General features: G+C 40.5%; 5 protein-coding genes across 6 annotated transcripts; 4 read left to right on the top strand and 1 right to left on the bottom strand.

Moving 5' to 3' along the window:
* Positions 1 to 9,785: 9,785 nt before the first annotated feature.
* Positions 9,786 to 13,264, top strand: LOC137024825 (H-2 class II histocompatibility antigen, I-E alpha chain-like). Of its 2 annotated transcripts, none has more exons than XM_067392719.1 (4): positions 9,786 to 9,924; positions 10,388 to 10,591; positions 10,817 to 11,098; positions 11,660 to 13,264. In XM_067392719.1, exons 2-4 carry the CDS (start codon positions 10,399 to 10,401, stop codon positions 11,779 to 11,781), a joined length of 597 nt encoding a protein of 198 aa, XP_067248820.1. In that variant the 5' UTR covers positions 9,786 to 9,924; positions 10,388 to 10,398; the 3' UTR covers positions 11,782 to 13,264. The 2 variants fall into 2 exon arrangements, with proteins under 2 accessions (XP_067248820.1, XP_067248819.1); XM_067392718.1 differs by having other exon boundaries at positions 9,795 to 9,924; positions 10,346 to 10,591.
* An 11,165-nt stretch (positions 13,265 to 24,429) lies between these two features.
* On the top strand, positions 24,430 to 26,261 carry LOC137024032 (ladderlectin-like). The gene is made up of 6 exons (XM_067391188.1): positions 24,430 to 24,448; positions 24,579 to 24,646; positions 24,846 to 24,940; positions 25,437 to 25,559; positions 25,813 to 25,921; positions 26,072 to 26,261. The coding sequence occupies exons 2-6, from the start codon at positions 24,586 to 24,588 to the stop codon at positions 26,137 to 26,139; spliced, it is 456 nt and encodes a 151-aa protein (XP_067247289.1). The 5' UTR covers positions 24,430 to 24,448; positions 24,579 to 24,585; the 3' UTR covers positions 26,140 to 26,261.
* Positions 26,262 to 31,877: 5,616 nt separating this feature from the next.
* On the top strand, positions 31,878 to 78,502 carry LOC137025181 (guanylate-binding protein 4-like). Its single transcript, XM_067393211.1, has 11 exons — positions 31,878 to 31,971; positions 41,240 to 41,307; positions 41,507 to 41,564; positions 42,086 to 42,134; positions 52,435 to 52,590; positions 53,424 to 53,572; positions 53,752 to 53,944; positions 54,053 to 54,180; positions 76,326 to 76,466; positions 78,220 to 78,270; positions 78,425 to 78,502. Exons 7-11 carry the CDS (start codon positions 53,770 to 53,772, stop codon positions 78,500 to 78,502), a joined length of 573 nt encoding a protein of 190 aa, XP_067249312.1. The 5' UTR covers positions 31,878 to 31,971; positions 41,240 to 41,307; positions 41,507 to 41,564; positions 42,086 to 42,134; positions 52,435 to 52,590; positions 53,424 to 53,572; positions 53,752 to 53,769.
* LOC137024030 (uncharacterized) lies at positions 58,913 to 61,695 on the bottom strand. Its single transcript, XM_067391187.1, has 4 exons — positions 61,621 to 61,695; positions 60,703 to 60,779; positions 60,188 to 60,312; positions 58,913 to 59,985 (listed from the first exon to the last, which is right to left on the bottom strand). The coding sequence occupies exons 1-4, from the start codon at positions 61,693 to 61,695 to the stop codon at positions 59,615 to 59,617; spliced, it is 648 nt and encodes a 215-aa protein (XP_067247288.1). The 3' UTR covers positions 58,913 to 59,614.
* Positions 78,503 to 114,977: 36,475 nt separating the features above from the next.
* LOC137025180 (zinc finger protein 431-like) lies at positions 114,978 to 115,979 on the top strand. Its single transcript, XM_067393209.1, has one exon. The coding sequence runs from the start codon at positions 114,978 to 114,980 to the stop codon at positions 115,977 to 115,979; it is 1,002 nt and encodes a 333-aa protein (XP_067249310.1).
* Positions 115,980 to 144,179: the final 28,200 nt, after the last annotated feature.

Here is a 144,179-nt window from a genome sequence, read left to right as displayed (position 1 = left end):
AGGATAACCATGACATATACTGTATAAAGCGCTATATAAATAAAGGTGTTTTTTTTTTTTGTGACCAACTTTTTATTTGGTATACAATGTATAATTTAGTTTGTTATATGCCAAATAGTATACATGTATATTCATGTATATAAAATAACATCACTTTTCAAACTATATACAATTGCCAAAGCCTTGGGAAAAAGAAAATAAGTAAATAAAAATAAATACATTGCAAAATAAATAAATAAATAAATAAATAAAAATAAAACAAAATAAAAAAAAAGGTTACAATAAATACATTGCAAAAGAATAAAATAAAAAAAATTACAATAAATACATTGCAAAAAAAAAAAATAAATAAATAAAATAAAAATTACACAATTACATAAATATATAAATAAAATACAGTTGCAGTGATGTTGTTAAGACCCATTTTGATTACGTGCTAAACTTGAGAAAAAACAGGTGGTTTCAAGAGTGCAACAACAACTTTATCCCAAGCATCTAAAGTGAAGCTACGTGCTTTGTGAATGACAGCCAATGATCTCTCTATAAGAACAATATCTCTGAAATAGTTAAACCATTCTTTTATTGAAGGGGGTCCAGGAGAAAACCAAGAATGGATTATAGTTTTTTTAGCAGCAGTTAAACCTGCAAATATAATTTTCTTAGAAGCCAAATTAGTAATAGTTCTAAGTGAAGAATCATCATTGAATAAAAATAGGGTAAGCAGTTTAGGAATTGGAAACTCCAAAATATCTTCAAGAAATACTGCCACTTGGGACCAAAAATTAGAGACATCTGGGCAATCCCAGAATATGTGCAGGTAAGTGCCAACCATATTCAAATGACATTTTGTACAGACTGGGGTATCTGTAAGCTTCATTTTAAAACGTCTGTATGGGGAAAGATAAAATTTCTGAACAAACTTAAAATGAATCAACTGATGTGCAGGATTCTTTGAAGAAATAAACACATTGTTCCATACATTCCCCCAGTCCAATTCCATGCCTCTCTCCTTAAGGTCACGATTCCATGATTCAATCACTCCCAGAGCTTTATCACGTTTTGAGATTAATTGAGTATATATTCTAGATACCAGTCCAGTGCATGATGTTCCTGGATTAATCCACAGACTCAACGGGTGAACAGGCAGGGCAGAATCCCAAGGGACTCCATGGGCTTTAATTGCTGATCTCAATTGTAGGTACAAAAACCAGGAAAAACCAGGAAGAGAGTATCTTACTTTAAGGTCCTGAAATGATTTTAAGCCGTTTTCTCCATACAAATCTTGCAAAATGTAAACTACCCCGGAAGCCCAGCTTGCATTGAAATATGGGCCAGAGTTCTGCAGTAGATTATAGTTATACCAAATGGGGGAGCGATCACAAAGTTTAGTATTGCAACCCATATGACTCTGAACAGCTGACCAAATTTGCAGGGAGTGGCCTATAATTGGCCCATATAATTTATGTGCCAGTTTAGGATTAAGTCCAGCAAATAACAGATCTTCAATTCTATGAGGTTTTACAAGTCCTTGTTCCATCTGGCGCCAGGGAAGTACAGAGTCTTTATCAAACCAAATTGTAAGCGATTTCACCTGAAAGGACCAATAATACAGTTCGAAGTCGGGCAGTGCCAAACCACCAGACGATTTCATCCGCTGAAGAGTACTGAGGCGGATACAGGGTTTTTTACCATCCCAAATAAAATTAGAGATCTGAGATTGCAATTCCTTAAAATAGTTTACAGGTGGAGGTAGAGGAATCATAGAAAAAAGAAAATTCAACCTACCAAGAACATTCATTTTTATTATTGAAATTCTACCTTGCAGAGACATTTTAAGATTAGACCATCTTTGCATATCAGCCAAGATTTCAAGTTTAAGTTTGTCATAATTCATATGTGCTATATTAGAAAAATTTGCAATTTTTAATCCTAAATATGTAAATGCTGTGTCATGCCATTGAATATGAGGAATGGGTGGTAATGTAAGACATTTTGCAGAGTCATTTAAAGGAACAAGAAGGGATTTATCCCAGTTAATTTTATAGCCAGAGAATTGACTGAACTGGGTAAAAACTTTTATTATTTGTTGTAAGGAGACATGTATATTGGTAAAATATAGTAGTATGTCGTCCGCATAAAGAGAAATGTTATGCTGTATTCCTTTTATAACGATGGGTGATATAAGAGAATCTAATCTAATCGACTGTGCTAACGGCTCAATTGACAACGCAAAAAGTAGGGGAGAGAGCGGACAGCCCTGACGGGTACCGCGGTGCAGAGGAAATGGCTTTGACATAATATTACCCGTTAATACGACTGCAAAAGGATTAGTGTAAAGTGTTTTAACCATTGATATGAATGTTCTTCCGAAGCCAAATTCTTCCAGCACTGTCCAAAGATACTCCCACCCTACCCGATCGAATGCCTTTTGTGCATCTAAAGTAAAAACGGCTGCAGGAAGAATATCCATTTCAGATGCGTGGATGATGTGCAAAAGACGTCTGACATTGTCAGATGCAAGTCTCCCTCTTAAGAATCCAGACTGATCAAAATGAATCCGTTTGCTCACAGATAGCTCTAGTCTTTTAACTAAAAGTTTTGCAAAAATTTTTAACTCTGTTGTAATTAAAGATATAGGTCTATAACTGCCACAATTTAGAGGAGACTTGCCTTTCTTAAGCAACACAGAAATAAGTGATGTATTTTGATCACGATGAAATGAGCCAGTTCTAAGGGCATAGTTAATAGAATTTAGAAGAAGTGGTCCTATACTATCCCATAATTCCAGGAATAAATCTGGAGGAAAACCATCTAGACCTGGAAATTTGCCTCTTTTCATTGAGGAAAGTGCATCTTTTAATTCTGTAAGAGTGGGAGGTGTATCAAGAAATTCTGCTTCTTCTTTGGACAGCGAAGGTAAATAAAGCTTTGAAAGATAGGATTTAAGGGCAACTGTGTCAAAATTAGATTCTGCTTTATAGAGATTAGAATAAAAAAGTCTGAAGGTATCATTAATTTCCTCTGCATCATAGGTAACCGATCCTAATGGAGTTTGTATTGCATTGATAATGGAAAATGACTCATTTTGCTTTAATTTAGCAGCTAGGAGTCTGCTTGAGTTTTCACTTTGACTGTAATAAGTCACTCTAGTACGATGGATAGAGAACTCTGCTTTAGATTTTAACAGGTTATTTAATTCAAATTTTAAAGCTAAAAGAGATGCATGTTTTTGATTGGAGAACTGGCGCTTCTGCTCTGATTCCACTAGCTGAATCTCGTTTTCTAACTGTTCAATTCTGTAATTCCTGGAAGCCTTCATATGAGTAGCAAATGAGATAGATTCCCCCCTGATAAAACATTTGGTTGTTTCCCAAAGTATTTGGGGTGATGACACTGAACCTAGATTAATTTCTAAAAATAATTTGAGATTGACTTTCAATTGCTTCAGGAATTCTGAGTTCTGAAGTAAAGTTGTATTAAAGCGCCATCTGTGTGTACGTTTACCAGGATTCCGTGTAAGCTCAAAGGTATATATCACAGGGGCATGATCTGAAATAGTGATAGGGAGAATGTCTGTAGATGTGATTAAACTATTTAATTGAGGTGAAACAAAAATGTAGTCAATTCTAGAATAAGTCTTATGTCTACAGGAGAAAAAGGTGTAATTTTTCACTAAGGGATGTCGTAGGTGCCAGGCGTCAACAATGTTCAATTCAGCAATAAATGTGTTAATCCCAGAAGGTACATCTAAACCAGAACAGATAATCGTAGACCTGTCTAGAGATATATCACATACCTGATTGAAATCACCACCTACTACCATTAAGTACTCAGGCATGTCTAAGAGAGTAGCTAAAGTTGCATTGAAAAAGTTGGGGTCAGGTATATTTGGGCAATATATGGATACAAAACAAATTTTTAGATTATGGACCATTACTAACACATATGATAACCGTCCAGCATTGTCTTTTCCACATTTATCGACGTTTACTCCTAATTTCCTATCAAACAGAATAGCAACTCCTTTAGTTTTATTCGGAGCAGAAGAATGAGCTACACATTTATAAAATCTGTTCTGAAATCTATGTATATCATTAGTTTTTAAATGAGTTTCTTGGATCAAAGCAATGGAGATATTTTTACGCTTAAGAAATTCTAAGCACTTTGTTCGTTTAATCGGCGAGTTTAGGCCGCGGACATTCCACGACATTACATTAAATGGCATATTCATGTTAGGGATCTTAACATCGGATATTTAGTATATAACAGTGCCTGCATAAAATTGTAACATAAACACATAAACAAGAAAACGATATATGATGCACATATCTTACACAAAAACAGCAAGGCTTTGGCGATAGAACATTTAACAACAACAACAAAAACTGGAACAATACAATCCATCCGCAAGAGACAAGATATAAAATTCTTTCTCTTTGGTTGGAGAAAATTAAACAAAACTCAAAGTTTTACTGCCTGTGGCTATTCAAAGTATCACGTCCCAAGTCCGAGTCCAAACGAATATCAGAAATGTTACTGAATACAACACATCAGACCTAATTAGACAAGGCCCATTTGCTTACCAATTCCAGTTGTACTGATTAACTCGACTCAGAAGTAACGACGGATGGGTTTTCCTGGTCATCAAATGCACTTGGAAATGAAGACGCATTAGAAGTGCTCGGTATAGAGGCCGTCGAGAACGAGGAATGATCCAGTGCCAGTAGAAACTTTCCAGCATCCTCAGCGTTGTTGAAATGATGCAGCGACCCGTTGAACTTTACTTTCAGGATTGCTGGATATAACAGGAAAGGACGTAGTCCCTTGTCTGCAAACTGCCGTCTCACACTGTCAAAAGATCTTCTCTTCAGAGCTGTTTCGTTGCTGAAATCTGGAAAAAATAACAGTTTGGATGTACCATGGGTTATTTCCGACTGAGGTGCTCTGGCTCCGTTAAGAATTCTCTCCCTATCTTGATATCTGAGGAGCCGAAAGATGAGTGTTCGAGGGCGATTTGTTTTATCACGATTGCCATAAATTCGATGAGCGCGCTGGATTTCTATCTTCCCGCCACCTTGAAGAGAAGGGATCCATTTCGGGAGGTGCTCCTGGAGAAATTGAACTGCATTCTCGCCCTCTGCTGACTCAGGGAGGCCCATGAGCCGGACGTTACATCTTCGTGATCGATCCTCCATTTCAACCAGTTTGTCACGGAGGTTCGATATCTCTTGGTGATGCGTGTTAACATCCTGTTTAACCACACGGATATTCGCATTCATATTGTCCATCCGCGCCTGCAGTGTTTTACCGAGTTCGGTTTGGCGGGTGATATCCTGTCTTAGTTCGTTAAGTGCTGAGTTCGAGGACTCGATCATGTTCTTCAAAGTTTGAATTTCACCAGAGATTACCTCCTCCATTACCTCTCTTACTGCCAATTTGACCTTCTTGGCGAACCTTTCCTCCTGTTCTTGCAGAGCCATTAAAATGGCTGGGTTCGGAGGATCTTCGGTTGGCCCGTCTTTGCATTTCTTTTTCGATGCTGTCTCATCTTGAAGTGGTTTATTCTTCGCGGATTTGGGGCCAGACATTTTCAGGGATACTTCAGTGTTAAAATAATCTAGACTAATTTCTGAATTTAAGGATATTAAATCGAATTTTCAGACTTTTGAGACGGAGCTCAGTTCTAAGCGTGCATCGCTCGTGCCCAGCCACCGGAAGTCCCCAAAATAAAGGTGTTTTGATTTGACTTTTAGCATCTCCATGTGGTCCTGTTTGGTATTACACATTGACTTGGGTAAATATATAAAAAGCTCTAATCAAATGTAACATTTTTTATTTCTTTCAGTTTTTTTCCCCTAAACTTTTTCTTTAGATTTCACTGTTTAGCATGAAATCATACTGGGATGTTTGCTGAAATTGTCCAATTATAAACCAACTGCATCCCCTACTTAGAAATTGTTTCACCTGCTGCCACTGATAACCCTACTGTCACGAATTCTGTCAGTTCCGGACTACATTTCCCATCATCCCCCCTGTCAATCACATGCACTCACTCCACCTATCACCTGTTGCCACATCCACCCTAGCACACCACACTGATCACCACACCCAGCTGCAGCTCATTATCAGGACTATAAAGGACTCACACTCACACCACCAGTTTGCGAAGTCTTGATTACCCAGTGTGTCATTTCTGAGTTTCCTTGTTTCCTTGTTTCCTGTCTGCCTGTGTTTGATCTTGCCTGTTCCTGTTTATTGACCCGTTGCTGCCTGTCCTGACTCTTGCCTTGTATACTGTTCTGTGAATGATATCCGCCTGCCTCGACCTACTGCCTGTACCCTGACTACGTTTCTGCCTGTTCCTTACTGTTCCTGTTTGCCCCTGATCGACCCAGCCTGTACGACTATGCTCACTGTAAATAAAAGCTTGCATATGGATCTCTGCCTCAGTCCCGCTACGTTACAGAAGACTTCGCCACAACAACGATCCAGCAGCTTTTCTGATGAACACTGGTCTGGTAATAACTTTGCATTTTTGTTATTAGAGCTCAAGCAGGGCTCACGATCGCTGGAGGATTACATTGAGGAGTACTTGGACATTGCATATTGTTCAGACCTGCCGGACTGTGTGCTCATAGACTTTTTCTGTGAAGGTGTTAATCAGCCACTCAAGTCACAGTTGATTCGTGAGGGACCCCGTTCTTCACTTAGTCATTTTCTGGATTATGCTCTATTGACTGTTGGTTCTCCATTTACCATGGGTGTCACGGAGGAACGCAACACCTCGTCTGGTCGTGTAATGGCCGCTGCGCCAAAGGACATTCACAAGATGGCGTCTATCACAACAACAACACCAGTCAATGTCTCCGCTGACCGCCCAGAGCAACGTCATGCCTCCGCTGATCGCCCAGAGTAACGTCACGCCTCCGCTGATCGCCCAGAGTCACGTCACGCCTCCGCTGATCGCCCAGAGTCACGTCACGTCTCCGCTGATCGCCCAGAGTCACGTCACGTCTCCGCTGATCGCCCAGAGTCACGTCACGTCTCCGCTGATCGCCCAGAGTCACGTCACGTCTCCGCTGATCGCCCAGAGTCACGTCACGTCTCCGCTGATCGCCCAGAGTCACGTCACGTCTCCGCTGATCGCCCAGAGTCACGTCACGTCTCCGCTGATCGCCCAGAGTCACGTCACGTCTGCGCTGATCGCCCAGAGTCACGTCACGTCTCCGCTGATCGCCCAGAGTCACGTCACGTCGCTGGTCCTGTCCGAGAGCGGAGAGGATTGCGTTCCAGCATGAATGATCCTCCACTGACTACAGCACGAGCAGCTGGCATTCCGAAACCCACGGCCGCTTCGCTCTCAAGCCAGCCGGCCGCTACGCACCCAAGCCAGCTGGCCGCTCCGCTCTCAAGCCCGGTGGACGCCTCGCACTCAAGCCAGTCGGCCGCCTCGCACTCAAGCCAGTCGCCGCTTCGCTCTCAAGCCTGCCGGACGCTTCGCTCTCAAGCCTGCCGGACGCTTCGCTCTCAAGCCTGCCGGACGCTTCGCTCTCAAGCCTGCCGGACGCTTCGCTCTCAAGCCTGCCGGATGCTTCGCTCTCAAGTTCGTCTGTTGCAACGCTCTCAAGCTCGCCTGTTGCAACGCTCTCAAGTTCGCCGTTTGCAACGCTCTCAAATTCTTTGGTTGCAACGCACTCAAAGTCGCCGATGGCAACACACTCAAATGCACCGGTTGCAACGCACTCAAGCGCCCTGGACGCGATGGACAAGATGGCTGCTTTGCCAGTGCCTACGGGCAAGATGGCCGCCCCTTCGGTGCTCACGGAGGTAGGGGGCGTTCCAGCCATTGAATTCCTTGCCCTGCCAGCACCGCCTAAGCGCCTTGCTCTGCCGGCGCCACCTGAATTCCTTGCCTTGCCAGCACCACCTGAACTCCTAGCCCTGCCAGCGCCGCCCAAACTCCTTGCTCTGCCAGCGCCACCCAGGTGTCTCGCCCTGCCGGCACCACCCGAACGCCTGGTCCTGCCGGAACCACCCGATCTCCCGCAACAGACCCCGTTGAAATCCCCAAGAACTTTTTTTGGGGGGGGGGCAGTGTACCTGAGGGTGGGGAGCTTGTGGGTGGGGACCCTGCTCAACCATGGCCACCTGTCCTGCCGTGGCTGCCTGAGCCACCTGACCTGCCGTGGTTGCCCAAGCCACCTGACCTGCCGTGGCTGCCCGAGCCACCTGACCTGCCGTGGCTGCCCGAGCCACCTGACCTGCCGTGGCTGCCCGAGCCACCTGACCTGCCGTGGCTGCCCGAGCCACCTGACCTGCCGTGGCTGCCCGAGCCACCTGACCTGCCGTGGCTGCCCGAGCCATCTGACCTGCCGTGGGTGCCCGAGCCACCTGACCCGCCGTGGCTTCCCGACCCGCCGTTGCTGCCCGAGGCTCCTGACCCGCCGTGGCTGCCCGAGGCTCCTGACCCGCCGTGGCTGCCCGAGGCTCCTGACCCGCCATGGCTGCCCGTGGCACCTGACCCACCGTGGCTGCTTGAGTTCCTGGACCTGCCCTGGAGACCTCCATACCCGCCTGCACATCCAGTATCTCCTGCCTGTAGGTCTCCAGGGCACCCACCCCCCCTCCCCAGTTGTGCCATCTACGGCGCGAGGACGCGCCTTCCGGGAGGGGGACATTCTGTCACGAATCCTGTCAGTTCCGGACTATATTTCCCATCATCCCCCCCTGTCAATCACATGCACTCACTCCACCTATCACCTGTTGCCACATCCACCCTAGCACACCACACTGATCACCACACCCAGCTGCAGCTCATTATCAGGACTATAAAGGACTCACACTCACACCACCAGTTTGCGAAGTCTTGATTACCCAGTGTGTCATTTCAGAGCGTTTCCTTGTTTCCTGTCTGCCTGTGTTTGATCTTGCCTGTTCCTGTTTATTGACCCGTTGCTGCCTGTCCTTACTCTTGCCTTGTATACTGTTCTGTGAATGATATCCGCCTGCCTCAACCTACTGCCTGTACCCTGACTACGTTTCTGCCTGTTCCTTACTGTTCCTGTTTGCCCCTGATCGACCCAGCCTGTACGACTATGCTCACTGTAAATAAAAGCTTGCATATGGATCTCTGCCTCAGTCCCGCTACGTTACACAAACAACGTAGAGCATACCTGAACACCACATATGTTTGAGGTTGTACATCTCTGTTGAAAAAGAAGGTCACCAGCATAAGGTATGTTTTGCATGCTGGGATCATCATGGGATGCTGGTTTGCTGGTCCCCAGCATGGGAAGCGGGAGTGCCGGTGGACCAGCGACACCAGCTCTGTTAATTTTAAGTGCTTTCATTTAAGCAATAATCTTCCAAGGGTCTTCTCCCAAAAGAGACCAAACTTAGACCTGTATTCCAAAGCATTCAAGGAAAGAATTACTACCATGCAACTTTGGTTATTACATTTTCACTTCTATACTCATGACAGTTAACAGGTATTTTTGTCATTAATTCATTAATTTGTGCTCTTTATTTATTTATCAACAGTACTGTAACTGAGCAGCTATGCTGTATAAAATATTAATAAATACCACTGACAATAAAAAAAAATTAAAAGCTATTTTTGAATAAGAATACAATTTAGATGGAACCCAACTATCTTCATTATGGCCAAATTTAATATGTCTGGATGGAAAGATGGTACTTTTGCCAAGATACAGCACTGTCAGGGTTAACACCAAACTGTGATTGGATAGTTTGCTTATGATTTTCCTAGACTGGCTACATGAAGAGAAGAGTATCTGTGTTCTTTCACTTAAATTCTAGTTTCTCTGGTGAGGAAACAGTTACTCAGTTTCACTGGTGTTCACCTCTGACAAGATGAAGCTTCGTTCGTTCATTCTAATGCAGTTGTTTCCACTGAGGCTACATGTGAGTCAATATATTAGAATGACTATTTGCTTCCTTAAAATGGCTAGACTAAGAAGCTTGGATGTTTGCATGAGCTATATGCAAGTATTATGATATGGATTATAGAGTGTAAATTCACAAAAGCTTTTTGAAATATTGTAAATAATGTTAGTTATATACATTAATCTTCTATCTGTTGTTTGATTGTTTTTTTTAAATGGGGTAAAGCACAATATTTTGTCTTCTTGGCTAGCCACACTAATAAAAACAATTAAAAGAATAAAATAATAACAGTGATGGCATTAATGAATAATAATGGTAACTGACAATTTATAATGGTTAATTCACAAGTCAATAAGATTGAATATTCATTGAATTAGCAGAGCAATAAATGAAATGTGCTTCTTCAGAAAAAGTCAATAATATATTTTTTATATTTCAGTTATTCATATGGATATTGTAATTCGTGCATGTTCTGATACAGAGAAAGAGGTCATGATAGGAACAGATGGAGAGGAAATAATCCATGCAGATTTCAATAGAAAAGATGAAGTTGTAACCCTGCCTGACTTTGCAAATGATATCACCTATCCTGGTTTTTATGACCACAGTGTTGGGGAGATGGAAACTTGTAAATTTAATTTAGCAGTATTCGCTAAAGGTTACAAAAACCCAGTGGAGCAAATAGGTGAGGCCTGAAAATACACACACACACAAATATTTACAAATAATACTTTTTTACATGTCAAAAATGTATCTTACAAGTTTTAAAACACATTTTGTAAATATCAAAGGTAAACCACATATTTTGAAAAATATCTAATAGTTATGCAGTATCTTGCTTTATAAATGTTATATATCGTTGAACTATGATGGGCTATAGAAGTTTTGTTCTCATCTGTGTATGTTATAGATCCTCCCCAAACCTCAATGTATTCTAAAGACGATGTGCTGCCAGATGTTGAGAACACACTCATTTGTCTTGTGACTGGATTCTTCCCTCCTCCCATCACCGTTTCATGGACAAGGAACAATATAAACGTGACAGACAACATAAAGGTTAGCCAGTATCGCCCAAACAATGACGGCACCTACAACTTCTTTGCCTACCTCACATTCGTTCCTGAGGAGGGAGACATATACACCTGCACTGTGAACCACAAATCTCTTGAGGAACCTCAGACCAAAACATGGGGTGAGTCTGAGTTTCATGAACTTTTGTTGCATATGCAACCACGCAAGCTTGTGAAACCTTTACAGCCACCAGCAGGCTTGCATTATTTCAGTTTAAAATAAGATGCTAGAAATACCTGTAAAATATAAATCTTATTTAGCAAACACTGTAAACACTGTGGCTTTCAATACTTTGCCCTGTTTGTTTTAGTAGTCTGACATAGCTTCTAGCTCAACCAATGGCATAGATTTGGGGTGGGATTATAATAATCTGTTTAGCTGGAAATTGACTAGTTTGCCTGAACAAAAATGGAAGGTGGGACAGGTGGTGTTGCTGAACAGAAATTACACATTTAACCTTTTATTCACATTCACCGTAACTATTACGGTAACACTTTACAATACGGGTGCACTAATATACATTAATTCACACTTAACTAATGCACAGATAATCTTGAGTTACTGTATGACTCATGAAGAACTAAGCCATTCATTAATGATATGAATTGCTATTAATTAAACGTGTCATTTAATCAATGTGGATTAATGAGGATGAGTTGTAAAGACTCTGATTTGTCCACAGATGTAGAAGTTTCCATGCCCAGTGTTGGTCCAGCAGTGTTCTGTGGAGTGGGTCTGGCTCTGGGGCTGATGGGAGTAGCTACTGGAACCTTCTTCCTCGTTAAAGGAAACAGCTGCGACTGACAGCAACAAACAATAAGCAACATTCTTATTTCTTTGATAAATTTGTATGACAAAACACTTTTTCTTTAATGAAGTTTAAAAAGTTAATATGCATAATTTTAGGCAACACAACATTTCATAGGATTCTGTAGAAGGTTACAGACATAGAGCAACAATGAAACAACATGTTGTCATTACAGTATCTTTAGAGCAGGGCTAGACACTTAGCATTGTCACATGCTTGACCTTTGACATGTAATTTGATAATTCACTTGTCAGAGTAAACTAAAAGTATTATAAAGCAATATTCTTATCAGTGTTCTATCAGCTCACTACTTGCAGCTAGGCTAGGCAGTATTTTCCTAGGCAGTATTATAAACACTTTTTTTGTTATACTAGTTGAAACTTTTTATATTCAGATAGCAATCAAGAGTTTGAATATTGGTCTAAATTAGGGCTGGGTATTGACACATTTTTCATGATTCGATTCGATTTCTATTCACATGCTTGCGATTCGATTCGATTCGATTTTGATTATTTTGGATGTATATCAGATACAGTACATGGCAAATTTTCTAGGGGGAAAATCAACTTATGCTGTAAACTACACATGAGAGTCAGTTGGTGCTACATTACTATAATATTGAAGGTTAACTTATTTATATACAAACACTTAAACTACACTCAATGTTTTTTATAATAAATAGAGTTTAGAATTACATAATCATATTTGTACTCCAATTCATTTTTTTTAAAAAATATAAACATTTAAATTGCGGTTGTCATAACTGATTTATTCAAACATGCATTAAATATTGAAGAACATTAAAAATTATAATGAATATGTAACGGTGCTTAGCTATATTTATCAGAATGCTGCTTTTTTAGAGTTCACTTTTCTAGCTGACTAATGAGTTTATATTCACATTGTTTACAAGCTGTTTTATTGACGTCTTTCCGAGGTTGAAACACTGATTGAGCGATTACATGAGACATGATACGGATTTCAGTAAGTTGTACTGTATATTTTAACATACCTTCAGATGTTCATGCATGTTTATTTCGCTGTAACTGGTATTAAAGCGGAGGAGAGGATGATCACATGCTTCTCTTTAACTGAGGCGCTAAAGCGATCTGTCACGCCACATTAAACAGCACCAAAACAGTATTTATTTTTCTTTATCGCATAATACGATGAACGTAATTTGAAATCTGAGACTTTGCTTCATATCAAAAGTAACAAAGCACAAAGATTATTGCGATTTATTGGATGGGAGGCGCTACATATTCTGCTCATTCATCAACTGAAAACAGACTAGACTAATCGATTCTTGGGATTTAAGAATCGATATCGGTTCATAAAAATGAGAAAATCGATTAAAATCAAGAAATCGATATTTTTTTACCCAGCCCTAGTCTAGATATTTTTTTTATAAAATGTGTGTGTGTGTGTATATATATATATATAACAACTTCTGTGGAAGTACAAAAAAATAAAATGTTCATGAAGTAAAATGTTCATCCAATCATTGCTTTTGGTCTGAATGAAATAATGTGATGTCCTACCTGCTGCTACGACTGGACCGATCAGACACCATGATGTCTTGTCTCTCATACTCATACACTTCTAAGAGAAGTTGTGTCAGCAATGATTTAACAAGTTATAAAGTAAAATATCTAGCTTCCGCCAGACCGCCTTCTGTATTCAACTTACGAAAAAAAGCTAAACTGGCGCGATGTCAGTTACGCTTTCTTCCTAAGTTGAATACGGAAGGCGGTCTGGAGGAAGCTAGATATTTTACTTTATAACTTGTTAATATGGATATTGTTCTTACACAAATGCATTGCTTCACTTCACTGTCATTATAAAGCTTAGATGCATCAGGATATTTTTTAATATAACTACGACTGTTCTTTAGAAAGTAGAAAGTCACCTAGGATGGCTTGAGGGTGAGTAAAGCTTGTGTTACTTTTTATTTTCAATTGAATAATCATTTAAGAGCATAAGCCTTCTCTGAAGAAGAAATCTCAGCCACCAGAAGAAAGAGTGGATGAGGTGCAGAAGGCCAAAGCTTCCAGCAGAGAGTGGATATGCAACAACAGGACATGGGATTACAACCCAGTATCCTGCCTGACAAACGCTCTCGGACCATCATGGTGAAAGAGCTTCTTCTGCGTGTTTTTTTTTTTATAATAAACCAGCCCCAGGAGTCCACATGGTCCAAGACACTGAAGTGAAGTGTGGCCAAGAATGCTGTCCCATACTCGGAATTTGTTGTGGAAAAATAAGAAAAAGTTGTCTCTGAAAATGATTTTGCAAACTGTCACATGTAGACATCAAAATTCAGCCTACCAAACTCAGCAATGGCGACAAAACAAAAGACTTATGCTTAGGTTTGGGTACCGAAACCCAGTATTATCAACCTGGTCTCATGGAAAGACGTGCCTGTGGGAACATTTTCGTGAGTCGCAAAAATACGTACCAATATGTACATATCACTGCAGTTTCCAACAGAATTGAACACACACTAATATGTTTTTTGGCCTTCCGTCCACACTGACACAGTGTTTTTGTCAGGGAAAAGGGAGCTTTTTGAAAACACTCTCCAAAATTTCAAAACGCTGTTTTTGCGTTGTAGTGTGGATGTTGAAAACGGAGGTATTTGAAAATGATGACGCATGTTAAAAACTGTATAAAACGTCCATTCACCTGATCAATATTGATCAACCAGATGGTATAATCAAACATATCTTGTGGAGCGTTCTCAGAGTATGCATTTATTTGTCATTTTAATGTAAAGGTGGACTTCAAAGATTTCTTAACCTGTTGCGCCTTCTATAGGCCATGATCAGCAACCAGTGCACACCAAAATCACATTGTAAAGAGTATATGTTGACGCAAAGAGGGAAAATATAATGCTGTAATATGTACTTTTTTATGATTAGGTCATCACCACAGTTGTAATTGTATTCACAGTTATTTTTCTGATTAATTGTTCAGCTCAATGACAAAGACAAGAAGTAATAATATGTTTATTTTATATAGCGCTTTTCTGAAAACTCAGGGACGCTTTACAATCATTAATCCATAAACATGACAGAACAAGTAACAAAACAGCCCTGTTAGCCCACCGCTAGCACCGCCCCTGCCATGGACCTCAAATCCAGAGATATCATACTTTTTTATGATTAAAAAAGTGAAGAAAATGAAAAGTTGTCAGTTGGAGAAAGAGCAGAAACATATTACATGCAGTCAAAGAACTGGCTGGTGTGTGTTTGAGGTCAAGATGACAGTGATGCTACATTATTGTCAGATTCATAAACATTCCATTTTAATACTTAATAAATGTATAACAAAATAATTTGAAATATGTTTACTTTTTATATCTCACAAGATCCTCTGGATTGAGCAGTTCATCCTAAAAGGCCAGAAACGTTTGTTGACGCAATATTGACATTAACAATATCTCCTTTATCAGCGACTGTCATGGATCATAACTAGCATAAATATTTGCTGGTCTTCCAGTGAACACCTTTTCTCAGTTTCCTTGTATTGTACAAACAGACCACAGCTCCGAACAGAGTTGTTTTCAGGTTATATCATATATTTTCATATATATATATATATATTTTTTTTAACAAGGATAAATTAGTTTCAGATTATCTGCTTAAGTTTGCTTGATGCAGAAAGCAGACATGCAGTTTTCAACATTAAACAGCCTAAAGACAAAAAATACTGTTGATCCTCAAACGAACCAGAATGAAATTTGTTTTTAATTTCTGCTTTGAATTGTGTTCTAAATTGCAGAAAAAGACGTCATCTAACTTCCTATTGTCAGAAACTTCAAAGTGAATAATGCGAAGAATGATCATTGATGCGCACTTGACTGGTACTGACCCTGACTCACTACACACCGGGACACCGATGCCTCCATTTCCAGCAACATGGCAACATCCTCTTTATTGTACAATGTCACTACTTTCATTTACTTTATGAAAAATAGCAGCAGAGATAGCCTATTATGATTGATACTTTGTTACATATCCCTGCAAAAAAAAAAAAAAATTATATAATATATATATATATATATATATATGTTTTCATCTTTTCATGTCATGTGTATTAAGTAGGTTAATTCAGGGGAGCTTTTATCAAAGCTTAAAGCTGCAGTCTGCAATTTTTGGCCCTCTAGCGGTTAATAAACAGAACTGCACATGTGATAAACGGTGTTGGCAGTCTAGAAATGATACTGGTTTGATCCAAAGCACCATCATAGTTGTTGAATCATTATATATATATATATATATATACAGGGTTGGGGAGTAACGAAATACATGTAATGACGTTACATATTTAAAATAAAAAATTTGAGTAACTGTATTTCATTACATTTACATTTTAAATAGATGGTAATCAAATTACATTCAAAAAGTATTTTAGATTACCAAAGGGATTACTTTGAATTTTTAGGTCATTTATTTCATTTAATAGGCTATTAACGTAAGCTGTTTGAGGATTTTTAACCAACGAGCCAATTGTTGATGATTCTCTGACTGCCTGTTTAAAAAAAAAGCGCGTAGCCTGTTCAGATATCAGCAACCTGCAGAGTGCAGACATGAGATCACACGCAAAGAATGGACGGGAAAACAGGGCATAACGCATTTTTCTAGTGGAAATTGAAAGACAGTTTTACTTATAAACGTGAAAAAGGATGTACAGTAACATCATAGTGCAATGCAAGCTATGTCTACCTCCAACAAAACTTCTATCGGCTTCAAAGGATTCAACATCTAATCTGAAAAAGCATCTTGAGGTAGGCCTAAGCTGTTATTGGTCTTTGAGAATGTTATTTTCCTTATTTACTCCTTATTTTCCCATTTACTCGTACGTTATATGGTTATCATTAGCCTACGTTTAATATTTAAGAATTTATTAGGTCTTTGAAAAATAACACAATCCTCATCGAATTAACATCCACATGCGTTAAATAATGTTTTATAAAGCCAATTTCTTGGTGTACTTTACAGAGAAACTTTAAATCTTAATAAATCACTCCAGATGTTTAGGCCTTTATGGCGTGTACTCGAGTTCATGATCAAAAATAGAGATGCAGTAGTCGACTGGTCATAAATCCAAAGGTTTTTTAGTTTTATTTTGGTCTATCTTTATTCCGGGCTTGCAAACAAACTGCTTTGTAATAATATCCCAAAATTTCAGGAAATATTTACTAAGCCTGTCAACAGGACGTTAACACAGGCACACGCTGAATATGGACACAAAGAGGAGAACAGACGCGCCAGCAGAGGAAATACTGCACCATGCACAAGCTCACTGTTCGCGAAATATAGGAAGAACAATATAAATATTAAATTGGGGTTGATAATGTATCTCTGATGGGAGCTATCTTCAGAAAAGTTTTGATGGATTTTCCTCTTATCTCCAGCGCAGCGCTGCATTGTGTATAGCTGTAACCATGGAAACGCTATATCACTGCTGTTTCATAAGCGCCACCTACTGTCAGAGAGTGAATTAACATGTCATGCAGGTGTCTTATGTAGCATAATTTCACAAAGCTAAAGTCACACCAGGCTGTTTTTGCTGTTAATCTTGTAATTATACAATAATTTAAATAAAAAACAACTGATCATGCTCATGTTCATAACATCTTTGTTGGAATTGTGATAAAAATCCAGTGTTTGCCTATAATATCAAAGAGCTACACATATTTTTTTAAACAAATAAACAACAAATAAATTTGCAACCAGAATCAGCCAATTTGCTTCTATTGGCCATGAAAAATCTAAATAGGTGCATCACTAATAATAATTTAAAAAAATAAATAAAGGATTATTTAAAAAATCTAATATTTTTTTTCTTTGCTGTTTGTTGTTTATATGGTTAATATTAATGCAGCTATCAGTGCACTAAGGTTAAATATTCATATAAACATATTTATACTAGGGATAGTTCACACAAAATGATCATATTTTTTTTACAAAACTGTAAAATGTGGTGGTGGAGAGATCCAAAAAACTGTTGAGAAACTGTAGGTGTGTCAGCTTTGAATATATGCCTTCTCTCAAGATTATTGGGTAGATCATTTCATTTTATTTATAAACATTCTAAATGTTACAAACAAACTTTGTTAATAAAACAATTTAAACCACTGTGTCAATTCAACTCTATACACCTTAAAACAATCTATATTATTAACAATATTTTATTGTTATTTAATATTGTTATCCCTCTGATGCACATCTTTGCAAATATAAAAATATAATTTAGGAATGATATATCACTAGTAATTATATATGGATGTGATGTTAAAAGAAACAAATATTTTCATAATTTGTTTATCAAAATATTAAAATTCTTTACCAACACATAGGTTATGTCTAATAAATTGCAGATATATATTTTGTAACTGATGTTAAAAATACAATTGAGTGAAAAACCAAATCCTGGTGGGTAGAGGTCATTTTTATTTACAGGTTGTAAACTTAAAACAGAACATCAAGTTAATATGGTCCTTTGTGTTAAGTATTTCAAAGTATTACAAAGTATATATTAAGTTACTAAACTTGAGTAATGTAACGAAATACGTTACTGATGACTTTTTAAAGCATCTCCCAATTCAACCTGGTGCAAAGCATGATGGGAAGTGAATGTCCTGTTTGATTGGGTTACTTGACTGAAACATGTTATTTCAAAATGAAAACAAGTTCTAGTAACCATTTCAAGTCAATTTAACATGAAGCAATCACATTTGAACCAGAAACAATGGTGTTAAATCAAAATAAAGTGTTTAAAGCTGCAGTCCGCGATTTTTGGCCTTCAAGCGGTTAATAAACAGAACTGCACGTAACTTGTGGAGGAACGTTGTAGCCGGAGCTACTTTTCTCTGTGTATGTTTATGGCGAGTCACGCAGTTACTGTGATACTCTGCGGCGGGTCCTACCAGTCCGGTCTGAAATAGTCCGAATATAAACACTTATTATAAGTACATCTTAATGATTCAGGGTAAGACAAAAACACGGTTTGGAAAATGGATTCATGTTGTACATTCTCATTTTATAATTTTTGTAAATTTTGAACAAAAAAAAAAGTTTTTTGCTTTAAATAAATGCATGGTTGCAAGTTAAAAATTCAATTTTTTTGCAAACATTATTTTGTTGAGTTAAGCTGACATAATAATGTTGATCATTACATTAACTTAATACTGTGTGTAACTAAACTCAAGTTTCTGCTTTAATAGAATTTCTTTTTAAGCTGTTGTAACTTAATGAAACTGTCTTGTTACTTTAGAAATTGGGTAGTGGATGTCTAGTTCCCAGCATGCTTTGCATAGGACTGGTGAGGAGTGCAAGAAGAAATGATGAGGACGTTGAAGATCTCGATGAAGAAGTTTATTGCAGCATAGCAGTGACAAAGTACACGTAGCACCTTGGGTTCATCAGAGTCGGAATGAACCCAGAACATCCAAATCTCAAACCTTTTATCCTGTTTACAGTTCAGCACTCTTCATGTAAATGTAGTTTCCCATGTTTTACCAGTTGTGGTCTGTTTGTTAATGAAGTTGTGACAGACAACATAATGTGTGTATGTGTGTGTGCGTGTGCTTTTTCATTTTGTCCTGTGTATTGTGTCCATTTTCTCAGTGTGGGCATCCTTTATCCACATGTGTGCGTTCAGCATTCAATAATACATTTTCTGCATCCAAGTATGCAAATATTTGTCTCATTCTAGTGTCATGTGCTGTGAGTCTGTCGTTGTGCATTTCTTAGTGTGGGTATGTTCTTTTGCCTGCTTGTTTTCCATCTAGGTGGAAGGACGTCTGTCTGTAGTCTTTGAAGCTGTTTGATCTTCTCTTGTTTCTCTTCTCATGGTCTGTTCTTTTCCACCTGGACCATAAGTCCTTCTAAAAGAAGCAGTCACTGTTGTTGTTCGAGTCTGTGTCACTCCATCAGTTTCATTCATCCCATGGTGGTTCTCAGGGTTTCTAGAACTTTTAGGCCTGGGGTACTGGATCTTACAGGTCTGGAAATCTCTGGGTTTCTGGATCATGGATCACTGTTCTTTTTCTTGAGAATGTCCCATGGCTCCACTGGTTCAACTCACCTTCTCCAGGATGTTACCCATTCCAGAAACTTTTCACATTCAAAAATGTTTTCTTGAGAAAATCCCTTGTATCAACTGGTTCCACTGGCCTTCTCATCCTTCAAATGACCAGATCATCTTTCTCCAGGAGTTTACACATTTCAGACAAAAACATCTCGATGCTTATATCTGAAACAATAATCAGAAAAGGTTGCCCCCCCTTTCCCCCACAAGAATCTTTTCACATTTACACATCAAAGTATAAATGCCATTAAGACATTTCTTATAAATTACATTTACATATCAATGCCAATGTTTTTTTTTTTCATAAATTATAAAGAATCCCCCCCCCCCCCTTTTGATAGTAAACATTCTTTTGAAAATGTACTACTATCATAAACAATTCTAATTAACATCAGCATCTGCTTGTTACAGTCATGTCGTTCATGCAGTGATGTGTCTGGCAAATGTGAATGTCTTCTTCTCTATTTTCTTTCAACAGTGCCAACTGGGTTTCTAAATTGTCTATTTGCTTAAGCAAATCATGATAGCCCACCTTTCTTTTGTGTGAAAAGTGACAATCTCTTGCCTTGTGTCCTGTCTTTCCACATGCAAAACAAACAACTTCCTGATCGTTCCTTCTTTTCTGCAAACAATGCCTTGCAATGTGACCATCCCTTCCACATGCATGACAGACAAAGCTTTGAAGAGATCTCTCATTGTCTTGACAATGTCTTGCAATGTGACCATCCCTTCCACATGCATAGCAAAGAATAACACCTTCTGAATTTACTCTTGCAAATCTCATTGTTCTATGATGGAAACCATCAGATGATCTAGAACATTCTCTTCTACCAAATGCAGCAACTGGATGTCTAGATTTGGCATCTTTCATTTGACTATTTGCATTATTGTTGTAAAACTGTGTCATTTTAGCAATAATGTCATTATACTCAGAGAGAGGTGTCACAAACATTGACACAGCAGAACGAGTGAGTGGGTCACATTTGTTAATCAAGGCAGACTTGAAGCTGACATCATTCTTAGTAATATCAGAATTGCCACTGAAAGTTTTAAACACCTCCAATAATCATTCTGAAAACGCTGCTGGGTGCTCTCCTTTCCTCATGTGCATCTCAGATATTTTATCCCAATTAACTGACAACACACCTAAAACTTCAAGCAGTGCCTGTTTCCTCTCTGACTTATTAGCAGTTCTGTCCTTTACTTTCTGAGTTAAGGCTCCAGACAAAGTGTCAGGCAAGCACATTCTTAACAAAACACATGTATCACTGTCTGTAAATCGGTAAATCTCTGCATATTCCTCAAAGTTTTTCAGAAAATGGATAATGGATCTTGTCTGGCAGGATCAAATTTCCCAATATTCTTGATGACAATTTCTAGTTCAGTTGGATTAAATCCTCTGACCATGGTAGTGGTCATTTGCTCTTCCCTTCCTTCAATAGCACGCACAGTTGTAGTATGAACTGGTGCCATGGGAAATCTAACTGTACAGTCAGAGTCTTGATTACTGAATGACTGAGAATCTCTTTCCCAACCCTCAGAGCTATTTTCCTGCAAATCTGGCATTTCTGGAACTGGGTTACACAACGTGACACCTAACAATGTCTTACTGGTGTTTTTTTCAGTTATGCCATTCTTGATCATAAACTCACAAGCTATCTTCGTTTCCTCCAAATTGCTGGCCAATTTTTCCACAGATGATTTAAGCATGTCATTGTTAGTTTTAAGAAATGCAATCTCATTCTGCATTCTGATCTTTTCTTCTTTCCATATCATTGCACTAGCTAGGTAATGTTTTGTAGAAATTACCCCTACAGCGAGTTGTTCACTTTCAGCTTTTAACTCATCAACTTTCTTCCTAGTTACTTTGTATGAAGCAAAAACTGCTTTAAGTGCATTAGCAATTTTTCTTTCTTTGTTCTTAGGCATTTTGGGGGAATTTTTGAATTGACCCATTGCCCAATTGTATGGATCATCTGCTTTCTCTATCCCGTCAAACATTCCAGGTGAACCGTGCTTAGCTATGTATTTAATGATAATTTCTTCCATTTTCAAAACCTTATTGAACTGTGATGATTCAACAACTATTCACAATATCTTGTTTCAATGACTATATGTTATCTAGTTGCTTTAAGATAACCGTTAATCTAATTCAGACACAAATGAACTCCATCGGGCCTTAAATTTTACTACTCTGAATAGTTAAACATGTAATACTGTCACAGTACATTGAACAAAACCACATACTTAGCCACAGTAGTTTGGGCTTAAGTTTATCAAATTTAAAACAATGCCTCAGTACGTTGGGCAAAACCACACTGCTTTGGGTTATTGTTTTAAATTTCCCAGAATCACTTTGCGTCAGACTCCCAACACTGCACTTCAGTTATTTTTTCAAATAACGGTTAGAAATAATTCTGTGACCACACTGCATTGGGTCAGTTCAGTTACTTTAGAATCTTACCAGAATTATAACAACTCTACACAAAGTTTCAGTTACGTTAGAAACTTACCACTTTGTTTCAACTACTTTAGAAACAACAATTCTAATACAATTCTGTCACCACACTGGTGGGAGAGTAAAAATTGAAATTAAGTAATTTTATGTGTTTTTCTTAAAGTAATTTTCTAAATTACTTGATGACTGTCACAGTGAGGCCCTGTGACTAGAGACTTGAATTATAAAAAGGACTTTTATTTTGACAATGGACTGTGAAAACACATACATGCATACACTTTTGGTAACATCACACACACTTATCTGTTTTGCGCATATGGAAAATTAGTTAACACAGATATGTTGGTATCACTGATCATGTGTTGTTCACGTCCTCATCATGCCATTTCTTCTATGTTGATTTGTGTTGTGTTATGTTATGTTAAGAAGTAAAACAAGACCGGTTATGTTAATGTAAATGTTTATTGTTTTATATTACCACTTACATATCATAAATATTCATACTTACATACTGGAACATTTTCCCATCCCAAACAGACAAACCCGGTCACAGTAAAAGCCACCATTTTGAGGATTACATTCCCGCCAATAGATAGCACAGTCCATTATTCTCATGTGTGAGGGGGAGATTGGTGATCTGATAATTCTTGGTTGGGCATTGTTAAACATTAATTGTAAATTGAGTTTGTTTTGTTCTAAATGCTTATGTATTATTATAACAGTTTATCTCTTTGTTACTGTTAAATCACATTTATATATATATTTTTCAGATTTTTTATTACCTTTTATTCTCTAAATGGTTTAGGCCAATTAGGAGGGGCTTTGTCTTTTTAAGATGGCCTCTCAGAGTTGTCTGCTAGCTTGTAGAGTGAGTTTGAGTGAAACTGTGGTCTTTTGGGTCAATTTATTGGCATAGCCAAAAGTTTGTTAGTATAACTTTTGAACAGTTTTAATTTTATTTGTTTTATTTTTATTTTATTTTTTTGTGTATATTTTTTTGGACTATCACTGTAAATACCATTGACGCACCACTGGAAAACCTTTTTGCTTCACTTGGAATAAACACTGAACTTTTGGCTGTACTACCACATCACGTCATTTTTACGCCTCCATCTGCTGGTACATTCAAAGCAGTGGTGCTGCTGCTGTTCAAACATCTTTGGGGCCTTGTTGCAGTTGGCACACTACTGTCTTTGTTACAATGACCAATGCAGAATGGCATGGAGAGGCTCCCACGTAATATGATGGGCATTCGTGAAGTATTTCACATCTTCAGATACCTGAGGAAAGATACAGGTAAAAGAAAATATTTAATTACATGTTCACGTTTCATGTTCACGTAGCCTATAATGAGAAATAATATACACATCCATTTGTTCAGTGTTGCTTTATTATGTTTGTTTTTTAACAACATATTAACAAACATGACTTCCAATAATCCAATAATAGGCTTAAGGGTTAGTTCACCTGAAAATGAAAATTCTCTCATGTAGTTCCAAATATATTATATTCGTTATGACTAATGAATATAATATAAATGTTAAAGAGTACCCCCTACAAGCACAAGTGGCCCCTTCCTGCTGTCCTCCGTTGTGTTTGACTGAGAATCAATATTTTCAGGCCAACTTTTTATTTAATTTTGTCATTACATTTGATGGGTTTAAATGCAGCAAAGTGGGGGGAAATATCAAATTCTTCTAGATCAGATATTAGAATGAATTCGAAATACACATTGTTTACAATTTATGTACAGGCACTGTTCACAAAAGTTTTAGTTGTTTCTTAAAGTTTACACAGAAGTGACTATAATTCATAAGTTGTGCTATTTCAAATATTTAATGAGGAATATGTCCCTTATGACTATTTACTTTAACACTTAGTTTAAATAACTATTTAGCTAAACTAACATTAGGCTCATCTTGCACCGTTCTCCAGTATTAGGATTTTATTTCCTGTGTACATAAATTCTACATATCAAACAATCACATGTCATCCTCGTGACTATAAACTCACACGCACTTGACGTTAAGTAAAGTATAAAAGCAGAGCTGTTTCTGGATCTTCACAAAATCTTCCTCTGAGACTCTACAGGAGACAACCAAACCAAGGTGAGTTTTGGGAACAAAACCTACTGAATAACATTTCTAAATGATCTTTGTCTTTAAAATACATTGAGAATCCACATATGAGTGCAGACATCTAACTTTTCCTACTTATTCATTTTTATATCCATGTCAGGTTCATCATGGCAGTGCTGAGAAGTCTAATGCTTCTTTTCGTCATCTTCTCCATGGGGAATGCAGAAGGTAACCAAAACATTTAATTGTAATTTCATTTTGGAAATGTGCAATATTGCATTTTCTAATATTTGGAGGATTAATGAAGGATTTACAGTGTCAAAGTACACCTAATTTAGGCACAAAATCACAAAAACATAAAATATTAACAAAATAATTCTTTGCTGTGAATATTATGAATGCCCTAACATTTATGTACTGGATGCAGTTGATTTAGTCTTGAAATGCCCCGCTGGATGGTCAAGTTTTGGACTCCGGTGCTTCAAGTACTTCTCTCAGTCGGTTAACTGGATCACAGCAGAGGTAATGTGTTAAGTTACAACAAGGTGATTTGTTCAAACTTTACATTAGGTGTCTTTCACTACATCTAGATAAATCAATATGGTACAGTGTACTTTTTTGTGTTGATGTTGTATTGCAAATCACTTGTGCTGCTATTGAGGTGGATACAGATAAGGTTAGGGACAGTTATGGTGGTATGAGTAAGTTTAAGGGTGGGTTAAGGTGTAAGGAAAGGTCAACAGTGTAATCATTCATCTAATTACAGGTGTGATTACATGTGTGTATATATATATAATATTATATATATTTTTTTTTAAATGCAAGTACAATGCAAAAACATGTATCTAAACAATAAGTGCACTGAATCAATTGATTAATTTAAATGTTAGTACGTAGTAGTAAAAGACTGGGAATGATTTTTATTTAAAGTAAACCTTTTTTTTCTGCAAATAAATAATACAGAAAACTGATACTGAGCAAATCGCAATATTGACGATAAAAAAATCTTTCTCTTTAGAGAAACTGCCAAGGTCTTGGTGCGAATCTCGCATCTGTGCATAATAAACAGGAAAATGAGTTTCTGCTGGGTCTGTTGCCTACTTCCTCACGTGTTTGGATTGGTGCTCATGATGGTGAACAAGTAAGTTAAATTGTGTGTACTAAAGAGATATATTTGTTTGTAGACTGGAATTTCAGTTTCACTTTTTTATGGTCCCTTTAACACATTCTGTTGACTATAAGTAATGTTGTGTCTACATGTCTACTTACTTAGTCGAGAATTAGACTGGAATTTCTGCTCTAAACAGTAAATGTAAATGTTCTAATGAATTTTCAAGATATTGTGAAGTCTGAGTACAGTAATGCACTCTTATAATCATGTCTTTGCTCTTTAGGAAGGACAGTGGTTGTGGACTGATGGAACTGTGTATGACTTTATCAACTGGTGCGCTGGAGAACCTAACAATCTGGGTACTGAGAGCTGTGTGGAGATCAACTTGACCGGTAAGAATGCAGTCTGTTTTTTTTAATACTTCACAATATCATTTACAATATTATAATTTCATATCCTACAGTAACATGTAATGGCTCATTTGGATTTCACAAAGTGCCTATAATGATCAGAATAACTAACTTCATTTTTCCAACCTACAGCTAACCGTTGCTGGAACGACTTGGCCTGTGCAGGCCAATTGGGCTATATTTGTGTTACAGATGCTTGAGATCATATGCAGGCATGCTGCTCCACAGTTACATTGATTTTACACTTTCTGATCTTTACAAAAAAAAAAATATTTTAACATTAAACTTAATTTGAATCTTTTCTAAGCTTTAATCTCCTCTGAAACACTCCTCTAATCAATAAAAGCATTAATAAAGCAAATCATGTGTTGTGGAGTTAAATCAAATAAATGTATAAAAATATAAGAATATTGTGTCACAAGGTTTGAGGATATGGTTATTAGAATGACATTAAACAATGTTATCATGGGAGGAGTTTAAGGAAGCTGCACACACCTGCTTCAACATTGACAAACACTAGAAGACATTTGCACGTTTGTTTCCTAGGAAAATATCACCCTCATCCAGCACTCTTTTTGTTTTCTGTCTTAAAGTATCCCATTACTAATGAAATTCCTTCACTATGTAAGGGACACAGGTCAATTTAGCTCAAAGGGTATTATTAATTAATTTATAGGGAATTTTAGAAGAGTCACTTATTTTACAACTGAGCAAATGAATCGTCCAGCGTAACTATAAGCTCTGTAGCAGATAAGAAAATCCAAACTATAGCAAAAACACTATTTATTAGATCGGCAGTTTAAGACATTAAATTCGTAAGCACAAGACACTTCTCTTTAAAAATAAAAATGAGACTTTGTTGATTATTCTAACACAAACTCTAACACAAACACATGCACACACATTCTCACAAGTTGCAGAAAGGAATTGAGGAAAGTGAGTTTTAAGAGTGAAATAATGAAATCCCAAGTTTCTAGCAGTATATGCACTTCATAAGACCTGATCTGAACGAACAATCAATCATTAATTAAACCCTTCTATCGCTTCTTAGGCAGGTTATTAGACTTTATATCAGTGCACCAGTTCAGCTAGAATCTGGAGGAATACTTGCACTGTAAAAAATGTGATTTTAACGGTAAAACCGCTACAGAAAAAATTGTAAATAGGTTACATTTACATTTATTCATTTGGCAGACGCTTTTATCCAAAGCGACTTACAAGTGAGGAAATACAACAAGCGAGTCGTCATGACGAGGCAAATAGACAAGAAGTGCTCATAATACAAGTTATAGGCAATGCTCAGATTATCCTAAGCTATAATAGAGAGGGATTAGAGGAAGTGAAAGGATAGAAATAAGAAGTTTTTTTTTTTTTTTAAGATGAGGTTAAGTGCTCACGAAAGAGATGGGTTTTCAGCTGTCTTTTGAATATTGCCAGGGATTCCGGATGAAGGCAGAAAGATCATTCCACCAGCAAGGGACAGTGAATGAGAATGTTCTGGAAAGTGATTTCGTGCCTCTCTGTGATGGTACCACAAGCCTTCGCTCCTTTAATGAGCGCAGGTTTCTGGTAGGAGTGTAGACTCGTAAGAGTGAGCGGAAGTAGGAGGGTGCTGAGCCTGTGGTAGATCTGTAAGCAAGCGTCAACGCCTTGAATTTGATGCGAGCAGCAAGTGGTAGCCAGTGAAGAGAGATGAAGAGAGGCGTGACGTGGGCTCTTTTGGACTCGTTGAAGACGAGACGTGCTCCAGCGTTCTGAATCATTTGTAGAGGCTTGATTGTGCATGATGGCAGTCCAGCCAGAAGAACATTGCAGTAATCAAGCCTAGAAATGACCAGAGCCTGGACCAGAAGTTGTGTTGCATGTTCTGTTAGAAAGGGCCTGATTTTCCTGATGTTGTATAGTGCAAATCTGCATGACCGAGCTGTCATTGCGATGTGGTCTTTGAAGGTCAGTTGATCATCAAGGATTACTCCAAGATTTCTGGCCAAATTTGATGGGGTAATTGAGGATGTGCCTAGCTGGATGCTGAAATCGTGATTTAGAGTCGGATTGGCAGGGAAGACGAGAAGCTCAGTCTTAGCCAGGTTGAGCTGTAGATGATGTTCTTTCATCCATGCCGAGATGTCCGCCAGACAGCTTGAGATTCGTGCAGCTACTGTGGGATCATCTGGTTGGAATGAAAGGAAGAGTTGTGTGTCATCAGCATAGCAATGGTAGGAGAAACCATGTGCCTGAATGATGGGACCAAGTGATGTAGTGTAAATGGAGAAGAGGAGGGGTCCAAGAACTGAACCCTGAGGAACACCTGTGGTCAGCTGATGAGCTTTGGATACCTCCCCTCTCCAGGCAACCCTGAAAGACCTTCCTGTGAGATAGGATTCAAACCAGAGAAGTGGAGTACCTGTGATGCCCAGTGATGAGAGGGTGGACAGGAGGATCTGATGATTCACTGTGTCAAAGGCAGCTGATAGATCGAGCAGAATGAGAACTGATGATTTGGAATCAGCCTTTGCAATCCACAGGGATTCAGTGACCGACAGCAGTGCAGTCTCAGTCTGAAACCAGACTGATTGACATCCAATTGGTTGCTATGTGAGAGGAAAGATGACACCTGGTTGAAAACAACTCGTTCAAGTGTTTTTCCTATGAATGGTAGGAGAGAAACAGGTCTGTAGCTTTCTACTTGTTTAATGTGGGTTTCTTAAGCAGTGGGGTTACCCGAGCCTGCTTGAATGTATTAGGGAAAGTGCCAGTGAGGAGAGATGTGTTGATGATGTGTGTCAGTGCTGGTATAAGTGTGGGAGCGATGGCTTGTAGAAGGTGTGTGGGGATGGGATCTAGAGGGCAGGTAGTAGGATGATTGGAGAGAAGTTTGGATACTTATGTCTCGTGAGGGGAGAGAATGAAGAGAGGAGGTGTGTGGCTGTGTGTGTGGTTGGTCTGAGTTCCTGTGTGTGTGGAGCGGAGAACTGACTGCTGATGGTAGATGTTTTGTCAGTGAAAAATGTAGCAAAATTATCAGCAGTAAGGGATGAGGTGGGTGGTGGTGGAGGGGGACAGAGGAGAGCGTTGAATGTTTTGAAAAGTGTGCGTGTGTTTGAAGCGCTGTTGATTTTGTTGTGGAAATAGGAGGATTTAGCAGCATGAATTTCAGCAGAAAAGGATGAGAGCAGAGAATGATAGCTACAAAGGTCGAATTGATCTTTTGATTTGTGCCACTTCCTCTCTGCAGCCCTGAGTTTGGTCTGATGTTCACGAAGAACATCAGATAACCAGGGATTAGAGGGAGTGGCACGTGCAGGCCTGGATGACAGAGGACAGATACTATCTAGAGAAGAAGTTAATGTTGAACATAAAGTGTCTGTTGCTGTATTCACATCCAGTTTAACAGTAAGTTCCTGTACTATATACAGGGAAAACTGTAAAAGCTCTTACCAGACATTTTATGTAATTTTCACTGAAATTTTACAATTTTTTGATGTAAAAAAAGAACAAATCATTGTATAATTTACAGTCATTCATTCCCACATTCCCACAATTCCCTGTATGACACTCCACATTTTAAAGTATTTTGTTTAAAAAATCATGCTTCTTAATAGTTTTTGTTATCAGTTATGTTCATTAGGGTTTTATGTTACATCTGTTGTTTAATGAATGTTTATTTCATTATTTAAGTGTTGTGTGGAGGAATGGAGTCTCCCTCGTGGCTGAAGTTTGAAGTTTTGAGTCGGGGCAAAGACTGTAGAGTCGTTGATTAAACTTTGAGGAAAAACTTAACTTAGAACATGAGACTCTCAAGGAACAAGCCTGTCTTTTTAGAACATAAAGATGGCTGGGCGGGCTTCCTGGAGATGCCTCCCAGGATAATATTTATAACTCATGAATTAATGGTTCACTTTACATTAAGATTCACTTTCACAGGTTATTAATGTTTATAACACATGAATAAATGGTTCACAAGTGTTCGCCCTACATTAAGGTTCACAGGTAACTAATACAGGATTAATATCTCATCAAGTTATGGTTATTATCTTTTTTCAAAATAAATTTGGAATTTCATCTTTAAAAACAATAAATCAGTTTTTATACACTGTTGTGGATAGGCATCATGCCTTTTTGAAGAGTATCATGGGCAAGACAGAAACTTCTGGTAAGCAACATAGTAAAAGTGACAGTCATGAGATATTAATAAGAAAAGCACAAACACAACACCCTTCAGTCTAATTATGATAGTCAATTTTTGCTGCATCATGAAATAAACCAGGAATCTGGTTTTGAGTTAAATAAGTGTTAAGACTTTTTATTAAGCATTTATAACATGTGAGTTAAAAACGGCTCACTATTTTGCAGGTATTGCATTAAAGTCGCCCTTTTTATTTATGCAGTTATAACTGCATTATTAATGATTAATAATGCATGTGTAAATGACTTATTACTCATTAACAAACACCTTTATAAACCTTTACAAAGGGAACCTTAATGTAAAACGTTACCCTTAATTTGTTTCTTTTTTATATATATATATATATATATATATATATACATATATATATATAAACAAAAAGTAGCTGACAAGAATACAGTTAAAGTACCGGATTGATAAGCAGTTTTGGTAAAGAGTAGTAATACCATTAAAACCTTCATGATACCCATCCCTTCTCATGCTGCAGTGCATACTGGGTACCAGCATAGTGCCAACTCAACAATGGTGCCCAGCATGCATTGCATTAATTTTATGATTAAAAATGTTTGAGTACCACCATTGTTGAGTTTTGTATGATGAATGTTTGTCTACGCATGTGTAATAAAAAGTTACATTTTTTTTTACATCCTTCAGAAGCAGTATCTGCTCACCTCATCAGTATTTTTTCACTGTAGTTCCACTATATCGTCACTAACTGTATTGATACAACCATAGATTCAACTCTACAATCTGACTTGCATTCACATATTACAATTAGGATAACAACATTTTAACGTTCTCAGTGTTAAAAGTAGTCTAATTTATCCTCTTCCTTGGTACAATGTGTTTTTGTAACATTGCTGTACAGATAAGAAGATAATTAATTTAATATTAATAAAGTCTAACCACCCAACCAAATGGGACACTAATCACCATAATGGCTATTCTTTGTTCAATAAAGCAATATCAGCAACACTCACTAAAGTTAAACCTTTAGTAATCATAGTCAGAGATTTTTAGTTAGTTACATCTAATGTTGTATTTTATTTGCATTTGATTTCCATTTAAGTCTGCTTGATGGTACATATACACAACAATGATGTACTAAAAATGGAAAAGTTTTTCCTGTGCATTTTTCTAGTAGAGGCAAAGTTTTCAAAATGTTCCCTATTCACATGGTGTTACAGTTCCCTCGTTTCCCGAACTCCACTTCCCATCCTCCTGTTTCCACACCTGCACTCACTTCCTCGTCATCTCTCCATCATCACGGATCATCTGCACTCCGTATATAATGGACTCACTCCCTTTACTCCTTGTCTGTTCTTATTGTTGGTTAAATGTGTTTGTGTTGTACCATTACTCCTTCGTTGAATAAATACCCTTTGTTTGTGGAAATCCGTTAACGCCTCAACTCTACAACACCACACCGCAACACACGGATCCACGAAAAATATTAAAAACACTGTGTACAGTACACAATATTTAGGAAAATATACATATCGAGAAATGTTTCATTGTCCACGTATGTATTTATTTTTCAAATGTGTAAGGTAAACCATTTTGTTATTGTATTTTTGATTTAGATTGTGTAAAGTAATGTAACAGACCTTATTGTAATTTAACTTCTAATTTGTTTTTTTACTTTATTTTTGATATTTTAGTGGGTTTAATTATGTATTAAGTCTGCACTATCTGTCTTAAAAAACGGGGACTCTTATTTTGACGGGTTTTGCTGTCTTCGGAGTGAAAAAGGATTCCAACAGCATTGAACGGGAGAGCGCGCTCATTGTTATCTTAGCTTTTTAAAGTTTTCCAATTTATAAAGCACCCCCCGAAAAGGCACAAGGTGTGTATATTTGTATGCTGTTTGTTATATTGAGTATTTTGTGTGATTCATTGTGTGTGCAGAAAATGATGTGAAAGGAGAAATATGGATAAGACATTAATACGTATTTTTTGTACTTTGTTCAGCTCTTACGGTGATTTCTGAAGTTTAAAAGGCCATTTCATCGTTGTTTAATGAACCTCAGCAGTAAAGTTTGGCCATCATTCGGACGGGGTCCGCTACAAGTAATATATTAGGCCAATGAGGACCTTCTCCAAGTTTGAAAGACCAGTCGTATGATCAGGATTCTTTGAAGGGTGATTTAGTTCATTTAATTTGAGTCCTATTTAGTTGTGAATTGTTCAAAGGAACTGAACAAACAGTTGATTCATGTCTAAGTGATTCAGTTCTCATGAGATCGAATTCATGTTATTCCTTGAAATTCACTGTATAATGTCCTAATTTGTGGTTAATTCCACATTAGAGAGTTTTCAGGAAGTGTATTCTGAATGTGAAATGGGATAATAGCTGACATGTGTACCTCTTCTGTGTACAATGTAATAATTGTTCTTTAAGAAGAAAAGACATAACTGCGATTTGAAAAAAAAAGCACTTATTGAGATAGGTGGTTTATAAGGAGAAGATAGCCGTTTATGATAACTGCATATTAAAGACAAAGACAAATACTTTTGTAAACGTATTTAATGAGATTATTGCTTATTAAGTAAGACAAGACAACTAGTTTTTGTAAAAATGTTTAATAAAGAGCATGCTAGTAGAATAGTAAGGAAATAACATGTATTACGTATTACCATTGAATGACGTGTTGCAAGACGAGACAGCAAAAGAGACAGAAAAAGAGAAGAGTCTGCGAACAAAGAAGCAAAAGCCTGTATATATAGACTGAGAAATTAGGAGAATTCCAAAGAAGATGACCTCAAGAGGTCAGATAGTCTATAAAAGGCTGGCACTGAAGAGAACAGGAGAATTTTATAACTAAACTCTGCTTCATGTGGCATTAATGTAAGTCGTTGAGCCTGAACAGACCACAGAGAAGTCTGATTGTAAGTATCTTAATATGCTTTTTTGATTTGACTTTCTTACCTAACCTGAGAATAATAAAGAATAAGTAAAGGTGTTTAGAGATGCACCATAAAACACTTGTTTCAATGATTACTTTTAGTTTTGTTAATAAAAAAATTGTTAATTAGAGATATTTTCTGCAATTCATTTATACTTTACAGTAGGCCTATGTGTTAAAATGTGTTAAACTATTGAGTGCACCTGAATATAAGCCACATCCACTGAATTTAAAAAAATATATTATTTTGAACATAAATAAGCCGCACATGTCTATAAGCCGCGGGTGCCTACCGGTACATTGAAACAAATTAACTTTACACAGGCTTTAAAGAAACATGGCTTATAACAAAAATAAATAGGCTTTAACGAAACACGGCTTGTAACAAAAAATAAAAAATAGCAGTGAACAGTAGCCTACCAAGAAAGCCATTGGTCACTATCTTCCTCCTCCTGTACACTGAAACCACTGAAGTCATCATCTTCGGTGTCGGAGTTGAATAGCCTCAGAATTGCTTCATCCAGTACTGGATCGCTTTCATTGTCGCTCTCGTCACTTTCATCCGGAGGCAAATCCCCACGCTGATCCCTCTTCAACACGGAGCAGTCCAGTCTTTCGAAACCCGTTGATGATAGTGGATTTTTTGACAATGCTCTACGCTGTCAGGACCCACTGGCAGACTTGACCATAAGTTGCTCTTCGCATGTGGCCTGTTTTAGTGAAGGACTTCTCCCCACTTGTCATCCAAGCCTCCCACTGAACACGGAGCGCCACCTTAAATGCACGATTTACACTGATGTCGAGTGGCTGCAAATACTTTGTTGTGCCTCCAGGAATCACAGCTGGAATTGAGTATGTCCTCTTGATGGCTTCTTTCACCGAATCGGTTATGTGGGCCCTCATGCTATCCAAAACGAGCTTGCCGTAACACTCCGTATGCCATTCATGCATTAGGCCTTCCGTCATCCATCCTTTCTTGTTGACTTTTACAACAATTCCTCTCAGGAATTTTTCTTTTGGCATTGTCGTGCGTTTAAAAATCACCATCGGTGGAAGCTTTTCTCCCGATGCCGTGCAGCTCAGAACACAGGTGAAGTGCGTTTTTTCATGTCCGGTTGTTTTCAGAGTGACGGATGATTCGCCTTTCCTGTTGACAGTCCGAGTGAAAGGCAGGTCAAACGTCAGAGGAACATCATCCATGTTTATGATGTCGTGCGGGCCAATGGAATGCTCTGCTATCTTTACATCAGTGAATTTGTGGAAGTTTGAAACTTTTTCCTCTTAGTCGGGAGGGAGCTGCTGACACAGACTCGTCCGTACTCTGATGGACAGGCCTTTACGTCTCATAAATCTGAGACACCACGATGGTCCACCTCTAAAATCCTCAAACTTCATCGCGGTGGCGATTGTTTTGGCTTTCAGTCGGATCTGCACAGTTGAAACACCTCGGCCGTCTGCTCTCTGTGTGTTGACCCAGTCTTCGAGCTCATTTTCTAGTTCGGGCCATCTGCTTTTCTTCCCCCTGAAAGCTTTAGTTGTCTTTTTGCACAGAGTCAATTCCGCACGCTGCTGTTTCCAACGTCTTATCATCGACTCATTAAGACCAAGCTCCCGTGCAGCAGCTCTATTTCCTTTTCCAACAGCCAGATCAATCGCCTTCAACTTGAAAGCTGCATCATATGCATTTCTCTGTGTCTTTGCCATGATGAGGGTGACAAAATGACTATCGTAATCAGAATGATGGGAGAGCGTGCTCGATTTAATCTAAACGGTAAACAAAAAACATCTCGATGCTTATATCTGAAACAATAATCAGAAAATGTTGCCCCCCTTTCCCCCACAAGAATCTTTTCACATTTACACATCAAAGTCACAGACATTTCATCTCAAAATATCAAACATCAGTAATGTCTTAAATTCATTTTAAAATGAATGCCATTAAAACATTTCTTATAAATTACATTTACATATCAATGCCAATAAAACCTTTTTCATAAATTATAAAGAATCCCCCCCCTTTTGATAGTAAACATTCTTTTGAAAATGTACTACTATCATAAACAATTCTAGTTTAACATCAGCATCTGCTTGTGACTGAGTTACAGTCATGTCGTTCATGCAGTGATGTGTCTGGCAAATGTGAATGTCTTCTTCTCTATTTCCTTTCAACAGTGCCAACTGGGTTTCTAAATTGCCTATTTTCTTAAGCAAATCATGATAGCCCACCTTTCTTTTGTTTGAAAAGTGACAGTCTCTTGCCTTGTGTCCTGTCTTTCCACATGCAAAACAAACATCTTCCTGATCGTTCCTTCTTTTCTGCAAACAGTGCCTTGCAATGTGACCCTTCTTTCCACATGCAAAACAAACAATCTCCTGATCTTGCCTTCTTTTCTCCAAACAATGCCTTGCAATGTGACCATCCCTTCCACATGCATGACAGACAAAGCTTTGAAGAGATCTCTCATTGTCTTGACAATGTCTAGCGAAGTGACCAGCTTTTCCACATGCATAGCAAAGAATAACACCTTCTGAATTTACTCTTGCAAATCTCCTTGTTCTATGATGGAAACCATCAGATGATCTAGAACATTCTCTTCTACCAAATGCAGCAACTGGGTGTCTACACTGCAAAAAATGCTGTTCTTACTTAGAATTTTTGTCTTGTTTCTAGTCAAAATATCTTAAAGTTCTTAAATCAAGAAGCATTTTCTTGACAAGTACAAATTATTTTCTTGTTTTCAGGAAAAATAAATCAAAATTAAGTACGTTTTTCCTTAAAACAAGTGTAGGGTCTGCACAGTCTCAAGGATGAGCAGGTCCCACCATAAACTGTGTTTAAGTCCCAATTCGCGGAAACTTTGGTTTGTAAATCTTACATTGATTCCGGACCGGCAGACACTAATGGATCACGAGACTCTTTTTTATGACTATTTCGATAAGTCCCAAACCTCTCCTCCGTGACTTCAAAGGAGATGCGAACGCCACGGATCGGGTTTCGAGGAGACAGGCCCGAATTCCAAACGGTCATAAAAAAGGAAAATACATGCACGCACCCACAGACACACACACACATACAAAGCCCTACATAAAGACTGTATACACAAATATTATACCTGCAAATATGAATGTATCTGCCATTATGGTGCTTGTTGCATGTATGTGTTACTAATGTAGAATCGTAGGATTGACTGTAGTAGGTTAGTTTTCATGTTAAACGATAGTATTAGAGTAGAAAGTGTATCTTCTTTATGTGATGAGAGACACCTGTCGAGTTTGGCCTCTCCGTAAAGCTGTGAGTCCGAGCTATTCACCCATGTACGTTACATTTCTGTCAAATGCATCGTTCAATTTGTAATAGTACTATGAAGAAAATGCACCGATTTGACATACCATAAATTAACCGTGGACAGGACAAAGGGATGTGGAGAACCGCCAAATTGCAACGCTATCATTGGAGGACGTTATCAGTAAGGCGTTCTGGTCTGTTGTCTTTAAAATACCACAACACGCGTCTTTTGGATGCACAAGTTTTCCTGCACAAGTTCCTGCCGTAGAGACGGACTCTCTTTATTTTTCCGGTCATATTACAACAGTTAAACCTTCGTTTGAAACTTCGCCGAAACAACCTCCGGAAGAAGAAACAACTATCAAACCGAGCGCTCCGAAACTCTAAGCACCCCAACGAACCTATGCAAGTATAACGTTTTTATGATTTTTAATACTGAGTTTCCTTGCTGGCTCTTAAAGGTGAACTGTTGCAATTTGCCATGCTTTGATTATCTCTTTCGTTTCTGCCTTTACTTTCACCTATATGTATTTGTATCTACTTGTGTACATTTATCCGTATAACCTTTGTATTACCCGTTCTGTATATTAAATATATCATCTCCATGCTTATTTTGTTCACTTGCTCATTTAGCAACAACCGAGTCACTTTAACGTTCTGATTCTAATATCCTGGCTTTACGTTTGGATGCTACCATAGAAATTTATCTTCATGGCCAGAGGGTAATATTTCTGTCGTAAGAGTCTGTGGAACTTACCGGTTTGCTGGACGGACCGATAGCTTTCCACATAATTATTAAACTAGAACTGATCATATATGTGAGTGATTACAATTCGTTGTGATTAATTCACCATATATGTTTAATTCCCCCTTGGGTTGGAATGCGCATATAATTATTCATAAGACGTTATGAATTATTGTATTCATATTCCACCCATAAATTGATTAATAATATATGCAAATCGTCACACAAGCAAAATAATCTGCCAATGGGGTAAGCAAAATAATCTTAGTCCAAACTGAAAACAAGATTATATAGCTTATTCTTGGTTTGAAATAAGATTATTTTGCTTACCCCATTGGCAGATTATTTTGCTTGTTTTAAGGAAAAACTTACTTAATTTTGACTTAGTTTTCCTGAAAACAAGAAAATAATTTTTACTTGTCAAGAAAATGCTTCTTGATTTAAGAACGGAAATAAAGACAAACAAGACAAAACAAGACAAGACAAAAACTCTAAGTAAGAACAGCATTTTTTGCAGTGTATTTGGCATCTTTCATTTGACTATTTGCATTCGCATTATTGCTTAAATGACACAGTTTTACAACAATAATGTCATTATACTCAGAGAGAGGTGTCACAAACATTAACACAGCAGAATGAGTGAGGTTTGTCACATTTTTAATCAAGGCAGACTTGAAACTGACATCATTCTTAGTAATATCAGAATTGCCACTGAAAGTTTTAAACACCTCCAATAATCATTATGAAAACGCTGCTGGGTGCTCTCCTTTCCTCATGTGCATCTCAGATATTTTATCCCAATTAACTAAAACTTCAAGTAGTGCCTGTTTCCTCTCTGACTTATTAGCAGTTCTGTCCTTTACTTTCTGAGTTAAGGCTCCACACAAAGTGTCAGGCAAGCACATTCTTAACAAAACAAATGTATCACCGTCTGTAAATGGGTAAATCTCTGCATATTCCTCCAAGTTTTTCAGAAAATCTAATGGATCTTGTCTGGCAGGATCAAATTTCCCAATATTCTTGATGACAATTTCTAGTTCAGTTGGATTAAATCCTCTGACCATGGTAGTGGTCATTTGCTCTTCCCTTCCTTCAATAGCACGCACAGTTGTAGTATGAACTGGTGCCATGGGAAATCTAACTGTACAGTCAGAGTCTTGATTACTGAATGACTGAGAATCTCTTTCCCAACCCTCAGAGCTATTTTCCTGCAAATCTGGCATTTCTGGAACTGGGTTACACAACGTGACACCTAACAATGTCTTACTGGTGTTTTTTTCAGTTATGCCATTCTTGATCATAAACTCACAAGCTATCTTCGTTTCCTCCAAATTGCTGGCCAATTTTTCCACAGATGATTTAAGCATGTCATTGTTAGTTTTAAGAAATGCAATCTCATTCTGCATTCTGATCTTTTCTTCTTTCCATATCATTGCACTAGCTAGGTAATGTTTTGTAGAAATTACCCCTACAGCGAGTTGTTCACTTTCAGCTTTTAACTCATCAACTTTCTTCCTAGTTACTTTGTATGAAGCAAAAACTGCTTTAAGTGCATTAGCAATTTTTCTTTCTTTGTTCTTAGGCATTTTGGGGGAATTTTTGAATTGACCCATTGCCCAATTGTATGGATCATCTGCTTTCTCTATCCCGTCAAACATTCCAGGTGAACCGTGCTTAGCTATGTATTTAATGATAATTTCTTCCATTTTCAAAACCTTATTGAACTGTGATGATTCAACAACTATTCACAATATCTTGTTTCAATGACTATATGTTATCTAGTTGCTTTAAGATAACCGTTAATCTAATTCAGACACAAATGAACTCCATCGGGCCTTAAATTTTACTACTCTGAATAGTTAAACATGTAATACTGTCACAGTACATTGAACAAAACCACATACTTAGCCACAGTAGTTTGGGCTTAAGTTTATCAAATTTAAAACAATGCCTCAGTACGTTGGGCAAAACCACACTGCTTTGGGTTATTGTTTTAAATTTCCCAGAATCACTTTGCGTCAGACTCCCAACACTGCACTTCAGTTATTTTTTCAAATAACGGTTAGAAATAATTCTGTGACCACACTGCATTGGGTCAATTCGGTTACTTTGGAATCTTACCAGAATTATAACAACTCTACACTCAGTTTCAGTTACGTTAGAAACTTACCACTTTGTTTCAACTACTTTAGAAACAACAATTCTAATACAATTCTGTCACCACACTGGTGGGAGAGTAAAAGTAGAAATTAAGTAATTTTGTGTTTTTCTTAAAGTAATTTTCTAAATTACTTGATGACCAATGCAGAATAGCATGGAGAGGCTCCCACGTAATGTGATGGGCATTCGTGAAGTATCTTCAGATACCTGAGGAAAGATACAGGTACAAGAAAATATTTAATTACATGTTCACATTTCATGTTCACATAGCCTATAATGAGAAATAATATACATATCCATTTGTTCAGTGTTGCTTTATTATATGTTTGTTTTTTGACTTCCAATAATCCAATAATAGGCTTAAGGGTTAGTTCACCCGAAAATGAAAAATCTCTCATGTAGTTCCAAATATATTGTATTCGTTATGACTAATGAATATAATATAAATGTTAAAGTGTACCCCCTACAAGCACAAGTGGCCCCTTCCTGCTGTCCTCCGTTGTGTTTGACTGAGAATCAATATTTTCAGGCCAACTTTTTATTTAATTTTGTCATTACATTTGATGGGTTTAAATGCAGCAAAGTGGGGGGAAATATCAAATTCTTCATAGATCAGATATTAGAATGAATTCGAAATACACATTAGGAATTTAGGCACTGCACTGTTCACAAAAAAAGTTTTAGTTGTTTCTTAAGGTTTACACAGAAGTGACTATAATTCATAATTTGTGCTATTTCAAATATTTAATGGGGATTATGTCCCTTATGACTATTTACTTTAACATTTAGTTTAAATAACTATTTAGCTAAACTAACATTAGGCTCATCTTGCACCGTTCTCCAGTATTAGGATTTTATTTCCTGTGTACATAAATTCTACATATCAAACAATCACGTCATCCTCGTGACTATAAACTCACACACACTTGATGTTAAAGGGGTACTTCACCCCTGGAAAGATGAATGTGTATTTAAAATTGTTCATTTATGTAGTAGAAATGTGAAATTATTTTTGAATTTGGAGCTTTCTAGACTGAGAAAAGGCAGAAAATGTATTTTTGACTAATGTGGATGAAAGACAACAACTCCCATAATGCACTTGTTTTGCTCTCCTTGCGAGGCCACGCCCAAACCACGCCTATCGGTTACAGGCGGCATTACCAGGAAAATTCAAACAAATAAATCGTGAGTTAGTTCATACATTTACAGCGAAATGGTGCTAAATTGCTTTGTACCTGGATGTACACCCAAAACCAGGAAAGGACAAGTAAGTTTCCATCATTTACCGATTAAGTTAAAGATTTGGAGCGATGTAAACAGTGGCTGCGGGCCATCAAACACCCGAAGTTTGGAGATGACACCGTTATAGAAAACCTAAAAAAACGCAGAATATGTAGTCTCCATTTCAAGCACAAGGACTACGAACCAAATATCTTTGCAATGAAGAGAACCATTCTGAAGGACACCGCGATAACATCTATATTCACTTTCCCAGAGGACGAACAGCCTGGCCTGATCTATGTCCGTGAGTAACCTCAAACGCGCATATGTATGGGCGTGGTGAAAAAATGTGGAACTACTTGCTATTACTGGCTGTAGTTTTAACCCTCTGGCCAAAAAAGCCTCCGATGACGCAAAATGACGATTTTTGCGTCATCGGAGGCTTTTTTACAGAATAAAAATGCATAAATCTCTCATCTCGGGCTGATATGAAGGGGAAAAGCACGTTAATTCGAAAATACTAGTGGTATTCTACTAATACAAAGCTTAATGCTAAATCCTGAAGTAACCCTTTAAGTAAAGTATAAAAGCAGAGCTGTTTCTGGAACTTCACAAAATCTTCTTCTGAGATTTTACAGGCGACAACCAAACCAAGGTGAGTTTTGGGAACAAAACCTACTGAATAACATTTCTAATGTATCTTTGTTCTTTGTCTTTAAAATACGTACATTGAAAATCCACGTATGAGTGCAGACATCTAACTTTTCCTGCTTATTCATTTTTATGTTCATTTCAGGCTCATCATGGCAGTGCTGAGAAGTCTAATGCTTCTTTTCGTCATCTTCTCCATGGGGAATGCAGAAGGTAACCAAAACATTTAATTGTAATTTCATTTTGGAAATGTGCAATATTCCATTTTCTAATATTTGCATGATTAATGAAGGATTTACAGTGTTGAAGTACACCTAATTTAGGCACAAAATCACACAAACATAAAATATTAACAAAATAATTCTTTGCTGTGAATATTACGAATGCCCTAACATTTATGTACTGGATGCAGTTGATTTAGTCTTGAAATGCCCCGCTGGATGGTCAAGTTTTGGACTCCGGTGCTTCAGGTACTTCTCTCAGTCAGTTAACTGGATCACAGCAGAGGTAATGTGTTAAGTTACAACAAGGTGATTTGGTCAAACTTTACATTAGGTGTCTTTCACTACATCTAGATAAATCAACATGGTACAATGTACTTTTTTGTGTTGATGTTGTATTGCAAATCACTTGTGCTGCTATTGAGGTGGATACAGGTAAGGTTAGGGACAGTTATGGTGGTATGAGTAGGTTTAAGGGTGGGTTAAGGTTTAAGGAAAGGTCAACTGTGTAATCATTGATCTAATTACAGATGTAATTACATGCAGGTATTTTTTTTTTAAATGCAAGTACAATGCAAAAACATGCATCTAAACAATAAGTCCACTGAATCAATTGATTAATTTAAATGTTAGTACATAGTAGTTAAAGACTGGGAATGATGATTTTTATTAATTTTAAAGTAAACCTTTCTTTTCTGCAAATAAATAATACAGAAAACTGATACTGAGCAAATAATCGCAATATTGACAATAAAAATCTTTCTCTTTAGAGAAACTGCCAAGGTCTTGGTGCGAATCTCGCATCATGATGGTGAACAAGTAAGTTAAATTGTGTGTACTAAAGAGATCTATTTATTTGTAGACTGGAATTTCAGTTTCACTTTTTTTTATGGTCCCTTTAACACATTCTGTTGACTATAAGTAATGTTGCTTTGACATGTCCACTAACTTAATCGAGAATTAGTAGACTGGAATTTCTGCTCTAAACAATAAATGTAAATGTTCTAATGAAGATGGGATAAAGCTGAAATGAATTAGCTCTTTAAGAATTAAGAATATTGTGTCACAAGATTTGAGGATATGGTTATTAGAATGACATTAAACAATGTAATCATCATGGGAGGAGTTTAAGGAAGCTGCACACATCTGCTTCATCATTGACAAACACTAGAAGACATTTGCACGTTTGTTTCCTAGGAAAATATCACCCTCATCCAGCGCTCTTTTTGTTTTCTGTCTTAAAAAGTATCCCATTACTAATGAAACTGAATTGTGAACAATTTCAGACCATTTTCTGGACCAGTTTGACCAGTTAGGTCAATAGTAATTCATTCACTATGTAAGAGACACAGATCAATTTAGCTCAAAGGGAATTATTAATTAATTTATAGGGAATTTTAGAAGAGTCACTTATTTTACAACCGAGTAAATGAATCGTCCAGCGTAACTATAAGCTCTGTAGCAGATAAGAAAATCCAAACTATAGTGAAAACACTATTTATTAGATCGGCAGTTTAAGACATTAAATTCGTAAGCACAAAACACAAGACACTACTCTTTAAAAATAAAAATGAGACCACTGGTGTCAAAAGTATTCACATTCAATACTCAAGTAGAAGTATAGATACTAGGATTTAAAAATACTTCTGTAGAAGTTGAAGTATCAACTCAAGCTTTTTACTCAAGTAAAAGTGTAAAAGTACTGGTTTCAAAACTACTTAAAGTATAAAAGTAAAAGTAATGTAAGGAAAAAAATGCCATTAAGGACAAAAGCTTAGGCCGCGCCACAGGGGCCTATTGTGCACTCCACCTCCTCAAAATGTCATCAATAACCTTTATTGGAATGTAAATGTACATCCAAACTTAACTGCAGGTATCTGTGAGTGCAGCGGACAAGAAAAATGCGGGTAGTTTTGGTGTACCCAGGGCAGGCTTAGTAACAATCAGGGCTTGACATTAACACCCGCCAAATGCGGGTAGTTTTCAGCTGTTTCGGTTCACATCGCACCAAAAAACGCCAACAAACTCGTCTGTTGGAGTTTGTTGGATAGGTGTGATAACCCTGTTGGCGTTGGTTGGAGTCTGTTTTTACCAGACTGAACATGTTTAATCAGCGTTTGTTTGGTCGGCTGAGCATCCAACAAACGGCAACAAACTCTCGGTGCATTCCAAACGGGATATATCGCCCTCCGAAGGGCACTTTGGAGTGAAAACAATCATGGCCGCCATATTTAAGGGTCGTTCCAAACCAAAGTGTTCAAAACTGGCCACATTAAAGGGCCCTTCGGAATGAAGGATTTCGAAGGGTACAACTGATGGACACTTCGGGCCCCCATGATCCTTTGCACAGGGAAGTTGTTTGTCATCACAGAATGGGTACAGGAGGCTCGGAGTTCGATTTTACCTATAAATGTATGTATAGTATTATACGAGTTAGATTTAGTATATTATTATGGTCAAAAGACACTGTACTTCAACAAAAATACTTTACAGCTCCCTTTATCAGTCCATTCAAATGTTTCAAATACATAGACACAATATACATTATGGTGCGATAAACCAAAAATAAATAAATAAGCTAACGTTAAACAAAAGGCGCAGCTTGCGCAATTTATCCTCGACTGTCTCATTAAGATGACACAGAAGTGCGTTCTAAAAAAGGAGTATTTTTGACCCCTACAGCCTTCATCCCTTCGAAGCTCTCCCTCCGGAGGGTAAACCCTTTGAAGGGATTAGGGCATAGGGATGAGCCCTTCCGAATGGAAACGCAGAGCCTCACATAATCTGACATGGCCATGAACCGTTGCCATGACGATGAGGCAAGTCCCCAGCAAAGACAGCTGTTTGATCGCGCCCACGCCTCACGCACACACTACAAAGCACTGGAAACGTGACATCGCAGCTTGTTCGTTATAAAAAATAAAATACAGTTAAAAGAACATATAAAAGGTACAATAGTCCGTAGTGCAATCCGTGCCATTCAGCAAGAGCACTGCTCCACTTCATTGAAAGAGAGAGGTATAACACCATGAGAGCAACGCAGGTTTACCTTCATTTCATTTTAAATTAATTCGTTTTGGCTCGTTTAGCTACATGGTTGTATATGACTATGGGTCACATAAATAAAAAGGGTCGCGCTAAAAAAAAAGTTTAAAAACCGGTGTATACGCTAATTTATTCAAACGTCTCTCTACCGAACTACCTAGCTTAATTTGCAGAGGACGAAGAGAAAGCACCCGTTTGATAGCCTAAATGAGCCAGTAGTGTAGAAATAATAACTTTTAAGAAATAATATTTTTTGAGTAACGACCCCAAACACTAGGCTTGTTTGAGATGCGCCTAGCCTCGCCTGAAATGTAGCCGAGAGTAGGCGGCTGCAGTAAGGGGAGGAGTGAAAAAAGTGCAGACAAGACGGATAATTCTCTGTTCTCGAAGTGGATCAAGAGGATCAGACACCTACGAGATCAAAGGCGGATATCGCGGGATTCACACTCGCGCTTTTTTGCTGATAAACTTGATGTAATTTAAGTTCTGTTTCTTTTTATATGCATATAAACATAATGAACAATACACCCAAAGTACTTGTTATTTATTTCCATTCGAAAGATTTGTGGATCAATCATTTTTATTTTAATTACAGACATGTTTTTATATATTTTTATAAATCTGATAACTATCACATAACTCACAGAGATCGCACTGTCAGAGACTTTAGGACTATTCACACATAAGTTATACACATAAAAACATGGTATTAGAGTTTTAAAATCAAACATTTTAAAACAGATCAATACATCACGGCTGTTTAAACCAATAAGCTTTAAGCTGTGTCGTCAGCAAGTCGTTTCCCATCATGCTTTTGGTCAGCGCAGTCGGTGGAGAGCAACTGCGCTCGACTGCAGAATCCGATGAGGCTGCCTCGCCCTCGCGAGAGGTTTTTGACACACGTCGGCATGACATCAGAGCACGGCGGCCCACCCTCGGACACATTTCTAACCGGCATGCATCTCGCGGTGATCACCGGTGATCGGTTCTGCGTAGAATTTGCTCATCTCAAACAAGCCTACTGTCATCCTTGCTGGAGTGTGACGTGATTTGTGACATGTCCAGCTGCGATGGATCATGTACAAACCAATAGGATGTCAGAATGGTATGTTTATACTTCTCATCCAACCACAATCAAATTCACTCTATCCGGATGGCGCGATTTATCTGGATAGTTGTTTTTTTTCTCAAGCCGGAATGAAAACAAGCCGAAATGAAATATGAGTAACGACGCTATTTTTAAAATGTAAGGAGTAGAAAGTACAGATAATTGCGTGAAAATGTAAGGAGTAGAAAGTACAGATAATTGTGTGAAAATGTAAGGAGTAGAAGTAAAAAGTCGTCTGAAAAATAATTACTCCAGTAAAGTATAGATACCCGAAATTTCTACTTAAGTAAGGTAACGAAGTATTTGTACTTTGTGTTAGAATAATCAATAAAGTCTCATTCAGAGGTGTCAAGTAACAAACTAAACTCTAACACAAACACATGCACACACATTCACACAAGTTGCAGAAAGAAAGGAATTGAGGAAAGTGAGTTTTAAGAGGGTGAAATAATGAAATCCCAAGTTTCTAGCAGTATATGCACTTCATAAGACCTGATCTGAACGAACAATCAATCATTAATTAATTTAACCCTTCTATCGCTTCTTAGGCAGGTTATTAGACTTTATATCAGTGCACCAGTTCAGCTAGAATCTGGAGGAATACTTGCACTGTAAAAAATAAATGTGATTTTAACAGTAAAAACACTACAGAAAAATTTTAAATAGGTTAACAGTAAGTTCCTGTACTATATACATGGAAAACTGTCAAGTCAAATTTATTTATATAGCGCTTTTACAATTGGTAATTATTAGAGTAATTATTACTGTAAAAGCTCTTACCAGACATTTTATGTAATTTTCACAGAAATTTTACAATTTTTTGATGTAAAAAAAGAACAAATCAATGTATAATTTACAGTCATTCATTCCCACATTCCCACAATTCCCTGTATGACACTCCACATTTTAAAGTATTTTGTTTACAAATCATGCTTCTTAATAGTTTTTGTTATCCGTTATGTTCATTAGGGTTTTATGTTACATCTGTTGTTTAATGAATGTTTATTTCATTATTTGAGTGTTGTGTGGAGGAGTGGCGTCTCCCTCGTGGCTGAAGTTTGAAGTTTTGAGTCGGGCAAAGACTGTAGAGTCGTTGATTAAACTTTGAGGAAAAACTTAACTTAGAACATGAGACTATCAAGGAACAATCCTGTCTTTTTAGAACATAAAGATGGCTGGGCGGGCTTCCTGGAGATGCCTCCCAGGATAATATTTATAACTCATGAATTAATGGTTCACTTTACATTAAGGTTCACTTTCACAGGTTATTATTGTTTATAACTCACAAATAAATGGTTCACGTTTGTTCACTTTACATTAAGGTTCACTTTCACAGGTTATTAATGTTTATAACACATGAATAAATGGTTCACAAGTGTTCGCCCTACATTAAGGTTCACAGGTAACTAATACAGGAATTTAATTTTTCATTATTAATATCTCATCAAGTTATGGTTATTATCTTATGTTTTATTTTTAAATAAATTTGGAATTTCATCTTTAAAAAACAATAAATCAGTTTTTATACACTGTTGTGGATAGGCATCATGCCTTTCTGGAGAGTATCATGGGTAAGACAGAAATTTCTGGTAAGCAACATAGTAGGAAAATGAGGCAGTCATGAGATATTAATAAGAAAAGCACAAACACAACACCCTTCAGTCTAATTATGATAGTCAATTTTTGCTGCATCATGAAATAAACCAGGTCAAATCTGGTTTTGAGTTAAATAAGTGTTAATACTTTTTATTAAGCATTTATAACATGTGAGTAAAAAACGGCTCACTATTTGGCAGGTATTGCATTAAAGTCGCCCTTTTTATTTATGCAGTTATAACTGCATTATTAATGATTTATAATGCATTTGTAAATGACTTAATACTCATTAACAAACACCTTTATAAACCTTTACAAAGGGAACCTTAATGTAAAGTGTTACCCTTAATTTGTTTATATATATATATATAAAACAAAAAGTAGCTGAGAAGAATACAGTTAAAGTACTGGATTGATAAGCAGTTTTGGTAAAGAGTAGTAATACCATTAAAACCTTCATGATACCCATCACTTCTCATGCTGCAGTGCATACTGGGTACCAGCATAGTGCCAACTCAACAATGGTGCCCAGCATGCATTGCATTAATTTTATGATTAAAAATGTTTGAGTACCACCATTGTTGAGTTTTGTATGATGAATATTTGTCTACGCATGTGTAATAAAAAGTTACATTTTTTTTACATCCTTCAGAAGCAGTATCTGCTCACCTCATCAGTATTTTTTCACTGTAGTTCCACTATATCGTCACTAACCGTATTGATGCAACCATAGATTCAACTCTACAATCTGACTTGCATTCACATATTACAATTAGGATAACAACATTTTAACGTTCTCAGTGTTAAAAGTAGTCTAATTGATCCTCTTCCTTGGTACAATGTGTTTTTGTAACATTGCTGTACAGATAAGAAGATAATTAATTTAATATTAATAAAGTCTAACCACCCAACCAAATGGGACACTAATCACCATAATGGCTATTCTTTGTTCAATAAAGCAATATCAGCAACACTCACTAAAGTGAAACCTCTAGTAATCATAGTCAGAGGTCTTTAGTTAGTTACATCTAATGATGTTTTTTATTTGCAATTGATTTCCATTTAAGTCTGCTTGATGGTACATATACACAACAATGATGTACTAAAAATGGAAACGTTTTTCCTTTGCATTTTTCTCGTAGAGGCAATGTTTTCAAAATGTTCCCTATTCACACGGATCCACGAAAACTATTAAAAACACTATAGTATTCAATATTTAGGAAAATATACACATCGAGAAATGTTTAATTGTCCACATATGTATGTATTTTTCAAACATGTGTAATGTAAACCATTTTGTTATTGTATTTTTGATTTATATTGTGTAAAGTAATATATTAGGCCAATGAGGACCTTCTCCGAGTTTGAAAGACCAGTCGTATGATCAGGATTCTTTGAAGGGTGATTGAGTTCATTTCATTTGAGTCAAAAGGAACTGAAAAAACAGTGGATTCATGTCTAAGTGATTCAGTTCTGTATAATTTCCTAATTTGTGGTTAATTCCACATTAGAGAGTTTTCAGGAAGTGTATTCTGAATGTGAAATGGGATAACAGCTGGATTGTGTATCCATTTAGCAGGTCTTTTTGCACATTGAAATATACATTTTTATTTAATTAATAATTTTTGTATTTAAAAAAAAAGAACAAGACTTAATTGGGGTAAATAATCTTTATTTCATATTTCCTATACGACAGAAAAAAAGAGGTTTCTTTTATCTCGTGTTATCAGACACCCTGTTTCGTTAGGAAATGCAACTTTTCTGTGACGTGTACCTCTTCTGTGTATAGACAATGTAAAAAATTGTTCTTTAAGAAGAAAAGACACAACTGCGATTTGAAAAGAAAAGCACTTATTGAGATAATATAACTGGTTTTTATAAAAGTATTTAATAAGATAATTGCTTTTTAAGTAAGACAACTGGTTTTTGTAAAATTGTTTAATAAAGAGCATGCTAGTAGTATAGTAAGGAAATAAAATGTATTAGTTATTACTACTGAATGATGTGTTGCAAGACGAGACACCAAAAGAGAAGAGTCCGAGAACAAAGAGGCAAAAGTCTTTTTATATAGACTCAGATGAGGGGAATTCCAAAGAAGATGACCTCAAGAGGTCAGATAGTCTATAAAAGGAACAAGCTGCATTTTAACAGATCAAATCATAAGAGATATTGTGGACCCTGACATATTCAGACAAATTTCCATGTTTTATGGAGGGTGTCTATAGACATGATGATTTTCATGTTGTATATTCTATCCCCTACCCCTAAAGACAGCTGTCGCAGTAACCTTTCTGCATTTTTATATTTTCAAAAAGATCATTTAGTATAATTTCATATTTTAATTTATAATTAAAAAAGTTGTTTTGCTAATGTTACATTTTTCTTAGGTCAAAAATTTGATGTATTACTACACAACATAATGAAAGACAAACCGCGCACACACACACAAACATTTCAAAAACTCATTAAAAAAAAAAATAAAAACACTTCTTTTAAATGATTATAAATGAAATATATAATTGAATACAACAAACATGTGTCACAGTTCCCTTCTGTCCTGGACTTAATCTCCCATGATCCTCCCTGTTCCACACCTGCACTCACTTCCTCGTCAACTCCCCTTCACTACGGATTACCTGCACCTGATCTCCATCATCTGCACTCCCTTTATAATGGACTCACTCCCTGCACTCCTTGTCTGTTCTATTGTTTGCTTTAGTAGAAATCAGTTTCAGCTTCATCTCTGCCACAACTGAAACTGTAGCAACGTTACTAAAAACAAAGCAAAATATTTAAAGTTTTAGCTAAATTAACATATTAAAAAACACCATTCTCTTCTTTTAAATAAATGGTTATAAATAAAATATGTGAATTTATATAACAGTATAAAAAATTTACACTAATAAAAGACTACAAATCATTAACCATAGTAAAAGGGGGGAAAAAAAATATTTTCAAGTAACAACCATGTTTTGGTTAATTACAATAAATTTAAACTACAAAATATTTGAAATTCACTGAAATACTTTTGTGTACTTCTGAATTGAACTATCAATTGAACTGAACTATAATTTACTAGTCAAAGACTACTCAAATGAAAAAAATAAACTACATATTTTCAAGTAACAAGTAAAGGCCCTGATATACTTCAAGTGAAATATAAGAAAGAACTGATATGACGGCATTTCAAACAAAATCAGGCCACTTTTGGCTTTTTGAAACAGCTCACTAAAGCAAACTTTCTGGCTCCTAAACACCTTTTAGCTACCACTGGCCCGTGGAAATTACATACATCAATGCCACCAAATTATGAGCAACATGAATACATTGGAGTGTCGAATAGCAGAGCTGGTACAAATGTAGCCGCACCTGTACGATTGCTCGTGGAGAGACTCGGAGAAAGCATTTTATTCCTGGGAAGAAATTGCAATTAAGCTTGGTGTTGATGACAAAGCGATGTGGAAAATCATCTGAGACTTTTCCAATAATGAAGGAGTAGAGATGAGGGGGCAAGTACCAAAGTACCCAGGCTGTTTTTGGAGATGTCCTGGCTCAGACCTTTTGTTTGGTACTGACAAACTGTGTTCAAAAAAGCACGTTTTGAAAAGCTAAATGCTATTCAAGTTGTGATATGTCTTTGTTTATAGTTTGCAAATTGTAGTAGTTGTGTTTTGAACACAATATTTTTCTAAGAAACAATCAAGTTTATTGATTGACCTTGGTTAATCTCCTTATAAATCTTTGACTATTGGTAGCTTGTGTAATGAGGTGTTCATTTTGTCTGATTTACTTTCACTAAAACGTTATTCTCGAGAAAAGTCAAAATGAGGAGAAGCAACATATTAGATCCCATAGATTTTGGTGCATCTAAAATGTCCTTAACTCCAGGAAAAATGAAACGTTCATATGAAACGAAAGACCTTAGTCCCAGAGATTTCAGTGTGGGAATCGTTGTGACAGAGGCTGCTGTTGTTGCTGCTCCGATCCGAAAAGATTGAGCCGTATATTGCTCTGTGGAAAGGCCTCATGATTTGTAGACCAAGTGGAGATGAGCAGCAAACCAGGATCTAGACATGGCTTTTCTCTCCTCAGTGATGAACAGAGGTTCATCAGGATAGGCATGAGGGCGAGGATCTCGTAATCTTCTCTTCTGATTGGTCAAGTTGGGGTTTGCGATCTCTAACCCAGAATAAAACCTGCTCTTGGTGTGATCAAAGAACAGTGATGTGATAAAACTGTGCTGAGGTCATTGTTTTAAGAATTTGCACAAATTGCATAAGTTGGCATGTGTCATTTGATCCTAAGGAAACATTTCAAAGAAGACAGGGATGTACAGAAGACAGGGATGTACCGACTGACTTCCACAGTTGATGTTAGCATTTTCAGTGGTGTTGACAAACTCAACGTTACCATCTACAGTTTGGTTTTGCAAAAGTATGTGGTGCTTTGTGAAGGCCTCATCGACACGACAGCCAGTAGCACAGTTCCTCGACAAACCGCCCATACCGGCGTGATGAATACAATCCTCAACTGGATGGAACTGAAATAAATACTTTGATTGTTGCGATCCTATCACACTTATGATAGCAACCTGATTCGTAACAAAGCACTGTTCGCCAGAGGAGAACTGGCCCCCCGACTAAGCCTGGTTTCTCCCAAGGTTTTTTTCTCCATTTTAACACCTATTTGCCACTTGTTTGCCACCTGATGTCACCTGTTGGAGTTTGGGTTCCTTGTCGCTGTCGCCTTTGACTTGCTGAGTTGGGGACACTTGACATTTGACTTGACATTTGATATTCAACAGTATTCTTGACATATATTCAACAGTGCTTTTATCTGGCTGCATTGACACTATTCTTTAAGAGCTGCTGTGCAGCCAAAATTATGTACCAGTTATCAATGTAAAGCTGCTTTGACACAATCTGCATTGTAAAAAGCGCTATATAAATAAAGGTGACTTGACTTGACTGGACTAACTTGCCTGTTTTAAGATGGTCAGGAAATGGAGGAATAGTTTCTGGAAAGTGGATGGATGAAACTGGACTTACATAATGACAATGTTGTTGCTATTGAAAGGGTATCAGTGGAAACACCGCCTACATCTATATCAAAAGAATCATCGTCTGCATGTTTCTTATCGTAGTTATGGAATGAACCTGCACATTCTAATTGGAAGAAAAAGAATAAATTCATAAGTTGTTATAACAGAATACAGTAAAATAAAAAGCTAACAACCACATGAAAAAACTCTTTGCCCTAAGATATAAAGAATCTTTATTTTTTGCCATCTCTGTTAATGTTTCCTCTCCAGTAGGCCCAGTGAATAACATGCAGATGGTCTTTGATGGCTGAATTCTTGTTCCCTTTCAGTCTCCAGACTTCACTTTTGTAAGCTGCCTACAGTCTTTTGATATGTGGAGTGTGAGCTCCTGTTGCTGGATCTACAAGCCACAAATGATGGTATCCAGTGGTCACACTGAGGCAGTTATTTTCTCACCTTCAATTGTATCCAGAATGTCTACCTGAGTAAGTGGAATTACAGATTTATTTAAAATTTTTAATTTCTGCCATCGACCAATGACTCTTTCTACATGTATTCTCACATTTGACGGTTTTCTTGATGTGTCAGCTTCCTGAGCAGAGAGCTGATTAATGCCTTTTGTGAAATGTGGGATATGAAGGGAAGCTCCATATCCTGTAAGGTCCTCCCTAATCAGAAACCCTCAATCAGCCAAAATTTCATCCTTTTGGCTCCAGCAGTTCAAATAATCCTGATTTTCATGTTATTTCTATTATGCGGCCACCCCAACCTGGTGACAAAAATGAAATTGCTCCTGACATCAACGGCCCATAGGCTAATCTCAGAACTGAGGTGAACAATGGCAAATCGTGATGTAGTCTCACCAATAAATAACCAAGACCATTCAGACATTTTCATGACATTTAATAAGTAAAAAGACTTTGATTTCCAAACTGGTTCTTAGGCTCGGCAATCTATCACTGTTACTTGAAAGACTTTTTCCTGGCGCGGGACATTCCAGAAGCTTCAAGTATCTGCTGTCACTTATTTTCAAGTATGTAGTTGCTCATTGTGAAAGTGATATCACTGAGCACCGCTTTTGCTTAGCCATTAGAAGGGGATGGACTTCAGCCAGAGAGATGCTGAGAGATCAGTAAAATCCCCTGACTCACTGTAGACCAGGAGTATTCAATCACAGTTCCAAGAGGTCCGGTCTCCATATTTCCTTCTCAGTGGAAGTCAGGACAATATGATTAATAATGCTAAATACAAGCTTCTAGTCTCTGGTGTTGTCAAGTATGCTGTTTTTAATTTTGAGAATGAAATCATTGGTCATCAGAAGGGGTGATGATGAGAGAGATGCTGGCAGACTCACATCACCTGACTCACTCTTGACCAATAAGGATAAAGAGAGGCTGGACCTAAAGATGTGTCTATATAAATGAAACTCTACAAACCATATGCATCACAACTCATCACAAGACTAAGGTAACTGAAGCAAAGCAAAAAAGGTAAGGGACATTATTTCATTCAGTTAATTTATTCCATTTGTATAGCTCTTGTAAAGTAATCAGTAACTAAACCAAGTGAGGTTATCAACTACTGTACAGTACTCGAGTACACTGCAGTTACTTAGAGGATTTTAAATGTGTGTATCTGTTCGACAGCTGTATTCTCCAGTGATCATGGACAAACCAGTATGTTTGATTGACACGGGGTCAGATGGGAAGCTGTGTGTGCAGCAGTCAGCTCTACAGATCCTGCAGCAGATCCAGCAGCCAGTGGTGGTGGTGGCCGTGGTGGGTCTCTGCCGCACCGGGAAGTCCTACCTGATGAATCGCCTCGCAGGAAAACAAACAGGTTAGACCCCCACATGCAGCGCTAATACCATCCAAAAGCTTATGAGAAACATCATGCAGTTACGTGAATATAAGTCATTGTGTTGCGTTTTGGGTGTGGCTTTATCAAGGTTTGCATTGGGCAGCACCATTGAGTCCAAGACGAAGGGCATCTGGATGTGGTGTTTGGATCACCCCACTAAAGCAGGAACCACTCTGGTGCTGCTGGACACTGAGGGACTCGGAGACGTGGACAAGGTGATGTTACCACTAGCAAAACACAAAAACTAGTAGCATTAAATGTTCAAACATTTTAAAGGATCCAAGAATACTTTCACTGTTGGAGCAGAGATACCCTTATTCAGATAATATTGATATGTTAGCAATTGTGATCAGCATGCTGTTGGCTTTTCAGAATAAACATGTATTCAATAAATAGCTTGCTGTAAATAGGAGGCAGTGAATGCAAAATAATACTTTCATAACTGCCATGCACTTTGTTTACTAAACTAAATAAAAAAAAAAAATGGAGTGAAACAACACATTTAATTAATATGGATTAAAAACATTGGTGTTGTGACTAATTATTGTCAAGTTAATTTTGGATGTCACACATAAATCTGCCTCTAATTCAAAAAAGGGCTTGGTCAACCAGGGACACAAGGATCAACTCAAATCAAATCAAATCAAAAGGATCAACTTTACTTTCAGTCTTCAATAAATTTCTTACAGTCTGAATTTTATAGCAGTGTGTTGATTTTTATATCCATTCACATCCAACAAAATTTAGTTTGGTTTGATTGTAGTTTAGCCTGGGTGCCAGCCCGAACCCCGCCCACAACATTTTTTGGACGGGAAGTTCGGTCTGGACTCGATCCATTGTGGAGTAATTATGCTCGGCTCCCAGAAGGCAGAGCCAATCAAATTGCCAGGGCGGGCTTTAATCGATGATGGACAGGCTATCTGCGGTTACGTAACCACCCACGTCATCAAAGAGCGCTTGGGTTGAATTGGTTTTCACCAACGATGACTCCAGCTGGAGAAGTAAGATGTTTAGATTCCGCTATCACGTCTGTAGTAAAAGAAATCGACAGCGCATTAATTTTAAAAGACAAACAAAGGACCGCAATCAAGTCATTTGTCGATGGGAAAGATGTGTTTGCCGTCCTTCCAACGGGATTTGGCAAAAGTTTAATTTATCAGCTGGCTCCGATGGTCGCTAAGAAGATAGGACGCTATGAAAACCCTGTGGTCATTGTGGTTTCTCCTTTGGTCACCCTCATGGAGGACCAAGTAAAAGAAGTAACCGAAATGGGCATCACGGCGATGCAACTCGGCGTGCACAGCGAGGTGGACATAACCAGCGGTCGTTGTCAGCTCCTTTTCGGAAGCCCCGAATCCTGGCTGCTGAACAAGAAGTGGAGGGACATGCTAGGCTCCGATGTTTTTCAAGCCAACGTAATGGGTATCGTCGTGGATGAAGTTCATCTCACTTACAAATGGTAAGATTTGATCTGACTGTCTGACTTAGAAAATAACTCATAACATAGTGACATGAAGCAAATGTTGTAAAAAATAATATTGTACCTAACTTAGTCCCGATGTAAGTTACGTCTGTAAAGTCAGTTTTGTGCAATCATAACGAGAGTCTCAGTGTAGTGAAATAACAAAAAGTTTAAACATTCTAATTTACTATATTATTTATAACAGGGGTCAAGCTGCAAAAGGGTTGACGCCATTTCGTGAGAGCTTCGCCAAGTTGGGAGAACTTAGATCTCTAGTTAAAGCTGGTATGTATGTACAAAACAGTACCCTTCCTGTATGTGCATTGTTCGATGTTTTCTACGCTAAGTCTAACTCACCTGTTTATGTTAAACCAGTTGCATACAGCAGGTGTGTGAATTTCTACATGTATTTTTAACCCTTTAAGACCTGAAGGCTTTTTTAGAGGTTTTTTTTCTGAGCGACACACACAAAAGTAAAGACTCATAACTCCAAAACTCTAGCAAGGAGAGTCAAAAGGTGGGTATCATTTGACAGAAAACATTTTAAATTTTAAGAAAATATAAATTACATTACATTTGGACATTTTCTTGCTGAGAAACAGATGATAAAATACAAAAAATACATTTTTTTAAAATAATTTTTCTTTTTTTTTATTTGACATGGAATAACTCAGGAATGCAATAAGATCGCTAAAATTCTTTTTTGGTGATGCTCTCCTATATGTGAGCTGCATCTGGTTCAAATTTCATGATGATAGCTTAAAGAATAGTTTGAAAAAATGTTGTTCATTTTTTCCGCATGCCAGGTGGCGCCAACGGGCGGTAAACTCCGGTTTAGCGGTGCTTCTCAGCACTCGTTAGGAGTTTTTCAAAATGGTTAGATGCATTAAAAAGATGCGATTCTAAGCTTTAAAATGATATCTATTTTGTGTTATTCAACGTTGGAAAACGAACATGGATGGGTCCAGGAACATTGGATACACACTGCATCCTGGAGAGATGAGAGACATGTTTTTAGCAAAGTATGTCAAATCATTCCGTGAGTAATATCTTGTGATCAACGCAATATATTATATTGATTTTGGATTCATTTTAATCTTGAGAATCTGCTTTAAATATTGATGTGCCATTTTTTATGATCTGTGCATGTTTCATGAAGTTATGAGCACGTGAAATATACATACTTGTATTCAGTTAGCGGCAGGGCTGTTTTTGTTTTAAACACATATTTCTCAGACTCATTAGAGGGTGAAAACAACGCAACAGAAGCATGTTGGAGGCTTGATATGAAAGTTTAAAGTCTCTGGTTTTGTATGCAAAAAGAATTTTTGTGCTACCTATATGGATTCAATTTTTATTGGCTTTTAAAGAGAGACACGCAAATGGGAGCGCCGACGCTCCATCCGGTCTTAAGGGGTTAATAGTGTGACCAGAAGGTCAAAGCCATCGCTGAGTTAGCTTCAAACAAGGGTGACGCTTTGTTATACTCACACACCATACCCATACAGGAAATCACTGTACCCCTTATAATTTATGTATTTTTTTTAGTAAATGTCTGTACGGACATTACAAATTAATAGATGAGGCTACTCATCATTTTGTATTTAATTACTTAATGTTTGCTTATTGTCCTTTTATATATTCCAGGTACACCTATACTTGCATTGACTGCATCTGCTGATCGGGAATCCAGAGCCAGGGTAATGAAACAGCTGCAGATGGACAATCCAACTACTTTGGCTATGAGCCCTAACAGAACAAACATCAGACTGGGTCTGATCAAAGTCCCTGCTCATTCCATGGACTGCCTAGACTGGATTGTGAGGGATGTAAAAGAAAGAGGTTTCTCCATGTTGCCAGTTATTATTTACAGCAAAACTTTCAAACAGGTTGGCAGAGTGTTCTACCATTTGAAGGGGGAACTCGGTGAAGATTCCTGGGTTGACAGAGATCCTGTGAAAAAGATTGAAAACCTACTTGTAGGCATGTTCCACAGCCAGACACTCCCTCACAATAAGAACAGAGTGCTGTCATCTCTGAGTGGACAGGGTAGCTGTAGAGTTGTTGTGGCTACAACAGCTCTTGGGATGGGCTTAAATTTTTCAAAAATATCACACATTGTGATGTATGGGTTACCGGACGATGCGGAAGCCATGGTTCAGCAGGTCGGGAGGGCAGGCAGAAGTGGGTTGCAGGCACATGTCATTGTTTATGCTGTCAAACAGCATACAAAGCTTGACCCAGTAGTTAAGACAGTACTTGAGATGGGCCTAAAGATCCAATTCTGGCTGCATCTATAATTCAGATTTTTAATCCCCGTATCCGCTTACATATATTTATATATAATCGATTTTTAATCTCTATAATAAAAATGTACAATTCAGATTTTGATCTCCATATACATTTACATATATATATCTTCCAAGGGGTTTTTTCCCTCCTAGGACTTTTTTCCCAGTGCTAGCACGCTGGGTTTTTCTCCTAGGGGGTTTTTTCCACCCCTGGAAGTCAGCCGACTTTGGCTTAATGTAGCACCATCTTGTATATGTTACATATTACCACGCTTGTTTGTACAGTTTTAACCACTTCCCTTTTTTTCTGTGCTTCTAATATGTAAAGCTGCTTTGAAACAATTACCAATTGTAAAAGCGCTATATAAATAAATTTGACTTGACTTGACTTGAGACTGGAATCAGTAGTTGTCTTAGGAAAGCTTTGTACTGCCATTTTGAGGAAAACACCACATCTGTCAATCCTGGACATCTGTGCTGCACCTACTGCCATTCTGTTTGTTCTTGTGAACCTGAAGGTTGTGGGGAGCCAACCCCAAAATATGAACATTGTAAAAGGGTTATTTCTTCGCCTGACAAATGTAGACTGGTCACAAATGAGGACAAACTTTTGATCAGGGACCTGTTACATAATTACAGGGGTAGTTTACTTCCGGACCATATGCATCTTTACACAGTTGACACAGCCTGTACTGGATTTGGAGATGTGCTCATCAATGCGGTTTTAGAACACTGCACACACATATTGAACTACGTTATACATAATCTCCCTGTATTCAAACTGGAACATGCAAAGGAAATAATAAGAATTATTTATGAGGTTTTTGATGACATCGAGCAGAGTCACACTGTTTTGTTTAATGACAGTGTTGTTCAGGTTGACATGGACTACACAGGTTACTTTGATGAAGATCACGAGAATGACCATATACAATCTTCACCAAGTAGCTTGGAATCAGGCTTGTCAGTGTTAAAGATCTTTGACTAGCTAAAAAAAAAGAGGCTCAAAATTTTAACTTCAGGTTCTTATTGACTGTCATTTTGTTGTGTACATTTTTAACCTCACTTTCTAAAATACTTTGGAATAAAATTTAAACTATTTAAAAATTTCAAGTGCTGGTTGATGTTTTCATTTAGAAAATATGAACAATGAGTCATATGCCAATAAAAAAAATCTTTTAATATCTCCAAATATATAACAAACCAATAAGAAAAAACAAACGTTGATTTTAAGAATTTGATTTTAAATGTATACTGTATTATATATTAAAAAAAAATGAAATTAAAGTATAAATTAAGTTAGAATGTACCTTATCAAAACAGTGCCATCATCATTACTTGTTTACATAGGGACAATTCTCCAGTCCATTAATTTGGACTTCATCCACTGCCATAAATCACGGTATTTCAGTTTTCCCAATAGGTTTTTACTGAAATTTGGGAATGCATGGAACTGTCTGCCTGGCTGATTTTAAAAAAGTTTAGCTTCCCTTAAAACGCTGACAAGGGTTAAAACATCCTCCTGTTCTCGTGCTATATTGTGAATGCCACTCTGCTTTGACAGCCCCAGCTCTGTCTGTTTTGTCCATCAGCTCCTTGAGGATGCCAATGGATTTGCTTATTCTGGCTGCCGACGTTTCGGATAGGTTTGGCCCCAAGCCTCTCATGAAGGATTTCAAATAATTGTTCAGGTGTTCCAGATGGAGGTCAAGTGGAATATTTTTCCCCTTCCCCCCTCTACCATTCCAAAACCTGTTCCATATCACACTGTGTGCCATGCGCGGAGACAGTGTGGCGTTAACCTGCAGTGTTAGTAGTAAGGTGCTATAGGCATAATGGCTGTGCCCATATGCTTTATAGAAAAGCAGGGCAACTTTATAAAGTCTCATTAGCCGTTCACCATCCCCTTCTCTTACAGCATCCTGCATGTTTAGCAGGAAGAAGCCAAAGTTCTTTTTGGTGATCTTTGTTTGTTGAACTTGCATTTTCCGGAGAAGATTCCGATGGAGCCACAAGATTGTTTTTTTTCTCATGTGTTTCTCTTGCCCTGATGTATGTATACACATTGCCATACCCGTCTGCAGGACATGGAAATTGCCGCCTCTGCTTTCGCTCTGTCGAAGCCTGACTTTGACCTGCAGCTTCTGTGATGTCTGTCATCATGACAAAGGTGTCCACAACCTCTCCAACCTTATCATGCAGCCAGCTCCTCTTAAGTTGTGGCATTCCATCGTAGATTTCAACTGGGACAAACCCATCTGGAATTTCTGTTTGCACATTGAAAAAAATGTTTACTTTCTAAACACCAGTAGTGTGAATACACTGATTAAAGTTGTGTATCTAATATTGGGTGGGACATTTTATCAAAGTGACATTAAATTTTAACAATTAACTATACCAGTAGTAATATATTTGAATACATTAATTTATGTGATAAATGCTAATTCTTAACTATGATGGTCAATTTACCTGTGACATCCTGCAACCCAAAGTGGTCCATTGCAGCTGCTATGAAGAGTGCAGTTGTGTCCTTGCGCACAAATTCCTTATAGGAATTGAAATCTGCATGAGGACCTTGTTTTGCATTGCTGCACCTACATTACAGAAATATGTAGTTTAGCAAATGGCTGATACAGTTTTCTCATTTTATTTCTGTCCATCTCTCACAGACATTTATTATATTCATTTATTATATATTTTTTAATAATAGTCAGTTACATATTTCAATTAAATGACAAGTAGATTGGATAAGGGCCGTGTTTCCCCCATCCCATAACAATCCAATTCATGAAATATCCAGAAATGTGAACTGGACTTTTGTGAAACAACTGTGGAAAGTATGGTCAACAAAAGTACTTTAAAAAATCGTAGTTACCACAATGTATTTTTTCATACTAAAAAAAAACAATGTAAAAAGCCAACTGTTCAAAACACTATAATTATTGTACATTATGTATTGATGGTATTGCAGATCAAAGACAAACCTTAACTTCGCCATGTTGGCAAGGAGTGTGCCATGGTCTTTTGAAGACGCACCATAAAAGAAAATCTGATGATAGATCTTAATCAACATTGAAGACTTGTGATTAACAAAGGATAAACACAACTAGACAGACAATAATCTATCAATAGTTTTTAAACAATTGATAAAGACATAAAATATAAGTGTGATACCTAAAATTGATTAATAATCTACATTATTATTATAACTGAATCTCTGTCTCTCCAACAAAAAAACAGCTATACAAATTTTGAAGGAGGGATCAACTGTATTACTTCACACAATACTCAGCTACATCAATAAAGAGTTTTCAAACCCATTTGCAATGCAAACATACCATATACAAAATCCACACTTCTCAATTACTCGATTCTTCAGAGATCTCCTTTTACACAATACATGAATAAACCATAGCTGAACAGACTTTCTCCAATCACATCAGTGCAAACAATGACCAAACACAATAAAAAAAAACAAACAAACAAAACCAAACAACAACAACAAAAAAAAAAAATAATAAAAAAAATAGTAGAAATCAATCAGTAACCCAAAACAAGAAATCACAGAAAGGCTCATCGATGGAAAGAGTATTTGTACTTGTGATAAAGTCCAGACATATAATGTAGGAAATGTCCCATATGTCCTGGCACATCAGTCTCTTCAAGGATAGCACCTCCACATTAATATAGCATGACTTGATGAATAAGGAAAGGAAGCCCATAAACAAAAATACAAAAGAAAACAAACATTCAGAAGAAAAAAAAAAAACACTCATAAAATGGTGTGAATGACAACCTCAAGGAATATTACCTCAGAACTACTTTTCACATATACAAATAAGTATAAAAATCAAATCTATTCAAAATACATCATTTAGTGGTTATAATCAAACATTACTTACAATTGAGCAGCAAACAACTAAGTTTCCCAACAAGGATGTTCTCTCAGGGCCAAGAAGGAACACAAAGCACACCATGCTGTCCTCTATTTTACTCTACTACTTCCTCATCTTTTATCACACCCTGGGAGCACACTAGGACCCCTGGTGGTGAGGATGAAAATTACAGCCACTAGAACCATGTACAGTTCATGACACTGTTACATACCCTTCCCCTCATTGGAAGGCTTAACATAACCATGGTAAGGCTTCAGGTTCTGTACATGAAAAGTGTCTGGATGACCAGGGTCATCCAAAAATGCAACAGAACAATTAACTGGACCCAAACACTTTAGAATTTTAGCTGGACCTTTCCACTTGGCAGCTAGCTTAGACATAAAACCCTCACTGGCCCGTGACAAGGGATGAGAGCGCACCCATACCAACTCTCCAACCTGATACTGAGCATGTTTTCTGCAAAGGTTATAATAGCGCCCTTGCCTCTTTTGAGCTTGCTCCACATTTTCTCTCACCGACTTCACTCTTGCCAGGCTGTATTTATGGCAAACCTGAATTCTGCAAGCCAGCGATCCCAATGACGATGATGTTCGTTGACGTAGGAGGCTATCATAGTTGAGCGTACGGTTAATGCGCTCTGTAAGATTCGTTTGTGGATGACTGGCTGTGGTAGGTTTTTGGGTTACCCCCCATTGCTTGCACACTAAATTCAAGAGGTGTGAGGTAAATTGTGCTCCTCTGTCAGAAACGAAATAAACTGGAGTACCCCATCGAGTGAAAATCTCATTTACCAGAATATGAGCTATTTTTGGGGCTTTGGCTACTCGTAGAGGGAACAACTCAACCCATTTTGAGCAGTAATCTACCATCACCAAAAGATACTCATTTTGCCTTGGACTCTTAGGAAAAGGTCCCATTAGGTCCACTCCCATCATATATCCTGGCACCACCACTGGGGTATTCTGCAGGTAACCAGACAACTTGGAGGTTGAGGGTTTGTACGTCTGGCACACTTGACACTCTTTACAGTGCTTCCAAACGTCAGAGCGTAAACTGGGCCAGTACACCATATCAAGCAATCTCAAAAGGGTTTTAAGCCGACCAAAGTGACCACTCAAAGGATTGTCGTGGGCATATTTCAAGAATTCTTTGCGCAAGCCTTCAGGTACCACCAACTGAAATTTCTGCCCCTTTTGTCCATCTGGCACACTACGAAATAAAAAGCCATTCCGCTTTGGCAATTTCCTCCCAATCCACTGGTAGGTTTGATGGTGTTACTGTTGAACCAGCAGTCTTAACTTGCCTCACCATGTTCATTTGCAGTGTCTTCCAGACTCCGGGATAATGTGTCTGGGACCACATTGCATTGTCCTTTTCGATACTTAACTGTAAATTCAAACTCCTGCAGCCGTATAGCCCACCGGGTCAATCTTGATGAGGGTTTTGGGTGATTGAAAACCCAAGTCAATGCTGCGTGATCGGTTATAACTTCAAAGGGTCTACCCTCTAAATAGGGCCGCCACTTCTCCACAGCCCACAGAACAGCACAGCACTCCTTCTCAGACACAGAGTATGCTTTTTCAGCTCCATGAAGTAAGCGTGAATCATCAGCTATAACGTGTTCTTCTCCTTCTATGTCTTGAGTCAAAACTGCTCCCAGTCCTTTCTCACTGGCATCTGTCTGCACCTTAAATGGTCTAGAAAAGTCTGGTGAAATCAGGACAGGAGTTGGAGTTAGATCATTCTTGATAGTTTCAAATGCTTCTTGACAGGATTCTGTCCAAGCCCAAGTGGCTCCCTTCTTCTTTAAAGCATGTAGAGGGGCTGCTTTTTCTGAAAATCGTGGTACAAATCGGTGATACCACCCAGCAAGTCCTAAAAACCCTTGCACCTCTTTCAGCGATTGAGGCACAGAAAAGTTAGAGACCTTTGCATCATGTTGCACTTTTTAAGGTTTAAAGTCAGCCCAGCTTGATTGAGGCAACTGAAAACTTGACTGAGGTGCAGCAGGTGTTCATTCTCATCCTTTGAGTATACCACAATATCGTCAATATATACAAAGCAGCACTTTCCCTTGATTTCTATCAGTACACATTCCATTAAATGTTGAAACGAGGCTGCAGCGTTTTTAAGGCCGAACGGTAAACGTAAGAATTCAAATAGCCCTGAAGATGTCACAAAAGCAGTTTTAGGTATACTTCCTGGCTCCAACTCCACCTGCCAGTATCCACTTTTAAGATCTAAAGTACTGAAAATTCTTGCTCCGTGTAAAGATCCCAAAATATCCTGGATTTGGGGCATCGGATAAGCATCCAAGTAAGTTTTTGAGTTCAGTCCACGGAAGTCCACACAAAACCTAGATCCGCCGTCCTTTTTGGGAACAATAACAACAGGAGAAGCCCATGGTGAGTTGGAAGGTCTAATTATATTATTGGCTAACATCTCCTTAATCTCTTTGTCAATGAATTGTTGTTTCTCCACAGATACACGGTATGCTCTCTTACGAAGTGGAACTTCATCTATAGTGTTGATGCAGCCACTAGAACCATGTACAGTTCATGACACTGTTACATTATATATATTTTATACTCACTTCAAAGAGATTTCTGATGGCATGCCAGTCCTCAAACTTAAAGATGAGACCTTCCAGTCGGTCTTCCTTTGTAGCACCATCTGTATATTTCGGCAGCTCCCCTCTGTCAGCCGGTCACCTCCTACTAATACATTTGACACACCGTCTGGTCCCTTTGGCACATACCTAAATGGTTTAAAAGCAAACAGTGGAATTAAAAGCTTCAAAAAAGCACTTTTCTTGCCAAAAGTTACAATGGAGCCTGATTATATTCTTACTCTTTCTGAAGATGGTGAAGTACATCAACCAAATCTGACGTTTTATTCTCATCTTTAAAGAGTAGTCCCAGTGGATACTTTAAAAAAATTATATATTAAATGATGTTACAGTAATGTTTGAGTTGAAAATATGTGTATGTCTTCTACTATTGTTTCAGATTTAACTAATTACTTACATCAGTGGAGCACTTAGCCATTTCCTCTGTATATTGATGTGGAATGTGTTGAACCACTACATTGGAGAAGGGTTTAAACACAGCCAGGTTACTGGGTAAGGATGCGGCTTCCAAGAACAATAAACTCACGCCTCATATAGGCTTGGGTTTCAAGTCCAGGGAGAGAGTTGCAAAGGTCGTATTGAAGTATGTCATGGTCAGGCCTGTCATTGCCAAGGTGATATGTCGTGATTCTATCTTGGACTGCAATATGATGAATCCAGTGTATGGATTTGTTGCTGTGGAGGGTTGACTGATGATGAGCACGCATGAAAAAGAGAATATTATAGAATATTTTGGTGGAGGAGTGGTGTGTGTGATTGGAAAAGCAGAGGAGCTCAAGCCAAGCTCTGCTGCTTCAGAGTCACTTATTGTGCTAAAAGGTAGCACAGCTGTTTCAGAGACATCTATGCTTTGAGCCGATTTGTCCACTGGAAAAGAAAAAAGTAATAACAATTACAAGACTTCTTAATCAAAAGATAGACACACAACATTCATGATGACACAGCATTTGGTGTGTTTCTATATGTACGTTATTTGACATCTCACCTGACAATTGAAGCTTTTCCATGCTTTTCCAGACTGTGTTAAGTGGGTCCTTCGGATCACTTCAGAGTCAGAGTTCAAGAAAATTTCATTCTGGACCTTTAACATTTTTACAGGTTCCTCACATAGGAGAGACAACTCCTTTTGCTTCTCTACAGAATTTTGGTGAGTTGTTGTTATGGCCATTTTGCTCAGCCTTTGAAACACTGTTTTTTTCACCCACCATAATGTAGTATACTACCTACATAGTATGCAAAGGCTGAAAGGCGGGCTTCTCTTCCTCTCAAAGCAATGGAAGCTGCTACACAAGTTGCAGTTTGAGAGTGATTGGTTGCAGTTGTGAGAATGGAGAAAAGAAATGGTGAGAAACATTTTAAGTCTGCCTCTAAGCTGGCGAATGAAAAGGCTTTCAGATCATCTGGAGAGGACTTCCACAGGATGAAACCGTTGTTTGGATTACAGATGTTTTTGCATTCATTGCTCACTAGCTCTAGAATGTGCACCTTTATTTCCTCCGCTAGGTGTTTATGATTCATTGCAAACTTTACAGCTGTGTTCCATTTTTTATTATTGATGCTGTTCACTATTGAGGCCTCTTCTGGATTACATACTTTGGCAACCTTTTGTGATGAGTAATGGGTGACAACCTGAAATATAAGATAATTTATCAGTATGAAAGATTATTATGTAGCCTAATATGTATATTGTTCATTGACATTAAATTGGAATATACAGACATGACATGTTAGCCCATTACACAAGGAAACATTTTAGCATGTTGGCAAAGTGACAGACAACAACTCATACAACATCAGGTGCTAGTTTATCCTTTTAACATTTGTTCACACTACTTATAGCCTGACTCTAAATCGAGATGACACAAGGCTACCATATCTGAAAATATGACTAATATTGTTTAATCATCATAGTAGTATGTAGTGTGGGAATGCAAGTGTGTTTATCACACTGGATTTTAAACGCGACTCACTATTGAGTAATGAAAACTTTCCCATCGAGGTTATTCTCATAGTCATATCATAAGAAGTAAACAATTAAATAAAACAAGCTTACCTCTGTGATGCTCTTTCGCGTTCTTGTACCGGTTGAAGTTGAAGGATTGGGGCAAACCTTCTTCAGAGCCCTGGGCATCTTGGAAGGGGTAGGCTCACAATCTCTTTTCTCTGAAGCCTCAGATGAACACGCTTCTTCAGCCTTGTCTCTTTCGTCGTCTTTCAATTTTTTAAAGTTAGTCAAGTCGCGTTGCAACCGTGTAATAAAGTTGAGACAGGGCCGACAAATGCGATAAGATTTATTTTCATTATTGTCGAGATCTAATCCTAAACAGAGAACTTGTTTGTATATACATGCACCTTTTGTGTTTCTCTCAAAAATGTTATTCATGCTTGTAAGTACTCCACGAATTCTTAAATTTTTTTTACAACAGCGGCAAAGATCGTTTACACTCATTACTTTCCCAGCCAGCAATGACATGTGGGGCCCAGATGAGGGCTTCATGGGCGGCAAATGTGGGCCCCATTATGGGCTTGCACCCGGGATCCACATTTGGGCAAGCCGTGGAAGCCCAGACGTACTAAAAGTGGGACCTGTAAGGGTACTGCATGGGTCCTAACTGGGCAATTCATGCCAAACCCATTTGGGCCCCACCTGCCCAAAGGGGTTTAAATTGGGCTTACACCCGGGATCCACATGGGGGCCAGCCATGGATGCCCAAATGGGTTTTAAGTGGGATCTGTAAGGGTCTTGTGTGGGTCCTAACTGGGCAATTCATGCCAAACCCATTTGGGGCCCACCAGTCTGAAGGGGTTTAAAGTGGGCTTGCACCCGGGATACACATGGGGACCAGCCGTGGATGCCCAGATGGGTTTTAAGTGGAATCTGTAAGGGTCTTATGTGGGTCTTAACCGGGCAATTTGTGTCAGACCCATTTGGGCCCCACCTGCCTAAAGGGGTTTAAAGTGGGTTTGCACCAGGATTCAACCGTGAATGCCCATATGGGCTTAAAGTGGGCTCTGTAAGGATCTTATGTTGGTCCTAACTGGGCAATTCATGCAAGGTAAGCCCAACCATTCATTTAAGGGAACAATCTAAGAAAAATTAAAAATGAAGAATGAATGTAAGTACAAGATAAATACAAGACACTTGATGCTTTGAACTGCAAGAAATATATTAAATTGAACAACAAAAATTATCTTTAAAAAACAATGTCACAACATACGGTAAACTAAAAAATATATTTTAAAAAAATCTCTGAAAAAAACCCCACAAAAATACAATACAAAATACACTCATTATATAATACATTGAACAACAAACATAATCTTTAACAATTAAAATTTTACAACGTACCGGTAAATAAATAAAAAATTTTTTTTTTTTTAAAAATGTCTGAAAAAAAGAAAACAAAACATCTCTCCAAAAAATACATCCAAAACAGTCATGGCGTTTGTGTTGTCAATGTTCTTTTTTACCCATAGATATATGAGCAATATCACACTCGTAGCCGTGCGATATGGCTGTATATCAGCACGCTGTGATTCGTCCGTAGGTAATCACTGCGTGCTCATATACAGCCATATCGCACGGCTACGAGTGTGATATTGCGTTTATACAACAGTTCGACGGCACGACTTCGGTAAAGTTGGTTTTATATTCGCACATTCGGACTTATGATAAATTCAAACTTTCCAATAAATGTGCAATAAATTAACCCATATGGTAAAACAATTTATTTTCAAATATATTTTTAAATATATTTCAAAATATACAAAAAATGGCCAAAAAATATATTCGCTATAAATATATTTTGTCATATAAATATATTTTCCTAAAATGTATTTTTTGGCCATGTTTTGTATATTTTTTTAAAATATATTTTCAAAATATATTTTACAAAAGCATTTAAAAATATATTTTGCCCTACATATATTTCAACCCAAGAAAATACATTCACATGTCACATTTGAAAAAAAAATGTATTTGTTGTCTATAACAAGTGAACATTTGAATAAAAATCAGCAAGGAACATACTTTACAATGTTCAAAAAATTACAATATTCAAACAAATATAACTTTTTTGCTTTCAAGAAGTCTCAGTTTCCCCACGTCAAATCCTCAAAGCCTCTTTGGACACATTTGGAAATCTCTTCTTGACTGTGAGACAAAAATCAGTAATTTTTTTAGAACTTAATGTTTCTAGTAAATTTTCCTTTCACTAAGTATTAATTTACCGTATATATGGCTGCCATGGTTTCCTCATCAAAGGCACTTCTTCTCTGTCTCTACCACTGTACTCATACAAAAGACAAAACACAATAACTGAACATCAGTACAGGTACAGAGGGCATGCACTTTGTCCTCTAACTAGTTTTGGATTTCCTGATATTTTTGTTTACACTGGAACTAAAACAATTACAGGTATACTGGATTTTAAAGATATTTAATGGGCATATTTTTAGACAGTACAGTAAAGAAACTGATGATTGAGGAGAGGTCGAATTAGCCTTTCTTTACACTTCTGCATTGCATTTTCACTTTTACAAATGAAGGGATAGTGGAATATCACAAAGTCACTCAGTTAAGCTAACTTAACAAAGGGATATTTACCCTCATGCTGTTCCAGTTGATTATGACATTCTCTTTTTCTGTGGAATACAAACAGAGATATTTAGAAAAATAATCCATCTCTGTGTGTTCACGCAAGAAGGTCAAAAACCAAAGTGAACATGACGGTAATCCACATGACCTCAGTTGATTAATCAACTTCTTCTGAAGTGAAACAATAGGTGTGTTTTTGGAAAATACTGTTATGTTAAATTTGTTACATTACAGATTTGCCAACTGTCCAATATGGGCTCAAAGTCAACATGTTGTAATTTGTGATGTGTTTTAAAGCTTGAGGAATCATTTGCATGTACAGACTTTAAAATATTAGTATTTTTCTAACACACACCTAGTGTTTCACTTCAACTAGGGTCATGTTGACTATATCATGTTTTTTACTGTGAAGCTGTTTTGTATAAAGTTCCACAGAAATGAAGATGACTTGACTATGAACATTATCCTGTACCTGTGACTTGTGGTTCTCCAGCACAATCGTTGGGCTGGTGGGGCGGACAGCAAGTGGACAAGCGTCTTAACAGATGGGTTTTGACCCGCACCTGTTCCAGACAGAAACAGATATTAACACAAGTGCAGAGAACATATCAATTCATAAATTACACAAATAAAATAATATAATTTGCTTAACAGTGCTTAATTAAAAAAAAAAAAAAATCTACTTCTTAAAGTGTCTCATCATTCTCACCTTGTTGCTGTTGCACAAACCGTCTCTGCTTCTGCTACTGAAAATAAAAAGCAGATTTTTTCAGTAATGAATGACACATGTAAACCTGTAAGTCATGCCAAATAAGCATCTTCTGTTACAAGCAACTTACTGAATCACTGGCTCAACTGGATAATCGAAAACAGCTTGTCATTCAGCAGAAAGTGAATAAAAATTATATTATAGTAAGGCTATATTAATAATGATAATAATAATAGTAGAAAAATTGAGCGCATGAAATGCCATTAATGCCAAACCAGCATATGCCTGAACTTTAATAACGAGAAAATAACGTGTGCCTACTTAACAAGTTTAGTAAAACATTAAATTTAGCCAAAAAAAAAAAAAAGACTTACGTTACAGGCCACTATCAGTGACAGGAGCATCATAGATCGACAACAGCAGGCAGCACCGTCTCCCAAACACTCTACAGCTGAAATTTAAAAAAAAATATTAAACATTTTTTGTGTGTAACGTTAGTTTTCACTAGTGTCCAAATTAAAAACAACTAACTTTAAAACGGAAATCTGAAAATATCAAATGCGTCTCATGTGAGCAAATAAACAAACGGGGCATTAATTTTACAATTAAAGTAAAAAAAAAACCCTTGACAATAAAACATTATACATTCAAAGTAGCAATGAACATTACATATGTGAAAAATGACGACTAAAAATAAAGTTATAACGTTAGCTCTTACCTTTTACTCCGAAAACTCCCGGTTGACTGACGACCGTTACAGTTCAAAATGACGCGCATGCGCAGTACTCCAAAAGTCTGTGAGCGCTGCTAGTGGTTTCCCATTCAAATTACATCACAGTTAACATCGTACATCTAGCGATTTTATTAATCTATTTATTTGTATTTGATGTAGATCTAAACGCTATATTACACTGACAATAAATTACAATTAAATTAATAAATAAATGAATTAATTAATAAGTAATAGACTAAAACACACATTTGTGAGGTGCCATGATCACTATTACACAGGTATTTTTTGGGAAGATATGTGAACTTCCACGCACATTTGCATTGTCGACTGTAAGATTGGAAATGTATTTTCTTGCGCCCTGAAATATATTTTCATATATAAATATATTTTTCCTGCCCCTGAAATACATATTTAAATATATTTTAAGTATATGAAGGGTGAAACAAATATATATATATATAACATATATATATATATTCAAAAATATATTTCATATAGACTGGGTTTTTATAGGCCTTATAGACAGACAGCTTGAGAGTGACTCCTGAAGGACCAGCACCACATCCTCTTGTACCACTGTTTGAAGAATTTATCTTCCAGAATCTGGCAGTAAGTTTTGGAAGATCATTTAGTCCATCTCTACAAGATGGACATTTCAGGATAAGAGATGGACTAAAAGTGAACTCCCACACCTTACTGCCAGATTCTGGAAGATAAATTCTTCAAACAGTGGTACAAGAGGATGTGGTGCTGGTCCTTCAGGAGTCACTCTCAAGCTGTCTGTCTATAAGGCCTATAAAAACCCAGTCTTCATGTATTTTATAACACTTCAGCTTGTGATTCTGATTAAGAGCGGGTCATTTTTTAGGATTCTTCACCTAACCTAAGTCTCTGAGATCCTGACACCTCACACTTCTGAAGACTCCAGGTAGGTTTCAGTACTGGGAAATGTAGGCGCTGGAGACTAAAGGGTTCCTGATGGTTTCACACTTAATTCTTCACCTTAATTCTTAATTATTTTGCAGTTAACGTGTCTTTTCTTCTCCAGCTGTTTTTGTATGACCCCGCTGACCCAATGAGCATTTCACTGTCCAATGGTCATGCTTTAACTTTGCAATTTCTAGTATTACATTAGTATTGAGTCCTTATCATGAGTATTTAATAATTTTTGACTTTTCAGTCTGAGTTAAATCTCTTTTTTTGGCTCATTTTATCTGTAAAAGAAAACCTGCCTAATAATTCTGCACACCTGAATATAGGGCATTTTTCATTTCCAGCCTTCATGAACAATTATGTATCACTTATAAATGATTAAAAACAATATTAATAGTAGTTATTAAGATTGATGTGGATTGGAATTGGTAAAATGTGCTTGGAAAAAAAATATGATCAGAAAATCAACTTGCCTAATAATTCTGCACACAGTGTATTGCATTACATTCATTCTTCAAGTCGATGTCCATAATATTATATCCATTATAAAAGTCCGTTTGAATGTCCTCTGAGGAAAGCGATCTTTGTATAACACCACAGCACTAAAAACAACTTCCTTTGCAAAAGTTCCTTTCAATTTAAAAGTCTCTTGTGCTTCACTGACTTATTCCTCCTGTAAAGTGTTGCTGCCATCTAATGGCGTATTAATGTAACTTTCACTCAATCCATATTACTTACTAATGGACATATTTATATAAAATAATATTTATTGAACAACAAATAAGCACAATTGTACAGTTCAGTCAAACAAAACACTAGTTATTTACAAAAAACAAAAACAAAACAAAAAACATTTACGCTTGTATGTGGGTTTTACAAATATTCAAGGAATGAAAAGGATTTTAAAGAGCTTGTGACAAAACATCTTAACTCCATTGGATCCTCAAACTGTCAATCAAACTTCATTACATTAATCCGCATCCCCTTGTGAATGAAGTGTGCACGCAGTTTGGACATCTCTGTGCAATGCAAAGGTAAATAAAGATCTGATTTTAGAAAAAAAAATTGTAAAGCGTTTTCTTTACTAAAAAAAACCCTATGTTTATAAAGTTTAATGTTTTACGTATTTGAAAAGCGGAGAAGAGTGTTCGTCTGATATGTCCCGTCTAGTTGAAGCCAATATGCTAGCCTATATATAATGATGTAACATAACGTCGTTTATTATCAAATTTAACATAGCACAATTCGACTTGCTCTGGAACAAATAATAGATTAATAAAGACCAAAGATTGCCTCTTCTATGTACTCAAATTGAATAATGTCTCATGTTTAACCACTATAAGAGCCAGCGGCAAATCCACGAGTCACTGGCCGAGATTAAGCTGTTCTCGGCAGTTACAGAAGCACTGAACGGTCGCTGACGCCCTGGAGCTCACATCTCCGAAAACGTCAAAACAAGTTGTAAAATAGGCGCTGTTATTAAATATGAGTCACATATTTCAGGTCTAAACAACTACATTATCGCCTAAAAACTATTAAAACTGCAGTTTGTGGTACAACAAGTAGTATTTGTAAAGCTTGCGGTTGATTTGGTCGGCCGCCATGACGGTCACTTCAAGCGGAGTGATACAAACGGTGAAAAGGTAGGAGGAGTGCTGATATCGCTGAAATATCGCATGGCTATCAGCCAATCAGATTCGAGAACCAGACAGAACTGTTGTATAAATATATATAAGACCCATATATGTGTTCCCAGTTCAAACCCATGCCAACTTGGCCCATAAATATATCATGCAAGACCCATATATGTGTTCCCAGTTCAAACCCATGCCAACTTGGCCCATAAATATATCATGCAAGACCCATATATGTTTTCCCAGTTCAAACCCATGCCCACTTGACCCATAAAAATTCTATGCAGGACCCATATGTGCATTCCCAGTTCAAACCCATGCCCACTTGACCCATAAATATGCCATTCAAGACCCATATATGTGTTCCCAGATCAAACCCATGCCCACTTGGCCCATAAATATATCATGCAAGACCCATATATGTTTTCCCAGTTCAAACCCATGCCAACTTGGCCCATAAATATATCATGCAAGACCCATATATGTTTTCCCAGTTCAAACCCATGCCCACTTGACCCATAAAAATTCTATGCAGGACCCATATGTGCATTCCCAGTTCAAACCCATGCCCACTTGACCCATAAATATGCCATTCAAGACTCATATATGTGTTCCCAGATCAAACCCATGCCCACTTGGCCCATAAATATATCATGCAAGACCCATATATGTTTTCCCAGTTCAAACCCATGCCCACTTGACCCATAAAAATTCTATGCAGGACCCATATGTGCATTCCCAGTTCAAACCCATGCCTACTTGACCCATAAATATGCCATTCAAGACCCATATATGTGTTCCCAGTTCAAACCCATGCCCACTTGGCCCATAAAAATTCTATGTAGGACCCATATGTGCATTCCCAGTTCAAACCCATGCCCACTTGACCCATAAATATGCCATTCAAGACCCATATATGTGTTCCCAGATCAAACCCATGCCCACTTGGCCCATAAATATATCATGCAAGACCCATATATGTTTTCCCAGTTCAAACCCATGCCAACTTGGCCCATAAATATATCATGCAAGACCCATATATGTTTTCCCAGTTCAAACCCATGACCACTTGGCCCATAAAAATTCTATGAAGGACCCATATGTGCATTCCCAGTTCAAACCCATGCCCATTTCACCCATAAATATGCCATTCAAGACCCATATATGTGTTCCCAGTTCAAACCCATGCCCACTTGGCCCATAAAAATTCTATGCAGGACCCATATGTGCATTCCCAGTTCAAACCCATGCCCACTTGGCCCATAAATATGCCATGCAAGACCCATATATGTGTTCCCAGATCAAACCCATGCCCACTTGGCCCATAAATATATCATGCAAGACCCATATATGTTTTCCCAGTTCAAACCCATGCCAACTTGGCCCATAAATATATCATGCAAGACCCATATATGTTTTCCCAGTTCAAACCCATGACCACTTGGCCCATAAAAATTCTATGAAGGACCCATATGTGCATTCCCAGTTCAAACCCATGCCCATTTCACCCATAAATATGCCATTCAAGACCCATATATGTGTTCCCAGTTCAAACCCATGCCCACTTGGCCCATAAAAATTCTATGAGGGACCCATATGTGCATTCCCAGTTCAAACCCATGCCCACTTGGCCCATAAATATGCCATGCAAGACCCATATATGTGTTCCCAGATCAAACCCATGCCCACTTGGCCCATGCCTGTCCCTTATGGGGCCCATGTAATCAGCTCATATGGGCTTGCTATGTGGGACTCGTACTACAAAACCTACATGGGACCCGCTGATTTCACCCAGCCAAAGCCCATGCCCACACAGTACCCATGGAACCCGTAGTTAACCCATCTGGGCCCCACGTTTCATTGCTGGCTGGGTTCCTACTTCTTCCAGTTCCAGCGTGCGTTCGTGCAGTTGAACTCTGTTGACAACTATGCGTCGCTCAACATACGTCACTTACTGCGTTGCTCTGATTGGTTGTAGGTCTATCCAATTGAGTGCAGAGTTGTTGTTTTTTACTGGTTTGGTTAAGACACGCCTAATAATTCAAGTGCAATGGAGCAGTATCAGACTCACATTCTGCCTAGAATATGAGTATGACGAAGTCAGGCTAATTGTAGTTAGTTTAATTGAAGGTAGATATCTTGGCAGTTTAAGCTCAAATTAGGTTGATAACCTTTAAGAAAACAGAATAATAATACTAATTGGCTGGTCTTAGCTGGTTTAAGCTGGTGGTCTCCCAGCCTCCCATTCTCCTAGCTAACCAAAACCCCTCTAAAACCAGCTATGACCAGGCTGGGAGACGAGCTTAGGCTGGTTTTAGCTGGATTTTTCAACAGAGACACTAAAACATTTTAACTATGTGCATGCTAATTCAACATTATTATACACAATATGATTCAGCAAACTTCTGTTACAACACAATTTGTCTCTTCAACACACGAGAAGACATTTATGTAAATATCAATCAACATATATAAGCCAACATTTAGCTCACTGAAACACATTTCATCCTACCATCAGCGTCTCGGGTTGACTCATCACTGATGTGCTTTCCGATCTTTTTGTCTTCTTTCGCTCACAACTCTCTTTAGATGTGGCAATCTTTTTTCTAGAAGACACTTGTGCGGCAGGACACTCACTGCGTTGCAATTCTTTTAGGATGAGTGCTTTTTATGCGCTCCGTTTTCAGCGTGCACGCTCCTTAAGGCTGATTTATACTTCTGCGTCGAGTGTACACTGTAGCTACGGCGTAAGTTGCATGTAGCAAACGTAGCCTATGACGTGCACCTCTTCAAAAATGTAACAACGCGCCAATTCTACGCGGACCGCAAGCGCTGTGATTGGTCTGCTAGAACCCCTCCCTCGGGTCAAAAAGATGGCACGGAGCAATCTTAAAACATAGAGTGTTTTCAGCTTCCATATGAATGAAAAAAATTGCTTCAAGGGACACATTCAGTCAAACTGCAACAAAAGTCGTTACCTATTTGCCGCTTCTAGTTGTAAGCTTCTCTGACAACGTACATATGACAATCTGCTTCTTCTTCGGCTTTTGCCTTGATCCTCAACATGACCGCGGACACTGCCTCCTAGTGGTCTGCATGCACGTCGACGTGGAGAACGACGCAGAAGTATAAATGAAAACAGACACATAGTCTATGGCGCAGACTCTGGCGTAGGTCTGACGCAGAAGTATAAATCAGCCTTTAGGCTCTCCTCTCTTTTCCGCGCTCCATTGGCTGCTTCCAGTGCTGTTTTTAGATTCCATAGCTTTTCCTCTGACGCAACAGATTCGCCACTCGGAACGTCTCCTCCAGTCACCCGAGATAAGTCTCCAAGTTCACTTAAATTGCACCAAGAAGCAAACTTCTGACTTTACAATTATCGCTCATGTATCTGTTAAAACAGATCCTAATAGTTGTTTCTTGTAGTTGTTTGAGCAGCATTTATTGAGATAATTGATTGTATTTCACTTTCTCAGGGAGACTCAAAGCATGACACCAACATCTTCTGTCTGGCTGTGTTACTGAGCAGCACTCTGGTCTACAACAGTCGAGGGACGATTGACAACAGGGCTGTAGAGGAACTGCAGTATCCTTCTGACAGTCTAGACAACTATCAAGTAATTTAGCTGACACATTTATCTTAAGTCTTTTACAAATAAATATAAATGCAACGTTGTTTTGTGTTCAAAGCAGTGACGCATCACTTTTTGTAAGATGCTGCACCTGTGCTTTACTGCCATGTGTGGGTACACAGCAAAATCCCCAGCGTTAAAATTATCACTGCTCAGTGTGTATACACTGCCCGGCCAAAAATAGTCACTGTTTGGATTTAAATAGGCAAATAGAGCCCAGGTACTAATGTGCAAGTAGCATGAATGGAGCCTTTTTGTCATGTTACACCTGGCTCAAAGGTGTAACATTAAGGAAGACGACACGGCAGAATAACTTCAATCACAATATTTATTAACCAAAAAAAACATAATCAAAAGGTCAGTATCAGTAGAGTTAATCAGTATGAACTGCAAGTGAATGGATGCTCAGTTGAAACGTTGTTAGCGCAAATGTATGGATGTAAAAAAAGATACAAAATAACAACATTAGAACGCGGTCCTGGCAAACTGCTACCAACAAGAGCTGAGCCGCGATGAACTCCTACAGCATGCTTAAATAAGACCCATGATGAGGAACAGGTGTACCAAAGTCACGCCCCAAAAGTCACGACCTGCAACAAAGAAAAAACCAAAACACCAAAACCAACACAACCCTAACACACCCCCCTTTTAAAAAATTACCCCACAACAAAAAACAGAACAAAAAAAAAAAAAAAACACATCAGTTGCAGACAGATCTCACGTCACTCCATCACGGGGGCACGTGACAGAGTGTCCGCTAGAACATTCTCAGCACCCTTAATATGTTTAATCGTTATATTATATGGCTGTAAGAAAAGTACCCATCGCATTAAGCGTTGACTCAGACTCTGTAATGAGTGAAGAAACGTCAAGGGATTGTGATCGGAATAGATTACTACCGGAGAGCCTCCCCCCACATAAACGTCAAAATGTTGGAGAGCCCAAATCAGTGCCAGCGTTTCCTTCTCAATAACAGAGTAGTTCAATTGAAAGGAGTTAAACTTGCGTGAAAAATAACTGACTGGGTGATCATACCCATCGGAATGAGTCTGCAGGAGAACCGCTCCTGCTCCCACTTGACTTGCGTCAACCTGGATCTTAAACAAAAGACCACTTTGGGGCGCTGCTAACACAGGAGCAGCCGACAACAACAGCTTCACATTTTCGAAAGCCTTTTGACAATGGGGAGTCCACTCAAACTTGGCGGAGTTCTTTAAAAGGTTAGTCAATGGACAAATAACCGATGAAAAATTAGGGCAAAAATTACGATAGTAATTAGCCATCCCTATAAACCTCATTAGTTCCTTTTTTGTACAAGGAGTAGGGAAATTCTCTAATGCACTCACTTTAGAGCGCAAAGGGCGCACCTTTCCTTGGCCCACCTCTCTTCCCAAATAAGAAACCGTTGCCCGTGCAAAGTCACATTTAGACAAATTCACTGTCAAATTAGCCTCCGCTAGACGCTGAAATAAAGCTCGTATCCGTCTCACATGTTGATCCCATTCATCGCTGTAAACTATAACGTCGTCCAAATAAACTGCGCAGCCGTCTAAACCTGAAACCACACGGTTCATTAACCTCCGAAAGGTCGCCGGCGCGTTTCGTAACCCGAAACTCATGACAGAATAGGAGTATAACCCAGAAGAAGTTATGAACGCAGTTATTTCTTGTGCCCGCGGTGTTAAAGGCACCTGCCAGTATCCTTTAAGTAAATCGAATTTGCTGACATACCTTGCAGAACCCACTTGATCGACACAGTCCTCCATCCTCGGGAGAGGAAAAGCGTCAGGTTTGGTGATTTTATTAATTCGTCTATAATCCGTACAAAACCTGAAAGTTCCATCTGGTTTTTTAACTAATAGACACGGCGAAGCCCAACTCGAACAAGACGGTTTTGCGATGTTATTCTTCAGCATATACTGAATCTCTGACTCCAATTTTAGACGTTTTTCAACAGGAACACGATAAAAACGCTGGCGTATAGGTGGAGCGTCACCCACATCTACATCGTGCTCTATTAAGTGAGTTTGTGATGGGACATCCCCAAATAATGACGGAAACTCGCCTATCAATTGTGACAGCTCTGCTCGTTGTACAACGGATAAATGGGCCAACAAATTCTCCAAATTATTTAAAGCCTCTGAATTTTTTAAACAAGGTTGTAATACAGCGTCATCTAAAACTTTAATTCCCCCAGTCTCTCCTACCGAAGATCGACTCAACTCATCAGTCACAGAACTGACCACAGCAGACGACTTGACAGATTGTTTACAAGTACGAGAAAAAAATGGTTTCAATAAATTCACATGACAAATTTGAGTCCTTTTCTTTCTATCCGGAGTTTCAATTTCATAATTAAGATCTGATAAAGCACGCACCACGGTATATGGTCCCATAAACTTTGCGCAAAACGGAGAGCCCACTAAAGGCAGCAATGCCAAAACCTGATCCCCCGAATTAAACACACGCTGTTCAGACTGGCGATCAAAAAGCCTTTTCATTTTTATTTGCGCCTTTTCTAAATTTTTCCGTGCAGCTTGACCAGCTAAAAACAAGCGTCTGCGAAAACCATTGACATACTCCAGCAAACTTTGTGGTAGCTGTTTTCCCTTTAACTGATCGCCCACAACGGCAAGCGGACCCCGCACCTTATGTCCGAAAACGAATTCGTTGGGACTAAAGCCCAAACTAGACTGTGTAACCTCCCTTGCAGCTAACAAAAGCCATGGAAGTCCTTCCTCCCAGTCTCGATTTAATTCAACGCAATACGCGCGCAAGAGAGACTTGAGTGTTTGATGAAACCGTTCCAGCACCCCTTGACTCTGCGGATGGAACGCGCTGGACCGGTTATGTTTCACTCTCAACTGTTTCAAGATCTCCGCGAACATGTTAGATGTGAAATTCGTTCCCTGGTCACTCTGAATGACCTTAGGGATACCGAAGATAGAAATAAATTGAGACAGGGCTTTAACTACAGATCGAGTTGTAATATTGCGCATCGCATAAGCTGCTGGGTAACGAGTATTTTGGCACATAATAGTCAAAAGAAATCTACTTCCCGACTTAGAAGGAGGTAATGGGCCAACACAGTCTATTAACAGGTGCTCAAAAGGTTGATCCACTGGAGGTATTGGACACAATGGGGCCTGTTTAAGTGGCTGATTAGGTTTCCCTGTCACTTGGCACGTGTGACATGTTTTAATAAACCGCGAGATATCTTTTTTCAACAGCGGCCAATATAAATGCTTCAAAACTCTGTCATACGTCTTTTTTACGCCCAAGTGACCGGCTATATCGCCGTGAGCCAACCGGAGCACATCATCTCTAATTTTTCCGGTACAACAACCTGAACTATTGACTCACCACCACAATCTTCTTTTTGAGCAAGCCACTTACGCAGCAGCACTCCATCACCTATAAAATATCCAGTTGCGGAACTCTCCACATCCTCCGGTGGTAAAACAGCAGCAAACAAAGTTTTCAACCCAGGATCATCCCGCTGGGCGACCACCAATTCTGCACAAGAAAAATTAGAAAGAGACAATCCAGGAACAACAAACTTAACCGGCTTACGGGTATCACACAATTTAGCACCCTCGTCATTTAGGCTTTTGGACTTAGATCGTGTAACAACACAAGAGGCACCCTCAGACAACTCACCACACCCCTGATCGAGAAGGGAAGTCGGGGTCACAATCGGTGACGGGGCCAGTACCGGCCACACACTCTCACCTGCCAGGTTGTTTCCCAAAATGACCTCCACCCCCTCCACCGGCAAGGAAGGGCGCACTCCCATAGTCACTTTCCCATTGACTAACTGAGACTGTAAAATAAAGTTATGCAGAGGAACAGACAACGTTTGGAGAGTAATTCCTTGGATCAGAACATTCTTACCCGCATATGAGGTGGATGAAAACGGAAGAACAGAATCCAAAATAAAGGACTCTGATGATCCCGTGTCTCGCAGGACTCTAACAGGTATACCTTCCTGCCCCTCAACGAGAGACACAAACCCTTCAGAAATAAAAGGTACATACCCTTTGTGTTCAATTTCGGAACAGTTCGTTTTTAGCACAGACATATTTTCCGCAGATGACGCGCGCGACAAACAATTCGTTAAGAGAACAGGTGCAGAGTTTTTATTCTTGCCGCGTCCCTGTTTACTTCCAAGTACCAGACACTCATTCTTCCAATGTCCGACTTCCAGACAATAACGACACATTGAATCAGTTATCACCCTCTGAGAAGGTGGTCCTCGGTCACCTCGTTGCAGTAGTTTAGAATTAATATTTCCGTTAGCCCGATTGCCACAAACAAACCGGTTCTTGTGTGTTAAAACGAAATCATCTGCTAATGATGCAGCTTCAGCAGCAGTGCGAGGTTTATTTTCATTAATATAAACTGCAATTTGATCGGGAACAATGTTTTTAAACTGTTCAGTAATCATCATTTCGCGCAACTCACCAAATGACTGTACATTAGATGTTGTACACCAGCGATCAAAGTGGTTACTTAACTCTCTCGTAACTTCCACGTGTGTTTGTCTCTCACCTTTTCTCCAAGTACGAAAACGCTGGCGATAAGCTTCTGGCACCAGCTCAAAAGCTTTTAATACTGCAGACTTTACGCTATCATAATTCTTTCTTTCCTCTACTGAAAGAGCAGTATACGCTTCCTGAGCTTTCCCTACTAAAACAGATTGAAGCATAACTGTGCGGTCAGACTCAGGCCATCCCCGTTCATCAGCTATACTTTCAAATAATGAGAAAAAAACATCAGGATCTCGCTCATTAAACGCCGGCAACAACTTCAAGTTATGAATTATATCAAATGAACAATCCGTCCGATCGATAGTCCTACTCTCACCTCGAAGTTTTAAACTCTCAAACTTTAATTGAAACTCTTGATTTTGTCGCTCTGCAAGCAGCTTTTGCTCATGTTTAACTTTCTCAAATTCCATTTCACGTTGTCTCATCAAATCATCCAATTTACGTTTTTCTATTTCGAGTTCACGCTCACGCATGTCTTTTTCATGTAACTGTTGCTCAAACGACAAACCAACTAATGAAATTGATGATCTTTGAACTGCAGGACTAGCCCCAGCTGTTACTTGTTCTAGCGTAATTGGTAAAATCTGAAGGTCGCCTAACTTGTGTCTTACCATTTCTCGCAGCTCATCTTTTCTCAAACGTTTATCAACGCCACTCAATTCATATCGATCTAGAATTTCCCATAACTGTTTCTTAGAACACAGATTTAATAGCTCATCCGAAGGTACTTTACAAAACTGCTCAACTGATGTCATAGTGCAACTATCCGAAATCAAATATCGCGTAAATTAATTTAACAAATTTGGCTTACTCACAATTCAGCTCAGGTAATTCTTAAGGTCAAAACTGTGCACACATTCACTACCTCCCCCACCTAATCCTAACGAAAAAACCCTCTAACTAACTACTCCCTAGTCTTCGTGCGCTCCCAAGAGTCAAGCCCTTTGAAGCACCCAAATACCGCTGGCGTGGACCCGAACAAACAGTCCGGAACCACCACCACGGCGGTGCACTCGACCCAGGAGACACACAAAAATAACAAACTAAAACAAAAAAACAACGCAGAGCGTTGCTACATCCTAACTGGGGAGTATACAAATTACACAGTTTTAAAACCCAAGAACTTACCTTTTTTAGAGCTGACCAAAAATGCAAACCGACGCTCTGAACCAATTTTCCGCTCTGTCTCTCCACATAATTAAACGAATAACGTCAAACCAATTAACAAGTTTAAATTGGACGAGCCCCCATATGTTACACCTGGCTCAAAGGTGTAACATTAAGGGAGACGACACGGCGGAATAACTTCAATCATAATATTTATTAACCAAAAAAAACATAATCAAAAGGTCAGTATCAGTAGAGTTAATCAGTATGAACTGCAAGTGAATGGATGCTCAGTTGAAACGTTGTCAGCACAAATGTATGGATGTAAAACAAGATACAAAATAACAACATTAGAGCGCGGTCCTGGCAAACTGCTCCCAACAAGAGCTGAGCAGCCGCCACGATGAACTCCTACAGCATGCTTAAATAAGACCCATGATGAGGAACAGGTGTACCAAAGTCACGCCCCAAAAGTCACGACCTGCAACAAAGAAAAAACCAAAACACCAAAACCAACACAACCCTAACAGTCAAATTTATGAATAGTTTGAAAGTAACTGTCATGCTAATTTTGGAAAAACAATATTTATAGCACTCCGACAGGTATGTTCTTTGCAAATGAGATGATAGAAAAACACGAAATACATTTCTAGTTTCAAAATTATTTGTTCTTCAGACATTCCTCTTCAAAAGAAAAAAGTAACAGCTGTATGTAAAGTGACCCACATTTGGTTTTTGACCACTAAAAATGTGTACAATTTACTCATGGTGCCTCCATTAAGTTGTCCATATTTCTGGGATTGAAACATGGAGGGCCTTTAAAATGAAGATACCAAAAGGAAAGTTTGTTAAGAACTAGAAACTAGAAGGATATTAAGATATGTTTAATACTTCTTGAGTTACAGGCAAACAAACTCGAAGCAAAAAACACAAGAAGTGCTTTTTTGCCATTTTTGAACGGTCACTGTTTGCATATACTGAAACAAAGATTGCTAAAGTCAAGAGCTTTTACTAATAGACCTACCAAACTCTGTGTAAAAATAAAATAATGATGCTGTCCTCTTTCTAAAGTCATTTTTAACACCTGGTAAATTACTTCTATCTGTGAGAAGTTACGTAAAGCACGAGACCTTGCTAAATCCCATCGGTCAGAAACCCAGTTAAAAATGAAAAGTCGATATTTAGCAAAAAGTGTGAAACAAGATTTACCCCAGTGATCAGGTGTTGGTTTTGTTGCCGGCTCCTGGATCTATTCTTCAGGCCAAATTTGCCAGTCCGTACCTGATTGAAAGAAGGTTGAATGAAACAGACTATGTTGTTGCTACACCAGACCAGAAGAGTAAAAGCAGTGTGTGCCATGTCAATCAGCTTAAGGCTTATGTGAATAGAACTTCTTCTGAATCAAATGCTAAACAGAGTAGTTCTCCTTTGGCAAGGACTGCTGCTATGGTGAATATAGTAATGAAGTTCTCTTTAGAAGAGGATGATTTCCAAGGCAGAGACTTCTCTCTCTCCTACCTGCCTTCAAAATTCCACTATACAGCAGAATCTCCCTGGTTTCTTTTCACATCTTACTTCAGAACAGTCTCATGACTTGGTTGAATTGCTGAATTCTTTTTCTACCCTGTTCCGTTATGTGCCAGGAAAAACTTGTGTATGTGTCCATGACATTGATGTGGGGAATGTCAGTCCAATAAAACAACATCCGTACAGAGAAAATCCCTGAAAGCGTGAAGTTATGCAGGAAGAAACTGAATATCTGTTGCACCATAGTGTGGTTGTCCTCAGTCAGAGCCCGTGGAGCTCTCCCTGCCTGCTGATACCTAAACCTGACTCTAAATTTCAGTTCTGTACAGAATACCATAAAATTAATAATGTAACAAAACCTGACTCCTTTTCTCTTCCTAGGATCAAGGATTGTGTAGACCAAGTCAGTTCAGCTAAATATATTACATAATTGGATTTGTTGAAGGCACTGAACATGCCTCTGAAATCTCTGTGTTTGTAACGCCAGACAGTTTTCTATAATATACTGTACTAGCTTTTGGGATGAGAAATGCCCCTGCTACATTTCAGAGGATGATGCATCAGTGTGAGATTGTGAAGTGCATCTAGATGATATTGTGATTCATTCAGATGATTGGGGACAGAATTTGAAGACTCTTAGAGAAGTCTGTAGACGTTTGGAGGCTGCCTCATTAACATTAAATCTTGCAAAGTGTGAATTTGTGAAAGGTACCATTACCTGTTTAGTTGTAGTGATTATACTGTAGTGATTATACCAAGGACACTAAGAAAAATAGGGATTGGTACTCATGTCACTGCTGTAGTGATTTTTACTCCATTCACCGGTGACGTAGTGATTTTTGATCATGTGTCACTTAAGGTGTGGTTATGAGTGTATCGGATGACCCCTTCCTCCTTTTGTAATACGGGGCACCAGTTAAGAATACTATCTTAACAATTTAAGAACACTCCAAAAGAGCCGTTCAATAATTCAGAATTAATATAAAATGGAGGGAGTTGGTCAACTGATTTATCTGAAGGATTTGTGAGTCTGGTCAACTAGTAGAATCTTTGATCATCAACACAAGGAAGACACAGTTATAATAAAATCAATGAAATTTTTAACCATAGACATGCAAGAGTAAATACCACAACGATTAATAATGAAATAATGAATATGCACTTCTAAAAGATAGTAAAAATAATAATCAAAGGGGAATACTGAGTTAAATCAAAGAAACACATAAATGAAGGGAACACAGAATGGATAAATGCAATGCTGTTGAACTGAATGTAGAATGGAAGAGAATCGTATGGGAATGCTTCTTATGGAAGCCACCTAATGGCTATGGTAAAATGGTGATAAATAATTGCTTATTTATCATTCAACAAATAATATCCCTATTATTTGTAACAAGCTGACCTCAAGTAACTGTTATCTAAACAGGTTAGAATAACATATGCTGCATGTATAAACTAATGCCAAGGTCTCTAGAAAAGAGGATTGGTAAGTTTATATTTACGTTCCACACAGTCGGGTGATCAGTCCGGTAGCGGAGACGTCTTCCACTGATGATGCAGGCTGTGTGCAGTGGGAGGGCGCGGAGTTGCGATCCAGTAGTCGTGCCACGCTGAGCTGGAGGATGCTGAACTTCGGTTGCGCCAAGAGGGTCCTTTAGGATGGACTGGGCAGCTGGGTCAGATGAATTTTCACATGTTCCTTTGCAGGCTGGCTGCGTCGCTGAGGAGCCATGTGGTACAGGGAATGTCTGCCGACGCAGAGGTCCTTTGCGGACGGGGCTGCGCTGCTGTAGGAGCCGTCAGGGTCAGATGAAGTCCCTCAATGCTGGGGCCCATGCCAGGGCGGCACTGGAGGAACTGACCAGGCGGGTTCCCTGGGGTCTGGAGTCCTGGCTGGTTGCCAGGGCGGCACTGGAGGAACTGACCAGGCGGGTTCCAGCGGTTCCAACGGCCTGGGCAGTGGCGGCAGGGCAGAAAGCCTGGGCGGCGGCAGCAGGACAGAAGGCTTGGATGATGGCGGCAGGACAGAAGATCTGGGCGGTGGCGGCAGGGCAGAAGGCTTGGACGGCGGCAGGGCAGTAGGCTTGGACGGTGGCGACAGAGCTGGCCAAGGGTGCTTCGTGGCCGTATCAGGGAGAACGAGCAGCTCGGTGACGGCCTCCGTGGCCGTATCAGGGAGAGCGGCCAGCTCGGTGACGGCCTCCGTGGCCGTATCAGGGAGAGCGGCCAGCTCGGTGACGACCTCCGTGGCCGTATCAGGGAGAGCGGAGGACTCAGGGACGGCAGCGGGCTCAGACTGGAGCTGCTCAGGGATGGCCGCGTGTTCGGGCTGGAGCTGCTCTGGGACGGCAGCGTGCTCGGGCTGGGGCTGCTCTGGGACGGCAGCGTGCTCGGGCTGGGGCTGCTCTGGGACGGCAGCGTGCTCGGGCTGGGGCTGTTCTGAGAACATCCTCCAGGCACGCAAGACCGCCAAAACGTAGAACGTGAGGACAGCCCTCTTGGCCATCACCGGACTGATAGGGAGAGCATGCCGTGCTGGAGCAGGCTCTGTAGTAGACTCACTGGCTGGAGCGGACTCACTGGCTGGAGCAGACTCACTGGCTGGAGCAGACTCACTGGCTGGAGCAGACTCACTGGCTGGAGCAGACTCACTGGCTGGAGCAGACTCACTGGCTGGAGCAGACTCACTGGCTGGAGCAGACTCACTGGCTGGAGCAGACTCACTGGCTGGAGCAGACTCACTGGCTGGAGCAGACTCACTGGCTGGAGCAGACTCACTGGCTGGAGCAGACTCACTGGCTGGAGCGTGCTCTGTAGTAGACCCACTGGCTGGAGCAGACCCACTGACTGGAGCGGGCTCTGGAGTGGATTCACTGACTGGGGCGGGCTCTGGAGTGGATTCACTGACTAGAGTGGACTCACTGACTGGAGCGGGCTCTGGAGTGGACTCACTGACTGGAGCGGGCTCTGGAGTGGACTCACTGACTGGAGCGGGCTCTGGAGTGGACTCACTGACTGGAGCGGGCTCTGGAGTGGACTCACTGACTGGAGCGGGCTCTGGAGTGGACTCACTGACTGGAGCGGGCTCTGGAGTGGACTCACTGACTGGAGCGGGCTCTGGAGTGGACTCACTGACTGGAGCGGGCTCTGGAGTGGACTCACTGACTGGAGCGGGCTCTGGAGTGGACTCACTGACTGGAGCGGGCTCTGGAGTGGACTCACTGACTGGAGCGGGCTCTGGAGTGGACTCACTGACTGGAGCGGGCTCTGGAGTGGACTCACTGACTGGAGCGGGCTCTGGAGTGGACTCACTGACTGGAGCGGGCTCTGGAGTGGACTCACTGACTGGAGCGGGCTCTGGAGTGGACTCACTGACTGGAGCGGGCTCTGGAGTGGACTCACTGACTGGAGCGGGCTCTGGAGTGGACTCACTGACTGGAGCGGGCTCTGGAGTGGACTCACTGACTGGAGCGGGCTCTGGAGTGGACTCACTGACTGGAGCGGGCTCTGGAGTGGACTCACTGACTGGAGCGGGCTCTGGAGTGGACTCACTGACTGGAGCGGGCTCTGGAGTGGACTCACTGACTGGAGCGGGCTCTGGAGTGGACTCACTGACTGGAGCGGGCTCTGGAGTGGACTCACTGACTGGAGCGGGCTCTGGAGTGGACTCACTGACTGGAGCGGGCTCTGGAGTGGACTCACTGACTGGAGCGGGCTCTGGAGTGGACTCACTGACTGGAGCGGGCTCTGGAGTGGACTCACTGACTGGAGCGGGCTCTGGAGTGGACTCACTGACTGGAGCGGGCTCTGGAGTGGACTCACTGACTGGAGCGGGCTCTGGAGTGGACTCACTGACTGGAGCGGGCTCTGGAGTGGACTCACTGACTGGAGCGGGCTCTGGAGTGGACTCACTGACTGGAGCGGGCTCTGGAGTGGACTCACTGACTGGAGCGGGCTCTGGAGTGGACTCACTGACTGGAGCGGGCTCTGGAGTGGACTCACTGACTGGAGCGGGCTCTGGAGTGGACTCACTGACTGGAGCGGGCTCTGGAGTGGACTCACTGACTGGAGCGGGCTCTGGAGTGGACTCACTGACTGGAGCGGGCTCTGGAGTGGACTCACTGACTGGAGCGGGCTCTGGAGTGGACTCACTGACTAGAGTGGACTCACTGACTGGAACGGGCTCTGGAGTGGACTCACTGACTGGAGCGGGCTCTGGAGTGGACTCACTGACTGGAGCGGGCTCTGGAGTGGACTCACTGACTGGAGCGGGCTCTGGAGTGGACTCACTGACTGGAGTGGACCTACTGACTGGAACGGGCTCTGGAGTGGACTCACTGACTGGAGCGGGCTCTGGAGTGGACTCACTGACTGGAGCGGGCTCTGGAGTGGACTCACTGACTGGAGTGGACCTACTGACTGGAACGGGCTCTGGAGTGGACTCACTGACTGGAGCGGGCTCTGGAGTGGACTCACTGACTGGAGCGGGCTCTGGAGTGGACTCACTGACTGGAGCGGGCTCTGGAGTGGACTCACTGACTGGAGTGGACTCACTGACTGGAGCGGGCTCTGGAGTGGACTCACTGACTGGAGTGGACCTACTGACTGGAACGGGCTCTGGAGTGGACTCACTGACTGGAGTGGACCTACTGACTGGAGCGGGCTCTGGAGTGGACTCACTGACTGGAGCGGGCTCTGGAGTGGACTCACTGACTGGAGCGGGCTCTGGAGTGGACTCACTGACTGGAGCGGGCTCTGGAGTGGACTCACTGACTGGAGCGGGCTCTGGAGTGGACTCACTGACTGGAGCGGGCTCTGGAGTGGACTCACTGACTGGAGTGGACTCACTGACTGGAGCGGGCTCTGGGAAAGCCTCCAGACCTTGAGGGATGACTATAGCCTTCCTCCTCCTCCTCCTTTTATGAGTGTGAAGCGGAGACTCAGTGCCAACCTCCTCTGAGGCCTCAGGAGCGGATTCACAGGCTGGGACGCACTCATGGGCTGGAGCAGGCCTTGAAAAGGACACACGGGCTGGAGCGGACTTACGGACTGGAGTGGAGTCACGGGCTGGAGCGGGCTCTGGAGGTAGTCGAATCGGCCCATTCCCACGCAGATGCAGGTAATTGGAGAAATTCCAAAAGTTTAACCCCTTTACCAGCTCCATCTCCCACTGCGGCAGAGGTTAATCCAGACATCCATTGAATATGTCCTTAAGGACCACATCAGGGAGATCATACCCCTCCGCCCGCGACCAGAACTTCTGGACGAATGCCCGCACTCCCATTCTCCTCTGACAAAGAGTTGACAACAGGGCCTGAGCCTCCTCAGCCCCCACTGATGACCGGAGTCTCCTGCTGCTGGATCCTTGCATAGCGGTGGTTTGTTCTGTCACGGTGCACACAAGAACAAGATGGTAAGATCCAAGTGCAGCGATGTTTATTACAGGAAACTCCAAGCATGTAACCCAGAGCACAGGCAAAGGTTAAACTCCACAAAAACAGTCCAATACAGAAAGCCAGAGAAAACAAAAGTGCACGTAACAAAATACAACAAACCACAAACAAAGGCAGAAACAACAGAGACTAAATAGGCAGACACTAATGAAGAAACACAAAACAGCTGAGTGCAATGAATGGGATAATGAGTCCAGGGGTGAGTATGGGAATTGTAGTCCAAGGGGTGAAAACAAGAGTCCAGGATGGAGTGCCCTCTAGTGGCTGACTAGGGCACTCTCACTAGTGATCGTGACAATATTACTCCAATTATTTCTACAATAGTTTACTTAAATGATTGATAAAGCATTCCATCAATCCCCCCTTTGGGAATCTGTTAATTTCCACCTTCTTTGCCCTTACCCAGAGTGCAATCTCGCAAGTCCACCCTCTCATCTTCTGTCTCAGGACCAATAGTGGTCCTTCTTCCATTACCAAATGGCTGCCTTGTGAAACTGCACTCTGAAACAAGTCAGAGCCAAACATCACTGCCCACAATTTTTACTAGGGAAGTGTAAAAGACTCTGCTTTCCTACCTAAACATTCTAGGGGGTCAACAAAATCAAAAACAAATAAAAATAATTGTGTTTAAGCATGTGTGTGGAATATCTTCAGCTTTGCCCATGGTTGTCATGGTTATGTAAAATACATCAGTGATTAAACTCGTTTCAATTACTATAAAATGCTGAAGAATATAAATGTTAATTCACTGGGACTCCCATGATGCCAGAGGAGCTCCAGACATTTTCGGTGTGTTGCCAGAGGTATCTCATCTACTTCAGGGTAGTCTGAAGTGTTATCTGGTGGTGCTCCGTTGGAACAGACAGTGAGTTTTTAAACCACCAGTAGAGTCTGCTATTGCTGCTAAGAACTGAGGCACTCATCGATCCTTTACTCCTCAGTCTCTGGTTGTCATATTACACTTAAAATTGACCTAACTATTAATCGAAATAGACTTGAGCAATAAAGTATATTTATCATTCTAAAGAAATAAACAAATATTCAAACATCTTTTTAAACATCCCCTTAAATCTGGTAGCATTACCTTGTAACACAGGCAACACACAGAAGGACCTGCTTCTGATCCTCATCTTCCCCTCTTATTTATCGAAATCATTGTAACTCATACTATATAATTCAATATATATATTTATATATATTCAAAAAGAACTCTCAGACCATGTTAGATGTTAGAACGTATTAGTAGGCAAATAGTTGAAAGCAACATGTCCTCCTGTGTCTGGATCCCATCAATCTTCTATTAGCATAATGATGTTTCCCTCACATCTGATTCAGAGCATTAGCATGATGACGAAGGCCACTGTCCCACGTTTAATTCACATGAATACTTCTGAAGTGATAACTACTGCACTTAGTAAATAGCTTTACCCATATTTCACAAGAAGACCCTGTTTTCACCTCATTTATTATGCTGATGTCTTCAGATCTGTAAATTGCCACTTCATTGGTGTCAACAGACTGAGGGTCACGTCACAAAAATGTACATTTATTTCTGTCCTTATGCTTCAAACTGTTTTTCTTGTTTATGTTTTTATATATATATATATATATTGAAAACATTACGATACTTATATTCTTTTTTAAAATATATTAGTAGATATCTGCTTACCTCCCTTTTTTAACTATTTCCCCACCATTGATGCGTTATCTTGTCTCGTATGAGAAAACACTTCCCCCCAATTTTACAGATTTTACAGTTTTTACTGTTATATGCAAGAGGGCGCTATGACACATCTTCTGAAAGAGAAATCTCCAGATCACAACACAGGTGAGGAAGAGACTAGCAATCTCACATTTAAGCAGACACATAAAATATAGCGTGATGAGCAACAAAACAGATGCAATAGATCACATGAACACTCTCAAAGCTCACTCTGTAACATTAGTTTTGATTTATATTCTATGATTTGATCATCGTACTGAATATGATCCAAATGTAGTCTTTGATAAAAACACGCTTTTTGCAGGTTTTTGCTCCGGGGGCCATGAAAATTGAGTGGAAGAAGAAAAAGAAAGAAAAAAAACGCTGGTGGTGGCTGCCCATAGGAAAAATGTGTTGCTCATCTGTTGTTCAATCTCATCTCTTGAGATCAATTTGAGCTTCTCATATCATTCTGTGATCATTTGTTTCTGAGTTACTTCTCCTAAGGGTCCCTTAGGAGTAAGACAAAGGAGGTTAAATTGAGAAAACCATTTGAGCAATACTTGAGAAGTGGGATAAACAGCGGAGATCTCATAATTGTATACGCCTGATCTCAATTATGTCTTGGTTATTTGAAGGAGAATTAAAGAGAATAACATGAGATGAATCTGAGACTTTTATGAGACAAATCTGAGAATTATGAGCCTTAAAAGAGATCTTATTATTGTGTGTCCAACGTCTCTTCCATCTCTTGATTATTTCTCTTTAATGTCTTACTGCAGCTATATATGAGAATGATATCCGAGGTATATTTGAGAAATACAAGAACAAATTGAGAATGCAATTTAAAGATTAATTATCTTTATTAATTAGAAATAACTGTAAAACAATACTCAATATTGAAAAGTTGAAAACTATTTGTGTAACACCAGTACAACACTTCAAGACAAAAAACACTGACCAGCAAGTGGAACGTGGGATACGTGGAACAACAATGTTAGGCTCACACATGAAAAGTATGGTGGCCTGGAGGTGCAAACCAACATGAAAAGATTACAGGGTTTGGTTAGAATGCTAACTCTAGTAAGGCACACTTGTACCAACTCAGCTCACTCAGATGTAGGTGCTAGAGTGTGGGGACATCACTAGTACAGTACAACACTTCCAGATTGTAAAAATAAAACACTGACTAGCACATGGAACAATAATGTTTGGCTCACACACACATGAAAAGTACGGTGGCCTGGAGGTGCAAACTAACATTACAAAATCTGAAACACTTTTACAGAGCTTGAGACCAATTAAAATTTTAGAAAACATTTTTACATATCATAAAACAAATTACATTACCATAACACATTTACAGGTCCCGAAACAAATTTAAATTTCAGAAAACAAATTACCAAGAACACACTTTTACAAACACCAAGACAAATTTACAAATATCAACAACCGGAAAGGGAATGTACCAACTCCGAGGTTGAACCGGAGGTGAATGGCCAATAGGAGTTGTTGTCGTTGATGGTGTTCATTCCGACCCAATTGGTGCCGTTGCCGGCAGTAGACTACCGTATGTGAATTTGCCATGGTCATTACCGGTCTGGCGGTCCCGTTGCCTACTACTACTAACTATATTAACATATTACCATGAAAATGAATAAGAAAAATAAAAGAAGGGGTAGAAAGAGAGAGATAGCGGTCCACATAGGAAAGGCTATATCAGTGGCCTACTCCTTGGAGCCTGCTCTGGCCCTACATTTGTTCACAAAGGCTTTCTTGAGCTTGGCCTCCTCAATTGGTTCCCAGTCCGGTAGAGTTGCACATCTCAGGACATAAGCTGTAAGACAAGAGCATTAAAATCTGTCATGAGTAATTTGACAAAAAAAAATGACCACATAGACCATATACAACTGCACTTAAAAGGAAATAACACCGTGAGACGTCCATTTCAGTTCAAAGAATTGCAAATCAGCAAGTAAGATTTTTTTGGCCAATCATGAATATAAATAAAACAACAGTGTTATCCTTAAAGGTACTATTAAGTGATACTGGATAAAACTTCATTTCTGGTTTTAAACTTCTATTCTGACAGTTTAGTCAGACAACTCTGAAATTAGAACAAATAATTTATAAGCATTGCAAGCTGAAGCACAGCATCCTTGAGCATGGATGCAGCAGGTTTGGCATCAGGCTCTGACTCAGTAATTTGTTCCCTGAATGATCTGCTTTGCAAGACATTACAGGGAATGAAGCAGACCCCCTGCAGGGGATCATGAAGACAGAGCTCAAAGGTGGATGCTGGGGAGGAGGTGGGTTTGCAAAACCTAATCAGTCCCTCCAGGATTTCGTGATCGCAACTATTAACGCAAATTCAAAGGGCGAAAAAGGGCGTTGTCATACGTTAGCAAACTCACTTCCTTGTTTTGTTCAGAAGATGCCACATGTATGTGTGCTACCAATGCCTCACATTTGCCTACAAAAATAACAGCAAAAGGCGGTGAAAAACAGTATCCAGGAGGCTATTGCACAAAAGTAGAATTTAACAAATCCAGGATAACCGAAAAAGCGAGGCTTGACCAAGTCTAGTATGTGCATCTTGGCTTGGTCACAACTTTAAATAGTAATAGTGCTTAACTGAACATCAATTATGCACCTATTGTATTTTAATACAGGCTGATAACAATAAGATAAAACTACTGCTGAGTGAACAGAAAAGGCCCCAGGATTAATAAATCCTGGCTGTTAGCCTGGTCTGGAGCAGGCTAGCTGCACAGAATAAATCTCCATGGTAACAAAGGTGCCTCTGCTTTTGTGCAAACAAGTCAAGACTAAATTCATCCAAGATAACTGGAAAATCCCAGCTTAATCCCTTATCCTAGTTTTGTGCAATACCCCCCAGGAGTTCTTTACGAAAGTGGGGGTAAACTGTTTTGAAAGATGTGCAATATAGTTGTCAAACATAAACAGAAATCGACAATTAAAAAACACTTTGCCACGACTAAATATACGCGGAGAATTCATTAGTTGTCAGTTATAATCATCAAAATTAAAAGAAATAAAACACTTGATATCAGTCTGTGTGGAATGAATGTATACATTATACAAGTTTCACTTTTTGAATGGAATTACTGATATAAATTAAATTTTTGCTGATATTCTAATTATATGACGAGCACCTGTATATCACAATAAAGGAAAGTGGAAAATACAAAAAGCATAATATGAGCACTTTAGGTAAAAATCTATCTACCTTTGCAGTTTTAACCTATAAAAAAAATTGCAACTTTCATCACAACTTTTTAGAAAACCTGCCGCAATATTAGGCATTTTAGCCCGCAACAATCACAAAAAAAGCCTGCGAAATCCTGGAGGGCTAATGGGGAGGGCATGTGACTGATCAGCTGATCAGCATGGGCGCAGCTTGAGTTGTCTGCCAGAAGTAGTTTCGCAGACTTTGCATCAATCATTGCTACACTGTCATGATTGAATTGTCATTCCCACTATCCTGGCCTAAAAACACACAGAACCTAATATTGAAAAAACTTACTTAGGATTCCGTCAACTTTTTTACGGTCAAGGACCTGCTTTCCTTCCTTTCCTGAGGGTTTGTTGCCAGGGCGACCAAAGGGCACTGCATTTTGACACTCCTCAACAGTACAGAAATGATCAAAAAGTGCATGAAACAGACGCATGCAATTTGGTTTTGATGCTTGATTCATGGCAGCCAGGCGGAATGATGAGATGAATATGCCGCTCCCAGGAAACAGCTCCTGCTGGCCTGATGGTGAAGCTGGGCTGCCACAATATCTCTCTCCAATTAACCCTCTGGAGTCTGAGGCTGATTTTGGGCCCTGGAGAAGTTTTGACATGCCCTGACATTTGTGCTTTTATCAGTTGGTTATAAACATATTAATGACAAAAGTGTCATTACACTGTATTCAGCACAAACTAGGCTACCATAATATGTGAGGAACATGTATGTACATGTTTGTGTTTTTAAAGGAATAATGTTTATGCGTGGTTATTGAAAAAACAAAAAAAAAAGTAACTGAAACAATACCTCAAAATGCATACTAAATGTTTTTTCACAAGACTTTTGAGAATTGTATATTTTAGTGTAGAGTTTTTGCTTCAAAATGATGTGGAAATGATCCTCCCTACTCTGACACATAAAACATTGTATTGATTTTAAATTTCTAAGACACTTTTTGTTTAGGTAGGCCATATGCGAAGAGGTGTGACTCTTCATGAATAATGAAGTGATTTACACCTGGGGAGATTAAGACCCTGCCCCTAATGAGCCGCATAATGAGCCATTCAGTCAGGAATGTGACTGAGTCAACTAAGAAAATGCAAAGACAAGACATATCATTGTTTTTTTTCTTTTTTATTTAAAATAAAGTTAACAATATAATCCACATATAAACTAGGGTCAAAGGCACATTTTTTGTGTACAGGCAAATAAAGGTAAGGTTTATAAAAAAAAGCCCACTTTTACACCCTATACATAACCTGCTTGATCACATATAGATAATCTTTGCAGCCCAATGGTCAGTGAGAGGTGGTGAACAGAGAATCTGAACAGTCACACATCTGTGTGCCATCACATGCCTGGCATTTCCAAGGTGTGTCTTGCCTTTTACCAAGCTGTACTTTGCAAAGCATGCAGTTCCGACGACCAGCGGTGGCATTATTCCTTGCATCTGATGTCAGCTCTGCTCCTGGAACCGGTACATGGTCACTTTTGGTCTGTTTTGGAGCTGCTTTCTGTGACGACACACCACAGAGCTCTGCAAATATATTATCATCAAATATGAATCTTATGAATATTATCATCAAATATTATCATCAAATATGATGATTTGCTACTTATGAAACATTTCTGAACAATTGTAAACAATAAATGTTTCTTGAGCTGCAAATCATCATATTAGAATGATTTCTGAAGGATCATGCGACACTGAAGACTGGAGTAATGATGCTGGACATCACAAGAATAAACGACTTTGTGAAATATATTCAAATAGAAAACAGTTATTTTAAATTGTAATAATATTTCACAATATTACTGTTTTTACTGTATTTTTAATTGAATAAATGCAGCCTTGGTGAGCAGACGAAACTTATTTTAAAAACATGAAAAATCTTACAGATTTCAATATAGGCCTACCATATAGTGGGTAAAAGTGTACTTACTCTTTCTCATTTCCGCCTGTGTTGCTGCGTGCCCTCCTAGTGGGAATTGCAGGTGAATGTGAGAGTGATGGATCCACATTCCTAAAAAAAAAAAATTGTCAAAAAAAAACTGTTATTATTAGCATATAAGATAATACTCTCATACCATTAGCTATGCATAACTGACAGGAAAGTAACAGGTATACAAGCATGCTGTATATGTCTGTCAATTGGCCATTACTGGACAAAGTGTGCAAATGTGTAAACGTTTACATTTTGCTATATCAGTTTGCACATATAGTGGGTAAACGTGTACTTACTCTTTCTCATTTCCGCCTGTGTTGCTGCGTGCCCTCCTAGTGGGAATTGCAGGTGAATGTGAGAGTGATGGATCCACATTCCTAAAAAAAAATGTCAAAAAAAAAAAAACTGTTATTATTAGCATATAAAATAATACTCTCATACCATTAGCTATGCATAACTGACAGGAAAGTAACAGGTATACAAGCATGCTGTATATGTCTGTCAATTGGCCATTACCGGACAAAGTGTGCGAATGTGTAAACGTTTACAGTCTGCTATATCAGTTAGCACATTTAGCAAATAGCAACATGTTCGCGCATTTCACAACCAAGCATATTTTAGCACATTCACGCCTATCATATACGTTACTTAGATACGCTATATATATATTTATAGATAGATGTAAATATAAGGCAAATATAGATGTACGCTTATATATAAAAAAAAACACGTCAAATAATTTAAGTATATCAACAGCAAAGCATTCTATTTATAAGCATTTTATGAGATAAAGTTATATATATATATATATATATATATATATATATATATATATATATATATATATATATATAGATGTAAATATAAGGCAAATATAGATGTACGCTTATATAAATAATTTAAGTAGGCCCTATATCAACAGAAAAGCATTCTATTTATAAGCGTTTTTATGAGATAACGTTATATATATATAGTTATATAGATAGATGTAAATATAAGGCAAATATATATGTACGCTTATATAGAAAAAAACACGTCAAATAATTTAAGTAAAACTAAATCACTTACTCATCAGAAACTGTATCTTCAGCTGGATCAAGTCGCTCTTCAAAATGCAGACGTTCATCGTCAGAGTCGTGTTCTTCTTCCGAGGAAAGAGTGAACTTCCTCACTGTCCAGGACCATCTGAAGAGCCTGCTTACCTGTGTAGTGTGCCATCTTCCAAACGCGAAGGAAAGCGAATGAATCTGATGAAACTTGATGCTTTTTAAGACGCTGTTAGGGGCGTTTACAGTTTGCATAAATCGCCTCAGCACATTATCTTATGAATAGAGCGCTCTGCGCGTGGGCGGGCACACATTAAAGATAATTAGGTCAGACAGGAGAAACAGTACCTCTCTTTACTTTTATACTGATTACATAAAGGGAGAATATTTGTTTTAGAATTTATTTGTTTTGTTTAAAAGTAGACACTTAAAGCTTTCCAAAGACATCTCTCTCATGTCCATGTAGCATGTATAAGCCATCTATTTTAGTTACTTTTAGTGACGTTTTAGAACGATGTTTGCAGAGACGGAGACGGCAGGACAGCACACCCTGTATATTTTATTTATTTTTAAAAAGCACAAAGTTTTATTTTGATTGTGAGTGTACACAAAAAAAAGAAGACATTCTATAGTTTCAATTGATATATTACTTATGTCTCTATGACAAAAAATGACGGAGTATTTTAAGTCTGTTTTGCTGCAATGTGAAAAAAAAACTGCAAAACGCGCCGGCGCGTTTTTAGACCTCAGAGTGTTAAGTCGCAGAGAGTCTGAAGCTTTCTGACCTGGCCTGGATCTGAAACGGAAAAATAGTAAACAATACAGGAGTGAGAAAATACCAATCTAGATACCAGAATAAATAAATACCATGCCTAGATAACCTTGCATAGGCTACAACACCACAAAAATATTTAGAGAGAGACACTTTGGAATATGTCTGTGGGAGGTATATAGAATGAACACTTTAAGGATCATTAATAAAACCAAGGCTTGACAAACAAACCATAATAATAATTAAAAAAAAAAACTTAATTCTTGTCACAAGAAAACATTTCCATTTCATTTTTTTTTCTTGTCATTTTTTGTCAAGCCTTGATTATATTGATTACAGCTGATGTCCTGTGTTAATTCTAAACATCTATCTTCCAATGATGTATACCTGAGTATTCCCCTTTTCCACAGCTGATGGTTATTGCACTTATGGGACCAATAGATGCATATACAGTAGTTTGTTCGTGTGGTGTCATGTCTTTCTACATGGCCTGAAGAATGCCTATGTAAGGCCAAACATATAGGCATGTTTTAATATGTCCCAAGACTTAAGTAGCCCACCATTAACTAGTGTGTCCCCTACAAAGGCTTTACTTGGGTGGCCCGCCCAAGAAGATGAAACAAGAACTCAAAACTAATACTGCTGCACTTAATTTATATTAATATTGAGGAAAAAGGAGTGAAAATGGATTTTACTTAATTGTACAAGTTCAGATTAATTTGATCACCTTTAGCCCATTTACGCACTTTCATTAAACTATCACAATAATAATTCATATAATGAATTGTTGTGCTGTTAAATTATGTTCATACTATAATATATTATTGCTATAATTTAATTGTTAAGCGTTATTTTTTAATTTGCTAACAATATCAAGGATTATGTGCAATAAATAAGCTTAGTTTATAAACCCTCCCATACCATTTATACTTTTTAACGCCACAACCCACTTTTCTGCCTTTTTTCTAGGATAGTTCAAACAGTGTTATGTGTTCAAGGCCCAATCACTAATATAGGTACAGAACAATTACATCACGAATGAATTAGCAATTAGAAATTACTTGCCTATTCTCGAGATGACCTCATCGATCCTTCTCTTTTCCTGTAGGATTCTTTCAAACTCCCCCTTACAATCCTGACATGGTGTCCATGCATTTTCTTGCGGGCTGGCTGCATGGCCTCTGCCAGGTGATGGACCAGAGGTGTTGAGGCTGTATGGTGATGGGCTGGCTGCATGGCCTCTGCCAGGTGATGGACCAGAGGTGTTGAGGCTGTACGGTGATGGGCTGGCTGCATGGCCTCCGCCAGGTGATGGACCAGAGGTGTTGAGGCTGTACGGTGATGGGCTGGGTGCATGGCCTCTGCCAGGTGATGGACCAGAGGTGTTGAGGCTGTACGGTGATGGGTTGGCTGCATGGCCTCCACCAGGTGATGGACCAGAGGTGTTGAGGCTGTACGGTGATGGGCTGGGTGTATGGCCTCCACCAGGTGATGGACCAGAGGTGTTGAGGTCATACAGTGTTGGACTGGGTGTATGGCCTCCACCAGGTGATGGACCAGAGGTGTTGAGGCTGTACGGTGATGGGCTGGCTGCATGGCCTCCGCCAGGTGATGGACCAGAGGTGTTGAGGCTGTACGGTGATGGGCTGGGTGTATGGCCTCCACCAGGTGATGGACCAGAGGTGTTGAGGCTGTACGGTGATGGGCTGGCTGCATGGCCTCCACCAGGTGATGGACCAGAGGTGTTGAGGCTGTACGGTGATGGGCTGGGTGTATGGCCTCCGCCAGGTGATGGACCAGAGGTGTTGAGGCTGTACGGTGATGGGCTGGGTGTATGGCCTCCGCCAGGTGATGGACCAGAGGTGTTGAGGCTGTACGGTGATGGGCTGGGTGTATGGCCTCCGCCACGTGATGGACCAGAGGTGTTGAGGCTGTACGGTGATGGGCTGGGTGTATGGCCTCCGCCAGGTGATGGACCAGAGGTGTTGAGGCTGTACGGTGATGGGCTGGGTGTATGGCCTCCGCCAGGTGATGGACCAGAGGTGTTGAGGCTGTACGGTGATGGGCTGGGTGTATGGCCTCCGCCAGGTGATGGACCAGAGGTTTTGAGGCTGTACGGTGATGGGCTGGCTGCATGGCCTCCGCCAGGTGATGGACCAGAGGTGTTGAGGCTGTACGGTGATGGGCTGGCTGCATGACCTCCGCCAGGTGATGGACCAGAGGTGTTGAGGCTGTACGGTGATGGGCTGGCTGCATGGCCTCCACCAGGTGATGGACCAGAGGTGTTGAGGCTGTACGGTGATGGGCTGGCTGCATGGCCTCCACCAGGTGATGGACCAGAGGTGTTGAGGTCATACGGTGATGGGCTGGCTGCATGGCCTCCACCAGGTGATGGACCAGAGGTGTTGAGGTCATACGGTGATGGGCTGGCTGCATGGCCTCCACCAGGTGATGGACCAGAGGTGTTGAGGCTGTACGGTGATGGGCTGGGTGTATGGCCTCCGCCAGGTGATGGACCAGAGGTGTTAAGGCTGTACGGTGATGGGCTGGGTGTATGGCCTCCGCCAGGTGATGGACCAGAGGTGTTGAGGCTGTACGGTGATGGGCTGGGTGTATGGCCTCCGCCAGGTGATGGACCAGAGGTGTTGAGGCTGTACGGTGATGGGCTGGCTGCATGGCCTCCGCCAGGTGATGGACCAGAGGTGTTGAGGCTGTACGGTGATGGGCTGGGTGTATGGCCTCCACCAGGTGATGGACCAGAGGTGTTGAGGCTGTACGGTGATGGGCTGGGTGTATGGCCTCCACCAGGTGATGGACCAGAGGTGTTGAGGCTGTACGGTGATGGGCTGGGTGTATGGCCTCCACCAGGTGATGGACCAGAGGTGTTGAGGTCATACGGTGATGGGCTGGCTGCATGGCCTCCACCAGGTGATGGACCAGAGGTGTTGAGGCTGTACGGTGATGGGCTGGGTGTATGGCCTCCATCAGGTGATGGACCAGAGGTGTTGAGGCTGTACGGTGATGGGCTGGGTGTATGGCCTCCACCAGGTGATGGACCAGAGGTGTTGAGGCTGTACGGTGATGGGCTGGGTGTATGGCCTCCACCAGGTGATGGACCAGAGGTGTTGAGGCTGTACGGTGATGGGCTGGGTGTATGGCCTCCACCAGGTGATGGACCAGAGGTGTTGAGGCTGTACGGTGATGGGCTGGCTGCATGACCTCCGCCAGGTGATGGACCAGAGGTGTTGAGGCTGTACGGTGATGGGCTGGCTGCATGGCCTCCACCAGGTGATGGACCAGAGGTGTTGAGGCTGTACGGTGATGGGCTGGCTGCATGGCCTCCACCAGGTGATGGACCAGAGGTGTTGAGGTCATACGGTGATGGGCTGGCTGCATGGCCTCCACCAGGTGATGGACCAGAGGTGTTGAGGTCATACGGTGATGGGCTGGCTGCATGGCCTCCACCAGGTGATGGACCAGAGGTGTTGAGGCTGTACGGTGATGGGCTGGGTGTATGGCCTCCGCCAGGTGATGGACCAGAGGTGTTAAGGCTGTACGGTGATGGGCTGGGTGTATGGCCTCCGCCAGGTGATGGACCAGAGGTGTTGAGGCTGTACGGTGATGGGCTGGGTGTATGGCCTCCGCCAGGTGATGGACCAGAGGTGTTGAGGCTGTACGGTGATGGGCTGGCTGCATGGCCTCCGCCAGGTGATGGACCAGAGGTGTTGAGGCTGTACGGTGATGGGCTGGGTGTATGGCCTCCACCAGGTGATGGACCAGAGGTGTTGAGGCTGTACAGTGATGGGCTGGGTGTATGGCCTCCACCAGGTGATGGACCAGAGGTGTTGAGGCTGTACGGTGATGGGCTGGGTGTATGGCCTCCACCAGGTGATGGACCAGAGGTGTTGAGGTCATACGGTGATGGGCTGGCTGCATGGCCTCCACCAGGTGATGGACCAGAGGTGTTGAGGCTGTACGGTGATGGGCTGGGTGTATGGCCTCCATCAGGTGATGGACCAGAGGTGTTGAGGCTGTACGGTGATGGGCTGGGTGTATGGCCTCCACCAGGTGATGGACCAGAGGTGTTGAGGCTGTACGGTGATGGGCTGGGTGTATGGCCTCCACCAGGTGATGGACCAGAGGTGTTGAGGCTGTACGGTGATGGGCTGGGTGTATGGCCTCCACCAGGTGATGGACCAGAGGTGTTGAGGCTGTACGGTGATGGGCTGGCTGCATGGCCTCCGCCAGGTGATGGACCAGAGGTGTTGAAGCTGTACGGTGATGGGCTGGGTGTATGGCCTCCACCAGGTGATGGACCAGAGGTGTTGAGGCTGTACGGTGATGGGCTGGGTGTATGGCCTCCACCAGGTGATTGACCAGAGGTGTTGAGGCTGTACGGTGATGGGCTGGGTGTATGGCCTCCGCCAGGTGATGGACCAGAGGTGTTGAGGCTGTACGGTGATGGGCTGGGTGTATGGCCTCCGCCAGGTGATGGACCAGAGGTGTTGAGGCTGTACGGTGATGGGCTGGGTGTATGGCCTCCGCCAGGTGATGGACCAGAGGTGTTGAGGCTGTACGGTGATGGGCTGGCTGCATGGCCTCCGCCAGGTGATGGACCAGAGGTGTTGAGGCTGTACGGTGATGGGCTGGCTGCATGGCCTCCGCCAGGTGATGGACCAGAGGTGTTGAGGCTGTACGGTGATGGGCTGGCTGCATGGCCTCCGCCAGGTGATGGACCAGAGGTGTTGAGGCTGTACGGTGATGGGCTGGCTGCATGGCCTCCGCCAGGTGATGGACCAGAGGTGTTGAGGCTGTACGGTGATGGGCTGGCTGCATGGCCTCCGCCAGGTGATGGACCAGAGGTGTTGAGGCTGTACGGTGATGGGCTGGCTGCATGGCCTCCACCAGGTGATGGACCAGAGGTGTTGAGGTCATACGGTGATGGGCTGGCTGCATGGCCTCCACCAGGTGATGGACCAGAGGTGTTGAGGTCATACGGTGATGGGCTGGCTGCATGGCCTCCACCAGGTGATGGACCAGAGGTGTTGAGGCTGTACGGTGATGGGCTGGGTGTATGGCCTCCGCCAGGTGATGGACCAGAGGTGTTGAGGCTGTACGGTGATGGGCTGGGTGTATGGCCTCCGCCAGGTGATGGACCAGAGGTGTTGAGGCTGTACGGTGATGGGCTGGGTGTATGGCCTCCGCCAGGTGATGGACCAGAGGTGTTGAGGCTGTACGGTGATGGGCTGGGTGTATGGCCTCCGCCAGGTGATGGACCAGAGGTGTTGAGGCTGTACGGTGATGGGCTGGGTGTATGGCCTCCACCAGGTGATGGACCAGAGGTGTTGAGGCTGTACGGTGATGGGCTGGGTGTATGGCCTCCACCAGGTGATGGACCAGAGGTGTTGAGGCTGTACGGTGATGGGCTGGGTGTATGGCCTCCACCAGGTGATGGACCAGAGGTGTTGAGGCTGTACGGTGATGGGCTGGGTGTATGGCCTCCACCAGGAGATGGACCAGAGGTGTTGAGGCTGTACGGTGATGGGCTGGGTGTATGGCCTCCGCCAGGTGATGGACCAGAGGTGTTGAGGCTGTACGGTGATGGGCTGGGTGTATGGCCTCCATCAGGTGATGGACCAGAGGTGTTGAGGCTGTACGGTGATGGGCTGGCTGCATGGCCTCCACCAGGTGATGGACCAGAGGTGTTGAGGCTGTACGGTGATGGGCTGGCTGCATGGCCTCTGCCAGGTGATGGACCAGAGGTGTTGAGGTCATACAGTGATGGACTGGGTGTATGGCCTCTGTAGGGTGATGGACCAATGGTCCCCCTTTTGGCAGAGCTATAATAAATTACATGGAACCAGAGATGACATTTCTGTAAACACAAATTGCCCAGAATAGATTTGACCAATAACTACAAAGAACTGACTGGCATAGACATAAATGAAGGGTAGATGCTGCCTTGACAACTGGGGCTGTCTACTCTTTTTTATGTATATGATGGCCAGTACCAATAATGAAAATAAATGTACTATGACCAAAATCTGCCATATTTATAATCATTTTATACTTTAAAAACATAAAACATTTCAATACTGGAAATAGCTGATCAACAAGATCACAATATGTTGTGACGTGAGCTCGTAAAAAGATGAACGTAAACTATTCTGATCATTAAGCAAAAATAACAGCAAATAATTTTCATCAGGGCCCATGAGTCATTCACATACTATTTACTGAAATAGAGTAATGGGCTCTATGCTCAGCTCCACTACTTCCTGAATTTAAGGCAGCTTCTTTGTTTCCTGTCTTACATTATTGGACAAACTGATTAATCCACTTGTGTCTGACCATTGTGACTCAGACACACGTGGATTAATCAGTTTGTCCAATAATGTAAGGCAGGAAATAAAAGAGCAGCCTTAAGTTCAGGAAGTAGTGGAGCTGTGCATATAGCCTATTCTATTATCATAGATTGGATAAAAAAGATAACCTAATGCTGTTTTTTTTGGTTTTGAACTTTGCCAAATCTGATCGGATAATGATAAAAAGTGTTGAACACATGGGCCCAGGCGATTATGTAATAATTATGATAAACCTACCCATAGGGTGGTGGTCCAGCTGTGTTGCGGCCTGTTGCATGTCCCCCGTCAGGTGATGGATTCAGCGATGGGATTTTCTCGCCATGCTCAGACAGTGGGCTCCTATCTATTATAATGGTGTCAGACCCTGACGTTATGTCTGATGGCTCATCGCATTTTAACATATTTAAAAAGGACTCCTGTGGAGTTGGGTGGCCTTTTGGCAGCTTAGCCTGATCTTCCCCTGAAATATATTCAACAGTGGCCTTATAAAATTTACCATCTGACCACTTTGCTAAAACAGGGTCTCCTGATCTAAGATCTCGCAGCTGCACAGGAGCCTCATCTCTTGCCAAAATGTCAGATCCTTTAAAGATTTTGCCGGTATAAGCATCCTCCCATTTGACAAATGCAACACACCCTGAGAGAGAGAGAGAGAGAGAGAGAGAGAGAGAGAGAGAGATGTTTAATTTCTATTTCTATTTGGCCACAACAATTTAGACTGGTATTTTTAGACATTATTTGGACAATAATGTTATGATTATTACCCCCGTATATAACAAAAAAAAAAAAATTACGTTAATACTTACCAGATTGCTCATTTGGGGGAGGGGAGCTCAGGTCCTTGAGTGTCCCTGAGTGGGAACCCGTAGCCTCTTTTTTTGCCAGCACTTTGTTTTTCTCCATCCTGTTAATGAAAAAAAAATACATTTTAGATCATAACCTAATTCACTTCATATCTTTGAGGCAATAATGGTATCAAAATGAGCAAAAATCAAATCAAATTATTTTCCTAATTGATTGTTAGTTTTATAACCTATAAAACCACCAAGATTAAAATAATTTAAAGATCATGAACCATGATAGCATCCCTATTCTTGGGTGAGCTTTTGCAGAAAATCTGCTCACAACATACGGACTCGTGACAATATTTATGAACTTGCAGATCTGAAATTTCAGAGATATTTAGCTAATGTAGAGCAAAAATAGGAGGGCGAGTCCAGTCAACTAAGTCAAATTTAAATTTAATTAAATCGTGGCCTTTATTTTTTTTAAATCAAAAGTCAAATCAAATTGCCACACCCTAGAATTTCACAGTCAAAGAAAATGAATAAAATAAATGAACATCTGGTAACATGTAGGCTAATCAATATTTCAATTAGATATTTCACAAGTGAAACGAAACAGAATGGTATTGCATACTGGTAGGGCTGGGATAAACGATTATTTTTTTAAAACGATTAATCTAGCGATTATTTTTTTCGATGCATCGATTAATCTAACGATTAATTTTTTCAGACCGATTCGATTTCGATTATCTCCCCATTAATAATTGACTACTAACAATTTATACATGTTGATTTACATATCTGAATGAAAAAAACATGAAATCCTTAACATTGCAATATGTTTATTGCTCTTAAAATTACAAAAAAAAAAGACTGACTAAGAATGCATTACTTTGCACTTGTATAGAGATAGCATTCAATAAAACCTTGAAGCCTTGAAAACGCATAGCGTACTGAACACATAGGGCCTAGCTTACTGAAAAAAAGTTCTTCTTTCAGATGAAAATAACAACAACTTGATGTCTCGCATTCAATAAAAAAGGTCACCCAAAATACTTGTTTAGAGCAATTGAAAGAATACAGTAACCAATGTAAACTTGAGGGCTTTAAGCTAATACAGAGAGTGCTTTTTCCAAAAAAAATAAATAAATAAGTGGGAGCCAGCAGCCTGTCATGGAGAAAAATTTTTTTTTTCCGAATGCTTCACGTGAAACTTTGGCGTTCCGCCCTTTTTCTATCGTGTCTAATGATTTCGGTTAATATGCACGAGGGAGAGAGAGAGAGAAAGACAGCGCTCGTGTAGTTTGAAGACTGTGAGTGCGTGCGCGCAGCCGGGGCTCTCTCTCGTACGCGCCCTGTGAGGCGCACCAGTCATTCTATTCTACATCACTCACCGATCAAATAAGGCTTTGACAGCCGCCAAAAAAAAAAATCAATGCAGAAAAACACCTGGATTGGTTATATAACGTTGGACAGAATGTTGATCCGGCCATCGCGTATATTCAGCGCACATAAGGTAAACGTTTTGCAAACGTTTTTTTAAAGAAATAAAAACAGGTTGACGAATCGATGCGCATATTTTGCGTCGCCCTAGCAAATTAAGATCTACCGGCCGCAGCTGCCACCAACTCAGCGTGCGACACCATCCTGTGCTCAGCTTCCCCAATTAAGATCCACCGATCGCCAGTTCTCAAACCGTTTTCATTTCAAGGACCCCCAGTTTGATATGCAACGTAGAACCTAACATTAGCCGTTAGCTAACGTTAACATTAGCTAACTTAGCCAACAATCCCATTTTCGACGGGCTGAATACAGTTCGGAGTTTCTTTGTCAATTACTTGTTGGACAGACACCTAATTACCTAATCCCCACCTTCCATTATTATGATAATGTCAAATTTCATTCTTACCTCTTTGGCGTGGCAGGGGCAAAAGCCAGCAGGTGCCGCAGCAGTGACCAACGCACTTCTCTCACCCCAGCGAAATTACGAATTGGCGCCAAGACCCGCCCTCCAATCTCTGGCGGTTGACAACTTGTTGTTGTATTACCGCCACCGCTGGACTGGAGTATACCCACAGATTATATTTCCTTTATACTATTAAATTCTTTTTAAAAGCCCTGTATTCTTTAAAAAAGATAACAAAAAATGTATTTGTTCAGGTCCTATCCCCTGACCAATCCGCTATCCTAACCTTAACCACTGGAGGTGAAAAGTCTAATCAATCGTGAGCCATGCAATGAGCTGCTTCGTAGGGCGGGTCTTGGCGCTACCGGTCACGTCTCCCGCGCGTGCAACATTCAGCTTCTTCTTCTTTTTCCGGCGGTTACTGCACTGCCCGCTGTGGATTGTGGGGCAGAAATGGCTCGAGTTTGGAAGAAACAGCAAAGCTCTCTGTAAAGGATAACTACTAACGGTAAGTAATAGTAGTGGTAATAGTAATAACGGATACTTTTATCACACATGAGGTAGGATTCTTGGAGTAACGTCACCGCACTGCGAATGCCACATTCAAGGGGCTACCACTAGCTATGCTAACGTTACTTAGCTACACCTAGCTAATAGGCCTACTGTAAATGTTTGTCTACAGAACTCTAGTCTGACTATCACCAGACCAAGTTCAAGAATCAAATCGCCGGCAGAGAGGGCAGGGTTTACCCAGATTAGCAGAACTCTATTCTCTATTAAAATAATTACAACTCGCTATATCTATGGTTACAAATCTCCTAGACTTCAGACTCTTCAGAAATGTCCAAACATACGAGAAATACACGTGTGTATTTGTGGAATTATTTGGCACAAAACATGTCTTAGTGACATTGAAACTCTGGTATTCATTCAATGGTGATCATAAGCCGAGCTGTATTTGTTCTTGATCATTTATATTTCATATAAATCTGAAAAATGTAATTTAAGCAAAATGAGACTCTAATATTGATCTAGAAAAAAGGTGTGAACCACTGATGTGTCCTCTTGTCTGTGTCAGGAGGTAGCAGCAGCGGAACACAGCAGGGGGGGGTGCCTCCTGGAGGAACCCAAAACGCTGCACTTCAAGGGGAACACGCCCAACATCCAGGTGTTCATGCAGGATGTACCGCACTCACTCTCAGACATCAAGCCTCTCACCACCTGCCAGGTACACACACCCTGTCTGTCTTGTCTGTAATGATGTACAGTATATTTTGTCACTGAGCAGGGGTCTCATTTATAAAGCGTGCTTACGCACAAAAAAGGCCTTGAAACAGGCGTACGCCACTTTCGACGCATAAGTTGTGATTTATAAAAACAAACTTGATGAGATAATTTGCGCACCTGCACGCAAACTCTGACCCATGCGTACGAACGTTTTGGAGATGCCGCAGTTTGGCGACACCAATGGTGAGCTGGAGTTAAATGTCTTTTTGGTCACTTTTAGGCAGAAAATCAAAGAAAATTATACTGCTACAGAAAGATAATACAAATATAATTTCACTCACCAAGCATATCACTTGAAGCAAATATCCATCCATTCTTAAATGTCCGCGTCAGCGAGCGCGTTGGGCCGTTTAGTGAAACTGACGCATAATATAGCCTGACGTAAAACCGTAAATCTTCATTATGAGTAGTAATCATAAATAGGCTACAGTGCATGTTCACAATAACAGTTTAAATAAATATATTAATAATTTACTAAACTATATGTTTTACTTCTAATATTAAACATTTAGATTGAACCATTCTCATTGGAGTTAAACACTTAAAATAGGCCTACATGAAATCATTACGTCGCCAGACAAGTTCATTTGATCTTGGTCTGTAGAGAGAGAAATAGTCTGCGAACATAGATTAAAATGCACATAATCTTAGAATAATTTCTTAATGCGCATGTGAACGCCATCAGAGTTTATCACAGGTTCGCATTAAAGTCTGTGTAGAGAAAACGGTGTCGTCTTAGCGGCCCCTAATTTAATAACTAATGAACGTTGCGACGGAAGTGAATTAATCACAACTAACTTTAGCTAGAAAAAGCAAGATAAATAGCTAGATAATACCAAGTATTATCCATTTGTCTCTGTAAAGCTGCTTTGAAACAGCCTACACTGTTAAAAGCGCTATATAAATGAGGATGACTTGACTTGACAAAAATATTAAATATTCAATAAATAGAAATATTTGTTGTGGATGCAATGCTTTTGAACACTTTTCTTCTGGCATGCTGGGCTTTAATGTTTTAACTATAATTGCTTATCATTATAGCTGAATATTAAATGAATAGATGAATAATTGTCTGAAAAAAATGGCTTTGTGCAAATAATGCACAACATGGTCTAAATCTGTTTCAATTAAAAATACGATTTAGCCCGTGGAAAAGATTGAGAAAAATAAATGTATTTTACACTATTTCATTTATTTATTTTAAAAAAAGGCAAACTAAATTATTTTTATCAACGTGACGTGACGCACATCCATATTTCATATTGACTAATGTCTTGTAGGCTACCTACCGGTAAACATGTTAGATGATCACGTGGATGAATAATCATATGCAAATTATATGCAGATGAGGATATGCATAGTAAATCTAGGCATTGTAAGCTCCTTATCTGGTTATTTTGGGGAGGAGACGCATGTGCGCACAATCTTCCGCTGACTCTGGCTGACTGGGATTTATAAAGTGAATGTTGCGCAGGTTTTGGCGTATGCACGGTTTTATAAGTCTGAATATTTTTTTGCGCACGCCATTTTTGGCTATCAGGCGCATGTACACTTTTAGTAAGGATCCTATGCACAGTTTTATAAATGAGACCCCAGATCCTGCTAAAATATGACACAATAATCTGAGTGTAAGAAAGTGATATACAGGTTGAGACGATATAGGTTTTGTGTTGTGACAAGATGTTTTTTGACCCTTAATGATTTTTATTCTATTTTATTACCAGCACAAGGTAGCGTGGCACAAGAGAGTATTTCAACTGTTAACTCTATCGAAGACAATGAAGAACCATCTTCCAGATCAGCCTTCAGAGATCCTCCTGATGACCTAACAACTGAACTACATGGCAATGCTGAGTATGATCCATCTCAATTATTTGAGGAAGCTCTCCCTGATGTGGGGGATTGGACATATGATGATGGACATTTGTTCAATGAGGGATTTGAAGAGGGTTTGAGTGAGGACTGTGCAGAAGAGTCAAATTTCAAGGACACAGCACACAAACCATTATATGACAATGCATCAATAACTGTTGCAGAGAGCCTTCTGATCATCATGGCTTACGTAAACTGTCATAGAGTAACTGATAAGGCCCTTAGTGATTTGATTAAAATGATTAAGTTGGTTTGTCCTGATAGTCTGAATACAGACTGCTTAAACAGTGTACAGAAGTTAAAAGACTTTTTTCTCTCACATGCTGCTTCATCTCCTATTGTATTGCATAAATATTGCAGTACTTGTTTTGGGTCATTAGAAGGTGAACAATTACAATGTCTATCTTGTGGGACCAGTGTGTCAGAAGAAAGATCCTCATCCTTCATAGAGGTTCCAATTGATGCTCAAATAAGGTCATTGTTTCTCAAGCCAGGTTTTCAGGAGAAACTTAACTTTAGATTAAGCAGGAAGAAGACAGATCCTAACAACATTGAAGATATATATGATGCAGAAATTTACAAACAGCTTGTAGATGGGGGTGGTCCTCTTAGTGACCCTAAAAACATCTCACTTACTTGGAACACAGATGGGGTACCTATTTTCAAATCGTCCAAGTTTTCAGTGTGGCCTTTTTATTGCATCATCAATGAACTGAGTTTCATGGAACGCACAAAAAGAGAGAATATGATATTTGCTGGACTTTTGTATGGGGACTCAAAACCATCCATGGTTACATTCCTTAGACCACTAGGTGACACACTGAGTAAACTTGCAGATGATGGAATTCTTGTGCAACCTGCAGAGTTGACATCTGAACCTTTTGTGTGTAAAGTGCTCACCATTGCTGGAGCATGCGACTTACCTGCTAAAGCATTGGTCCTTAATTCAGTGCAATACAATGGGAAATTTGGATGTCATAAATGTGAGCAGCCAGGAGAGACTGTAAAGACAGGGGAAAGGGGACATGTTCATGCATTTCCATACCAACATAGAGATCCAAAAGGCCCACTGCACACAAATGAAAAGTTTGCTCTGGATATGAAAATCTCAAATGAGACCAAAACCCCCGTTAAAGGGGTGAAGGGTCCCTGTTGGCTTAGCAAACTTAAATGTTATAACCTTATCAAAGGCACTGCCATAGATTACATGCACTCAGTCCTTCTTGGAGTAATGCGCCTTCTGATGGTTCTGTGGTTTTCTCCAGAGTTTTCTCGTCAGCCCTTCAGCATGGCAAAAAATGCAAAGGAAATTGACAGGCGATTTCAGGATATCTCTCCTCCATCCTTCACTCGATATCCTCGATTAGTAACATCTCACAGAATGTTTTTTAAAGCATCAGAATATCGGGATATTTTGCTCTTCTATGGACCTGTTGTTTTCCGTGGAATTCTTGCAACACTGTACTACAAGCACTTCCTTCTACTAAGTGAAGCCATTTTCATTTTGTTGATGGAATCCATATCAGTTGAACAGATTGATCATGCAGAGAAACTACTGTGGAACTTTTGTTCCCAAATGGCTAATCTATATGGTGAGCGGTACGAAACTGCAAATGTACACCTTCTTGTGCACCTAGCAGACAGTGTGAAGGCCCTTGGTCCATTATGGACTCATTCGTGTTTCCATTTTGAGGACAAGAATGGCTATTTGTTAAGGCTCATACATGGCACTCAAAATATACCTATGCAGATGGTCCATGCAGTCAAACTTGTGCAGTCTATTCCTGTTATTTCACAAACCATAAAACCAGGGAATGCCATAGCTGAATTTTACACACGGATGACTAAAGATGATAGTTTCTGTCAGGAAAACAATGATTTGTCTAGGACCAAACTATATGGAGCATCTAGTGAACTTCAACTGGACACAGTTCAACTCTCTACATTGGAAAGACATACTGGTCATTGCATCAGTTCTAAAACAGTAAGGATCTTTCACAGGGCACAAGTTAAGAGAAATTATCTCACATCAAAACACTATGGGAAAGGCAATAGAAGAAACAATTTTACAGTCGTTTTTTTCTAGTGATGGACAAAGAAAGTATGGACAGATTGAGTACTTCTTTACCTCAGAACATTCATATGCCAAATGTGCCCTTGTTCATGAATTCAAAGTTGCTGGTTTTTCTTTGCTGCATGATAGTGTAACAAATGGTACATGCAGTCATGTTGTTCCCCTATTGGAAACCTCTGTTAATACAGTAGTTTCCTTGGATCATATATTGGGTAAAGTTGTTTTCTTTGACTTGACATCTATGCCTGGCATTGTTTTTGCAGCTAATTTCCCAAACACACTTGAAAAGTTTTAACCCCTTAATATTGGGTTTATACTGGATACAACAGTGGGTCATGGTCAGGGTGTGTGGTGGAAAGATGAATTGCCTCTATTGTATTATCAGGGTGCTTGAATGAATTGAATTAAAACAGCATGTGCTCTATTATGTGTTACACACTCTTTTACTGCTCTATACAATAGAGCTTTGCTGTGAATTCTGTCAAAACAGCACAATGTCAACATTTAGAAAGTTCACAAAGGTGTCTTTTGAGCACATCATGGCTTATGTTTTGATGGGTTACGTTTTGGAACTCAAAATTGTAATTAATGAATTGTATGGCTTGTGTCAGAAATCAACACATTTTGTAAGTTGAACATTATGTAAACCATCTCAAATTATTTGCCTGAATTGATTCTTTTCTTAAATTTTGCGCTGAGATAAATTGAGATATGATTGAGCTATAATATTAAATAATGTCTCATATTGAGACTAATTTGAGAGCTTGCACTACTCTATTTTTTCTTTTTGCTGAAACACTAGAAAGAGACAACTGTAAGAGAATCTGAGAACTCAAATAGTGAGCAGTACGAAACATATTTCTCACTGAGATATAACTGAGATCAAATTGAGACATATTTGAAAGCGGCACAGTTTGTCTCATTTTTCTCTTAGTTGAGATCAGGAAAAGAGACAGCTGTGAGAGAATTTAGAGAACTTGCACTGTGCTCAATGTGAGACTTAATTCTCAGGAGAGACATTTGAGAAGAATGAGAAAACCACTTTGGTCTCAATTAGTGCTCATTTATATCTAGGAGATGTAAATGTGACATAAAGGAGATCTCATCTTCAATTTTGCTTTGCTATGGGTGGCAACTTTTTTCAAAAATGCTGACGGGGAAAGAGTTAATGAAGAAGGATAATGTTCAGGTTAGCAATAAAAAGAATGTATGAATTAGAATAAGTTACTTTATGACAGACAGATACATACATAAATGCAAAGATAAAAATTCAATAACTGATATATTTTTGATTTCGGCAGATTAGCTCTTCCCACAGCATTTGAATCATCAATGAAGCCCCTCCCACAACGTCACAAAATCAGTAAAGCTCCTCCCACAAAGCAGTTCCCAGATAAATACTGGAATATCCCCATTCCCATCAGTTTACAAGTGAAGATGAGCATCAAAGGAAGCATCAGGAAGAGCTGAAATTGACATTGAGAACACGAGTGATCCAGAATCCTGCAGAATGAAACACACTGAAGATACTGAAGAACAAAGAGGTTGGTGTTTATTCTTCATTCATTCATGATGCTGAACAACATTCATGTTAGAAAGATTCACACACTTCTGCACATTTAAATAAGCAGTTAAACTATGAAATGGTACAAAAAGCGAAGTGAGGTTTGGGAAATGTTCATATTAATTGTCAACATCTGGTCAAAAACTCTTTTTATTTTACATTTATTTTATATCTGATTTACAATTTGCAGCAATGTGTACCAACATTTTAGACATGTTTCAAAATAAGAGAAACAAAAAAAACCAAACTGTATTAAAAAATTTAACTTTCCAGAATGACTGATAGGGTTGGAAGCAAAACTTAAGCAAAAGCTGATTTATAGTCAATGATCAAGTATTTTTAATAAATTATAGATGTTGTAAGGCCCGCCTGATCAGCCCAGTGAGTGGAAGAAGGTTTCTGTGTTCAGTCTTTTCAGAGTGGCAAAGTAATTTAATTCCAATTAACTTTTATCTGACTCCATTTTATCGAATTCAAATTGGAATTTCTTTCAAATGGAAACATGTTAACAATAGGAATTTACATTAATCACCATCCCAGGCTTGGGTAGTTTACACTTTACTGGGGACAGAAGATAATTTGCATGAAAGACCAATTGGCAGATGATCCACTCTCCACAGAAAGCAAAATATCTCTAAACTCTTAACTTTTATTACCTTTTGGTTTACTTCTGTGGGAATGAGACCTTTGTACCAGTCTCACTGAGACATTTCAAATGAAATCAAACATGATCGATTGATAAATGTTCACAATAAATCATATAGATCTTTCGGTGGATTTCCAGGGATCGTAGCATAAGAGCAGATGGGGGAAAGTGGACTAAAGGGAAAGAAATGTAAATTAAGAGAATATGGAGGTTATTGACTTGGGTGGGGATGCTAATTTTGCCATAGAGAGTTTTTGTTTTCTCAGAGAGTAGCCCTCTCTTTCAGTTCTTCCAATGTTATTCATAGAGATCATTCTTCTTACAAGAACTTTTTTTAACAGGGTTGATGAATCCGGTCAACTCTCAATTAATTAAGATTATTTCCTTGTTCGCTCATCATGCAGTAGAAAGAGCCCAGATGATGTCACTTCCGGTGTGTCACAATTTTAATAAATGCTCTGTTTTCAAAAATGCTAATTAAGTTGTTCATTTAAAACTAGTTAGAGCTGCTACTACATGGAAAGTTTAAAGGATGTATAATTAATTTATTGAAAAAGCATCAAAGTGATTGGAATATTTTCTAGTCAGTTGTCCTTTCACTTCATAATCTTTATTTTTGAACTATTTTGATGTTAATGAAAATGATTTTTCCTCCTTTCATTTCAGACCTGATGGAAGAGAGCGAGGAGAGTGAAGAACTGAGTGAAGTGGAGGAGGAACATCATGACACACCTGCAGAAAAACATTCAAGTCACTCAAAGACTAAAAAGACTTTTTTAAAGAAAAGAGCCAAGAAATCTTTCACCTGCACTCAGTGTAGAAAGAGTTTCACACACAATTGTTATTTTGAGCGTCACATGAGGATCCACACCGGAGAGAAGCTGTTCACATGTGATCAATGTGGAACCAGTTTCACACTCAAACATCATCATGAGCTTCACATGAGGATCCACACTGGAGAGAAGCCGTTCACATGCCATCAATGTGGAAAGAGCTTCACGCATCAATCAAGCCTTAAGAGACACACAGCAATGCACTCTGGAAAGAAGCCATTTTCGTGTGATCAATGTGGGAAGAGTTTCCCATTCAAAGATAATCTCAAGATTCACATGAGGATCCACACCGGAGAGAAGCCGTTCATATGTAATGAATGTGGCAAAACATTTCTTTGTTCATCGGCTCTGAAGGTACATCTGACAGTTCATACGAAGGAGAAGCCACATTCATGTTCTGTGTGTGGAAAGTGTTTTTCACAGCTGCCAACTTTATACAGGCATCAGAAAATTCATTATGACGTGAGAGAGCACATGTGCTTTGAGTGTGGGAAGACTTTTGTTACAGTGGGCTCTTTAAAACGGCATCAGAGAATCCACACCGGAGAAAAACCTTACAAGTGTTCACACTGTGACAAGACATTCAGTTTGCCAGTAAATCTGAGATCACATGAGAGGATCCACACTGGAGAAAAACCTTACAAGTGTTCATACTGCGAAAAGAGATTTGCTCAATCATCAAATCTGAAAACACATGAGAGGATCCACAGAGGAGAGAAGCCGCACACGTGTGATCAGTGTGGAAAGAGTTTCAGCACTAAAAGTCACCTTCAGCGACACATGAAGATTCATGCAGTGGAGAAACCATAATAAATAGTCCATCTTTATGTGCTGAGCAAGTTTTATATTTCATTATTAGATCTAAGTCATTATACATGAGAAAGTTATTCTCATTATTATGAGTCAAAAAAACAGTATTTGAAGTGTTTCATTTGGAACTTGAAACATTTAGCTACAAATATTAAGCCATTTCTGCAGAGATTGAACCGACTGAAGATCCAAACACATTTCTGCCGATGATGGTTTCCAGAGACCCTTTTCCCAGATCCTGGTTTCCCAGCAGAATCAGCGTGATCTGATCTTTTCCTCTCAGGAACATGAGAATCTTCTGAAACTACAACAGAACATCAATTCACTATTAAAACAGACTCTATGGATTCTTCCCTTAAGATGTTTCTATCATTAATGTCATTTACAACAGAAACAACAATAAAACAATTTGCAATATGGACTTTGCTGTCACACTTCACTCGTTCCATGATAAATCTCCCAACATTTTTCATCATCATTCCTTCGATCTTCTACAATAGTTCTTGTACCTGATCGTCTGAGTTACTCTTGATATGTTGTGGAGAAAAGTAATCTCTTCTTTGTAATCTCCTAACCTTACCTAATGTTGACAGAGTATTTTATCTATCCTACAGAAAACAATTGTAGAATTAGTTTGCTTACTATAAAAGCCAGAAGTGTTTTGAGGTCTCATGGCCTACATGACTGTGATCACAAGGGTCAGATGTATCTGAGAAGTTAGCTTGGCCACTAAGCATATTTTGCTGGTAGTTTTCCAATAGTCAACAGGTGGCTGTGAAATGAATCATAAGATTATTATTACCCAGCCAGCAATGACATGTGGGGCCCAGATGAGGGCTTCTTGGGCGGCAAATGTGGGCCCCATTATGGGCTTGCACCCGGGATCCACATTGGGGCAAGCCGTGGAAGCCCAGACGTACTAAAAGTGGGACCTGTAAGGGTACTGCATGGGTCTTAATTGGGCAATTCATGTCAGACCCATTTGGGCCCCACCTGCCCAAAGAGGTCCAAAGTGGGCTTTGCAACATGGCTACACAGATGGGCTTTAAATGGGATCTGTAAGAGTCTTATGTGGGTCCTAACTGGGCAATTCATGTCAAACCCATTTGGGCCCCACCTGCCCAAAGGGGTTTAAAGTGAGTTTGCAACCGGGATCCACATGGGGGCCAGCCGTGGATGCCCAGATGGGTTTTAAGTGGGATCTGTAAGGGTCTTATGTGGGTCCTAACTGGGCAATTCATGCCAAACCCATTTCGGGCCCACCAGTCTGAAGGGGTTTAAAGTGGGCTTGCACCCGGGATCCACATGGGGACCAGCCGTGGATGCCCAGATGGGTTTTAAGTGGGATCTGTAAGGGTCTTATGTGGGTCTTAACTGGGCAATTCATGACAGATCCATTTGGGCCCCATCTGCCTAAAGGGGTTTAAAGTGGGTTTGCACCCGGGATCCACATGGGGGCCAGCCATGGATGCCCAGGTGGGTTTTAAGTGGGATCTCTAAGGGTCTTATGTGGGTCTTAACTGGGCAATTCATGTCAGACCCATTTGGGCCCCACCTGCCCAAAGGGGTTTAAAGTGGGTTTGCACCCGGGATCCACATGGGGGCCAGCCATGGATGCCCAGGTGGGTTTTAAGTGGGATCTGTAAGGGTCTTATGTGGGTCTTAACCGGGCAATTAGTGTCAGACCCATTTGGGCCCCACCTGCCTAAAGGGGTTTAAAGTGGGCTTGCACCAGGATTCAACCGTGAATGCCCATATGGGCTTAAAGTGGGCTCTGTAAGGATCTTATGTTGGTCCTAACTGGGGAATTCATGCAAGGTAATCCCAACCATTCATTTAAGGAAACAATCTAAGAAAAATTTAAAATGAAGAATGAATGTAAGTACAAGATAAATACAAGACACTTGATGCTTTGAACTGCAAGAAATATATTACATTGTTTTTTAAAGATAATTTTTGTTGTTCAATGTCACAACATACGGTAAACTAAAAAATATATTTTAAAAAAATCTCTGAAAAAAAACCCTCCAAAAATACAATACAAAATACACTCATTATATAATACATTGAACAACAAACATAATATTTAACAATTTAAATTTTACAACATACCGGTAAATAAATAAAAAAATTTTTTTTTTTAAAAATGTCTGAAAAAAAGAAAAGAAAACATCTCTCCAAAAAATACATCCAAAACAGTCAAGGCGTTTGTGTTGTCGATGTTCTTTTTTACCCATAGATATATGAGCAATATCAGATGAGTAGCCGTGCGATATGGCTGTATATCAGCACGCTGTGATTCGTCCGTAGGTACCATAGGTAATCACTGCGTGCTGATATACAGCCATATCGCACGGCTACGAGTGTGATATTGCGTTTATACAACAGTTCGACGGCACGAGTGTGTAAATAAATAAGAACAACAATGGAGTGTCTTTAAAACCCTCTTTTGTGCAGCACTACTTCCTTCCGCCACGGATTCATATCTCAAGTTGTCGGTAGTGATGTCCGGTTCGCGAACGAATCGTTCTTTTTAACCGGTTCTTTTCAGTGAACCGGTTGAACCAGTTCACCAAATCGGTCTGAATCGTTCCAAACAGTTCGCATCTCCAGTAAGCAAACACAAATCCACAAATTACTAAAGTTATTCACTTTTTGACGTGCCTGACACTACCTCTCAAAATAAACCAACATCCCGGAGTTATTCAGTTAGTCCTACACTGACTTAACCTGCTGTAAAGAGAGAACTGATGATGATGATCACGAGCAGCAGAGCAGCTGATATGAGTGCGCGCGCACGGCGCACACAAACGAACATACACGGCCTGTCACGGTTCTCGTTCTCGAGTCAAGAACCGGTTGCAACGGTTTTCGGATCATCAGTACACAACCGAGAACCGCTTCTTTCGGACATGTCCGATTTGAGAACCGGCGAGCTGATGATACTGCGCATGCGTTTAACTTTTCAAGAGTTTAACTTTTAGTCAAGTTTTGTTGAACATTGGACAGTGTGATAATATAAAACATACTGGAAATATGTGTATGACTTAATTCAAAATACAATTTTTTTTTTGCTTTTCCAAATACACCATAGCAGATTGATAGCATATAATACTGTACATAATAAACTACATGCCAACATGAACATAATATTTTGTACACAGATCAAACTAATGTTCAGAAATAGTTCTACAAATTTATTTTTCTATATTAATGTTATTTAAAAAGCAATATAGTGAAAGTTGTGCAGTTGTGCTTTCAAGTAATTTTTTTTTAAAGATTGGAAACATTTATTTCATAAATAATCCATGGACAGTTTATTTAATTTCTAAACAAGGTGATATAAAGAACTAGGGTAGACCAGGTACAGTTGGTAAATTTTTTGCTTTCACCGTTACCACACCAAAATTATGGGACTGAAAAGAAGTGAAAGAAAGTGATTTTTCTTAAGACATTTCTTTTACTTGTCTACTAAAATACTATTAATAATTAACATCCATAAATAGGTCATATTTTTCACAATTAGCTCATAAACACAAGAAGCTTTTTTGTTCCAACTGTACCCATGTCGAAAACAGTCAGGTACAGTTGAAACAGTACCCTAGTACAGTTGAGACACCCATCCGGAATGCTGTAAAGCTGCCTAACCAATTCACTACAAATGTAAAATACCTTTAAAAATGAGAATTTTTATTTCCATTTAGTATTTTATTTTATTATTTTGTTTAGTTAAAAATAGTCCATTTGTAAAACATTGTGCAGTAATGGCAAACAGTGATACAATATTTAATTTTAGGCCATAAATTTAATATTAACAGTTGAAAAGTTGAGTAACAGTAAAAAACATTGAACTGTACCCCGCTGACCACCTCGAACATTTCTCTAGATTTTACGATGACCTTGTATGACACAAAGTCATCCAATATGTCAGTGTTTAGAGCACAAAATAAGGTTTACGAAAATGTAAGTTAACTTTAACAGTCATGTAAGGATAAGAAGCTATTCAATGTGGAAGCGATGTGGTGAAGTGAAAAAATTACCTTAGAAAAAAACTTTCGCCGATATCTTCGGACTGGAGAAGCGCATGTACTTCAAATTTCACACGATTGAAGAGGGCGCTAATATGCATGTGCTAAGACAATTTCACAGATCAGACTTGTTGCGAACGCAAGTTATTTAAGGTGTTTCAACTGTACCCTATAACCAACTGTACCTGGTCTACCCTACAGCAAGAGCAAACAAGCGACTCCTTTTGAGTTTGACCAAGCCTCCGTTACTAAAGCCGAGTTCAGACTGCACGATTTTAGCCCCGATTTTGGCTCGCCGACAGGTTTTGAGAAATTGCCGCCAAATGCCCGAAATCACAGGCAAATCAGTGCTCGTTCATGCGAGTGACAATCACGCAGTGTGAATGAGCAAAGACGCGATATGAGAGAATCGCCGACGAGTCCCACATGGAAAAAACCTATATAAACATATATGTTTCAATATAGGTTTTGATATAGGTTTTACATATATGTGACATATATAAAATTGGCCGTTTTCCTATATTATATGTACATATATGTACATATGCACACATATATGTACACATATATGCACACATATATGTACACATATATGCACATATATATATAGGAAAACGGCCAATTTTATATATACATGGCGGCAGGAAACCCCAAATATGGTCATGGCAAGTGGAATCACAAAATAATTGTCTAAATACATAACTGCTACATTCGCACATACATAAGTTCTTGCATATTTTTTTTCGTTAATTCTTAGTTTTTGCCTTGATAATAGAAAATATGAGCTAGGCATCATGTATGACAGTCAAAAATGAGATATGAGCTACAAAATGACCAGATCCTGCCATTAGCTATATAGAATACATATCTTGTATGTATAGGGCATATATATATGGATATGAAGAAGCAATACAGGAGACCTATATTTCCTGTATATGCACATATATGCACCTCAATTTTGCCTATATGTGGCATATATACACATATATGCAGTATATATGCGCATATATGCAGCATATATATTATCATATATGTGCATATATGCAGCATATATGTACATATACACTGCATATAGGTTTCATATATGCGCATATATCCACATATAGGTTCTTTCCATGTGGGGTCGCCGACACCCGTGAGATATTTGGCATGCTAAATATCTGGACCTGTCGGCGATTCAAAATCCTGATGTGTGAAAAGTGTTCTGACTGTAAAAAAATATGGACGTAGCGTCCGTGACGTCACCCATAGAGTTCTGAACAGCAGTTTTGAAGCGAAAATGAGGCCGCGGCCATCTTAGCTGCGCGTCACCGCACGTCACTTCACGGATAACTGAAAATGGGCAAAGAGGCGGGGAGGTGGTTTGAGCTGATGTGATTGGTTGCTGAAACCACGCCCGTCTAGCTTGACGTGACCATGTTAGCAGGCAAAGGAGCTATCTATCTATCTTAGATAAAATATTAATGAAGATAAGTTTTATCATCAGAATGTTCTAAAGGTTTACTGTCAATCTACGGTGTTTCTTTAAGATATAGATGATCCAACACCAGTAGTGTTGGGTGTGCAAATAACAACATGGAAAATCAAATGGGACTTCATACCTTTATAATGACATAGAGATTGCGAGATGAATCCAATCTGTGGCACTTGGGTAAAATATGAATGTCCATTGCAAAACAAAAAAACATTTCACATTTCTTCTGAATGATCTGCTCTCTGTCATCGTTCTTCAAGAAAGGATGCAATCTGAACAGCCTTTATGTTGTAAAACTGTATGCGATCATATCTAACAAACAAATGAGCCCGTGTCCAAAGTATATTTTTTCAAAATAGTGCAGCAGTTTTAGTTATAATATCCAAGCAGTGCTGTCGGATTTTGATATCCTCCCGCCATTGTCATTGTAATAAATGCCACTATCCAACAACGTGTGTTCTGTTTCTTCCGCATGCATGCACATCTACACAGACACATGTCAGTCTCGAATATTATGCAGCAAGCCATATTTTATAATTGTATAAAATAATCGAGAAAAAAAAACGGCTGAGATGCCAAATTCAGCGGCAGCTGAGGTAACATGACGGCTCACAGACAGCAGCGCAATCTACCTGTCACTCAAGTGACCACGCCCTTAATTATGCAGAACTTTAAGGCTTAATATAATTTAAACGGATAAGTTATAAAAAAAATGCACCCCCCTCAAAGTTGTCATGAAGGGCAAAAATAGCAGTATAGACCAAAACCACAATTTTTCTACTATAAACTTGGCCAATTTAACATGGGACTCTATGAGATTCTGCTCTCTTTTGGAGCCTGTCCCTAGCGGCCAGTCGATGAATCGCAGTTTAAGTTACTTCCGTATTGGCTTCACGAGAGAAAGGGGGAGGTTGCCGCTTGGTTCTGACTGAAAACTACATCGGTGATGACCGACAGCCAATGAGAGAGCAAGATACACAGCAGCGTGGAGTTCGGGGAGGAGTTATAAACCACAATATCAGCAAGCATGGCTTCGTTTCAGATAAACATTACAATTATATAAAACAAAAACAAAGCACAAACATTTGCTTGACCATCCGCACAAGCAGCACATTGAAAAGTAATGTATGTTCCAACTCTCGTTGCAGAACACACAATCCACAGTCTCCCCAAACATTTCCTTCTCCATATTCTTCTTTTATTTATGTTGTTTTCGCTGCAAATCAGCGCACAGGCAATTAATATTTCAAGCTTCTTGTGGACTACTTTTTTAAAATAATAATCCCACCGTGTGTCTCAATCAGGCCTGGACTGGTAATCTGGCATACCGGGCAAATGCCCGGTGGGCCGACGCACTTGAGGGCGGGGCCGCTATATGATATGATTTTTTTTAATAAACATAAAATTGGCCAACGACCGGCCCATAAAGCAGGGACAGCGGCCCATTGGTTCATTTTCCATACTGACACTGGGCTGGCCCAATCACATCTCTTAACAGACTCCACCCCGTTCCCTCTGTTTTGCCAGAACATCTGTGGATTAGGAGGATGGAGAAACAAAAGCGCAAGTGCAAGGGGGGTGTGGAGAAGTTGCGGGCAAAAAAATTAAAAAATTTAGAGGTTGATGCCTCAACGTGCAAAAATTACTGACATGTTTAGTACGGTTACTATAGCTTCAGTTTCCAAACTTACAGTACCTGACGTGCAAAAACAGGTGAACATAGAAGAACATGGAGGAGACCTGTAAGGCAGAAGAGCAGCAGGTGTCTGACAGTGAAGCCAATGAGGGACAGAGTAAGCAGGAGAGTATAATAGAAGCGGTAAGCAGGGTAGTTACATGATTAACAGCGATGGACTCATGATGCGACGACGACGATGATGCTTAAATGAATGAATATTATAAGACAACATAATCGTCGTCGTTATTATAAAGTCAGACTGTCACCTACTGCACTGGTCACTCAGTCAGCTAAAGTCAAATAGCACAGCAAAAGTTATTTGTAGTTAGCAGTGCCCTTGTAGTTATCAGAGTTCACGTATGCAGTAACGGTCCTTCTCATAGAAAAACCTGAAATGATGCAATTTGATTTTTCAAAAAAAAAAAATTTCAGGTTATTATTATAATGTAATATTACTGATGATGTGTTTATTTCACAACGAGACTATAGGTGTCTATTTATAGCTGTTGGTCGTGATGATGGTCTACTAGATCTCACTTTTCGGCTATAAAAAGTTATGTTTTGTAGCTCTTGTACCCTATTACTCTGGTGTGAACACTTGGTTGTTTATGGCAAGTGAATAACATGAATATCATTTTATTAGGACGTTTTTTGTGAGTAATTTGGTAGTATAGTTTTCTTTTTCATTGTTTTTAATGGGGAGTATCTAAACAATGAGAGGTAAATGTTTGATTCTTAAACAGGGGTTTGTGCTCTTTAAAACAAAGTATATTTGTAATTGTAAATTATAGTTTTTCTGCTGTCTGTTTCATTGAAATTGTCAGTATTCTACATCCACGTTCTAAGGGTTAACTAGCTTTTATATCATGGAGCAGATTGTCCATCTAGAAATCCTACTCTTACTAAGTGTACTTTTAATAACTCTACCAATTAATTGTAATACTCTGGTGGGTGGTGTCCGACCGATTGTGGTGGGCCGGTCTGAGCAAAAATGCCAGGGCCATTTTTTTGTCCCAGTCCAGCCCTGGTCTCAATCAGCTTCCTAGTTCAGTAGTCAGGGCACTGATCAGGGTATCAGCCACATTCACTTTCATTATATACTGATTCACGACCCAGGGAGCTAGGGAGCTGATTGAAACGCAGGGCCAGTCTCACATGAGAACTCCGGTCTTGAACGCGTGATATCGCGTTGTTTCCTTGTCACGTCTCGCGTGTGTTTGGTTGTGAAACGTAGTTTGCGTGCCAGACAGGGGGTGCTTCTCAATATCCCTCCTCGTCTCCTCGCTCCTCCGTCCTCCATCCTATGACCCGGAAAACAATCGAGCTCAGCCATCTTGAAGGACATCTCAATTCTCTAATTGCACCGCGAGGAGGCGAGGAACGAGGAGTGAGGAGGCTTCCTGAGGAGTCATGAGCGAGGATACAGAGGTGCATCCTTTGCGGAAGTCTTTCTCATTGAGAAACGTGACGCACGCATAAATTCTCCTCCCCCTTCTTATCTGTCACAATAATTTAAATGTATGCTTTACTTTTACAGATTAAATAAACTTTATATCTCATATATTTCAACTAGGCATCTTGCTTTATTAATATTTATTATATTTTTTTAAATAACCAAACTTTAACAACATGTGGGTAGATCCCTCGAGCGCAGCTGATGACGCTTTGAAGTGACGCTAAAGAGAGCGAGGATTTATCATTTCACTTGATTCAATTCCTTCGTCCTCTCGTCTTTTCCTTGCGTCCTTCCCTCGCATTCTGTAGGGGTGGAGCTAAGACGCGAGGAAAGGCAAGGAAAGGAAACGAGGATGCACAAATAAGAATTGAGAAGCACCCAGAGTTGTCTGCGATTCTTCCTATTGTAAAGTCATGCAGTTTGAAACCTTCTATCGTCGATCCATCGTGCAGTTTGAACACAGCAGCGACTGAATGCTGGCCAAGATAGTCATGCAGTGTGAAAAGTGACCCGACTACTTTGAAAATCTTGCAGTCTGAACTCGGCTTAACTCTAAAAAGTCACTTTAGAACTAGTATTGAAAGAACGTGGAGTCGCTTCATTGAAACACATTGAATTTTATACAGTATTAGAGAGAGAGAGAGAGAAGGCTATTACCTGTCTGATATATTGCATTACATTCATTCATTCTTCAAGTCGATGTCCATAATATTATATCCATTATAAAAGTCCGTTTGAATGTCCTCTGAGGAAAGCGATCTTTGTATAACACCACAGCGCTAAAAACAACTTCCTTTGCAAAAGTTCCTTTCAATTTAAAAGTCTCTTGTGCTTCACTGACTCATTCCTCCTGTAAAGTGTTGCCGCCATCTAATGGCGTATTAATGTAACTTTCACTCAATCCATATTACTTACTAATGGACATATTTATATAAAATAATATTTATTGAACAACAAATAAGCACAATTGTACAGTTCAGTCAAACAAAGCACTAGTTATTTACAAAAAACAAAAACAAAACAAAAAATATTTACGTTTGTATGTGGGTTTTACAAATATTTAACGAATGAAAAGGATTTTAAAGAGCTTGTGACAAAACCTCTTAACTCCATTGGATCCTCAAACTGTCAATCAAACCTCATTACATTAATCCGCCTCCCCTCGTGAATGAAGTGCGCACGCAGTTTGGACATCTCCTCTATGCAATGCCAAGGTAAATAAAGATCTGATGTTTGAAAAAAAAATTGTAAAGCGTTTTCTTTACTCAAAAAACCCTATGTTTATAAAGTTTAATGTTTTACGTATTTGAAGAGCAGAGAAGAGTCTTCGTCTGATATGTCCCGTCTAGTTGAAGCCAATATGCTATATATAATGATGTAACATAACGTCGTTTATTATTATCAAATTTAACATAGCACAATTCGACTTGCTCTGGAACAAATAATAGATTAATAAAGACCAAAGATTGCCTGTTCTATGTACTCAAATTGAATAATGTCTCATGTTTAACCACTATAAGAGCCAGCGGCAAATCCACGAAGCACTGGCCGAGATTAAGCTGTTCTCGGCAGTTACAGAAGCACTTAACGCCCGCTGACGCCCTGGAGCTCACATCTCCGAAAACGTCAAAACAAGTTGTAAAATAGGCCTGTTATTAAATATGAGTTACATATTTCAGGTCTAAACAAATACATTCTCGCCTAAAAACTATTAAAACTACAGTTTGTGGTACAACAAGTAGTATTTGTAAAAATTGCGGTTGATTTGGTCGGCCGCCATAACGGTCACTTCAAGTGGAGTGATACAAACGGTGAAAAGGTAGGAGGAGTGCTGTTAATATCGCATGGAGTGCTGTTAATATCGCTGAAATATCGCATGGCTATCAGCCAATCAGATTCGAGAACCAGACAGAACTGTTGTAAAAATATATATAAGACCCATATATGTGTTCCCAGATCAAACCCATGCCAACTTGGCCCATAAATATATCATGCAAGACCCATATATGTTTTCCCAGTTCAAACCCATGCCCACTTGGCCCATAAAAATTCTATGCAGGACCCATATGTGCATTCCCAGTTCAAACCCATGTCCACTTGGCCCATAAATATGCCATTCAAGACCCATATATGTGTTCCCAGATCAAACCCATGCCCACTTGGCCCATAAATATGCCATTCAAGACCCATATATGTGCATTCCCAGTTCAAACCCATGCCCACTTGACCCATAAATATGCCATTCAAGACCCATATATGTATTTCCAGTTCAAACCCATGCCCACTTGGCCCATAAAATTTCTATGCAGGACCCATATGTGCATTCCCAGTTCAAACCCATGTCCACTTGGCCCATAAATATGCCATTCAAGACCCATATATGTGTTCCCAGATCAAACCCATGCCCACTTGGCCCATAAATATGTCATGCAAGACCCATATATGTGTTCCCAGATCAAACCCATGCCAACTTGGCCCATAAATATATCATGCAAGACCCATATATGTTTTCCCAGTTCAAACCCATGCCCACTTGACCCATAAAAATTCTATGCAGGACCCATATGTGCATTCCCAGTTCAAACCCATGCCCACTTGACCCATAAATATGCCATTCAAGACCCATATATGTATTTCCAGTTCAAACCCATGCCCACTTGGCCCATAAAATTTCTATGCAGGACCCATATGTGCATTCCCAGTTCAAACCCATGTCCACTTGGCCCATAAATATGCCATTCAAGACCCATATATGTGTTCCCAGATCAAACCCATGCCCACTTGGCCCATAAATATGTCATGCAAGACCCATATATGTGTTCCCAGATCAAACCCATGCCAACTTGGCCCATAAATATATCATGCAAGACCCATATATGTTTTCCCAGTTCAAACCCATGCCCACTTGACCCATAAAAATTCTATGAAGGACCCATATGTGCATTCCCAGTTCAAACCCATGCCCACTTGGCCCATAAATATGCCATTCAAGACCCATATATGTGTTCCCAGATCAAACCCATGCCCACTTGGCCCATAAATATGTCATGCAAGACCCATATATGTGTTCCCAGTTCAAACCCATGCCCACTTGGCCCATAAATATGCCATTCAAGACCCATATATGTGTTCCCAGTTCAAACCCATGCCCACTTGGCCCATAAATATGCCATGCAAGACCCATATATGTGTTCCCAGATCAAACCCATGAGCATTTGGCCCATGCCTGTCCCTTATGGGGCCCATGTAATCAGCTCATATGGGCTTCCTATGTGGGACTCGTACTACAAATCTGAGAGTTTTCTTTGAGACCAGAACTGAAGGAACATCGAATTTGCCACAAAACTTGCAAATGAAGCTCAAGAAGTAGAGTTCCAGAATTTAAAATAAGACTTTATTGTACAAAGCAACAAAGGAGAACATCTGAGTTTGTCTTTGGCCAGGGCACCATTCTTCTACCCTTTTCTTATCTCACAATATTTCACAATAACCACATGACTTAACTTTCATGTAAGATTCAAAAGCTGAGTTTCACACAGTCTTTCTTCTCTCGCCTTTCTCTCTTACTGTGGAAGCCTACCAATTGATGGTCAACCCTTTATCAGAGGCAAGACATAACACTTTCCAAGGCCAATCTACTTCTTTCCAAAGGCGAGAAACCTTCATTTGACATCATTATTTTCCTCATAATAGTGGTTTTATTTTTTTTACAGCCACCTGTGGTGTCCTGAAAATACCCCTAACTTGGCAGAATACTAAGTGGGTCCCATGACTTTCTCCAATGCTCCTGACTTTTGTGACAGTTCTTACAGTCATGTAGGCCATGAGGCCTTCAAAATACATATGGCTGTTATATTACTCCAATTATTTCTACAATGGTTTTCTTAAATGACTGATAAAGCATTCCATCAATCCCCCCTTTGAGAATCTATTAATTTCCACCTTCTTTGCCCTTACCCAGAGTGCAATCTCACAAGTCCACAATGTCATCTTCTGCCTAAGGACCAATAGTGGTCCTTTTTCCATTACCAAACGGCTGCCTTGTTAAACTGCACTCCAAAAGAAGTCATAGCCAAACACCACTACCCACAATGCATGTGTGTGGAATGTCTTCATCCTTGCCCATGGTTGTCATGGTTATGTATAGTACATCAGTGATTAAACTAGTTTCAATTACTATATAATGCTGAAGAATATAAATGTTAATTCACTGGGACTCCCATGATGCCAGAGGAGCTCCAGACATTTCCGGTGTGTTGCCAGAGGTACCTCATCTACTTCAGGGTAGTCTGAAGTGTTATCTGGTGGTGCTCCGTTTTAACAGACAGCAGGTTTTTAAACCACCAGTAGAGTCTGCTATTGCTGCTAAGCACTGAGGCTGTAACGAAGCGGGACTCAGGCAGGGATCCATTTGCAAGCTTTATTAAAAGTGAGCGTGGTCGTACAGGCAGGGTTAAATGGGAACAAACAGGAACAGCAAGGGACAGGCAGAATCGTGGTCAGGATACAGGCAATGGTCAGGACAGGCAGATATCACTCACAGGTCAGGGTACAATAAACAGTCCAAAGGCAGGCAGCAGAGAATCGTAAACGATAAACAGACAGGATCGGAGACAGGCAGACCCTATAGAACACTCAGAATTGCAACACAGGTTAACAAGACTTCGCAATAATGTGTGGTGAATGAGAGTCTTTTATAGTCCGGTAAATGTGCTGCAGCTGGGTGTGGTGATAGTGATTAGTGTGGAGTGTGTGCAGGTGATTGGCAGGGAGGATTATGAGTATTGGAGTCCGGGAAGTGACAGGAATCTTGACAGAGGCACTCATCTGTCCTTTACTCCTCAGTCTCTGGTTGTCATATTAAGGCCGGAACACACCAAGCCGACGGTCGGCCGTCGGGCAGTTTTTATTTGTCGGCCGACTAAGTTTTCTCAGTGTGTTCCACACCGTCGGCTGAAGTTGGTCTTCGTCAGCTTTTTTTCAGCTGATTCGAAATGTTGAATTGGCGTCAGAGCTCATCGGTCCGTCGGGCCATCTGATAATTCTGATTGGCCGTTCAGCTACTAGCACCTGCTGGTACGGAAAGGCATTTCATCTTGCGCAGGCACAGAATGACGTGCTACTTGGCCGTCGGGTGTCGGTTTGGTGTGTCAGGGCAACTTTGGACCCAGACGCTGCCGACGTGAACCAACCCCGCAGTCTGCTTTCGTCACCACTAGTTTGTCAGCGCCGGCTTGGTGTGTTCCTGCCTTTACACTTAAATTTGATCTAACTATTAATCAAAATAGACTCAAGCAATAAAGTATATTTATCATTCTCTGTCTGAATCCAGCTTCTTGTGTGCTTCATATGTAAATAGGTGAATATACTGTTTGCATTTAATCATGATAATTTCATTGCATGATCGATTCATTAGCCAACACATGACTGTTTACTCATTTAACAAGACACAGTGTCTAATGTTACATCTGCTAGCATTCTGTTGCTGTACAAAACTAGGATTTGCTGCTCCGTTTGATATGTAAATACAAAACCGAAAGCCTATTTCCCTTTGAAGAGTTCAGCAAAGATAATCCCTGTATCCTCATGCAATTAGTAACTGATCTGTTACACAGTTTTAGCATCATAGTAATGTTTTGACTCAAGTGTCTGTTACACTGTTTTATTATGCCCCAGAGGACCATATCTGTGCTCCATCCCCAACCAGTAAGTCCACTTAATACAAGCCAAGTGTTCGTTCAAGTGCTTCTTGGTCGTGTTGCCTCTCAATCTCCAGATCTGACTTTTGTACCTAGTCCATGTCCTTTCAATCTGCTGTGATCTGAGAGAGAGTAGCCCAGACTTGTCAAAGCCCTATAAGGTCTTCACCCATCACCTAAAATTGTGGATCCTAGGTGAACAAAAAAAACACATTAACATAATACAGTTTTACTCTGCATCATAGGGCTGGTCATATCTATTGTAACGAGGCGGGAGACTCGATGGGATCCATGTGCAGCTTTATTAAACAGTAATTGTAGTCGTACAGGCAGGGGTCAGAGAACAGCAGATACAGTATCAAAGGCAAGACGAAATCAGAATCAGTACCAGGCAGAGGATCTGGACAGGCAGCGAGCAAGACGAGGATATCCAGTAAACAGGCAGTAGAATCACAAGGCAGGCGGCGGGCAGAACACAGAGGTAGTAAACAGTCCAGGGTCATACACAGGAATCAATACAGGGTAGAAAAACGCTCAGAAATGTCAAACTAGGCAGAACAAGACTTTGCGAATGTGTGTGTGTGTGTGTGAGTGTCTTAAATAGTCCAGGATGATATGGATCAGGTGCATGTGTAATCAGTCCAGGTGGGGGATTATGGGTGATGTAGTCCAGTAAATGTTAATACTCCGGTGAGGGTGCCCTCAGGTGGCGATCGGAGGAAGTCACAGAGACCGTATTCATGACATCTATAGACAACAGCTCAGAGCAGCAGAATTTTTCTTTCTTTTTGGCTGTAGCCACTGGCATGGCAATGATGTACATGGTGTGTCACTCCGCATCCTCACTCCAGACATAACTAAATACATCAGCGCTGCTACATGTGAACATGTCTCTCCAAGTCCTGCCATACATGTACAATGGCCTGTCATATCTTTCTCTGAATTCTCTGCAGCTATCCAAGGTTTCATTTCAAATTTGCATTTATCATTCATTCTCTGACTGTGTTTTACCTTCACAAACATTAGTAAGTGGAAGAAGTGTTAGCTACAAACAAACTAGGACTAGTTAGTTTATGGTTGACCAAATAAAATAAAGATATTTGTACTTACCTGTCCACATACAATCAGAATGTTTATTGGTGTTCTTGTCACTTTAATTTCTCCAACAAATTCACCTTGAAGTAGGACCGAGCGTCAAGGTTTTTTGTGCCTTCAGGCTTTGCTTAGTGTATTTCCCCACTGTCAAAAATAGGTTCATATAAATGTCAGGAAACCGATTTCTGACCACATGCCAGTGTCCATGGACCACAGGTTTTTGGGCAAGTTGTAAGCATCTCTGTCAAATCCAACTGGATTTAATTTAAGCTGATAATCATTAGTTATACTAGCGTTTTCACAGCTTCCCCTATTAAACCCTGCCATTTTGCTGGATGTTTTAAAAAAAATGGCCTGGACATTTCCCCAACATATGATATAACGATATCCGTTGTGCTGAACTCATTTCAAAGATTGCCGCAGATTTATTCACAAGATATAGAGGCAAATAAGGAGAAAGAGTTCAACTACATATCAGTCATGATTGATGGTGCAACAAATTCTTCTGTGACAGAAATTGAAGCTATACATGATGGGCTGCCAGAAAATCATCTTGTCTTGATCACAGGGCTGTCACATGCTCATGCCGATGGTGTGACTGACTGCATTCAATCCTCAATGTCATGGATTAGATGACTGGAAGCAAAAGCTTGTTGGATTTTGTGCTGATGGTGCAAATGTGAACATGGGCCAAACAGCTGGTGTTGTTGAAAAACGTCTCGGTTACGTATGTAACCCTCGTTCCCTGAAGGAGGGAACGGAGACGTACGTCAGTAGTGACCGACGAATTGGGATATCGCTTAGAGAGCCCTATCATCTTCGTGTAAACTAAAACAAGCCAATGGAATTGGCGTGCGATATTTGCATAATGCGCACCGCCCCCGACAGGTGTATATAAATAGGAAGCAGATGCAATCGCACTCTGTTTTTCGCTGAGGAGACAACTGGTGTCCGCACTACAGCGAGGGTACAGAAACTGTGGCGACGGGACGTACGTCTCCGTTCCCTCCTTCAGGGAACGAGGGTTACATACGTAACCGAGACGTTCCCTTTCAGTCGGTCACGTTCGACGTACGTCAGTAGTGACCGACGAATTGGGATCCCAACTAAAGCGCCACAGTTACGAAACCCCTTCCAGTGCCCAGCACAAGCTCAGCCGCCCATAGCACCGGCTGGCGGTGAAGGGGGCGAGCTTACACCGAGAGAGTCTACTGCTGTCTAACCACTACCCACTAAGTAAACTAGACACACTGGGGAAGCGAACCCGTAAGGGACGCTGCGGAAACCACTACCTACCCAATGGGGGAGGAGTTTACGTGGGAATGCACATATGGACTGGCCCGGAGGGGCAGTACGCATATGGAGTCCCTGGGATGGCTCCACCTGGTTAGGGGGAGACTCATCTGACAGGTGACAGCAGAGCTGGCTCTGCTAAGGGAAAGACACGGACTCGGCCCGTAGGGAGTTTTAAACCGTGGAAAATACACATATGGGACCGCTCACGTAGAGGGGTCACGACATATGGGCCCCAGCCAACAGACAGCGTCAGCGACGGATGTAGGCCTGGCATCAGACACTCCGCAATGTCCGAGCCGAAGGGGGAGGCGGAGGAACTCGACAGGGTTCACCAAGCGGGGAACACGACTGGAGTGAAAGTATGCACGTATCCGGCCAGTGGCGGGAATGGCATTGCAAGCCGACACTTAGAGTGGGTACAACACGTCTACCGACTAGTGGATGCGAGTACACGCGAGGATACCGGCTCTACACGTAGGCTATAAAACCTAGCGAACGTGTTAGGTGTCGCCCAGCCCGCAGCTCTACAGATATCTGTCAGCGAGGCGCCATGAGCCAGCGCCCAGGAAGAGGCCACCCCTCTGGTGGAGTGGGCTCTCAACCCGAGCGGGCAAGGCACGCCCTGGGATTCATACGCCAAGGCGATGGCATCCACTATCCAGTGGGCCATCCTCTGCTTGGAGACAGCCTTTCCCTTCTGCTGGCCTCCGTAACAGATGAAGAGCTGATCTGAGGTCCTGAAGCTTCGCGTTCTGTCCACGTAAACGCGCAGAGCGCGGACGGGACAGAGCAAAGCTAGGGCTGGGTCTGCCTCCTCCGAGAGCAGCGCTTGCAGGTTCACTACCTGATCTCTGAAGGGAGTGGTAGGAACCTTGGGCACGTATCCAGGCCGGGGTCTCAGGATGACGTGAGAAGCACCGGGCCCGAATTCTAGGCACGTTTCGTCGACCGAAAATGCATGCAGATCCCCTACCCTCTTCAGGGAAGCCAATGCAACCAGAAGAACCGTCTTAAGAGACATTAGTTTCAGGTCGACTGATTGCAAAGGTTCGAAGGGATGACCCCGGAGAGCTGTGAGAACCAGGGTCAAATCCCAAGAGGGTACGGAGGAAGGGCGAGGAGGATTCAGTCTCCTGGCCCCCCTCAGGAATCTGACGATCAGATCGTGTTTCCCCAGGGACTTACCCTCAACTGCATGGTGATGTGCGGCAATGGCGGCAACATACACCTTGAGGGTGGAGGGAGACAGCCTTCGCTCCAACCCATCTTGCAGAAAGGAAAGCACGGATCCGACCGAACATGATCGGGGGTCCTCTCGGCGAGAGGCGCACCATTCGACGAACAGGTTCCACTTCAGCGCGTAGAGATTCCTAGTGGAAGGAGCTCTAGCGGAAGTGATGGTGTCTACGACCGCTTGCGGGAGATCACTCAGAACCTCCGCATCCCGTCCAGGGACCACACGTGGAGGTTCCACAGATCGGGACGCGGGTGCCACAGGGTGCCCCGTCTCTGAGTCAGGGGTCCTTCCTCAGAGGAATCGGCCAGGGAGGTGCTGTCACGAGGAGAATGAGGTCTGAGAATCAGGTCCGAGTGGGCCAGTACGGAGCCACTAACAGAACCTGCTCCCCGTCCTCCCTGACCTTGCACATGAGTTGTGCGAGAAGGCTCACTGGGGGAAACGCATGTTTGCGCAGACCCGGGGGCCAGCTGTGTGCCAGGGCATCCGTGCCGAGCGTGCCGCCGGTCAGGGAATAAAACCACTGGCGGAGGGCAGTTTCCGGGGAGGCAAGCAGGACTACCTGGGCCTCGCCGAAACGCTGCCAAATCAGCTGGACCGCCTGGGGGTGGAGCCGCCACTCGCCCGCAAGTAGATGCTGCCGTGACAGCTCGTCGGCTGCACGGTTGAGCACACCTGAGACACGAGTGGCCCGAAGGGACCTCAGATCCTTCTGACTCCACAACAAGAGATGGCGGGCGAGTTGCAACATGCGACGGAAGCGTAGACCACCTTGACGGTAGGTGTACGCAACGGCCGCAATGCTTAGTGAGCGGACTAGAACGTGCTTGCCTGACAACAGCTCCTTGAAGCGGGCCAGCGCAAGACGAACCGCTAGCAACTCGAGGCAATTGGTATGCCAATGCAGCTGAGGCCCCGTCCAAAGACCTGTCACTGCATGCCCGTTGTACGTGGCCCCCCATCCCGTGGCAGAGACATCTGTGGAGACCACAGCGTGCCTGGACACTCGTTCGAGGGGTACTCCGGCCCACAGGAACGAAGGGTCCAACCACCGGATAAGGGTGCGACGGCAGCTCGGTGTCACGGGGACACGGAGCGTGCCGCACTGCCACGCCCATCTCGGGACCCAGCCGCGGAGCCAGTGTTGAAGCGGTCTCATATGAAGCAATCCGAGCGGCGTTACCGCGGCTGCAGATGCCATATGCCCCAGGAGCCTCTGAAAATCTTTCAGTGGAGCCGCTGTCCTGCACTTGAGCGAGCTCAGGCAGTTCAACACCGACTGGACGCTCACCTCGGTGAGACGCGCAGTCCGTGCGACCGAGTCTAGCTCGAGACCGAAACAAGAGATCCTCTACCCGGGGGCGAGTTTGCTCTTGTCCCAGTTGACCTGAAGACCCAACCGGTTGGGAGCAACAACCATGTCGGGTAGGACTTTGTACTGACATGCCCGACCCTCGAACGCAGACCGACCTAGGAAGGGTCTGTGTCGAGGCAGAATCGAGACATGAAAGTATGCGTCCTTCAGGTCTTTTGCTGCAAACCAATCCTGGGGACGGTCCAGGATTGGCCGTAGCCCACCGCCCTCTTACGGTACAATGAAGTAGGGGCTGTAAAACCCCGACTTCATATCGGCTGGAGGGACCGGCTTGATTGTGCCCTTCGCCAGGAGGACAGCAATCTCCACCCGGAGAACAGGAGCACTGTCCAACGACACCGGAGTGAAGTGGACAGCCCTGAAGACCGGGGGACGCCGGGCGAACTGAATCGCATAGCCGAGTCTGATAGTACGAATGAGCCAACTGGACAGGCTGGGGAGCGTGCTCCATGCTTCCAGACACTGAGCCAGCAGGACCAAAGGCACCACAGACGCACCGGGGGTGGGGCAGCAAGGCAGAGAGGGACCCGACCCGGACAGCTTGGGGGCGGCCCGGAGTGGGGTCAGACTCTGCGAGGCAGCAGTGTGCATGGGAGACGGCGCACGGGACGCGGTCTGCACCATCACACTGCCACCTGCTGGCGAATGGGGAGGGAGCTGACAGCAGCGAGGCGGAGCCTGGCACACTGGCAGACACCCCCTGTTGTGACCTGGAGTTTGAGGAAACTGCTCCTTTTGTGGCAAAGTGGGTACCGCTGGACTCCGGAGAGCCAGCGGCGGTAGATGGACAGCCGCCACAAAATCCCCCCGGCCCTCCTCCGGGGGTGGGAGAGCAGATGGAATACTCTCCCAAAGGGCAGGAACCTTCCGCTCCAGGTCGCCCGTCTCAGGGCCGAGTTTTCCCCGACCGCTTGCCACCTGGCTGGCAGAGACGGGCTGGGCACCACGTCCGCGCCCGGCACCCTGCTGTTTGGCTGGTGTAGGTTGCTGCTTTGCCAACTTAGCAGGGGCGGAGGAAGACGCAGGCGGGCGCCCTCGGCGACGAGCGGGCTGAGGCTGAGCCACGGGCGGCTGGGTGGAGGCAGCAGCGGACCGCCGTGGCATGACATGTCTGATAGCCTCAGCCTGCTTCTGTGCAGCGGAGGACTGTTGGGCACAGCTCTCCACCGCGTCGCCGAAAAGGCCGACCGGAGACACGGGGGAATCCAGGAACCGATGTTTGTCGGTCTCCCTCATGTCTGCCAAGGTCAGCCAGAGGTGGCGTTGCTGGGCTACTAGAGTAGACATCGCCTGGCCAACAGAACGCGCTGTCACTTTCGTTGCCCGGAGGGCAAGGTCAGTGGCAGCGCGCAGCTCCCCAAGCAGCTGTTGGTCAGGACCTTCCTGGGGCATCTGCGACAGCGCTTTTGCCTGATAGACCTGCAAAAGGGCCACCGCGTGCAGGGCAGAGGCAGCCTGCCCACAGGCACTGTAAGCTTTCTCAGTCAGACCGGCTGAGAATTCACAGGCCTGGGACGGGAGACGCGGCTCACCGCGCCAGCCAGCGGCCGTTGGACACAACTGCGTCGCAACAGACCGCTCGACTGGCGGGATCTTCGCGTACCCCCTGGCTAGCCCGCCGTCCAGGGAGGTGAAGGCGGACGAGGGACCAGGCCCTGTACGAGCCCCAAGCGGAGCTTGCCAAGACCTGGTCACCTCATCGTGTACTTCCGGGAAGAAAGGCATTGGGGGGGGACGCTGGATTTGACCAGCGTGACCCCCCGCCAAGTACCAATCGTCCAACTGAGATGGGCCGGGACAGGGTGGAGGGTTCCACTCAAGCCCGACGCACAAGGCGGCCCGGGAGAGCACAGCCGTAAGCTCGGGATCCGACTCGGGCAACGCTACCGTCCCGGGCGGCAGCGCGTCCGAATCCTCCCCGAGGACTCAGGCTCACCTTCCGATGCAGCGATCGACATCTGATCCGCCGCCGGCACACCAAAGGTAACGGCTGGACAGTCCGTAGAGGGCCCAGCGGAAACCAACGGTGGCACGATGGGTTGCGGTGCTGATGAGGCGGCAGGGGCCCGAGGAGCGTTTCCGCTCGGCGGGGAAGCCCTGACCGTAATCCTCCGGTCACCCTTCCTATACAGCGCCGTACCGTCATTCCGGTTCCCGGGGCCGGAAAAAACGGTCGTACGCGGCATAGGAGAGGGGACCCCCGCTTCCTGAGACTTCAGGAAGGAGAGTCTCGACCTCAGCATCGCGATAGTCATGTTCCCGCAATGGGAACATGAACCATCCACAAAAGCTGCTTCAGCGTGCAGAATGCCCAAACACGAGATGCAACGATTGTGCCCATCAGCAGGGACCAGGGAACGACCGCACCCATTAACGCACAGACGAAATGACATACTGTCAGGGTTCGTCTGTTAAGCTCTTTTAGAAGGGGAAGTCAACTCACTCGTGCTGAAGCACCCAGGGAGCGACGCGATGTGTCAGGTACACCACTCCCTGACACACCGAGGAACCGGCCCAAATCGCTACACACGCACACGCTCTTTGTGTTGCTGTGAAAACAGCAGTTTTCGAGCTTATAGCTCAGCTCCTCGGAGACTCGCGACCTCGCTGAACGTGCCCTTTCACCAGCACTGAAAGCTCGCTGTAAATCCTCTTCTGAGGCAATGTTTTAGAATAAAACAACGAAGAAAGGAGTCTTCTAAAACAGGACACCAGTGAATGGCTCCGAAGCGAAAGACAGAGTGCGATTGCATCTGCTTCCTATTTATATACACCTGTCGGGGGCGGTGCGCATTATGCAAATATCGCACGCCAATTCCATTGGCTTGTTTTAGTTTACACGAAGATGATAGGGCTCTCTAAGCGATATCCCAATTCGTCGGTCACTACTGACGTACGTCGAACGTGACCGACTGAAAGGGAACTGAGAGTGGACAATCTGAAACTGATTCACATTTACTGTATGGCTCTGGACCTGGCACTTCTTGGGGTTTTGAAAGAGGTGAGCTTAGTGGTTTGTATAAATGACAACTTGAACTTGATTTGGAAAACCTAGCATTTCAGCCCAAAGAGCCACAGAGAACTTGAGATAGTTTGTGAAGAACCTGAATATAGGTTCTACAAACCAAAGCCAGTGAAGGAACCATGTTGGGTGCCTTATTTAGACAGGACATTGAAGGTCTTACTGAGAGGAAAAGATTATCTTGTGAGCCAAGCTGGGCAGTATACAGTTGTTTCCATTCACATTGAGAATTTAGCCCAAACCAGTCACAATTGCTTGCAGAGGGGAAAAGGCTTTCAAAACCTTGAAGCATCTGCAATTTGTTGCATTGCTGTTCAACATGACCACAGAGAACATATCGGTTATATTTTAGGTATGTCATTTTTGTAATAATTAGTGTTAGACCTGTTGTATTTAAAACTATAGTGAGGTTGTGGCAAATCCAGCTTCTTTACCGCCACAATCAAAGCTTCAATAACCTAAACACCTGTCTTAGGTACAAAAGCAAAGTGTGTATTTGACAAATGATGCCAACATGGCCATATTTCCTGATCTGATGGCAAGTAAAGCTGCTATGACCTCATCATGATATCATGTCACTATAAGATTACAGTAAAACACAGGTCAGTGAGTCTTAGACCTTTTTAAAGATGTATAGTTTATGTTAATTACATAAACTAGGTTAATGCAGGAACACACTAAGCCGACGCCGACGAACTAGTGGCAACGAAAGCAAACTGCGGGCTTGGCTCATGTCATCCAAAGTTGCCCTGCCACAACAAACCAACACTTGACAGCCGTCGGCCAAGTAGCACGTCCGTTCGCCTTCGTAAGATGAAATGCCTTTCCGAAACAGCAGGTGGCAGTATCTGAACAGCCAATCAGAATGATCAGATGGCCTGATGGACTGACGAGCTCAGACGCCGATTCCACATGTTGAATCAGCCGAAAAAAAGCGAGAAGAAAAATTAGTGTGTTCCTGCCTTTAAACCCAAGAAAATGCAAAACCTTTTGTAAATAATAGTGAAAAATCTACTTTGAAAACTGTTGGCTTGACAGTGCATGCTGGAAGGCCAAGAGAGCATTACAATAGTCCAGTCTGGATAGAACAAGAGCTTGGACAAGAATTTGTGTGGAATGCTCCGATAGGAAGGGTCTAATCTTCCTAACTGTATGAGGCAAATCTGCAGGACCGGGTTGTTGTTGCGATATGATCTGTGAAGCATAAACAATCATCCATTACCACTCTAAGGTTCCTGGCTCTCCTGGAAGGAGTTAAGGAGTTATGGTTGACAACCCTTTGGTTTGCTTTAAATTAGACCTATTCGCATTCTTTACTATGGTATAGTAGAAAAACACTGTAGGACAGATACCTTTTTGCTTCCAATTATACCGTTTGTGCTTGGTATTAGACTTGGGTGCGTCAAGTTTATTTGTATAGCGCATTTTAGTTTTGCTTCCCTGGCAGCCCAAAATCAAACATAGCCTAAATGTCTTGCCCCTGCGGAAGATAAAACTCGGTCTTCAGACCTTTTACAACAAGTGTCAGTTGCTTTGGAACATCAGGAGAAAACATGAAGATATTAGAAAAGAGATGGTCTCTTCCTGATCGTGTCCTACTTCCCTCTCAAAGCCCTACATGGACAAAGGCATCCAGAGATCGCTGCAGCTGAATAACATGCAGAGTGATGTTTTGACACATGATTGTGATGATGTATAGTTTATCTGTGTTCTTTAAGCCATCTCAGGTATTTTCATAGGGATAATGTATAGTTATTAAGCAATGCTAATCAACACAGCCTTCACCACAGTACAGAATACTATAAAATAATATATTTTTGTCTCATTCTGTGATAAAAACCACATCATATCACAGATGGTTATTTCAAACACTTGTGGGAGATTTTCCCCCACGCATCTGACTTAAGTTTACCTGGGGCGTCTCCTACTCGAGACCCGAGCATCTACTGACGACACTCCAGCACTGCGTCTACAAGTCGACAACTGGCATTGAGTCAGTCAACGTCTTGACCCTTCTGAGACAAACTTCTGACAATGCCTCAGAATATTCTTTAATCACAGAGAATCCCACCAGAAAAAGAATACAACAGTTTTTATAGGATAGGAGCATGGCAAAGCATTCTACAATATGATTGGTTCTTTATATGTCAAACCCTTCTGTTACTAGGTAAAGCAAGATTTGCCCAAATCATCTGTTTTTAGTTGTTTGTTACTCAGAATCTCATGGGCCTATTATAGATAGTTGTCTAGTTTCATTTCCCCTTTACTTATATTTGGACATGATTCAAACACATAGATTTAGGCCCAAGTTTTGAGGACATTTAGGTTCCAAAAGTATATAAAGATAATTCCTGCAAGGAACTCTCTCTATTTTCATTTGTGTGACATTTCTTCATTTTTTTTTTTTTTTTCCAAAAGATGGGGTGGTCTGGGGAAATTTTTAACTTCTCCAGTCAGTGAGAACTTCATGGTCACTTTATTTAAGTTAAAGATTATGCCATCAACCTAAATAGGAAATTGTGGCCTACTGAAACTTAATGTGAAAAACTAAATTTAAACATTGTGAAATAGAGAAAAAAAGCTCTCACATATCAACACGGTTAAAGATGTATGCATTTTTACACACCAGCTCTCACATCACTGCACATGTCATTGTACTAATACACCTGTTCAGAAGAGTTTGTTTTGTCTCATTTGTGGACTGAAACCGTTGAAGATCATGTTTCACACGATTTGGTTCTGTTTGTGCTTGTGTGTTTCTCTGGTTGGTGAGTTTGAAATGTTTTCTGACTTCAGTTCTTTTTGCTACAGATTTAGTGTTGTTTTCCTCTAAATGTCCTTTATGTAACAACACTGAAGCTCAGATACCAGCAGTATTAGTTTTCGTTGGAGACATTCTCACCTGAAGGAACACTGCTTTCTGTGTGTGATTTTGTGTGGAGCTCAAATGAGCTTCAGTTCAGTTTTATTCAAAATCGGCACAAAGACAGAATTACTTTTAACCTTCTACTTTAGTAAAACAACATTATTTAAACGTCTAACTCTGTGTCTGTTTGTTCTTCAGGTGTGTTTGGTGTTACAGATGAGATGAATTCAGTGTCAGTGATGCAGGGGGACTCGGTCACTTTACACACTGATATAGAAATGAGGAGTTATGATCTGATCCTCTGGATGTTTGGACCTGAAAACACTTTAATAGTTGAAATCAATGTAACAGACAGCAGAGTGAACGTAAATGATGATTATGATGTGAGATTCAGAGGCAGAACGCATGTGGATCATCACACTGGATGTCTGACCATCACAAACACCAGAACTGAACATGCTGGACGTTATGAACTACAGATTTACGGCATGAAGAAGTTTTTCATTCTCATTGTCTATGGTCAGTTAATCACAGTTTTATCAGTTTCATATTTTATTTCCCCACAAATGTTAATCCACACATCATATTTCTTCTGTTGTGAGTGTTTTGGGATATTATTCTTTTCTAATTTAATCTCAAATGGTTTACTTTAGTGAATTTAGTATTTACTATCATAAGAGCATTTGAAGGCCTTACTCTGTGTCTGTTTGTTCTTCAGGTGGGATTGGTGATAAAGATGAGGTGAAGTCACTGTCAGTTATGGAGGGAGACTCTGTCACTTTAAACACTGATAGAGAAATGAGAAATAATCTGATTCTCTGGAGGTTTGGAAACTATTTAATAGCTGAAATCAATAAAACAGGAGACAGCAACACTGTCTATGATGATGTTCTTGATGGGCGATTCAGAGACAGACTACAGGTGGATCATGAAACTGGATCTCTGGCCATCACAAACACCAGACCTGAACACACTGGATTGTATCAACTAAAGACCAATCATATGAGGAAGTTTTTCATGCTCAGTGTCTACGGTGAGTTTAACATCGGTTTTACCTCTTTTATTGCTTTATTACTTGTTTTAAATGTAATTTCCAAGTTTCAGATTTGAGGCTCTATTTTGATCAGTCTTGGTTATTCTGAATGTTTTTTCCACAGTCTGTAAAAACACTGTCGTCTTCTTCTCTACCTAGGTAACATATTTTTGTCCTAAGAACATTTTCCAAACAATTTGTTTTTGTTATGGAAACATTAAAAAACATCAAGTTTTCAACTTCTAGGAACGTTGATTTGTAACATTCCAAGAACATAATATGTCCAGTTTCCTTAATGTCAATATAACATCATTTAAAAGTTAGTACAATGTTTCTGAAACATTATTTTAAACATCCAAATACCTGCTGTTAACAAGCAGAATGACTGAATAATAGAGAAACAAAATCAGGAACTACAACTGTTTCCAGCCACAGCTTTAGATGAAATCAACTCAAGTGTATGGTGACAATCAAAAAAAAACTATTCAAATATAAATAGAATTCAGTTGTATAATTTATTCATGTCGCAATGCATGCTGGGAGTCATGAATGAGCTTTGCTGGTACTCATCCTGCACTGCAGCAGTAGTTAATAACTTCCTGCTCATAATTTCCAGAACATCCAATTGTCACATTAATATTGCATGGTCAGTAACACAATATTTAAACAAATTAATAACAAAGCACACTTCTGATCAGTAATTACACTTCAGATGTAAACACTGAATCAGACCACTTAATGATGACATTAACAGCATCATCTGATGTTTTTCTGCTGCAGTAAGTGTTTTATGAACACACTGTTAAAGCAGCCAGATAAAAAACTAGCAGAACAATCAAGGATCAAGAGCCCAACTATATGAAACACTGATCACCATAATTGTGACACATTTGTTCCTCTTTCCTTCAGTATGTCATCACTAATGGTCAATCATGACTTAATTATCTAATAATCTCCAACACTGCTTCAGTTTAACACAGCAGTATCCATGAAACACATAGGATTTTGTTATGTAGCATCCAAACTTAAGCCATTTTAAGACAGAAAATTAGTGATCCTCAATATTGTGAAGGACATTCGAAGAATTTTTTTCAAAGAATGTTTTCTGACAACATTATGAGAACATTCATTGAAAACTAATGACAATATGTAGTTATTTCATGAACATAGTGTTAGAATTAGGAACTTTCAAAACATTCATAAGCTTTACATGAATTTAAGAGGAAAGTTTGAAACAATAACTATGGGACAGGCTACAAAACTTTCCCACTATCCAAGGATGTTCTTTTAAGAAAGCACAAACCTTATTCATTTCAAGTTAGTTGTCATTCTAAATGTTTAAAAGATGTTCCAAGAATGTTGTTCTAAGAACCGAGATACGAGACCGGTGTCTAGCGCAGGTGATGCTCTTTAGCAATCACACCACCAGCCTCGTGCTGTTCCCTCACGGCTCTTGCCCCGCCCTGCTTGTCACAGAGGACATTTAAAAAACCTTCTTTAATGTATAAATATCATTTTTGTGAAGACCAGATAACACTGAACAAACACTCTATTAATGTTTCTAGAAGAACGTTTGTTCATAACTTTGAACCTTGCCTGAACGTTAGCCAATGTTATGAGAACATTCCCTGTTAGCTGGGTAATTGAATCATCTACTACTCGTCTACATTATCTTAATTTATCCTCATGTTATTTTTATTCTTTCATGTTTTCCAGCTCCTCTGCCTGTTCCGCTCATCTTCGGTCACTGTCCTCAAACTCCTTCATCGTCATCAATGTCCAAATATTCATTGCTGTTCTCAGTGTTGAATGTGAGTCATGTGACGCTCTCCTGGTACAAAGGAAACAGTTTATTGTCCAGCACCAGTGTGTCTGATTTCAGCACAAGGCTCTCCCTACCTCTGGAGGTGGAATATCAGGATAAAAACACCTACAGATGTA

Source organism: Chanodichthys erythropterus, chromosome 8, assembly GCF_024489055.1.
Source record: "Chanodichthys erythropterus isolate Z2021 chromosome 8, ASM2448905v1, whole genome shotgun sequence".
Taxonomy (NCBI): Eukaryota; Metazoa; Chordata; class Actinopteri; order Cypriniformes; family Xenocyprididae; genus Chanodichthys; species Chanodichthys erythropterus.
The sequence above is the reverse complement of the archived record's forward strand: the minus strand, read 5'-3'. Positions and strand labels throughout refer to the sequence as shown.

Coding starts and splice junctions, on each gene's coding strand:
- LOC137024825 (XM_067392718.1), top strand. CDS start 10,354: ATGGATATTGTAATTCGTGCATGTTCTGATACAGAGAAAGAGGTCATG. Junction 10,592..10,816: donor AAACCCAGTGGAGCAAATAG/GTGAGGCCTGAA, acceptor TGTATGTTATAG/ATCCTCCCCAAACCTCAATG. Junction 11,099..11,659: donor ACCTCAGACCAAAACATGGG/GTGAGTCTGAGT, acceptor ATTTGTCCACAG/ATGTAGAAGTTTCCATGCCC.
- LOC137024032 (XM_067391188.1), top strand. CDS start 24,586: ATGGCAGTGCTGAGAAGTCTAATGCTTCTTTTCGTCATCTTCTCCATG. Junction 24,647..24,845: donor CTCCATGGGGAATGCAGAAG/GTAACCAAAACA, acceptor TACTGGATGCAG/TTGATTTAGTCTTGAAATGC. Junction 24,941..25,436: donor TTAACTGGATCACAGCAGAG/GTAATGTGTTAA, acceptor CTTTCTCTTTAG/AGAAACTGCCAAGGTCTTGG.
- LOC137025181 (XM_067393211.1), top strand. CDS start 53,770: ATGGACAAACCAGTATGTTTGATTGACACGGGGTCAGATGGGAAGCTG. Junction 53,945..54,052: donor CCTCGCAGGAAAACAAACAG/GTTAGACCCCCA, acceptor TGGCTTTATCAA/GGTTTGCATTGGGCAGCACC. Junction 54,181..76,325: donor GACTCGGAGACGTGGACAAG/GTGATGTTACCA, acceptor TCACTTTCTCAG/GGAGACTCAAAGCATGACAC.
- LOC137024030 (XM_067391187.1), bottom strand. CDS start 61,695: ATGGTGTGCTTTGTGTTCCTTCTTGGCCCTGAGAGAACATCCTTGTTG. Junction 60,313..60,702: donor GCCAACATGGCGAAGTTAAG/GTTTGTCTTTGA, acceptor TCTGTAATGTAG/GTGCAGCAATGCAAAACAAG. Junction 59,986..60,187: donor TGGGTTGCAGGATGTCACAG/GTAAATTGACCA, acceptor ATGTGCAAACAG/AAATTCCAGATGGGTTTGTC.
- LOC137025180 (XM_067393209.1), top strand. CDS start 114,978: ATGATTTTTCCTCCTTTCATTTCAGACCTGATGGAAGAGAGCGAGGAG.